General features: G+C 42.4%; 8 protein-coding genes across 17 annotated transcripts in view; 5 read left to right on the top strand and 3 right to left on the bottom strand.

Annotated features, from left to right (window-relative positions):
* Window positions 1–8,582: 8,582 nt before the first annotated feature.
* On the top strand, window positions 8,583–18,179 carry LOC308080848 (carboxypeptidase O-like). The gene is made up of 10 exons (XM_080422885.1): window positions 8,583–8,640; window positions 11,800–11,890; window positions 13,067–13,106; window positions 13,585–13,686; window positions 13,777–13,884; window positions 13,978–14,094; window positions 14,903–14,999; window positions 16,144–16,346; window positions 16,518–16,602; window positions 17,742–18,179. The coding sequence occupies exons 2-10, from the start codon at window positions 11,823–11,825 to the stop codon at window positions 18,005–18,007; spliced, it is 1,086 nt and encodes a 361-aa protein (XP_080279011.1). The 5' UTR covers window positions 8,583–8,640; window positions 11,800–11,822; the 3' UTR covers window positions 18,008–18,179.
* Window positions 18,180–20,547: 2,368 nt separating this feature from the next.
* On the top strand, window positions 20,548–26,446 carry LOC308080542 (carboxypeptidase O-like; the record flags this gene model as incomplete). Its single annotated transcript, XM_080422438.1, has 9 exons — window positions 20,548–20,616; window positions 22,204–22,243; window positions 22,589–22,690; window positions 22,838–22,951; window positions 23,047–23,163; window positions 23,465–23,561; window positions 25,293–25,495; window positions 25,676–25,760; window positions 26,250–26,446. Exons 1-9 carry the CDS (start codon window positions 20,549–20,551, stop codon window positions 26,444–26,446), a joined length of 1,023 nt encoding a protein of 340 aa, XP_080278564.1. The 5' UTR covers window position 20,548.
* On the bottom strand, window positions 25,971–74,270 carry LOC308080737 (nucleotide triphosphate diphosphatase NUDT15-like). Of its 3 annotated transcripts, XM_080422695.1 has the most exons (4): window positions 74,259–74,270; window positions 31,482–31,713; window positions 29,361–29,557; window positions 25,975–28,097 (listed from the first exon to the last, which is right to left on the bottom strand). In XM_080422695.1, exons 2-4 carry the CDS (start codon window positions 31,628–31,630, stop codon window positions 27,967–27,969), a joined length of 477 nt encoding a protein of 158 aa, XP_080278821.1. In that variant the 5' UTR covers window positions 31,631–31,713; window positions 74,259–74,270; the 3' UTR covers window positions 25,975–27,966. The 3 variants fall into 3 exon arrangements, with proteins under 3 accessions (XP_080278822.1, XP_080278821.1, XP_080278820.1); XM_080422696.1 differs by lacking the exon at window positions 74,259–74,270 and having other exon boundaries at window positions 25,971–28,097; window positions 29,345–29,557; window positions 31,482–31,748; XM_080422694.1 differs by lacking the exon at window positions 74,259–74,270 and having other exon boundaries at window positions 31,482–31,748.
* Window positions 37,508–40,673, bottom strand: LOC308080312 (nucleotide triphosphate diphosphatase NUDT15-like; the record flags this gene model as incomplete). Its single annotated transcript, XM_080422117.1, has 3 exons — window positions 37,508–37,751; window positions 38,591–38,787; window positions 40,525–40,673. 3 exons carry the CDS (start codon window positions 40,671–40,673, stop codon window positions 37,621–37,623), a joined length of 477 nt encoding a protein of 158 aa, XP_080278243.1. The 3' UTR covers window positions 37,508–37,620.
* Window positions 42,282–53,509, top strand: trim25l (tripartite motif containing 25, like). The gene is made up of 18 exons (XM_080422690.1): window positions 42,282–42,585; window positions 43,380–43,698; window positions 44,368–44,717; window positions 46,027–46,122; window positions 46,221–46,454; window positions 46,711–46,870; window positions 47,068–47,106; window positions 47,222–47,260; window positions 47,408–47,449; window positions 47,559–47,615; window positions 47,971–48,045; window positions 48,367–48,429; window positions 48,848–49,090; window positions 49,458–49,565; window positions 50,130–50,165; window positions 50,314–50,382; window positions 50,583–50,648; window positions 51,140–53,509. The coding sequence occupies exons 2-18, from the start codon at window positions 43,395–43,397 to the stop codon at window positions 51,712–51,714; spliced, it is 2,556 nt and encodes an 851-aa protein (XP_080278816.1). The 5' UTR covers window positions 42,282–42,585; window positions 43,380–43,394; the 3' UTR covers window positions 51,715–53,509.
* Window positions 54,488–79,877, bottom strand: trak2 (trafficking protein, kinesin binding 2). 5 transcript variants are annotated; one of them, XM_080422684.1, is made up of 17 exons: window positions 79,792–79,877; window positions 73,446–73,686; window positions 72,204–72,401; window positions 67,996–68,043; window positions 66,966–67,042; window positions 66,728–66,844; window positions 65,835–66,053; window positions 65,133–65,211; window positions 64,864–64,994; window positions 64,114–64,188; window positions 63,301–63,438; window positions 62,959–63,059; window positions 62,359–62,499; window positions 61,735–62,036; window positions 59,928–60,485; window positions 57,172–57,271; window positions 54,488–56,972 (listed from the first exon to the last, which is right to left on the bottom strand). In XM_080422684.1, the coding sequence occupies exons 2-17, from the start codon at window positions 73,537–73,539 to the stop codon at window positions 56,255–56,257; spliced, it is 3,096 nt and encodes a 1,031-aa protein (XP_080278810.1). In that variant the 5' UTR covers window positions 73,540–73,686; window positions 79,792–79,877; the 3' UTR covers window positions 54,488–56,254. The 5 variants fall into 5 exon arrangements, with proteins under 5 accessions (XP_080278810.1, XP_080278811.1, XP_080278814.1 ...); XM_080422685.1 differs by lacking the exon at window positions 67,996–68,043; XM_080422688.1 differs by lacking the exons at window positions 67,996–68,043; window positions 73,446–73,686; window positions 79,792–79,877 and adding an exon at window positions 68,292–68,323 and having other exon boundaries at window positions 72,204–72,231.
* Window positions 79,878–80,415: 538 nt separating this feature from the next.
* Window positions 80,416–93,576, top strand: stradb (STE20 related adaptor beta). 3 transcript variants are annotated; one of them, XM_080422692.1, is made up of 13 exons: window positions 80,416–80,631; window positions 82,763–82,908; window positions 83,098–83,170; window positions 84,641–84,721; window positions 86,110–86,212; window positions 86,910–87,031; window positions 87,615–87,723; window positions 88,453–88,576; window positions 88,689–88,860; window positions 89,423–89,527; window positions 89,656–89,912; window positions 90,840–90,882; window positions 91,863–93,576. In XM_080422692.1, exons 3-13 carry the CDS (start codon window positions 83,159–83,161, stop codon window positions 92,022–92,024), a joined length of 1,290 nt encoding a protein of 429 aa, XP_080278818.1. In that variant the 5' UTR covers window positions 80,416–80,631; window positions 82,763–82,908; window positions 83,098–83,158; the 3' UTR covers window positions 92,025–93,576. The 3 variants fall into 3 exon arrangements, with proteins under 3 accessions (XP_080278818.1, XP_080278819.1, XP_080278817.1); XM_080422693.1 differs by having other exon boundaries at window positions 82,791–82,908; window positions 83,095–83,170; XM_080422691.1 differs by having other exon boundaries at window positions 82,791–82,908.
* Window positions 93,577–96,050: 2,474 nt separating this feature from the next.
* The window catches only part of nbeal1 (neurobeachin-like 1), a 73,360-nt gene continuing 25,231 nt past the window's right edge, over window positions 96,051–144,179 (top strand). Inside the window, exons 1-30 of one of the 2 annotated variants that reach the window (XM_080423059.1) lie at window positions 96,051–96,127; window positions 96,909–97,386; window positions 109,812–109,903; window positions 114,333–114,494; window positions 115,039–115,120; window positions 115,856–115,983; window positions 116,273–116,355; window positions 119,443–119,528; window positions 119,758–120,130; window positions 121,228–121,334; window positions 122,276–122,362; window positions 124,574–124,657; window positions 125,135–125,233; window positions 125,926–126,500; window positions 127,126–127,258; window positions 127,868–127,987; window positions 128,894–129,206; window positions 129,750–129,829; window positions 130,540–130,629; window positions 132,816–133,002; window positions 133,422–133,555; window positions 134,220–134,379; window positions 134,673–134,775; window positions 135,051–135,210; window positions 136,978–137,136; window positions 138,004–138,163; window positions 139,322–139,410; window positions 139,649–140,278; window positions 141,762–141,937; window positions 142,882–143,170. In XM_080423059.1, coding sequence (XP_080279185.1) covers window positions 97,336–97,386; window positions 109,812–109,903; window positions 114,333–114,494; window positions 115,039–115,120; window positions 115,856–115,983; window positions 116,273–116,355; window positions 119,443–119,528; window positions 119,758–120,130; window positions 121,228–121,334; window positions 122,276–122,362; window positions 124,574–124,657; window positions 125,135–125,233; window positions 125,926–126,500; window positions 127,126–127,258; window positions 127,868–127,987; window positions 128,894–129,206; window positions 129,750–129,829; window positions 130,540–130,629; window positions 132,816–133,002; window positions 133,422–133,555; window positions 134,220–134,379; window positions 134,673–134,775; window positions 135,051–135,210; window positions 136,978–137,136; window positions 138,004–138,163; window positions 139,322–139,410; window positions 139,649–140,278; window positions 141,762–141,937; window positions 142,882–143,170 — 4,992 coding nt within the window. In that variant the 5' untranslated portion in view covers window positions 96,051–96,127; window positions 96,909–97,335. The remainder of the gene's footprint in view (window positions 96,128–96,908; window positions 97,387–109,811; window positions 109,904–114,332; window positions 114,495–115,038; window positions 115,121–115,855; window positions 115,984–116,272; window positions 116,356–119,442; window positions 119,529–119,757; window positions 120,131–121,227; window positions 121,335–122,275; window positions 122,363–124,573; window positions 124,658–125,134; window positions 125,234–125,925; window positions 126,501–127,125; window positions 127,259–127,867; window positions 127,988–128,893; window positions 129,207–129,749; window positions 129,830–130,539; window positions 130,630–132,815; window positions 133,003–133,421; window positions 133,556–134,219; window positions 134,380–134,672; window positions 134,776–135,050; window positions 135,211–136,977; window positions 137,137–138,003; window positions 138,164–139,321; window positions 139,411–139,648; window positions 140,279–141,761; window positions 141,938–142,881; window positions 143,171–144,179) is intronic. The other variant, XM_080423060.1, reaches the window with a different exon arrangement.

The raw sequence follows: 144,179 nt of genomic DNA on the forward strand, positions 1-144,179 counted from the left end.
GTGTTAGTTAAAAACATTATAATAATTGTAATATATTCATAATATATCATCAGGGGCGAGATTCAAAAAGGTCAGAAAAAGTACCGCAAAAGTTTATTCACAGTTAAAACTGGCACAGCTAAAAAATTGGAAGATGGATAAATTGGAAGATATATTTCATATCCACACAAACAAAGACTAAAACTAAGGACATTTTCTTCATTACTCCTACAGATTTTGTCCAAAACTCACACAAATCCACACATATCTCTGGAGTCGTGTGATCAAGATGTAGGCCTATCAGTCAGATTTTCCATACCAGAGGTTGACACTAAGGGCTAGTACACACTGCAGGATATTTGGTCCGATGATGCTGTCGGGGAGCGAGCGCCAACCTTTATTGGCGCTCGCGACAAAACCCCCGATCTGAGGCAGATCGGGCTTTGATCGCCGAGGTTTTGCTCGCTGTGTGTGAAAGGCTATGCGAGACTATACAGCCACTAGATATCTAGCACATTTGATATTTGGCTCTGTCGCCATTAACCAATTTGCTGAGGACCCCGGACCCCACTTTGAGAACCACTGCTCTATATGATATGATGATATGAGTTCTGCATATCAACGTATGTTGGTGCTAGTTTTCAGACAGTGATGTCCCCTTGCTAAATAATAGTGAACAACTTAAAAACAAACAAGAGCTTTGAAAGGATCATTTGTAATTTATGACAAATGGTAATATGTTTTAATACAGACTGCATTCTCGATATGCTTGATATTCATCTAATGATTTTCTAATGTGATTTCTGCCCAGTGCGTTGATTATTATAATTTTTTAATACAGCTATCTATTTCTTACTGTCGTGAAGCAAAGGTTCTTTAGGTGGGTCTTTGCTCGTACATTTCCTGTATAATAATAATATTAGCTTGAATTTATATAGCGCCTTTCATAAACGCAAGGACGTTTTACATAAAAAACAATGAACAACTAACAGACAAACAAACAAACAAAACAACTATATGCCATAAGCCTGAGAGAATGTGTCTTTTCAAGGCAGCTTTAAAAGAGTCCAGTGTTGGAGCATGGCAAATCCCTATTGGGAGAGAGTTCCACAGGGTGGGGGCTGCCACACTGAAGGCTCTGTCCCCGAAGGTTCGCTTGTTTGCCTTGGGGAGGTCTAAGTCTGTGGACCGCAGGGTCCGTGACAGAGTCGGTTTATGGAGTAGGCTTGAGAGGTACTGTGGAGCGAGGGCGTTTTGACATTTGTAGGTGAGAACGAGGAGTTTGTAATGGATGCAGAATTTAATAGGAAGCCAGTGCAGTTGTTTACGGGTAGGGGTGATGTGCTGCCACTTGTTTGGGAGCCCAAACAGGACTCCATTGCAGTAGTCCAGATGGCATTATTTAATCCCACCGTGGTTCCATGCTTATATTTCACACTCTTTCTTACCTGTATCTCTCACAAGTAAGCTGCCATAAGAAGTTGGCAAGCTTAATTTTCACTTGTTTATATTATGAAGATATCCAGTTTGGGAGACAAGTGTTCATTAAGAGAATACAGAATTATTTTATTTTGACAGGTATGTTTGCACCTACTGGTTATAAATTGGCACATTTAATTACAGTGAATAACTATTAAGAAAATGTACACGATAAGTTCTCAAAAATATATAGATAACAGAATATAATATACACTATAGTATGGAGGCCACAAAGTGTTTAAATATGATTAAATAAATATGAATTATTGAGGTAAAGTGGGAGGTAACAGTAGCAGTAGTAGTAATGGTGGGTATACAGTCATGGATGTCATTGTTATCATTTTATCCATGCAGGTCAAGATCATGACTGTGATCCAGCTTTTCAAAATTAAATGCTACCTGTATCCAGTGTGACAGAGACTATGCACACATACTCACTTACTTATAAATACTTTGTATGTTGTTGATGTTTTCCCAATACAGGTCAAGATATTGATTGTGTGCCGGTCATTAGAGTACGTCGCAACACTATCTATACAGTTTCACCAGGGAACCCACTGAGGATTAACTGTCCAGTGGAGTTCTGCAACAATGTGCCACCAGTGATGTCCTGGTGGTACAGAAAAGTAAATCCAGATCCAACCATCATTAAGGACAGTACTCACATTCACATGAAGTGGGAGCAAGAGACAAATTTAAGAGGAGACTTTTATCTGTATTTTGACAACATAATCATAAGCAACTCCGGGTTCTATCAGTGTCAAGGTGAAGGTGGAAGTTCTGAGATCAGTCACTGGATTCAAGTTTCTGTCTCTGGTAAGTATATCCATTTTCACACATCAGACTCTTATTTACATCTAAATTGTACTATTCTGCCAAAGGAAATTCCACTCTATATCACTATTGAATAGAATAGATAAATAGTCAAAGCTTTTTGGTTTCATTTGTAAGGGTGGAAAGTCCCTGTGACATCAAATGTCCCTTATTTTCTTGCATTTTTCTAAAGGCCTATCCATTAGATTGTCAATTCCTAGATACACAAGCTTTTCTGTAACCAAGCATCAATCTTTCATGTATTCCAGAAAGTGTTGGGGTGACCACAGTTACATGGCGGAAGAACACATCACATACAACAGAAGGTTCTCACATTTTCTCACAGTCCTCCTATCACAGTTCTACATCCACTTGTTGCAGTGCTTACTCAAGGTTAAGGTGTTTGGTTTAGGCACATGGTTAATGTACATGGTTAATGTACATGGTTAACGCTACTGGTTTCAGTCCACACATGGCTGGCATTTGATTAGAAGGCCTAAAGAACATTATATGACTAATTACCTTTTGTATATCAATACATTTGCCACAATCGTTAAGTTAGAGAAAGTGTCACAGTCCTTTTTTCACCAGGTGGATATGGCATTTTGGAACAGAACTTCAAAATTTCTGCATTATGTACCACAATATCCCGGGTCCGCCACAGCTTAAAACGTGCGCGGATAGGCCTTGCGTTAGATAAGTTTTTCTTTTTCTTTTTTGTGAGATCTGACGTTCATAGTGACAGAACATTATGCAAAAAAAAAAAACAAAAAAAAAGTCTCGCTAGACGAAATTGAAATCTCGAGATTTGTCACTATGAAAAAAAAAAAAAAAAAAAAGATATCAAAATATGCGATCTAACACAAGGCCTATCCGTGCACGTTTTAAGCTAGTTTTCTACTGTGCCATTCATCCTAAGATATCATAACATCATAGAAAAGGTAAGAAAACCTTAGTCCAAAATTCTCCTTTAAGAGAAGATTTGTGTTGTTAAAAAATGTCAATTTTTCCAAAATTGTGCAAAATATTTATTTCAAAATTGTTCAAAAATTGCGGATTTATAAACTTGTAGTTTGTAAAATAGGGTTGAAGTGGTAACAATTATTTTGATGCTATTAACCAATTTGCTGGGGACCCCCGGACCACACTGAGAACCGCTGCTCTATATAATATGATATGAGTTCTAATGTGAGTTCTGCATAATGTCTATGTATGTTGGAGCTAATTTTCAGACAGTGATGTCGCCTTGCAAAATAATAGAGTGAACAACTTAAAAACAAACAATAGCTTCTTTGGATCTTTGCACATTTCCTGTGTAACCCTCTAGTCTGGCTCTTTCATGTAAATCAAGTTCCGATTCTCCAGGAAGTCAAATGTCACCACATTAATGTGTGTAATCCCCTGTATGTTTTTAGTTAGTCACTAACATACCACTTTCACTGATAGTTATGGGAAAGTGACCTGTTATCTAAACGTATGGTCATATTTAATCACACAATGATGGTTTCATGCTTATATTTCACATCTCTTTCTTATACAGTATGTATCACTCACAAATAAGCTGCCAAAAAGTTGGCAAGCTTAATTTTCACTTGTTTATATTATGAAGATATCCCGCTTTGGATACAAGCATTCATTTCTAGAATCCAGAATTATTTTAATGTTTTTGCAGGTATGTTTGCACACACTGGTTATAAGTTGGCACATTGAATAACTATTAAGAATATTTACACAGTAAGTTCTAAAAAATATATAGATAACAGAAAATAATATATACACTATAGAGGCCACGAAGTGTATAAATATGGAGTAAATAAATATTAATTATTGAGGTAAAGTGGGCGGTAACAGTAACAGTAGCAGTATTAGTAAGGGTGGGTACACAGTCATGGATGTCATTGTTATCATTTTCTCCATGCAGGTCAAGATCATGACTGTGATCCAGTTTTTCAAAATTAAATGCTGCCACACTGGATACCTGTATCCAGTGTGACATACAGAGACTATGCATACAAATTCAAGAGGGGACTTTTATTTGTATTTTGACAACATAATCATAAGCAACTCTGGGTTCTATCAGTGTGAAGGTGTAACTTTTTTAGTCAGTCATATTATATATATCAAAGTCTATGGTAAGTATATCCATTTCTTTATATCATTATTTACATCTAAATTGTACTAGTCTGCCAAAGGAAATTCCACTCTATATAACTATTTCTTTTTGGTTTCATTTGTCAGGGTGGAAAGTCCCTGTGACATCAAATGCCCCTTATTTCTTGCATTTTTCTAAAGGCCTATCCATTAGATTGTTAATTCCTAGATACACAAGCTTTTCTGTAACCAAGCATCAATCTTTCATGTATTCCAGAAAGTGTTGGAGTGACCACAGTTACATGGCGGAAGAACACATCACATACAACAGAAGGTTCTCACATTTTCTCACAGTCCTCCTATCACAGTTCTACATCCACTTGTTGCAGTGCTTATTCAAGGTTAAGGTGTTTGGTTTAGGCACATGGTTAATGTATTGCCAAAACGCTACTGGTTTCAGTCCACACATGGCTGGCATTTGATTAGAAGGCCTACAGAACATTATATGACTGATTACCTTTTGTATATCAATACATTTGCCACAATCGTTAAGTTAGAGAAAGTGTCACAGTCCCCTTTTCACCAGGTGGATATGGAATTTTGGAACAGAACTTCTAATTTTCTGCATTGTGTTTGTGTACCACCTCTTTTCCAGGCCTGGTGTTTATTGTGGTGTGTCTAGTTCTGTCCATATCTGTCAGTGTTTTCATCCTAACTGGGATTATCCTGTGGAAAATATATCAAAGGTATTTTGTTTAAGCATAACTTCTCCTATAATTTGTAATAACTTCATAACTCTATTAACAAACTGAGACTCCAAATAAAGTATACAGAGTGTATAATTTAGTAATTCACTAATGTATACAAATGAGAGTTTTGTATATTTGCTCTATAGAACATTTTCACAGCAGCCATTTTGACCACCTATCAAATGAAACAATTAATGCTACCTTCATCTGCATTAAACACCCATCAAAAGGACTGATGTGAAAGGGTCAATTATAATGCTGATGCTCTCTTTAATGCTTTCTTAACTGACTATGCTATACTTTGTCTATGCAACAGAAGAACAGACCCAGGCATCTCCGTCTCATCCATCACAGCAGCAACTCTTCCTTCTCCAGTGAACATTGTATGATATTTTTTTTCTTAAGCTAGGTTCTTTCCTATTTTATTTTTATTATTTCATCCATTCATCTTCCGGGATGGATGGATAAGATAAATAATAAATACACAATTGTTTAATTTCATGGTATTACATTTTATGTAATTTTATTCTCTTCTGAAATGTGCTGAATTTTCATAGGACCAAGAGGATCAAGACACATACACTGCTCTCCAGCACCCAGACAGTGATCTCTACCAGACTGTCTCATCAACATTGACCAGTCAGAACCCTGAGGTTCTCCCTGCCAATAGAACCATGATGATTGGCAGCTCCGAAGACCAGGAAATGTCTGAAAGAGAGAGTGATGTTGGTCGACTCAGCAGGACAAGTAGCGCAATATATGAAAATATCTGAAGCCAATGTTAGAGTCAAATTATGCTAATACTTCAATATTGAATATTACATTTGTTAAGACAAATGATAGGAATATAAAAATTAGGGCTGTCAAAATAACTGACTTAACTGAGTTAATTAACTTATGAAATTAATTAGATAAAAAATGTTAATGCAATTAATGCATGCTTAGAATGACCCGCCCCGTACATCCCATAATTCCACCCACTCTCAGTGCTCTGTTCGCTCAGACATGGAGAGAGCGATTAAACATTTGAGTAGTTTGGCGGCCCTATAAATGTATCAGTTACAGAAGATAAACTAATTATGGGAAAGCATCAAGATTAGTTTATGACTTTATGACAAGTCCAATATTTTTATGGAGCACAGTCTTATACAACGTTAATTAATAAGACAGTAATGAGGACAAGACTACACAGGACACATGGACCTTCCACTAGACCCAAATGTGAGGGAATATAAATGGCTGTTTAAGTTTAATTCAAGTGTGAATATTAAACAGACCTAATAGAGAGAGGCAGTTTGTTCCACAGCATCGGACAGCAAACACATGACGCCACTTTCAGATTTAACCAAGGATGTGGAACAGACAGAGAACATTTTGGTTGGAGGATGTGAGTGAAGTGAACCTAGAGGTGGAATGAGGGCAAAGGTCAGACATGTAGGATGAGGCCAGCCATTGTTGTACTTAGACAATTTAGATAGCATGTTACAGTATGTAGACAGATGCCAGGTCATTGCTGACCTGGCATCCTACAGTGTGTATAGTTTCAATGTACAGATTATTGACTTTTTGGGATATTCTTCTGTTAGACTGATGATAGGTTCTTGGTTTACTTATGATCCTAGATTACCATTTCTATGTATTTGATGTATTACCTTGTGTATTACCTTCGCTCTGTATTAAGAGCGTCTGCTAAATGCCTAAATTGTAATTGTAAATTGTACTTTACACGAAACTACACCTTTTGGGGATGTTAGTCTAACAGAATTACAACAATTTATAGAAAACCCAGAGTCTCGAATAACATCTTGAATTTTGCCTCGGCTCTCAAGTCAGGTCTTCCGGTAAGTCAGCTCTGTACAGAGAAGAGATTTACATCTCACTCTGCGCTCTGTGAAGTGCCCATTACTAGGTTGTTCCTAAAACTCGCCTCATTACCTGGGGTAATGAGGCTTTTGCTTTGAAATGCCGTCTGAGGATCTAACAGGCTAGCATAGTAAGTGTCATCTTTTAAATCACTTCTGAAAACCTACTTAAATGACAAGGCCTTTTCATAGTGTTTATTTTATTCAATCTTTTATCTGTGATAATCTCCCTGTATGCCTTTTTCATATTTTCTTATTCATGTTATTTGATGGTATTTGTTTTTAATTGATGTTTATTTTATGTTTTGATTTTTACGTTGCCATTTTAACTCTTATTATATCTTACTGTATTGTATATCTTTTTGGTAAAGCACTTTGTAACCCTGTTTAGAAAAGATAGATATGTTGGAGTCAAACAAAGCTCTCATTCTCAAAACCTACTTATCGAAACATCAGACTTTTATTTTGGGCGGTTCAAAACCAAAAAAACAGGATTAGGATTACCTTAATAGCCGATCTGTGATCATAGTATTATCTCAGGAAACATTGTGTCAATAAGAAATCCAGATCTGATCCAATCATATAGTGATTAAAAGTTTTGAACTCTTGGGCCTTGGAGATTGAAATGATCTGTAATAAACATGGGGAGCTACTGGGACAACAGTGTACAGACTCTAATACTTTTATTGTGGACCTCAGCTAATGGTTGATGGAGGACGAGATTATGGGGCAAATTCCATGTAGATAATAAAAATGAAAGCCTTTACTATACAGTAACTCTTGGAAATATTGATCAGGGATCATAAAAATGATGCAATTTCTAATCTTTTTATGATAATCATAATCATAATCAAACGTCTCATTGTCATGCTTTATAGGCCTTATGGCTTAAATACATAGTAATTGTATTTATAACATACAACATACCCAGCCTTTATTTTCCATGGGGGTGGTAAAACCACCTGATTGCTGACCGGTCAGTGCAAACAGCTTACCGGTTTGGAAATCCCAGCAGGATTACAGTACCATTTGGTTTGCTGGATAGTTCCGCTTTGACAGAAAGAATCATCTGTGACCTGCACAACACATCCGCACCCCTTTGCTGTACACCCAGACATCCTCTACAAGCCCCAACCAAAGGCCTTGGATGGATGGGTTATGACAAGCATAGAGAAAGATAACATCAATATGATAATATAAATTGTTAAAATAATAAATAATATTGTTTCCCAGAAGCTGACAATGCATCGTTTAATTATCGTTAAGGCTACGATCCATACGTTTTATGTCCTCTCACTACAGAGAGGGGTAATTGCAACTGTAACACATGGGATTCGTACAGTATCTGGGTCTCCTGCATGGGATGTACTGCTCATTAAGACGGAATCTGCATTAGCCAGCATGCCCGACACCAGTGTCTACATTTCTTAATGGAAGAGGAGCGTGCGCGACTGCGCGAGTATGCATGAGTGTATTTGATGTAGTGCCCCCTCCCACAGCTAAAAAAGCCCCACTATCACTGGTGTTCATTTAAATCTGAGATTGTACAAATGTAACCAGATGTACCCTTAAGGCTCTGTTTGATTACATTTTTACACTCTCTGAGACACAAATGGATAAATGAATGCTGAGGATTTTACAGCGTACCATGTCTTCACTTCATTAAGGTTTGTCTCAGTCGCTTTCTTGAAATTCTCAAAACTACTTGTTCAACCTCCATGTCATAAAGTCATTTACATCATAATATAAGTTCCCATTATTTTGAACAAATTGCAAATGCTTTGGACCATTCATGCAAATGATTAAGTACAATATATAACATATTGGTTTTCTGTTGAATATAATACATGTAGGCATTAGTTCATTGCATAAGTCATTATGAAAAATGGTTGAACCAGTATTTGAACCACATAATTATATAATAATTATTGTTATAATTATTTTTTAAATGTGTCCACTCCTGACCTCAGGTTAATCTTGCCTTGTGAAGCATTAGATCAACCAATGATCAACCAGTTCTTTAAAACAGTGTTTTTATGGGTCACGAGTAAATATACATTTTATTAGTTTCCAACAATCTTTCAAACATTTAAAAAGAAATCAAGAGATTCCATACATTTAAAAAATATTTTAAGAAGTAGTGAAATAGCAGATCTACAAGCTCACAACACGTCACAAAGCGACATGCTGTGGGCTTGTAGATCAGCTATTTTCACTAGTTTGGGTCCCGGGGAAACATCAAATTTCTCTTTTGGGTCTCGAGCTAAAATGTGTGGGAACCACTGCTCTAAAATAGCTCAGAGGTGCATCTCATCAAGGGAAGATATCGTCACTACCTGGCAGTTATCTTGTATCTCCATATTTGATCTATTTTTAGGTTTTCTCATAAATGAACGCCCTTTTTTATATGTTATTATTACTTTAATACATCATTACTTTTCTGTATTACAATGACATGCTCAGTGGTGGAAGTACTCACATTCTTTACTTTAGTATAAGTATCAATACTGCAATATAGAAGTACTCTGTTACAAGTGAAAGTTTAGAATTCAAAATGTACTTGAGTAAAAGTACAAACGTATTGGTGTCAAAATCTACTTAAAGTACCAAAAGTAAAAGTACTCATTATGCAGGAAGTCCCATTTCAAGTTTTCAAATGTATAAACATCTTTTGAAAATAGCAGATCTACAAGCTAACAGTGAGCTTGTAGATGTGCTATTTTCAAATGGCCGAAATGTATATAGGGCTGAAGTGGTTAATGTATGTTTTGTAATAATAATCAAAATCTACAAAGTAACTAGTAACTTAAAGTAATACTAGGTAACGTTTTCAACAAAACTAAAGTTAAATTGTATATCTTTTGCGAGTGGCAAAAGTTTCACAACACCCACTCCGTGAATTTCACCCCCGGAAGCCTTTTATTTATATATTTTCTATTGAACGTGTACGGGGGGGACTTTCCCGGGAAAATGACGTTCCTGGCCAACGTCATGACGTCGTGGCCGACGTCCTCAGGAACTACCGCAACGGTTTCCTGTTTGGCCAGAAACTACCGCGCTATTAACAAAAAGGAACCTCACGCTGATTTTAAGATAATGTAGGATTGGAAGATCGAAAAAGAACAGAAAAAGAAAGCACAGCTCATGGTAACTAATGCTCCACTGGCTAAGAGAAACGATCCGTAGATAGTATAAAACAATTAAAAGATCGCTTTTTGAAACGCTTCCGGCTTCCGGTGAAAACGAATGGAATTCTGGGTAATCGAGGACTAGGGAAATTGTATGCAGTGACGGTAGTGACCAGCAGAGGTAGCTAAAAATCGTTATTTGTGATTCTGCATTGTACAACTTTAAGTTTTCAAATAATTGTAGTGGAGCAAAAGCACAATATTTGCCTCTGAGATATAGTGGAGTAGAAGTAAAAGTATTGGAAATTGGAAATACTCAAGTAAAGTACACATATTTCAAAATTGGACAGTACACATATTTCTAAATTGTTAAGTGCAGTACTTGAGTACATGTACTTAGTTACTTTCCACCACTGGTCAACAAGTTACTGTACAGACAGTAAAAGCATAAATGTGAATACTGTCCAATCACTTGCAATCAATCTCCCACGTAATGTGTAACTTTGTACTGTTGAAATGCATATTTGCAGCCTTGTGCATTTTCAATCAGTCATCTATGCTTTAGCCATACTGAAAATAGTGTTTATTGACAAAGTGGCTCAGCATTTTGACTGTCTTGTTTGTAAACAACTAGAAGTTCGGCCGAACGTCTAGCGCCCACGCAGCGCCCACTTGGCAGCGCAGATCACTGGCGTAGCGTCATGAGGGCCAGTGGGGCCATGGCCCGGTTAGTGAAGCCCCTGCATGCCACGTATAGCTGGCCAAACTCCTGAGCAAAAAAAAAAAAAAAAGTCCTGGACCAAAAAAAGAAGAAAAACAGGGGGTGTACTAAATTTAGGGAACTTCAGAAAGTTCGCGTCCTCTGAGTTTAGGGAACTTCAGAAAGTTTGCGTCCTCTCTTATCTCAGCCTAATCAATTAGTGTTAAGCAATTTGTCTAGAAACATTGACATGTTTGCAGAAGAACACGGTTATCTACAAGGACCAGATGTTCATCTTCCAGCTAAATCCGACGGGGAGGCCATTTGCACCCTGCAACGCATAAGAGGCTTTAGCGCTTGTGCAAGAAGAAGAAGAAGAAGAAGTGGCCTTCTATGACCATGGCACATCCTGCTACCTTAACAGACAGGATGTCTGTGGGCCTTAGATGCTGCGTGTTCTGCTAACCACCTAACCATGAACTTTTGCACCCCAAATCACAATAAACATATAGAGAGGCTTCCTTGATTGTAACCAGTTTAAACCGTCCATTTGAGTCCGCCTCAAATGGGATGTTCCACATTGAACTTGTATGTATATATATGACTGTCTGTCTTTCAATAAATTAGAACATGTTAACCTTGGACGCTTGTTTGAGACTTAATGTGTTCCCGATGCATCGCTCTTCTTCTATGCTGCTACAACTGAGACATCACTTGGTATTTTCCTATGAACTTCTCTCATCCACATCATCTGACCAGACTTTGAATGACCTAGAGAAAGAAAATCGCTACACCGGGCACGACAGGACTTGAGAGATATAACTAAGCGTTCATCAAACATTAACCAGGCAGATCAACCAATAGAACAAGGGGCCTCATCTAACCTGAATACCACTATTCTGTTAGACAAAGGTCTGTCTTTATCAGATCCAAAGAAACTATAAAAGGTTCTCCATCATGCCATGAGGTCACTCAGAGTGTATTTATTTTCTAAAAAGGAAGGACAGGGAGAGAGGTGACAATGCTTCACTCTTTGGGATTTGCTTTTCTGATGCTGCTGTCTCAGATTGGGGCGGCAACGGAGGAACGGTGAGTCTGGAGTGGAGATGGCAGCGATCTTCTGTGTCAAACACTGGTCCGCTATTATGATCAGTTATAGCAGTACAATGTGTTACAGTACAACTATGAATACTTGTTTTCTGTCAAATGCTAAGTGACTGGTTCACAATATTATGTGTTCCAGTCCTGTCAAGGCAGGAAAAGCTTCACTTTTAATAATGCAGTCGACCATGGATTTCTGATAATATATTTGGAATGATAAGCCTATATAAATGTAGTCAATTTAGTCGTTATTACTTTCAGATATAGGCTATAGTCCAGGGGTGGGTAGCATTTATTTCCAGAGGGCCGTACTGAATTCAACAAAGGGAGTGAAGGGCCATACATTGCACAATTGAAATGAAACATGAAACATCTAGAGTTGAATTCTGTAGAACTGTTATGAATTTGGTAGACATGCATACAACAGATTGCTTTTACAATAGGCTATTTGTCAGTCTGATGTAGGTTGAAGATTAGTTACATAAAACAATCCACTTCAAATTTGTATACTATTGTTGTTCTTTGTGTGTACATTTTCTTACTCTGATTGGGGGGCGGGGGGGGTATTTGATTTACTTTGAGTATCTTGCGGTACGGATTGACATGGTCCACATAGATGTGATTAAGAGCCACACAATAAGGTTTAGTGAGCAGCAGCAGTAACTAAATTACTCTTTAAAAAATGTGTTTGTAGAAAATGTAAAACCAAAACAACCAGCGACATAAAAATGGTCTTTGTTTACGTACAATATGGCAGCCTACGATGTGACTAGATAATGACGGTGGTATGGTCCTTTAAATCCTAGTAACCATCTATTGATTGTTAACTTTTTCTTGTAATAAAAGGGTTCTGTTAGGCTAAAGTAGGCTGTCTTAGGTGGCCAAGTGCTACCATTTTAGGTGATAACCCTTTCACCTTTTAGGTGAAAACGTGATGTCATGTCAAACCACCGCGGTGAGAGGGTGATCACCCAAAATGGTAGCATATACTATATTTATTAAAACTGATATATTTATAACTTAGTCAGTGCTTTTCTCTGGATATGACGAGAGGTAGAAAATACTGTAAGTAATCATTGTGTCTGTATAACATGCCGTGTTTGCTCTGTGTGTGTGTGTGTGTGTGCGTGTGTGTGTGTGTGTGTGTGTGTGTGTGTTTAACAGAATGGAATATGACTACTACAAATACCACCCAATGATAGATGTAAGTGAATACACAATGTTTTGTTTTACTGTGCACCTGCAGGCACCATGTATGCTTGTGTTTTGGCAAGCACTCACACACTGATGCACACAAACATACACATACAGTACAGTATTTACACATGGACCAATCCTTAATTGCGCAATAGAACCTATTGACATGCTATCACTTAGTTTTGTTTAGACAGACAATGTGTTCCAGCTAGTCTTTACTATTCTTCTTTACAAAACAGAACGTCTTTCTTTTTAGGTATGTACATATTGTTATTTTTTAATGTAGTGATTGCTTTATTTAGTTGAGGGCAGATAGAGGGAAGAATATAGTGGGTATGTTGCAATTATAGTTATCCAGTCAGCTACCTACGTATTCCCTAGTCTTGATGTGTGTATTTCAAGGCTGTAATAATGGTTTCCTGTAACATCGCAGTCACATGACGTGCTTTTACCATAATGTATTGCTACGCTGTTCTTCCCCACAGATCACCTCTTGGATGATCCAGATTGCCAAGGAAAATCCTTCACTTGTGTCCATAGAGATTTATGGCGAGACTTATGAAAACAGACCCATTAGCCTTCTCAAGGTAATCCACCTCCCTCACAACATACTGTATAAAAAAACAGAGACAAGCTTTCTCAAGGTAATCCAACTACCCCCCAAATGTGTTCTTTAGATTGGCGAGAGCACTGGAGAGACAACAAAAAAAGCTATCTGGATGGACTGTGGAATCCACGCTAGGGAATGGATCGCCCCAGCGTTCTGTCAGTACTTTGTCAGAGAGGTGCGTGTGTGTGTGTAGATAAACTGTGAATCGGGTCGAATTTGTGCATCTCATTTATGTTCACGAACGCATGTTCAACTCGCCCACCATCAGATCCTCCAGGCATACAAAACAGACCCAAAGATGAGTGAGATGATGAAGAACGTGGACTTCTATGTGACCCCTGTGCTGAATGTGGACGGATACATCTACTCATGGAAGGATAACACAGTGAGTAGTACCAATGTCTGATGTTTACAGGAGCAGTAGCAGTAATGGAAACACTAGTGTTCATAGTTATAAAAAAGTACTCTGTGTCTCTGTGCCAAGAATGAATCATTCAATGATCATTTGTGCCCTTGGCGAATGGTTTAGAACACTGTTTCCCAAACTGTGGGTCGGGACCCATGTCTGGGTCGCGGACCAATTTTTAAGAGTCGCAAGTTTTTTTCCTACATTTAGAAAAAAAATCTAAGGCATTTCATAAATAAAATTAAAGAATCAAATAATTAATAATAAGTAGTAAATAGTAGTGAAGTAGTGAAAATAGCAGATCTGTAGATCTGCTATTTTCACTAGTTTGGGTCCCGGGCAAAGGTCTAATTTCTCGTTTGGGTCTTGAGCTAAAAGGTTTGCACCACTGTTCTAAGGGACTGGGTGCATCTAAAATGTAGATGACGAAAATAAGCCTCAGCAGAACTCAGAAGCAGAAAATGTATTTTACCTTTCTGAATTACATCAGATGTTTCCATCATTTTGGCAGTTAACTCGGGTTTATGTTTTACTTTTATGGTGCCCTAAGCAGCCTCGAAATGATAAGAAATCGTACAACATATTAAAATGCTCCCAATAAATGTAGTTGATGAATTACTTGGACACGCAAAGCTCAGTGGTCTTGTTCAGTAGTTAAACTGGCCACTAGAGATGAGAAGAAAGGCCTTTTCAGGGGCCAGCAGTGGGCTGTGTATTACAAATGAGTGCTAATTAATAGGGCATAATGTTTATTAAACCCACTATTCATCCATTTTGACTTCTGCAGACTCGACTGTGGAGGAAGTCCAGATTACCTGGACCTAAGGACTGTGTCTGTTTCGGTGGCACTGATCTCAACCGCAACTTCGATGCCACCTGGGGGAGTGAGTGTTCTTCTACAAATCTATGGGATGTAATAGTGGTGGCCGGTGGGTCTGGGAAAATAGGTAGTGGTCAGAGGGAGAGCATTAATACAATTTTATTTTTTATCTTTTTCACCATTTTGGGCAGTTGTCCTGACCTCCATTACTACTGTATGAGTAAACCTGTATCAATCACTAGACTGCATTGTTGGCAACTATAAATTATAGAACAGGTTATTCCACACACAGACACACACACACATGCCTACTATGCACGTAGGCATGCGCCTCCCGAGTGTGCAGCGTGCAAGTGATAGAGACACCATCCTAGCCTTGCGCTGTACTGTCTTTTGCTAATCACATGTTGGATGTCTTAAAAGTTTTATCTCATTTTAACATGTCTGTTCCCCGTTATCTAGTACATCTTGATTAATGATATGCTGATGCAATGACTTCCTACTGTGAGGTACGATAATGATAAGCTGTGGTTTACCTTGGAGTTCAAGCTGCTTAGATGGCATTTAGTACATTATTACTCAGATCTACAAAATCTGTTTTCAGAGACCCACTGCCACTGGCACAAAACCAGAGCCCCACTCTCAGTCCCCACTCTAACCGGCTAAACCTGTTTTACTGCTGGTTTCAGATGCAAAACGATCGTAAATGTGTGCTATCATGGCAACACTGTACCACATGGATAGCGCATTCATTGAATGAACTCAATACTTAGCAATAGCCATTTGTGAGCCTAATGATTAAACTGAGCTCAAGAGGTAATAATTGTATTCTTAGGGCCGTAACAATCAATTATTTTCTTAGCAATTATTCCGTCGATTACTTTTTCCATTGAAAATATATATAATGAGTGAATTACAGTATATTTTATAATCTATGAAATATAGACCAACTAAAATGATTAGTCTGATTAACCAATTAAGCCCAATTTTATACTTTGCCGTACGTTGTCTCACAAAACTAATGACAATATCCGATGTACACAACATGTCACATCGCAACGCATTGTGAGCTTGTAGATCAGATATCTTTCTTTTTTAAACAAACTTTTTTTTATATTCCCTCCAAAATGTATTCTTGTATTTATAATTTTTTTAGATAATCGATTAAATCAATTAGATTTATTAACTGTTGCACCCCTACTCCACAGCCGTCGGGGTGTCACGTAACTGCTGTTCAGAGGTATACTGCGGCCCCAACGCCCTGTCTGACCCCGAGGCTCGGGCCGTCACCGACTTCGTAGGGAGAATGAAGGACAACGTCCTGTGTTTCCTGACCATCCACTCCTACAGCCAGCTGATTCTGGTCCCTTACGGGAATCCCAATGTCACTGCACCCAACTACAATGAGCTGGTACTGGTACCAATATCTACTTAAGAGGATAATCATACTGTTCATGAATAAAGACAATTAAAAATATTGCCATGAAAACTGAACTTATACAAAAACAAACACTTCCATTTTCAACCTTGCCTGCGTGTACAGTACATGGCCCACGTTATACTATTTTGATTGGTTTCTCAGATGGAGGTGGGTCTGGCTGCAGCAGATGCCATAAAGGCGGTTCATGGGATGAACTACACTGTGGGAACGTCTCCAGACATACTGTGTAAGTAGGAGCAGACCACTAGTAGCAGCAGATCTACACAAAAATAACCTATAACTAGAAAAAGTGCTCCTCGGATCATGTGTACCGATTTGCGTGACATTTGGATCAAATCTGACGGAGTAATATCCAAAAATGTATTTTACATAAGTCGGCCTCCTGGTGGCGCTATAAAAGGCAGATGTTAAAAATGCAGGGCAAAGGTTTTTCCTTGGCCTCTAGGGAGTGCACAGGTAAAAACATGAATTGGCCTGTTATAGCTCCACCATGAGGCTCATTTGAACATTTTCAAGTGGCATTTCTTCCTCGGCCTAGTGGGAATGTACGTGCAAAATTTCACAGAATTTTTCACAGAAATACCTCAAATTCATGATTTGAGGTATTTTGTTCAAAACGGAGCACTCCTGCAAACTTTGGAAGCCATTCTTAGCCAATCAGGATGGAATATGAAAAACCTGTTTTGTTTAATGATTATAGCGATACTGTGTACCGATTTGCATGACGTTTGGACAAAATCTGTAGGAGTACTGTCAAAAAATGTGTTTTGCAAAAAGCGGCCTCCTGGTGGCGCTATAATAGGCCCATGTGAAAAATGAGGGGCAGAGGTTCTGAATTGGGATCCAGGGAGTGCGTGTGCACAGTTTCGCTACGATCATGCCAACGGTCCGGGAGATTAGCTGTTCACAGACCGACGGACACAGGCATTCACAGAATAGTCGAATATTCGAATATTCGAATATCAAACCGACTATTCGACTATCAAACCACTATTCGACTATTCGAAAAAAAAAAAAAAAGAAAAAAAAAAGCATATATATATATTTTTTTAAGATATATATATTTTTAGTGGCTTTTCTAGAGCAGACATGCAGCTGTGAGCTCTGGTGTGACGTCAACTCGCATTCCTTGAGTCGAGTCATCAATGCAATTGAAAAAAAAAAATGAAAAAAAAACTTTTAAATTTTTAAATTTTTTATAATCAAATCGAATAATCGAATATTCGAATACTTTTGGGTCGAATAATTCGAATACCATAAATCACTATTCGTTAATGCCCTAGGACACACACACACACACTTCTTAAAACACACAAAATTCACCTACAGAACACTGCATGACGAGTTCCTCATCTTTCTCCGCAGACCCGAATTCTGGCTCTTCAAGAGACTGGGCTCGCCAAGTGGGGATCCCCTTCTCCTACACGTTCGAGCTCCGGGACAAAGGCCAGTACGGCTTCAAGCTGCCAGAGGAACAGATCCAGCCTGCGTGTGAGGAGGCGTATGCCGGAGCCCTGCACATCATCCACCACGTGCACGACAAGACTTTCAACGGTGCAGTCCTCACCGCCACCGCCACACTGTGGACCACACTGCTGGCGGCATTCGTCACTGGCACCGCAGCGCTGTGAGAGCGGCGCAACATCGTTCTACGATGGACACTCCCACTGCGTTCACGCAGTCTGCTAAGCGTTGTTCGTTCGTAGGCCTGGATAGACTAAATATGTCTGAGCACAAACTGAGATGATGAAGAAGAGATCTGAAATGTTTGATTTTAAACATGTATTTCATGGGGCCTGGAGAGTTTTGTGTACAATTGAAAGTATTTGGTTATTTATGTTTTTATCCCCCAAAAAAATGTGTTGGGGTGAGAGTTTTTTTATTTTTTATTTTTTACTTTAGGTCTTAAGTTCCACGAGGCATTAAGTGGATAGTAATTACACTGCATTCTACAGGAATAAATCCTGCACTTCAGTCCTGTCCAGGTGAGGACTCATTTAGAATGTAATGGTTGTTTTAGAGACAGATTCAGCATGGTATTACCACCAAATGTAGTCTACATTCCATTTAGTCTTCTAAATCCCTTCTGTTTTGTAATCCCTTCTGTACACTTGTAAACTATGTCAATAAATATTTGAAGACACAATCTCTCTGGTGTACTTTGAGAAAGTAACAGAGATAACAAGAGTTTTGCAAGAGTTTTTTCCCCCAAGGCAAGGCAGACTTGTGAACTCTAAATAAGTGCAATATCCCCAATAAGTACAATATCCTCAATCCTTTCTCCTATATGCTGCTGAGGACTCCTTGCTGTGCAATATTGTTGGGTGGATTTCGTCTCATTATGAACTGACTGTGATTTCATTAGTGGTGTTTTTAGCGGTTTAGTATTCAATATTTAAGCTAGTAGTTTTAGATTTCGGAATTTCGTTCAATTATGCATTTTATGTTTGTTGAGTGACAATTAAGCTATCTATATCTATCTATCTATCATTAGGGAGGACCTTTTATATCAAGAAAAGGTTGAAAATAGGAGAATTGCTCCTTTAAGATAAGTGGATGCTTTGCCATTCTACAAGTAGCATACATTACCAGAAGGAAAAGGAACATTCTTAAATATTTACTAATATCAATGGCACATACATCAATCAATAGAAGGCTGTTATTAATAACGTTAGAAGAGATTGTTTCCATTTTATGTTGCATACTTACAATCTTAGATTGTCTACCATCTTAATTACTTTCAATTAAATAGATTTCTGTCTCATCTTCATCACTCAGTCAATGCAATCAAGTACAGAACCTCGCACTCAACATCAAGTAGACCAAGAAAAGGTCTTATATTAGTGAATTGGCTAATGCCAGATTGACAATAATGATAAGCTCTGCAAAGGTGCACTGTGCTCTCTCTCTCTCGTCCCACAAAATTTGCAGGTGTGGTGCCACGTCCGAGATCTTCTACTTGAAAGACACAGTCAAGGGAGGAAACGGCGCCTAATTGATTTTTTAATGGTGAGATGGGCCCATGGTTGATGCATGCACACTGGCACAGATGAATGGGTTCCAGAAGAACGCATTAATAGAAACCCACAGTAATACTGCTCCTCGTTTAACTACAGTAGTACGTATTTGTATGCTGGATTCAGGCAAACCAAACTGTTCTTGTATTTATGTATTATGCTCTGTTTTCCCTGTGTAATGTAATGTATTCTATTGTGTGCCTGTTTTAGATTTTATGTGTTTTTTTTGTGGGGACTGCGGATGTAAATTAGCATCCGGTGTATTTGCATTACATTGATATGTATTGTTCATTAGTAACAAGCAAATAAAGTAAAGTAATAAAGAAACCAAAAGTAAGGAGGCAGGCAGTGTTGTAGTAAGTAACTAAGTAAATTTGCTCAAGTAATGTACTTAAGTAAAAAAAAAAATGATATTTTTACTTTACTGGAGTATTTCCAATTTTCAGTACTTTTTCTACTCCAATACATCTCAGAGGCAAATATTATACTTTTACTCCACTACAATTATTTGAAAACTTTAGTTACTAGTTACTTTGTAGATTTTGATTATTATTAAAAAACATACATTAAACACTTCAGCCCTATATATATTTCGGCCATTTGAAAATAGCCGATTTACAAGCTCACAATGCGTCGCGATGAGACACATTGTGAGCTTGTAGATCTGCTATTTCAAAAAGTTTTTTTGACATTTTATACATTTGAAAACTTGTGAAAAGGGACATTCTGCATAATGAGTACTTTCTACTTTTGGTACTTTAAGTACATTTGGATACTATTACTTAAGTAAAACATTTTTACACTTTTTCCACCACTGGAGGGAGGATAAGTCTCTGGCTGAAGGTGCTCCACCTTTGTTACAGCAGGCAGAGAGGGAGTATAAGGGAGGGATTCAAGCCCCAGTTGGGCCCTATCTGTCCATTTCCTGCAAGTACTCAAACTCATGAGATCAGTTTTAGCACACACACCGTATTTTGAAATAACTATTTGTTTAAAGTACTGAAATGTACTCTGTATGATTTAATTGGTGGAACCAGATTATGATGTGTTGCAGTAGTAATACCATTGGTCAAATCTACAGTGCTAGGGAGGAGAGGTGGGCTTAGAGACAGAACAAAGATATCTGGAAAGTCAGGGATTTCTCAACTGGATGCCATGGTGCCATACGTGGGATTTGTTTTTCTGATGCTGCTATGTCGGTTTGGTGCGACATCAGAGGACCGGTGAGTCTGGAGTGGAGATGCCAAGGAGGGTAACAATTTAGAATATACTACTAATAAATAGTTAATAGCTCATGAACTATTAGTAAACTACTTATTAGTGATTTGTTAAAGCTGCACTATGTAACTTTCCTCTTCTACCTTGGATTTGAACCCGGTTTCCTGCGCAATGCTGACATTTTTACCAACTAATAGAGCCTGCCTGCTTGCTCAGGGGATAAATTGTATCTTGACCATCAGGTAAAAGTTTGTGTCAGATCCAGTGTCTAGGTGAGACATGACCTTTGACACGATCTAAATGTCTCAATAGAATAGCAGAGAGACAAAATACAACCACCCCCCAAGTTATATTGTATTAACATGCTCTACCATACAGATTGGACAAAATTGCATTTTCTTAAAAAAAAAGGTTACCTTTAAGTATGTGTTGAATCTAGACAATAGTGCACACACACTGTCTGGAGCTGTACAGGCACGAAAACATTGTGTAAGGTATGATTTATGACAAACATCTGGAGTTCCTCCAATCCCCCCTGTACCATTGCTCGGTTTAAGTTACATGCATAACACACATATTAGAGAGATACTGTAGCACACACACCTATAGCTCTGTGCACATCCAACACACATGAGTGCAGCGTGTGCATATCAATACGGAAGGACAAAGAAACCCCGGCCCCCTGTTACCCGGCCCCTCCCACCGGCCACAGACAGGCAGATTGACTCCTGCATGGAGCCACGGTACTCTGTTTTAATGCAATAAATCGACTTGAGGAACAACTTGTCTGGACCTTTCAACTATGTTTCACATTTGTACAATATACAACATATGTGTTAATAGTTGATTAATAAATTTGATGAGTAAAAGTAAACCCTTTCTGCTGCCAATTCCTCCTACTATTCTAACATCATCAGTACTAGAAAACGCCAGCCATCTACTACACCCACCAGCACCCTCCCTGCACCTACAGCTGGCCTTCCATAAACACAAATTAATACATGTTTAAGAAGGGAGTAACAAATTATTATTTAAAGGTTAATAAATGTATTTGTTGAGACCATGTCAATAGTTTATTAGTCTCGCATGGCCAGGCTGTTGCCTCCCACAATTTTCAAATGCTTCCGTCATACACTGTGGAGCACGGAAGCTCTGAAAATGATCAAAGGATCAAGCTGATGTGACGCCTCCTCCCCACTTCTGTTTCGTCGCGCAAATGTATTCTAATATAAATTAAAATAATCTAAGCATATATAGCTTGCTGCTTAGCAGAAATGGACATTTTAAAATAAAATGTAAAGATATTTTTAAATATATCTCCGTGAACGGAATTGACGAACATATGCCTCAGATTTTGGGAGATGTAGTTCCAGACTCTATATAGCATTCGGAGATTGTGGAATAGTTGTCTGGCTCGGCGAGACTAATAGTTTATAGACGTTATTGGGACTCTATTCTAAAGTTGTTGTTCGTTCAGAAGGCCTGAGCACTGCTATTTTCCTCAGTATTTCTTTATAGGTAGAAAATACTGTAACACTTTGTGCCTGTATGACATACTGTGTTTATTTGGTCTGTGTGTATGTGTCTAACAGAGTGGAATATGACTACTACAAATACCATCCAATGATAGAGGTAAGTGAATACACACTCACTGTGTACCTGAAGGCACCATGTAAGCTAGTGTTTTGGCAAGCACTTACACAGGAATGCACACAAACAGAAACATACACACACATGACCCAGTCCTTAATTGCGCAATAAAACCTGTGGGAAAGTTTCGATTAAAAAGGTCAACACACTATCCAGTCAACTAACAGAGATGGTGTACTCCCTATATAGTGGAGGTGTGTACAGTGGCTATTTCAAGACTGTAATGAGTTTGGCCTTTTTTAAACAATTGCTTAGTTGAACCTGCAACATCGCAGTCATATAACAAGCTTTTACCATACAGTATTCCTTCTCTGCTCTTCTCCACAGATCACCTCTTGGATGGAGCAGATTGTCAGGGAATACCCTTCACTTGTGTCCATAGTGGCTTACGGCAAGACTTATGAAAACAGAAACATTAGCCTTCTCAAGGTAACTAACCTTCCACATTACTTATTGCACACAACAACATTAACTAATAAGAACATTATCAGTCCCTATTTTGCAGTTGCAAGTTATTGATTCTGTGTGTGTGCGTGTACCATAGCAATGAGTCTATTCCTCAAATCTGTTCTTTAGATTGGCAAGAGCACTGGAGAGACAAAAGAAAGAAAGAAAGCTATATGGATGGACTGTGGAATCCATGCTAGAGAATGGATCGCCCCAGCGTTCTGTCAGTACTTTGTCAGAAAGGTACGTGTGTGTGTGTGTGTAAATAAACTGTGAATGGGGCAGAATGTGTGCATTTAATGTGTTCAAGAGTGCATATTCAACTCGCCCACCATCAGGTCCTCCAGGCATACAAAACAGACCCAAAGATGAGTGAGATGATGAAGAACATGGACTTCTATGTGACCCCTGTGCTGAATGTGGACGGATACATCTACTCATGGAAGGATAACACAGTGAGTAGTACCAATGTCTGATGTTTACAGGAGGTGCAGTAATGGATACGCTAGTCTTGATGCCCAGAATGAATAATTCATGTGTGCCCTTGGTGAATAGTTTGGAAGATGTACTTGTCTTCTGGGGCTAGGTGCATCTAAAATGTAGATGGTTTAGACATGAAAATAAGTGTCAGCATGACTTTAAAAAAACTGCTTTAAATTTACTTTAAACCTTTCTGAATTCCATCAATGTTTCCATTGTTTTGTCGGTTATCTCTAGTTTATCTTCAAATTCATTAAACCATTTTGACTTCTGCAGACTCGACTGTGGAGGAAGTCAAGATTACCCGGACCTGAGGACTGTGTCTGTTTCGGTGGCACTGATCTCAACCGCAACTTCCATACCAACTGGGGGAGTGAGTGGTGTTCTACAAATCTATGGGATATAGGGGTGGGTCTGACGAAATAAGCAGCGGCCCAAATGTATTTATCATTTATTTTTATGATCCCAGTCTCCCCTTTATCTAGTACGTCTCACTAGATTATTGATATGCTACGTACTTATCTCTGCTGTCCAGCCCGAACCTCCAAAACACTCCTTGTTCAGGAAACGAAAAAACAAAATATACGTTTTTTAGGAAATGAAGAAAACATTATATTTTTAAAACAAAGCAATACTGCCTCATCAAAGTTGGTATAGTGACTTTATATATCGTCAGATACTTGCATGTGTCATTATATTATCACCACTTCACCCAAATCCAGCGCAAGTGGAGATAGTAGTTTCAGACGAGCAGAAATCAAGCTGAAATGGAGTTAGGTGTCCAAACAACAATAGCTCCACTTGCTGCTGAGGGAGAGGTTTCAAAAGGGTACAAATGTCCAAAAGCTAACAATGGATCTCCAAGCTCACAATGCATCACAACAACGTGTGAATTAATGCCCTGATGCTTCATGACACTTATATAGGCCAACAATAATAAACAGGACTTTAAATATTACAATAACTTTTGCAAAGAGGGGTTCACAGAATTGGAGATTCAGTAGAACTAGCGCGAGTCGCGACAGAAATGCTATCAACTCCTTTCTTCTTGTCACATTGCTCTCTTCATTAAACACTTCATAGATTTTAGAAATATAATTACTTGTTTTCATAACATTAGCGTCAGTGCTAAGTTTGATAAACAGGTACACTGCATAGTTTTAACAGACTACGGGGAGTTTGTTTACGTGATACTCCTCCTCGTTCACTACGCAGCGCGCTCTGTTCTGTGTTGTGAAAAGGCTGCAGCAGAGTAGAGAGGGGGAGTTATTTGTTTTTGACGGACAGTTTGAGGATCCAATGGAGTTGGGAGGTTTAATACTTTTCATTGGTTCAAATGTTTTGATTTTTTACACAGACGTAAAGGGTGTTCAATAGCGTTGATTTATGAAAAAAAAATAAAAAGCTGAAAATGGAGTTAGCCGGTTCGTCCCAGACACCGACGTTATGTTACTGTAACTTCCTACTGCGAGGTCGGACAACATCAAACAAGAGCCCCAGATCCCCATTCAGTCCCCACTCTATCGGCTAAACCTGTTTTACTGTTTGAGATGCAACACAATTGTAAATGTGTGCTCCCATGGCAAGCAAATTCATTGAATGGACTCGATACTTAGCAATATGCCATTTGTGATTCGAATGATTCAATTGAGTTCAAGAGGTAACACTTGTACTCCTAGGGCTGCAACGATCAATATTTTCTTTTAGCAATTATTCTATCAATTACTTTTTCCATTAATTGAATAATCGAGAAGCGCGTAAATTTGTATTTATATATATATATATATATATATATATATAGTCAGCGGATCATATTTTGTAATCAACTAAATTGATTAGTTGGATTAAATAATTAAGCCTGATTTTATACTTTGTTGTACATTGTGTCACAAAACAAGCGACAATAGCGGATGTACAAGGTCACAACGTGTCACATTGCAACGCATTGTGAGCTTGCAGATCAGATAATTGTATTTATTATATATATATTATATAATATAATATATATATATTCCCCCCAAAATACTTTTTTTTTTAATTTAAATAAATTTGTATAATCAATGAATTGATTAGTTTGATTAACTATTGCACCCCTACTCCACAGACATCGGGGTGTCACGTAACTGCTGTTCAGAGGTATACTGCGGCCCCGAGGCCTTGTCTGACCCCGATGCTCGGGCCGTCACCAACTTTGTATGGGAAATGAAGGACAACGTCCTGTGTTTCCTGACCATCCACTCCTACAGACCGCTGATTCTGGTCCCTTACGGGCATCCTAATGTCACTGCCCCCAACTACAATGAGCTGGTACCTACATAGAGGATAACCATACTGTTCATGAATAAAGACAGTTATATTATAAATATTATAATATTATTATATAAATATTACCATGAAAACTGAAACCAGAAAAACAGACACTTCCATTTTCAACCCTGCCTGTATGTAAATGACCCACAACGTTATTGCTATTGTTTGGTTTCTCAGATGGAGGTGGGTCTGGCTGCAGCAGATGCCATACGGGAGGTTCATGGGATGAACTACACTGTGGGAAGGTCTCCAGACATACTGTGTAAGTAGGAGCAGACCACTTGCAGCAGCAGACCTACACAAAAATCACCTATAATAACACTGACACAGCACTGAACACAGCACTGAAAAGGCGATTGGGCCTTTGCCACCAGGGCCCCTGGGCTTTGAAATGACCTGCCTGAGATCATAATAATGCATTCCATTTATAACACTTTAGATTTTTGCAAATCTCAAATGCAATAGGGTTTAAAAGCATTGGCATAAAATAGCAAAGGCAACCAAACAACTACATGGGACTCTACTAGGCTAAAAACTAGGTAGAAATCAGGGCATAGAAAAAAACATAAAGGCCCAAGAATAACGCTTTGTTAAAAAGGTAGGTTTTTAGTCAATTTTTAAAAGCATCAGTGGACTGTGGTGCTCGGGGATCAGGCTAGAAAGTTCAGTGTTCTCTTTTAAATGACTTCTTAAAACACACAAAATTCACCTACAGAACACTGCACGACAAGTTCCTCATCTTTCTCCACAGACCCGCATTCTGGCTCTTCAAGAGACTGGGCTCACCAAGTGGGGATCCCCTTCTCCTTCACGTTCGAGCTCCGGGGGGGGACGCACGGCTTCAAGCTGCCAGAGGAACTGATCAAGCCTGCGTGTGAGGAGGCGTACGTGGGAGCCATGCACATCATCCACCATGTGCACGACAAGAACTTTGGTCTTCGGCGGTGACGGTGCAGTCCATCACCGCCACGCTGTGGACCGCACTGCTGCCGGCATTCGTCACTGGCACCACGGCGCTGTGAGAGCGGCGTGACATCGTTCTATGAACACATCCACTGCGTTCACGCAGACTGCTAAACGTTGTTCGTTTGTAAGCCTGGATAGACTAAATATGTCTGAGCAGAAACTGGGAAAACATTAAGAGATCTGAGATGTATGATTTTAAAATGTATTTCAAGGGGCCTGGGGAGTTGTGTAACTTGTGTACAAATGAAAGTATATTGTTTATGTTTTTATCCCGAAAAAGGTTGAGTTGGGGTGGGAGTTTTATATTTGGGGGGTGTCATTTTTATCTAGGCTGTATGTGCCAAGAGGCACTAAGTGGATAGGTAATAGGTAATTTTACTATATTCTACAGCAGGCACATTTGAATTAATAGGCGTGGTGTGGGAGAAAAAGCTTGAAATTAAATAATTACTGTAAAGGGCTTGATTGAATTTGATGCACGATACTATGTGCAACAAATTATATCAAGACCAGGCATTATGTAACTGAAATATGCGAGTGGTCCAGAGCTCAAAAAAGCTTGAGAACCACTGATCTATTCCTATCCCACGATTACCCTTATTCCATTCTGTTAACTGATATAATGATTTGTATGTGAGTGAGCAGACACATGCAATTATACCTGTTGAGATTCTAACTCCCTTTTCTGTGGAATTTCGAGATTCTAACTCCCTTTTCTGTGGAATTTCTAGACCTCTGACTTCCCAGTAAATGACAACTTTGACATATCATCATACTGTAGGTCACCAGGTCATTTAGTGCACTGTTACGTGGAAGAAAATAAAAAAATTAATTAAAATCTTACATTACTAAATGCATAGTCAGGGACCACATGCAATACCTTCACGGACCACCAGTGGTCCACGGACCACCTGTTGAAAACCCCTGTTTTACAGGAATAAATCCTGCCCTTCAGTCCTGTCTGGGACGGGTGAGGATTCATTTAGAATTGAATGGATGTTTCAGTTTCAGAGACAGATTCAACATTCAGCATGAAATATTACACCAAATGTAGCCTACATTCAAACATTTTTTTCTTCTTCATTCTTCAAAATATTTTGTAATCCTTCTGTACAATTGTAAACTAAGTCAATAAATATTTGAAGACAAAAATCTCTCTGGTGGACTTTGAGAAAGTAATAGTAACAGTGACGTAGTAACAGTGACTGTAAACCACCCTACTGTATATACTTTGCAATCGCAGTCACCCAGGGTTCTACACTTGGTACGCTCAGTTTTTCCTTCTACACCAAATTTCTTGGCCGAAAATGGCCAATTTACAAGCTCACAGTCACAACGTATTGCAAGCTTGTAGATCTGCTATTTTTGCCATGTGGTTATGGGCTGCATGATCATTGTAACTAAAAACCAGTAAACAGTATTCCACAGTGTTAAAAACCAGAAAACAAACAGAAAACAATATCGTAAGACAGTTGCTACTTGCTATATGATAGTGAGCAGATTCAGTGTCCCATGGTGACACAGGGCTGTGCAGAGTCCATGAAAGGCTGGAATCTTTGTCGTCTCAGACAGGCTAATGGCAGGAACAGCTGCTCCTCAGGGGGAAACTCATCCCAGTGAATCCAGCTCCACCCTGGTCAAGGAAAATAATAATCACATGGTCAGGTGTGTTTGGAATGTTCAAAATACAGTTTCAGTGAACTGATAGTTTAACTGATAGTATTAATTTATATTTAATTAATTTATACGATTTGTTTTATTTCGTTTTCATTTTCATTCAAATATCAAACATTGGTCTACTATTTTTTTCAGGGTTTGTAACTTTTTGGGGAGTTTTTGTTACCTTAATTCGGTTAATTCGGTACAAAAAATGTTCTCCATGAAGTGTAGATGTCGGAGGTTTTTAGTTTTTTCTTCATCCCCCCCCAATGGAACTGAGTATGTTCAAACCCCCCCTGCCCCCATCCTCTGTCCCTCAGGTAGGAACCCGCTGGTGGTTCCTGAGTCCAGTTTTTTTTCTCCCATGGATTCCTTGATTTTCCACACCATTTTTTTCCTTCAAAACACACTCTTTGCTCATACAGATTTTGCACCAAACTCACCCAAATCGGGTAAGTTTTATGTCTGTGCTCACGTGATCAAGAGGTATCTGTCAGCTTTTTCCCGATTCTATTCAGATTGGCTACGATTGGCTTTCAAAGTTTGTGGGAGGGGCCCGTTTTGCACAAAATGGCACAAATCACAAGCGCAGCGTTCGATTACCATGAAACTTTACACACACACTCCCAGTAGGCCAAGTAATAACTGCCACCCCAAAGTTTTCAAATTAGCCTCATGGTGGCGCTATAACAGCCCGCTTCACGTTTTGGCCTATAACTATTGGCCTAGATAACCTTGGCTCATGATATAACTTCCCATATAGGCCCCGACTATTTGTGCCAACTACATTTTCCATCATTTTGCGTTTTCTCCAAAACTCACACAAATCGGTACACATTATCTCTGGAGTCATGTGGTCAAGATATATCAGTCTATAAAAGCCTTCCAAAACTTGCAGGCCCTGGGTAGACAACCCCTCCTGGCGGAGACCTGTGCTCTGAGGAGCACTTTTCTAGTAATACTGTAACATGTGATGGGTTTAGTTGTTGACCGGGAGGCCTGGCTCCATACTGTGTCACACAATGATGAGCACCTTTATTTTACCGTTACCATCGATAGGCTATCTGTCAATAAAAACAGTCCAGTTAATAGTGTGTGTGTGTGTGTGTGTGTGTGTGTGTGTGTGTGTGTGTGCTCTGTGATGCAACATGTTGCAAGGTGTGATACTGAAATATGAATTAGGATTTAAGGCAGAGAGGAAAAATGTATTGTAGTAGCCACGCGCTGCGCCACAAACCTTCATTCTTCTCTGGCTCCAGGTTGACTGGCTCCGCAGGGTGTGTCCTGTCCAGTTCACCTTGCATGATGATGGTCACATAATGGTACTGCTCCTCCAACTTGATGGAGTTCACCACAGACGCAAAGCGCACGTTAATCAAACGCACCCCTGCCTCTTCCATCACTTCTCTGTGGGCACAGTCCGCCCACGTCTCCCTTTCAAACGAGACAGAAAATTCAGCATCACATTCTGACACCACAGTTAAATCAAATATGTGCATTACTCCCAATAGTCCATGAGCCAGAGCCCCAAAATTGAGCAATGATTATCGAAAGAGTGGGCAAAACCAAACCTATATTAAATTGTTCATAGGGTCAATACGAGTAAATAAATATATGATAACCTCTCCACAGGAGTAGCTTTTTCATGGTTATCACACATTTTGTAATTTTCCCCATACGTACATGACAGGTGAAAAAATTACAAAATGTTTAAAAGAGTTATCATAATGAAACTTCCCCAGTTGATTACTTACATGAAGACAATGATTTATCGGATTACAAGTTTTCAGAAATTGTATATTTAGATATACAAATTAGGCATTTAGTCCATGAGCCAGAGCCCCAAAATTGAGCCAGATATTGAATATTCCCTTGTTAAAAACCTTTGACTCCAACATCTTAACAAACTTAAATAAGAATGTTGACTCTGGCTTTGTCCAATGTTCCAAAGTTGATTCTGGAAAGTTATGCAAATTCAGGCATATTTTCCTAATGCCTAATTTGCATATTTAAATATACAATTTCAGAAAACTTGTAATACGATAAATCATTGTCTTCATGTAAGTAATCAACTCAGGAAGTTTCATTATGATAACTCTTTTTTAAATTTTGTCATTTTTTCACCTGTCATGTACGTATGGGGGAAATTACAAAATGTGTGATAACCATGAAAAAGCTACTCCTGTGGAGAGGTTATCATACATTTATTTACTCGTATTGACCCTATGAACAATTTGATATAGGTTTGGTTTTGCCCACTCTTTCGATAATGAAATCTTGTCTGGCTCATGGACTACAAAAAGAACAGTATAGACCACTTGTTCTCAAAGTTGGGTCCGGGGACCACCAGGGGTCCAAACCCTTATGGGTCTGTAACTCGAAGAGTGTACACATAAACCAAACACTCTATAGCAGTGGTCCTTGAGGGGGTTCCAGGGGGTCCTTACACAAATTAATAGTTAGGAACAAAATTGAACCTTGTGTGTCTGTAACTCTGAGAGTGTACAAATGGAGCCAAATGGACCAACACTGATGATGATACTACTGTGTAGATTGGGACCCCCAAGAAATCAAAATGGTTGAGTCCCTGGCATATCTTTTCAAATGGGGGTCCCTGGGCTAATGTGTGTCAATTTGGGGGTCCTTGACGCAAAAAAAGTCGAAAACCACTGCTCTATAGCAATGAGTACTTTGAGAATATAGAGCTACTATTAAAGGTAGGGTAAGTGATATTTTTTGGTTAAAACAAAAAGTATTTTGTTAAAAGGTTAAAATACTATATTCTGATAGTAATCATTGCTATAGAGTGTTTGTTCAGTAACAGATGTCTCCCTGTCTCTCCAGCTCTTTAATAAACAGAAAATACATTACAGGGAAAGACCACAAGCAACCTGAATATCTAGCTCGATTGCACACAGTCAGTCAGGTAGGTGTCAAAATCTCAGCCAATCAGGAGAAAGTACCAATTTTTAAGCTTAATTTGTATAGTGTTCCAGTTAAAATTTTGTCTGCTCATTTCTTAGTGTCATCACTTCCAATTTCACTTGTTTAATCTATATCCTGATTGAGTTCTCTGTCCTGGTTGGATAAAATTGGAAATGAAACTAAAAAAAAAAAAAAAAAAACTACAAAATACATTTTCTGTTTTATAAAGAGCTGGAGAGACATGGAGACTCTTTATATGGACAGGACACTCTATAGTAACGAGCACTATCAGAACATAGACCCATTTTGCAATTATTTGAAACTTTGCAAATCACTTACACTACCTTTAAGCACTTATTTTAACCAAAGAAAATCACTACCCTACAAAATTGGGGAAGAAATTGAGCACCACCACGAGAAGTGTTCTGCTCACCCAAACTCTAAGTGCCCCCCAGGGAGCTGGTAGGTTCCATGACCCATGGCGCCTCTTCGTCTTCCAACCAGCACACACTGAGGGTTCTGTGGGTCTGTCACCAGCACACCCACTCCCACTCCTGGACGTTTAACCGTTATCTCTGACATCTTTTCATGTATTTACACTTTAAAACATTACTGGCAAATCCTGGACTAATGTTGACTTGGCACCACCATTATATCTCACCGCTCTTGTCTATTTACAAACATACACGTGAAGTTCTTCCCAACCCCAAGTCTCATACTTCCGTGATGCCAGATTTTGGAAGAGAAATAAGCATCCATAAACCAGCAGGTCTATGAAAACAAGCCCAAAAGAAGCTGCTACGGCTATTAGAAAATAGCAATTATTTTCAAAAAAAATAAAAATAGAAAAATCTAGTTTTTATTTTGGAATGTTTTTGATTTAAAAAAAACTAAAACTAATCTGGCACAAAATATTTTCAGATGGGTGGGTCTGCCGGACAAACAAACACATTAATTTTGGAGTCCTTGACATGAAAATGTTTGAGCATCACTAGTTTAAACAACATTAGGAAACAAGCCCAAATAACTTAAGCAGCTACACTTTAGAAACCAGCCAAAAGACCGCAACCACCAATATTTACAAGTGACTTTACAGAAAAACAAGCCCAAAGTCACTTATAATAAGCGGACATGGCAACCCTGCTCCAGTGTTATTTCAATGGCTCTGGTTGCTGCTCGTGGCGTTACTGCCATCTTCTACTGGGACCCTTCGCTAAGCCCCACCCACCCCACTCTGTGACTGGTGGTGCGAGTTAGTCACACCCAGGCCTGGCACAATCTGCTTCTCACCCATTGACTTGCATGTTAAATGACGGCTTTTCCCCTTAAAAATAATCGATCATTTCAGCTGCAAGAGCTTCAAAATCTCTTCTAAATCTAGTCAACAAGGCCTGCAGTAGGCTATGGACTGGAAAAATGTGCATGACATTATTTCAACAAGCTAAAAAAACACGGGAAATGTTATAGGGAGTAATAGCCATGGATACACGACGGGATCGTCTGTCTCGACCATCATGGATAAACTTCAACCTGGTGTTTGCACTTTCTCCATTTACGGCCCGTACATCTACAGAAACGTTCATATTTCAAATATAAAGTGCTTATCCCATGGCCACGGATGTTACATTTATGTACGGGCTCTCAAAAGTAACCGTATCATCCGTATAGTACAATAAAAAGCATTTTAATCTGATCGGTGGCCATTTTCTTCATGTGCTTTCAACTGCGTGACCCTATCGGTTGGTAAGTGTATTGCACTCTGATACATTATAACTCCATGAGAAAATGGCCACCGATCGGATTAAAATGCTTTTTATTGAACAATACAGAATATACGGGTACTTTTGAGAGTCCCGTGCATAATTGTAACATCCGTGGCCATAAGGTAAGCACTTTATATTTGAAATCTGAACGTTTATATAGATGTACGGACCGTAAATAGACAAAGTGCAAACACCAGGTTGAAGTTGATCCATGACTGTAACAGGAGTTTTAATTCATTTCAGACTACAGTAGCAGTTAATAAATAGACGAACAAATGAATGAATATACTTTCACGTGCGGAATCCGAAACAGGCAGCGCTGTGATTCTGAATTTTGTTACGATTACAGTGATATAGACACCACCTGGGCGAGTGAGTCGTTTAACTTTCCTGATGTTAAGCTGTGTATGTGTTCAACAACACAGCCAGCCATGCAGCCTTGCCGTTTAAGTGCAGATTTCAGCTTGGGAAAAGAACCCTCCAACGGTTTTGGGTACGTGGAATCTGTTGCTGGTTCATATAGTCACCATTGCGTTATCGTGGTATTCTTGCTATTATGTTGCAAATGAATGTGTGTGTGCGGGCGAAATAACATTGACAGCTATGGCAGGTGACGAAAGCTTGCCAGACCTATGCCAGGCTGACAACGGTTGCTAAGCTGGCATTGGACAATCGCTTTTGGGGTGGGGTTTAGCGAAGGGTCCAAAGGTCAGTGGAAAGACTGGTGATGCGAGGTTACTTACAGTGGAAGTAAAAGTAAAGAACGTTTTTTATTTGTATTATTATTATTATTCAGTGGTGGAAGAAGTAGGACTAACATGTTTTACTTCTACTACTTGCAATGTAGATATACTCTGCTTGCTACAAGTAGAAGTCCCGTATTAAAAAATGACTTGAGTAAAAGTACAAAGTATTGGCATCAATATACTTAAAGTACCCAAAGTAACAGTACTCATATGCAGAATGTCCCATTTCACAAGGTATCATATGTATAACATTTATCAAAATCTTTTGAAAATAGCCGATCTACAAGCTCAGCTCACAATGCCATGGACCCGAGCTTGTAGATCTGCTATTTTCTAAAGATTTTAATACATTTTAAGACAAAAACATAAAATAAATAATTGCTAATGTGTTAAAATGTCGACCAGATTTCGCTGCTGGAAGGATATAGGGTTGTCAAGATTACAAATTTAAGTCGACGATTAATTGTCACTCAAATAATTGCGATTAACGATTTAATTGTGTGTTTGGCATTGAACATGGGAACATGTGAAGCCTTTCAGACTTTGTAATAAAAAATCACACCCTGTGTGAAGTGGGCGGTGTCTTGCTAGCTAATCACAATACTGAATGGAGTCAACCAATCATGTACAAAAAATAAATACATTTATTGAAACACTCTTTATGATGGAGGAAACCATAACTTTAAAAAAACAAATTTATGGTTTTTTTTAAAGTTATGGTTTCTTATATAGGGCTATGCACATGTGTCATGTGACACTGGCCAATCACAGTCCTGAATAGACTGTGATTGGCCAATCACGGTGCAGGGTTAGGCGGGATACATTTTTGGCCAATCACAGCGCAGGATTTGTTGTACAAATATCCAAACCTCACTTATAGGGGCGGTTTCACCGCCCAAAAAATTGCATAGGGCAGATATGACAAATAACTGAAATATACAAAGAAATTATTGACATATTTAATAATTGCCAGACCCAAGGGGTCGGGCTTACATATCTGTTTCGTCCATACATGGGCATGTCCTCATTTGTCCTCCGGCCCCAGCCAAAAAAAAGTTTGTGACGTCCCCTTTCGTCACGAACTATTCATGACATCATGAACTTCAGTTGTGTTACATACTAGGACTTCATTTTGGGTCTGGCAGAACCAGGTCTCCTGGTCTTGTTTTATACATGTAAAACTAGCAGAATTAGCTGATCTACAAGCTTACAACATGCTATTTCAGCTTTTTTCTTTTCCGCATTCTGGCTCTTCAAGAGACTGGGCTCGCCAAGTGGGGATCCCCTTCTCCTTCACGTTCGAGCTCGGGGGGGTGGGCGCACGGCTTCAAGCTGCCAAAGGAACAGATCAAGCCTGCGTGTGGTCGTGTGAGGAGGCGTACGTGGACGGTGGGAGCCATGCACATCATCCACCATGTGCACGACAAGAACTTCGGTCCTCAGTCCGGTGCAGTCCGTCACCGCCATGCTGTGGACCGCACTGCTGCCGGCATTCGTCACTGGAACTGTGGCACAGGCAGCGGTGTGACATCGTTCTATGAACACATCCACTGCGTTCACGCAGACTGCTAAACGTTGTTCGTTTGTAAGCCTGGATAGACTAAATATGTCTGAGCAGAAACTGAGAAAACATTAAGAGATCTGATGTATGATTTTAACATGTATTTCAACTTGGGGCCTGGGGAGTTGTGTAACTTGTGTACAAATGAAAGTTTATTGTTTTTGTTTATGTTTTTATCCCGAAAAAGGTTGAGTTGGGGGGGTGGGAGTTTTATATTTGGGGGGGGGGGTCATTTTAATCTAGGCTGTATGTGCCAAGAGGCACTAAGTGGATAGGTAATAGGTAATTTTACTATATTCTACAGCAGGCACATTTGAATTAATAGGCGTGGTGTGGGAGAAAAAGCTTGAAATTAAATAATTACTGTAAAGTGCTTGAAATATGCGAGTGGTCCAGAGCTCAAAAAAGGTTGAGAACCACCGATCTATTCCTATCCCACGATTACCCTTATTCCATTCTCTTACTTTATCCAACCTTCCCTTAAACTCATGTTAACTGATATAATGATTTGTATGTGAGTGAGCAGACACATGCAATTATACCAGTTGAGATTATAACTCCCTTTTCTGTGGTATTTCTAGACCTCTGACTTCCCAGTAACTGACACAACTTTGACACATCATACTGTAGGTCACGACTCACCAGGTCATTTAGTGCACTGCTCCGTGGAAGAAAATAAAAAATAAAGAATCTACACTTTTACATTACTAAATGCATGGTCAGGGACCACATGCAATACCGTCACAGACCACCAGTGGTCCACGGACCACCTGATGAAAACCCGTTTTACAGGAATAAATCCTGCCCTTCAGTCCTGTCTGGGACGGGTGAGGATTCATTTAGAATTTAATGGATGTTTCAGAGACAGATTCAACATTCAGCATGAAATATTACACCAAATGTAGCCTACATTCCAATTTAGTCTTCAAAATATTTTGTAATCCTCTGTACAATTTGTAAACTAAGTCAATACATATTTGAAGACAAAAATCTCTGGTGTACTTTGAGAAAGTAACAGTGACTGTGTAAACCACTTAAACCCTACTGTATATACTTTGCAATCTCAGTCCCCCAGGGTTCTACACTTGGTACGCTCCGTTTTTCCTGCTACACCAAATTTCTTGGCCAAAAATAGCCAATCTACAAGCTCAGTCACAACGTATTGCGAGCTTGTAGATCTGCTATTTTTGCCATGTGGTTATGGGCTGCATGATCATTGTAACTAAAAACCATGTAAACAGTATTCCACAGTGCTAAAAACCAGAAAACAAACAGAAAACATCGTAAGACAGTTGCTACTTGATAGTGAGCAGATTCAGTGTCCCATGGTGACACAGGGCTGTGCAGAGTCCATGAAAGGCTGGAATCTTTGAAATCTTCTGAAAACCTTTTCACATTGGCATGTTATAGTGCCACCAGCAGGTCTAACTTAGCAAAACAGATTTTTGGAACAAAATGCCTCAAATCATGAATGCAGTGTCCGATTGCCGTGAAAGGCCTAAGAAGAAATGGCGCCAACAGGAGGCCACAATAACCTACCTGATCTGGCCAAGACCTGTGCTCCGAGGAGCACTTTTTTTTGTTCCCCCTCTCCCCCCCCCCCCCCACCTCTCTCTCTCTCTGAACAAGTAATAAACACATCTGACCTACTGTATAAGACAGTTACAGGGTCCAAATGAACCCTTATGGGTCTGTAACTCGAAGAGTGTACAAATAAACCAAACAAACACTCTATAGCAGCGGTTCTCAATCAGTGGTCCTTGAGGGGGTCCTTACACAAATTAATAGTTAGGAACCAAATTGAACCTTGTGTGTCTGTAACTCTGCGAGTGTACAAATGGATACATTACAGAGGAGTAACATGATTTAAAACTCAAAGTATGCAGGCAGACAACAAATCTGTTTAGGGATGTGGCTGAGCTCCAGCACCACAAACATTTGCAGATAAGTAGGAATAACTATTTTTCTTGTGTTCTCTGACCTGACAAGAAACACATTTTCAACTCTGATAGTGTCTCAGTTTATTCATAAATCAGTGTAAATTGCAATCCTCAGACATTTCATATTATACAGAGCTGTTTGGTTCAATGTCTGTTATGATTTATAACATACAATTAATTGTCATTATAAATCATGACTCATTGACATAACATTATACATAGGCATGACATCTCCTTCCATTGTTATGCAGACGATATCTTCCAGTGAAGCGCTACCCTACAAACATGTGCTGTTTAGTTAACTGTCCGGCACATATTTAAGAGTGAATGTCAAATAATGTTCTTCAATGAACTCACAAAACTGAAAGTCTCATACAATATAATTGGTTCAGACCACTCCATTTCATAAATTCAGTCATCTCCTGGTCCTTTATAATGTCAGGTCTGTTGCTTTGACTTTGTGCCGTGACTATTGTATATTTTAACACGTCTTAAGCAGAAACAGTCAATAGGCTCGAAATTGTGCAGAACGTTGCTACTTGCTATATGACAGTGAGCAGATTCAGTGTCCCATGGTGACACAGGGCTGTGCAGAGTCCATGAAAGGCTGGAATCCTTGTCGTCTCAGTAAGGCTAATGGCAGGAACAGCTGCTCCTCAGGGGGAAACTCATCCCAGTGAATCCAGCTCCACCCTGGTCAAGGAAAATAATAATCACATGGTCAGGTGTGTTTGGAATGTTCAAAATTCAGTTTCAGTGAACTAATAGTTTAACTGATAGTATTAATTTATAAGATTAGTTTTTTTCATTCATTTTTCAAATATCAAACATTCAAACTTTGCACACACACACACACACACACACACACACACACACTCCCAGTAGGCCAAGGAATAACTGCCACCCCAAAGTTTTCAAATCAGCCTCATGGTGGCGCTATAACAGCCCGCTTCACGTTTTGGCCTATAACTATTGGCCTAGATAACCTTGGCTCATGATATAACTTCCCATATAGGCCCGACTATTTGTGCCAACTACATTTTCCATCATTTTGCGTTTTCTCCAAAACTCACAAAAAGGTACACATTATCTCTGGAGTCATGTGGTCAAGATATATCAGTCAGATTTCTCATATACCATTCCAATTGTCTATAAAAGCCTTCCAAAACTTGCAGGCCCTGGGTAGACAACCCCTCCTGGCGGAGACCTGTGCTCTGAGGAGCACTTTTCTAGTAATAACATGTGATGGGTTTAGTTGTTGACTGGGAGGCCTGGATCCATACTGTGTCACACAATGATGAGCACCTTTATTTAACAGTTTCCATAGGCTATCTGGCAATAAAAACAGTCCAGTTAATAGAGTGCGTGTGTGTGTGTGTGTGTGTGTGTGTGTGTGTGTGTGTGTGTGTGTGTGTGTGTGTGTTTAAATGCTCTGTGATGCAACATGTTGCAAGGGTGATACTGAAATATGAATTAGGAATTAAGGCAGAGAGGAAAAACGTGTTGTAGTACCCACGTGCTGTGCCACAAACCTTCATTCTTCTCTGGCTCCAGGTTGACTGGCTCCGCAGGGTGCGTCCTGTCCAGTTCACCTTGCATGACGATGTCCACATAATGGAACTCCTCCTCCAACTTGATGCAGTTCACCACAGATGCAAAGCGCACGTTAATCAAACGCACCCCTGCCTCTTCCATCACTTCTCTTTGGGCACAGTCCTCCCACGTCTCCCTTTCAAACGAGACAGAAAATTCAGCATCACATTCTGACACCACGGTTAAATCAAATATGTGCATTACTCCCAAAAAAAAACACTTGTTCTTGTTCGCCACAATGTTGGGTCCGGGGACCACCAGGGGTCCAAATGAACCCTTATGGGTCGTAACTCGAAGAGCGTACAAATAAACCAAATGAAACCATAATAAATAAAGCCTACGTGTGTGTGTGTATACATACATACATACATACATACATACATACATACATACATACATACATACATACATACATACATACATAAGCTACTTAGTTACTTTACACCACTGAAATACTCCAATAAAGAAAGGAAATACCTCAAAATCGACGTAAAATTGGCTATTTTTCCCAAAATGTTAAAAAATTATGATAATTGGAAAATGGTCTTAAATAATGTAAAATTTACATGATTAGAACATGATTGAACAGTCGCCAATTAAAGCCTAATATTTCTACAATTGCAACAAAACCTGTTTATCCAATCATTTTTGGGACATAAACAAGAAGTTGAAGGATAACTTTGGGTCTGACCGTCTGATAATGATGTCACGTGCATGTTCAAATCATGTATTCTTTACATTACTTCAAACCATTTTTCTAATATTTTTGGACAAAACAACCAATTTTAGATCAAGGTGCCCAGTCTGCCCACCCTTCCTTAGAGCCCACTCTTCTTGTATCCCTCTGTCCCATCACTTTGTTTGGACATGGAAATGTGGATTTATCACAATCTGACCTCAGAACATCTTCTTGAGTAGTGCTCACCCAGTGGTGTAAAGTAACTAAGTACATTGAATTACTCAAATACTGTAGCCTACTTTACTGGAGTATTTTGATACCAATACTTTTGTACTTTTACCCAAGTAAAATGTTTAATTCCAGACTTTTACTTACGTAGGGTAAGTGATATTTTTGGGTTAAAACAAGCTTTTGTTAAAAGGTTAAAGCGCAATATTTTGATAGTCATCATTGCTATAGTGTTTGTTCAGTAACAGGAGTCTCCCTGTCTCTCCAGCTCTTTAATAAACAGAAAATATATTTTCAGGTAGGTGACAAAATCTCAGCCAATCAGGAGAGAGTACCCATTTATCAGCTTCATTTTTAGAGTGTTCCAGTTCCAATTTGTCTGCTCATTCATTTGCATCATCACTTCCAATTTCACTTGTTTAATTTGTATCCTGACTGAGTTCCCTATCCTGATTGGATACAATTGGTATCCCGACCTGAAAATGCATTTTCTGTTTAATAAAGAGGTGGAGAGACAGGGAGACTCCTGTTACTGAACAAACACTCTATATAGCAATGAGTACTATCAGATAGAGCTATTAAGCACTTTTTTAACCAAAGAAAATCACTTACCCTACCTGGCCCTTGGTGTAATGTATTAGAGTGCAATACACCTCCCAACCAGTAGGTGAAAGCATCGGAGACAATTCGGAGAAAATTGCTGGCGATCGGATTAAAAAGATTTTAATTGAACAATACGGAATATACAGGTAGTTAGACCTTTGCCGGCTCAACTTGTTACATCCGTGGCATGGGGGTCAGCACTTTATATTTGAAATCTGAACGGTTATGTACATGTGAGAGTTGTAAATGTAAAACACATCAAAGACCAGGAACAAACGGTTCCATGACGCTTGTAAAAGACGAGCGTCATGGCTACTACCTTACCTAAAATTGAGCACCACCAATGAGTAGTGTTCAGCTCACCCAAAATCTAAGCTCCCCCCAGGGACCTGGTAGGTTCCAGGACCCGTGGAACCTATTCGTCTCCCAACCAGCACACATTTAGGGTGCTGTGGGTCTGTCACCAGCACACCCACTCCCACTCCTGGACGTTTAACCGTTTTCTCTGACATCTTTTCCTGGACTAATGTTGACTTGGCACCACCATTATATCACACCGGTCTGTCTAATTAGTAATTACAAACATACACGTGAAGCGTGAAATTCTTCCCAAGTCTTCCGTGATGCCAGATTTTGCGAGAGAAATAAGCACCCATAAACCAGCAGGTCTATGAAAACAAGCCCAAAAGAAGCTACTAGGCTACGGCTATTAGAAAATAGCAAATATTTTCAGATGGGTGGGTCTGCAGGACAAACAAACACATTGATTTTGGGGTCCTTGACATGAAAATGTTTGAGCACCACTAGTTCAAACAACATTAGGAAAGAAGCCCAAATAACTTCGGCAGCTACACTTTAGAAACCAGCAAAAGACCACAACCACCAATATTTACAAGTGACTTTACAGAAAAACAAGCCCAAAGTCACTTATAATAAGCGGACATGGCAACCCTGCTCCAGTGTTATTTCAATGGCTCTGGTTGCTGCTCGTGGCGTTACTGCCATCTACTGGCTGGTCAGTGGAAAGACTGGTGATGCGAGGTTACTTACAGTGGAAGTAAAAGTAAAGAACGTTTTTTATTTGTATTATTATTATTCAGTGGTGGAAGAAGTACTCACATGTTTTACTTCAGTAACAGTATCAATACTGCAATGTAGATATACTCTGCTACAAGTAGAAGTCCCGTATTACACATTTACTTGAGTAAAAGTACAAAGTATTGGCAAAGTAACAGTACTCATATGCAGAATGTCCCATTTCACAAGGTATCATATGTATAACATTTATACAAATATTTTGAAAATAGCCGATCTACAAGCTCAGCTCACAATGCCATGGACCCCAGCTTAAGTTGTAGATCTGCTATTTTCAAAAGATTTTAATACATTTTAAGTCAAAAACATAAAATAAATAATTGCTAATGTGTTAAAATGACAACCAGATTTCGCTACTGGAAGGTATAGGGTTGTCAAGATTACACATTTAAGTTGACATTAATTGTCACTCAAATTTGCAATTAACGATTTAATTGTGTGTTTGGCATTGAACATGGGAACATATTAGCCGTAGAATACAACTCTCGTAGACGTATTTATGATTCTGAGTCTGACGTTTTCAAACGTCAGAATCATAAATACGTCTACGAGAGTTGTATTCTCTACAGCTAGGAACATATGAAACCTTTTAGGCTTTGTAATAATAAATTGCACAGGGCAGATATGATAAATAACTGAAATATACAAAGACATTATTGACATATTTAATAATTTTATACATGTAAAACTAGCAGAGATAGCTGGCGCTATTTCAGCTTTTTTCAATATTTGAAAATGTGTGAAAAAATGTCAACATGCAAACGATTATGACGATTATGCAAATATAATTGCGATTATTTCAAATAATTGCGATTAGACGATTATTTAATAATTGTGACAGGCCTACTGGAAGGCCTATGTATTGCCTGCACTGCAGGTAGTAGGCTGGCCCCTGAAACACACACCCGTTTGCAGTCAATCATGATTTGGCCACCTCGGTCCTCCACTTGTTTTCAATTCATGCAACTCGTTTTTCCTGCAGAACCTGCGGCCCTGCCCAGCTCTCCAGTCTGTCTCTCTCTACCCTTTAACTTAACATCTGAATGCTTCATCGGACCGTCTTCAAGTATCATCACCTCAGTCAGTCACTACCATCTATATCTCCTTTGGGAACGGGCAGACAAGTGGATTCTCTTCATTTCTAAACCTCCCCAAGACTCCAACTGAACTGAGGCAAACACCTTCTTCTTACATACAGGATTTTTTTCGAGTCTTTATGGGTAACGCGTGTTCCTCTGCTTTTCTGCATCTGTTCTGACTGATCGCCTTTTCCTTCATTTCCTACAGTTGACCCCGGTGTGCGACCAGGACCCGTGGTAAAGTAACTAAGTACGTTTACTTCAGTACTGTACTAAGTACAATTTTGAGGTATTTGTACTTTACTTGAGTATTTCCACTTTCTACTTCTTCTACTCCACTACATCTCAGAGGCAAATATACTGTAATACTTTTACTCCACTACAATTATTTGAAAACTTAAGTTACTAGTTACTTTGTAGATTTTGATAATTATTACAAAACATACATTAACCACTTCAAACATACATTAACCACTTCAGGCCTATATACATTTTGGCTGATCTACAAGCTCACAATGCGTAGTGATTGCTTGATTGATGTACTTTGATTTAGTAAGACATGAGAATAACAGTACATGGAAGTACAAAAGGTCTACTAAACTGGAAGACTCATTAAGCACTGAGCTTGTTTAAGATGAGAACCCCATGCACACAAATCATGATGACATATAAGAGGCAGACAGATATACACACTACTATACAGAATGTCATACAATCAGCTTACAGGTTACTGGTATGAAGAGTGAAAAAAATATATACAAAAGAAGAAAATGAAAGAGGGGGGGGGGTGCATTGTGAGCTTGTAGATCTGCTATTTTCAAAAGATTCAAATACATTGTATACATTTGAAAACTTGTGAAATGGGACATTCTGCATAATGAGTACTTTCTACTTTTGGAAAGTACATTTTGAAAACAATACTTTTGTACTTTTACTCAAGTACATTTTTAATTCCGGACCTTTTACTTGTAACAGAGTATTTCTACATTGCAGTATCGATACTTTTACTTAAGTAAAACATTTTGCTACTTTTTTTCCCACCAGCTGATCACCAGGACCATGAGCTCCAAACTGTGGACAGAGGAGCAGTTCAACTGCCCGGTGTGCCTGGACCTCCCCAACGACCCCGTCACCATCCCGTGCGGACACAACTACTGCATGGCCTGCATCAAGGACTACTGGAGCAAGCCGGACTCCGCGGGGGCCTACAGCTGCCCGCAGTGCCGCAAGACCTACTGCCCCAAGCCGGACCTCTCCAGGAACACCATGCTGGCCGAGGTGGTGGAGCAGCTCCGCAAAGGCGTCCTCAGGCCCGATCAGGCGCGCGACTCGGTCCGGAGCGCACGGAGCAGTGCACGCGGCGGTCAGTGGTGTAAAGTAACTAAGTAGATTTACTCAAGTATTTTATTTATATATATAAATAAAATAATGAGTCCCCACTTAAGTAGGTTATTTTTTTACTTTATTGAAGTATTTCAGTGGTGTAAACTACATTTACTCCATGTACTTGATAACATTTTTAGGTATTTTTTACTTTATTGGAGTATTTCAGTGGTGTAAAGTAGCTAAGTACATTTACTCAAGTAGCCTACTGTAGCCTACATAAGTTACATTTTGAGGTATGTTTTAGTTTATTGGAGTATTTCCAGTTTTCAGTACTTTAACTTCTACTCCACTAAATCTCGGGGGCAAATATTGTACCTTTTACTCCACTTCTAACCTATTCATTTCGGCCATTCAGAAATAGCCGATCTACAAGCTCACAATGTATTGTGAGCGTGTAGATCTGCTATTTTCAAAAGATTTTAATGCAATGTATACACATTTGAAAACTTGTGAAATGGGACATTTCTGCATAACGAGTACTTTCTACTTTTGGTACTTTCAAGTACATTTTGATACCAAAACTTTTGTACTTTTTACTCAAGTAAATTTTTGAATTCCGGACTTTTACTTGTAACAGAGTATTTCTACATTGCAGTACTGATACTTTTACTTAAGTAAAACAATTTTAACACTTTTTACACCACAGGCAGCGGTACCTCGTCATCATCCAAGTCCTCCGGGGGGAAGCTGTCCTCCGCGGCGGTCGCCTGTGACATATGCCGAGGTAAGCAGCGGCCAGCGGTGAAGAGCTGCCTGGAGTGCATGAGCTCGTACTGCGAGGCCTGCCTGAAGCCCCACCACAAGCAGGCCGCGCTGAAGCAGCACGAGCTCATCGCCCCCACGGGCCAGCTGTCCCAGAAGATCTGCACGCAGCACAAGTACCTGCAGGAGTTCTACTGTCGCCAGTGCAAGGTGTTCGTCTGCTGGCTGTGCACCAGCAACCAGCACAAGGGCCACGAGTGCGTCTCCACCAAGGTGGAGCGTGAGGAGAGACAGGTGAGACTGATTGAGTAGCTATACAAAGAGGGATACAGGAAGAGTGGGCACCTGAGAAGTCTGGGCACCTCAATGTGAAATTGGCTATTTGTTTCCTAAAATGTGGAAAAGGTAAAGAATAAAAGTATGCTTTTGAAAGGGTCTGAATAATGTAAAGTAGCCTACCGTATACATGATTATTTTGAACATGCATGGTGCATCAGTATCAGACCGACATTTTCCCTTCAACTTATTGTTTTGTTTATGTATGCCATAATGCCTGGCTATCCACAAGTTTGTTGTTGTATTAGGCCTTAAATGTCAAATGTTCAACCATGTTCAAGTCACATAGGCTACTTAACCATTTTTCAAAAGCATACATTTAAAAAAAAATATGCTAAAGTTATTGTCATCCTCATATTAGTGATGATAATAGTAAAGTTAATTATATCTCCATCAGTAAGTAATCCATCAAATGAATCGCACAAAGGTGGATGGTGTGACTGTGATGTCACTGTCCATGCGATTCATTCCATTGATGGGGTTTTCTGCTAAAGTGGTGCTCATTGTGTTCCACGTTGTCTGCAGCCTGGCTGAGAACATTCCTAACTACATTCCAGTTTATTCATAGCGCACCACCCGCCCTTGGTTTAGTTCTACCATTTATTTTGACAGTCAGTGTACAGTCAATGGTGCAGGGTTAAAGGCAGGGCAACAGATAAGGGACAACTTAAGAATGCATACTAGTAGTCGTAGTACATAGCTAGACAACAATATCAGTTGCTTAAAATAGCAACTGATTTTTAAAAAAAATCAAGAAAGGTTCTCCATAACGGCTGAAAAGCAGCTGTCTGGGTATGAAGAATCATGACATCACTAGTGGAGGACGTTTCTAGTTGTGCTTAGTGTATTGACTATACTTGATACAATATTGGCCTACACTGTAAAAGTACTTTAGAAATGTCTTGTCCAGCTATATTTGCAACGCTCTATAACTGTTTCTACTGGTTAATATGAAATTAAACGTATATTGATTATAGTAGTATCTTTGTGCAGGTATTTGTTTATAGGGAGCTTGGGGGAGTTTGCCAGGGTGGACTTCTTCCACTCCTGACATCACTCCTGATGTCAATGGAAAAAGGGGGTAGGAAGAGCGCAGACGTTCTACATGACAGTTCATGAGTTGGACTAGAACCCATGATGTTGCAGGGATGATGGGTTATGGTTGTGTTCCTATGTGCATGTGCACCTATTGTGGCGTGTCCATTTAATGGCGCTTTGTCTAACTGCATGACATGTATTCTTATATTCCCGATACATCGCCTTTCAGAAAGAGCTGTCGCTGATGCAAGCACAGAACCACCAGCGTTTGAAAGACAGAGAGCTGCAGCTGAAAGAGATGAAGAAGATGATGGAGGTCATGAAGGTTGGTCAGCTAACTAACTGACATCAACTAATAAAGATCAACAAGTTAGTCTCGACTCGTTCACTCCTTACATCTGCATGTTATTCCATTTGCCCCAGCGATCAGCAGAAAGGGTGCACAGCGACACAGAGCTGGCGCTGTCGGAGCTGCAGAGATCCATAGAGCGTCTCCAGGAGCTGGTGGAGGATTTGATGGAGCAGTCTGGCCTGGAGAAGATGATGCAGGCGCAGGAGGTCACAGAGGGCCTGGAGGCTGAGATCAAGGAGTTGAAGAAGAGGGACACGGCGATGAAGGAGCTGTCTTCCTGCGAGGACCACATCCATTACCTGCAGGTACTGTATGTGGGCGGGCGGGTCACAGCACCATCCATCCATCCATCCATTCATGTATCTAATAAATATGTCTGTCGATTGCTTGCCTGTCTTTCTGTCTGTCGATTGCCTGTCTGTCTGTCTGTCTGCCTCAGAGTTCTCAAATGTTTACTTACCATCTACAAGTGAAACTATCCAGATGTATGTTTAAGATGAATTAAACATTTTGTTTGTGTTTGTCTGTGTCTTCTCATTTGTTTCCCATGCATGTCCACAGACATGTGAATCCCTGAGCACCCCCCTGGAGACGGGAGACCTCCCCAGTGTGCAGGCCAATCCAGAGGCTTCTTATGAGCCGGTACGCGACGCCATCCTGGATCTCAGGGAGACGCTGGAGGACCTGTGCAACCAGGAGCTGAGCAAGATCACCAAACAAGGTTATTGATACATGGATTTGTTGTACAATGTTATCATGTCCATAGAAATACAAGCATAGAATGGACATTTTCATTCATAGCAATGCTGTTATCTATACTGTACATATCATATTTTATATATGTATGATATGTATAGAGAACTCAGGTTATCTGCAGTCTTGTCATGTCATTTTATGTTGTCTAATCTTTCTTTTCAGTGAATGACACAACCCTGTTCACTTTGGGAGACAGCAGTGGTGAGTTTGACACATTATTATGATGATGATTATTATGTGTTGTTTATGTTATAGCTGTAAGCTTACAGCAATAAGCCTTCTGCCTCTGATCTGTCACTCTCTTACCTCTTGACAGCCAATCGAAGTGAAGCATCAAAAGGCGGAATTTTAAAGTGTGAGTTTCTCATTTTCTTCCTGTATACACATAAACTGTTGTTATATTTAACTACAGTGCTGGGCGATTAATGATGCATTTAACAACAAATGTCATGTTGGATAATGCATGAATGGCAGATTTTCTTATTGTGTTAACTTCCCACAGTGTTTGGTCTGGGTTCTCGCAACACAAACAACCGCTCTCAGGGTATGTATGGCACTCTTGTTGTCTATTGATCAGTTGACCGATCAGTCAACCAATCAGTCAATAACTCAATCAAGTAAACTTGACATAATCTTCCTTTGTTGTCTTACAGCACCGACACTTAATGTCCCAGAAGTCAACTCAAGGGGTCCAGAAAGGCGAGGATTAGGTACTATAAACACTGATGTCAAAGTAAATACTGTACTTAAAGTACTTACCACTCCCCCCAAATCATGTTTTTTTTAACTAACCATTAAAATCCTGCTAGTTTCTTGCGCTATGCATATCCCCAAAGCATTAATTTATAAAGATTTACAACTAAAGTCTGGTTTTCAGACAAAAAACTACTGTAAAGCTCCCCATTGTTTTGGGGAGAAATATAGTTGACATGATTTTGCTGAGGATTTAAACCACACCATGGGACATAAGGTCAGGGATTTTAATCATATGTAACAAAGTCCAAACCACAGCATGCGTCATATGTGTAATATTCATATATTTACCTTTTACTGAATGCTCTTAAGGTGTGGGTCTGAGGACACAAGATATCAGGAGCAGAGATCTGCCAAAAGATATCAGGAGCAGAGACTTGCCACAAGGTAGGAGGTGTGTGTGTGTGTGTGTGTGTGTGTGTGTGTGTGTGTGTGTGTGTGTGTGTGTGTGTGTGTGTGTGTGTGTGTGTGTGTGTGTGTGTGTGTGTGTGTGTGTGTGTGTGTGTGTGTGTGTGTGTGTGTGTGTGTGTGTGTGTGTGTGTGTGTGTGTGTGTGTGTGTGTGTGTGTGTGTGTGAGAAAATGTAAGCAAGAAATTCAACATAATATATGAAAGCCTGGTGGAACAATCCCTCATCCCGTGTGTTTCTGTGCTTGCAAATGTGTATACATAACGCATGTTTTAAAAAGGTGCTTCTTCCTCATTGCAGACATAGGAAGTGGGAATTCACCCAGGCCTCGAGACAGGCAGAGGAGAGAGGAAAGAGAGTCAGGTAAAAGACAACAGCCAACACGACACATTGTTCGACTGGTCGCACTAGTTCCTCACACATCTTAAAATCAAGACTTCCTCGAGATATGAATTCTTCCTCCCCCAGCATGTTTCATGAGCTTTCAGTTTCAGGTGGGGTTGGAACAGTGGGTTGTGCTATTTTCTGAAGAATATAGTTGAGAATAGCTGATCTAGAAAAACAACACAACCTTTCAGTCAAAATATTAAATAATGATAACATTTTGAATTATTTACACACTATTTTACTAGTCTGCAAACATGACTAAACATGCTCCTTTGTTGAACTAACTATATACTTGAACTTGATATCATTTTACTAAGGGAGCTGGATTCTAACTTGAGTCTGGTATTCTTGCCTGTTTTGAAAGCATCTCTCCCTTCATGTGTCTCTCTCACAGCTAGGGAGACCAGACTCAGCCCACGACCTAGCCCACAGCCTAGCCCACAGCCTAGCCCACGACCTACCCCACAGCCCAGTCCGACTCCTAGTCGGAGAGAGTCCCTGTCTCTGTGGAACAGATCTAATAGGAACCACACGCCCATTAGCCCTCCCCCAACACCGGAGCCAACACCAGTTCCTGTCCCAGCTGTGGTCCCTGCCCCAAACCTGACAGTAACCTCCACCCCAGCGTCAACTGGAGGTATGGCATAATGCAGTGGTTCTCAAACATTTTCAAGTCATGGACCTCAAAGTGATATGTATTTATCCCCATAAGATTTGTGTTGTTAAAAAAAGGCAATATTATTCAAAAGTGGACCCCACTTTGAGAATGTCTGATATAAGGGTTGTAAATCTTTATTGTAAATGTCAATGTAAATATGATTGTCAGATTGTTGTGCTTATAAAATTAACTGTAATAACATAACATTTACGTATCTAACACCTCCTGTGTAATATTGCCACCCAGATCCAAAACTACTACCAATATTCAACCTGAGCCAAAAGTCCATGTTTTCTTGTTAGTCTGGTCTCACTCTATTTTGGTGTCTCTTATCTTGTCCCTTCAGGATTCAGTCGGATGGCTTCGATCAGCAGTCTGTTCCGCTCCCATCGGCGCACGTCGACTCAGCAGGCCACGCCTATCGACCACGCCCAGTCTGCCGGCGCAAACCCACGTAAGACCCGGCCCACAGCTCTCAACCTTGAAGTGAAATGTGCAAGAAACGGTTCTACTGCAGTGAGAGGAAATGGGAATAAATTGAGAAACGGCACTTAACCCATTCAAACCTGGAACGCTTATGTCCATATTTGTATACTTTGGCTATTAAAAATAACAGTTCATAGCGCTGCATCGAGTGCCGCGCTATGAACTTGTAGATCTGCTATTTTTGAAAATGTTTGCAAAACTTTGAATATATATACGTATATATTTTTAAAGCGATTTTTTTTTCAACTCAAATCTTTGCTTCTGGGGGGCCCCTGGAACAACATATTTTGAGATGGGGATCCGCGGCAAAATACATGAATAGCCAAATAAAATCTAAAATTACATTTTAGATGCGTTCCTGGATTGAATGGGTTAAACACTAGAGCCAAGACTGCTCTATAAAATGTCTCATTTGCCAGAGAGAAAATGTGCGTTTTTGCTCACCATTTCCTACCATGGATTACCGTGGTTAAATTACATTAAGTTTACAGAATGTTTTGAGCTCTGCTTAACTGTCGGACTCTCTCAACAGGGGGAATGGGTGTGCTAGCTGAAGCACCAATAGAAGGTAAATCACTGCTTATCATTCCTTCGAGTGCTAATGTAATGTCTGTGAACTCTGCTCAGTCTAACTCTAAAGCCTATAATGTCAATGATTGTTTAAATGATTCTGTGCTGATCTCTGTCTAATGCTGTGTTTTCGTTGGACTTGACAGTTAATCCCAGCCTTTTCTTGGACTTGTCCATGTCAGACTCCATGTCGAATCACATGGCCTTCCCTGCGTGTGAGTTAAAGTGAAGATTTCATGTTTTAAATGCTGTAAATGTATTAACCGCAATAAAGCTGAAACATTGCAAAAATAGCACGTCTACAAGCTCACAACGTGTCACGATGCAACGCAATTGTGAGCTTGTAGACCGTCACTTTTCACTATCCTCATAGGACGAAGCAATGACTCTCATGTGACCTCTCTGTCGTTTGCAGTGAGGGAGATCAATATTGATAGCATCCAGGCCCCAGAGCCAAGGACCCGAGAAGAGTTCCTACAATGTGAGTTTTGACAAAATCTTGCCTCTGAGAGGCAAATACTACAAAACCTTACACAATTCAGTTGGACCGGCCCATGCTAATCTGATATACTCCAATTATGCTGTAAAGTGGGTTGTTTTGGTGCCTCAGTAACCCATGTGGGCACAGACCTATTGACAGTATCGTGGGTTTAAATCATAGAAATGCCCTCTAAAAAATATACAAATACAAAGTATGCAGGTAAGCGGTTATGTAGCGTAGTTACGGCGGCCCCATTTAATTGCAGGCTATTATGAAGGAGTCATGCATATCACTCCTGTCACATGATGAAATAGAGACTTGACATTGGACCACAACATTACACAGGCGTCATTTTATATGACAAACATATCAAAGAAAATAAGAAATTATTGATTTAATTGCATAATCTTTAATAGTTGTTTTATAACTTGTGTAGAATAAGCATATTTTGTTCTGATTATTTGAACTGTATCTCACCAACCTCCTCCTAGATGCCGTGTCTCTGACCCTCGACTCGAACACGGCCCACCGCCGGCTGGCTCTCTCCGACGGCCACACCAAGGCCACCCTGCAGGGGTCGGCGCAGCCCTACCCCGACACCCCGCAGCGCTTCGACGGCTGGACCCAGGTGCTGTGCCAGGGCCCCACCTACGCCCAGCGCTCCTACTGGGAGGTGGAGTGGAGGGGGCGGGGCTCTTCGTTTGGCGTGGCCTACGGGGCTCTGCAGAGAAAGGGTTCGGACGCCGGGGCGGGGCTCGGCTACAACGCCCAATCCTGGAGCCTGGAGGTGTCGGACACCTGCTGCTCGGCCATGCACGACAACGAGAAGAGGGACATACCAGTCACCTACTCCCCTCGCGTGGGCGTCTTCCTGGACCTGACGGCGGGCACGCTGGCCTTCTACAGCGTGGCCGAAAGCCTGAGCCTCCTGCACACCTTCCGCGCCAACTTCACCCAGCCGGTGTATGCCGCCTTTGGCGTGGGCAGCGGGGTGGGAGTGGGTCTGGACTTTGCCCTCGGCCAGTTCAGCTCAAGTACAGACAGTATCAAGATCTGTCCCATGTGAGGACCAGCTGGTAAAGTCATTGGCATGAATCATTTAAACCCTATTCAAAACCCCTTAAAAATAGCAGATCTACAAGCTCACAGCGCTTCGCATTGTGACGTGTTGTGAGCTCGTAGATCTGCTATTTACATTTTGCTATATTTTTGCCCCATCAACAATAATGAAGATTTTTGCCCAAAATAGGGACACCAGGGTGAAAGTGATTAATGTCCTGTACCAAGTTGCCTTTTAGATTCCTATCCAACACCTCACTCTCAGAATTGTATTTTTTTTATTTAACTTTATTGAAATCGTATCTATTGAATTGGATTGTGTTTTAAATAGTTTTCAAAGTGGTTTTGCTAGTTTAGCTTATTATTCTTTTTTTTTTAAAGCTTAGTTTTTAAGTTTAGTTTTTTGTAACATGAGGTATTTTTCAGTCTAATGATGTTGAAATGAATTGTGAATGTGATCTCTATTGAATTGCATTGTGGGAATGCATGGCTGTAGTTCAGGAGGCAAGGTTATTCTTTTGCCTTTTCATTAGTTTTTAAATTAGTTTAAGTATTAGTTTTAGTATTGCTATTGTAATATGAGGTATTTGTCAGGGGTGAGATTTAAAAAAAAAGTAAAAATGTATTGTGTAAAGAAAACCAGCAAAACATACCATTAAAAAGAATGTATTCACAAGTAAAACTGACTCGGCAAAGAAAAAGAATGGAAGATAGATATCAAATCCACCTAAAACTAGGCTTTTGAAATAAATTGTCTATGAAATAAACAAAGACAAAAACTAAGGAAATTTTCTCTATGGTTTGTTTGATTTAATATAGCTATTGTTTTTTGTAAAGCCTCATTTTGATTTAGTTTGATCTCATTTTATTTTATTGTAACTTTTAGTTAATTATAATAACCTTGAAGGAGTTCGAGCGCTTGCTTGTGGGTGTAAAGGGTACCGGTTTGATCCTGGCATTGTGTTGAAGTGTTGTTGAGCAAGACACTAAACCCCATACTGCTCCCTGCTGTTCAGTAGCTGCTCCTGCTAGTTGGGTTCAATGCAGAGAACTGGACATTTACATGTCAAGTTTACTGCCCATGTTGCAGAATGCCTGGTATTCAACCTGGGAAGAACCTTTCCTAAAACACCCTGGCCAAAGCTCCACACGCGTCATACCTAGACTCTTCTCCCCCCTGGCTCCCAAGCTATGGAATAAATTCCCCTTTGCAGTCAGTAGTGCAGAATCACTCCATTTTCCACCAATCTTAAAACTCACCTTCTAACTCTCACTACTTTTTTAAAAGTAGATGCTAGTTAGTTATACTATGCAGATATGTTGGTTACTCCATGTCTTTTTAGTTATGGCTCGGGGCTTAGAAAGCAGACCTGAGAAGTCTGGATGGTTCATAATGTAAAAGATCAAAAATGTATTTTGCCCATAAACCATTCATGCTTTATAAACCAACAGTAGTATTTTTAAATAAATTATTTGACAGACAGGAAGCCAGTGTAAAGATCTGAGAACTGGAGTGATATTATCCACTTTCTTGGCATTAGTTTGGACTAGAGTAGCAGCGTTCTGAATAAATTGCAGCCACCTGATCAGTTTTGTATAGAGACCTGTAAAGACGCTGTAACAGTAGTCAAGTCTAATGAAGATAAATGCATGTTTGCATGACAGTTTTCCAAATCCTGCTGAGACTTGTCATTTAATCCTTGATATGTAAAGGAACATTATTTCTTCCTGTGTCATGTCATACAAATGTACATTGGAGATCTTGCCTACAGGTAACATTTTGCAGATTGAGTTGTAATATTCAAGATGAAGGATTTCAGTAATGAAATAAACAGTTGCATTGTTTTCACTGGTTTATTTAAAAAAAAGAGGCAAATGTATGATAACATTACTATTTTACAAAGCGTCGTAGGCTGAAACGGGAGGTATGTGCAAATCACATAAAATCTTACATCCTCTGAGGTGACCAACAAAAACCATGTGGCATCAGAATCTATCCAACGTCCTCCGAGGTGACCCCAAAACTATGATGTGATGTCAGAAAATATTAACAGAATGTGTCTTTAACTACTAAGACAACCGTATGGTATGATGCATCCCCAAAGACAACTTTATTTATGATCATCCCCACTGACAACCTTATTGTACAAACCATGCTCAATGACAACCCTATGGTATAATCCAAACCCAATGTGCCTCCTCTCTTTCTACCTTTACAACACTCCACATCAAACCAATGACTTGCCTTCATTATTAAATATGTTCAAGCAATTATATGAAATGCCTCACATTCAAACACGTGTGAAGGCAAAGTATTTAATTTATTTTGAATGTACAGTATTTAAAAACAATGACAGGACAGTTTTGGTTTGTGCCAAAGACCAGTTAAAAATAAAAAAAAGATTCCCTTTTTGTGGGTCTCTACGTCTGGAAAACCAAACAAAAGAATTATGCGAAATATATTAACATCTTATTTTGTACTGAAATATTAGCATAGTTATAGCCTTCAATAACAGGCATGTTAACTTGCCTTGTATCAGTCATATTACTAGACTTTCTATACTTCAAACAGTGTCAGTAAATCATAGCTTAAAATGGGTTAAACAAGGTGCAGTAAACGAGTATTAAAATCAAATGGATGGACGGATGGATGGTAAACTTTAGTCTGGAACATCTTATGCTTAATTTATACTGAAAATGGCCGATCTACTATATAAGCTTGTAGTAGATTGCCATTTTCAGTGTCGCATGACAAAATATAAATCATTAAGGCGGTTACACACCGGCGAATATGCGAATATACGCAAAATTCGGACTCGTTCCGAATAATTAAAAGACGCTTTTTTCGCTCCGCGAAACTGGTGTGGAAGCTTACATTGACTTTATAAGGTTTTTAAAAAAAAACGTATTATTCGCATGAAAAAAATCGCCCCGGTGTGTAAGGACCTTTAAGGTTGCAGAGGTCAAGTTGAAGAACACAATGCCAAAGTCTTTACCCGCACTGCAAACTACTTACTGGGTGTTGTGAGTACGGTAGCACATAACATGGTTAATGTCTATCAAGTTTCAGAAAACACAATATTACAGTACGGTACATAAATTAACGCTGTATTTAGCAGTTAGGAATAATGTGTCGTTAGATTCTAATAATGCTGCATAAAAAAAGTAGTTGTTAGCATACAGTAAAAGCATTCATTCATACAGTGCATGTCTTTGTAACATTCCCCAGAAATGCTCATGGGAAAATGTACATCAACAGTAATGCTGCCCTCTGCTGCAAAAGATGTGAAGCACATGTCCTTGAAATAACCCCAAGATTCATTTGAACCACAGATAAGAATAAATAAACCTGAATTTACAACCAAAATGAGGTGTCAGTGATTAGGGCCTGGGCCCAGCATACTGAACTGTACCACGTGGACCTGAACAAAGCATGGGCCTGAGCTTTAAAAATTAAACATATTTTGGTTAATGGATCAAATAGTGGTATTCACCCCGTGCAGTTAAACCGTAGGAACTTAAACCCCCTCGTCATCACTAATGCAAACTGCACTTAAAAAACCCAATAAGTGCATCTAATAATATACAAACATGGCTTAACATGGACACATACAAGAACAATGCTGGCTTCTCCTTTAAGGCCTCAACTAAAACCTGAAGACAATGGCGGACCTTTAGGTCCAGACACACTCTTTGCCTTGCAGCGTCACAGGTTCTGACCTTCGGACCTTCAGCCTAGCCCCACAAATCTGTTGAGAGGTGCATGCTGGGACTTGTAGGAAAAGTCCTTTTTACCATGCAGAGAACAAAGGATGTACAGTATATAGCCCACTGGGAGTGGCCAGACAATGCCGGCGCAAAGGTCGACTGAGGATCATAATACTGGATAGGCAAGGGACAGAGCTATTAGCTTCGGATTAAAAGGTTTATGGGCCCCTGTATGGCTTCTGGACAAGGACAATGTATTCACACAGCAAGGCCCTGGATGCTCAAGAGTCCGATATCACTCTCTCTTCCCATCTCGTTCATGTTCTACCTCGTTTTCCATTCAGAGTTAACATACCACATTGACCACACTTCTTTCTCTTCCGACAAGCTCCCTTCATGTACGACATCCACAAACCCTCGTCTATTCACTTACCATTCCCTTCACATGCTCCCTCCCTCCCATCTATGCATGAGCATCCAGAGCCTCACGGAGTAAATACTGGTCCCATCAGATCCACCTACCTCCTTGACAAGGTATAAACTGGGGGATTACGGACAACCAACGTGCAGTCAAGGCCTTTAAAATCATTATCATGGCATACATACAGTACACGTACACACACACACACACACACATATACGTACGTACATACATACATACATACATACAGACACTGTGGTGACAGTAAAATAGTCTGTTTAAAACCGCGTTGTGCTTCAAATTCTAATCATACAAAAAGGAAGGAGGGCTTTATCCGTTCCCTCAACAAAAGGCTCTCGTCCTCCCCTCTGTCCTGCTGGGGGAGTCATTCTGGGGAGGGGGTTAATTGGGACAATCGTCAGTTTTTGCCTGAGCCGGGTGGGTGGGAGCCGGGTGGGTGGGTGACGGAAGCAGGTCGCCTCCGCCGATCTTTCAGGTCTCCCCAAGGAGGCGCAGGGAGGGCCAGAGAGGTGGGGTGAGGAGGAGGAGCGGCAGAGGGGAGGAGAGTCTGGGTGGGGTGACAGCCCCCCCTTGCAGCGCCGATCATCGCCGGGAGGCTCTGATTACGCCTCAGCCCGTCCAATAGGCTGCCTCCGCCTGCCGCCACAAACGTAGACGAATCGTGGCGCTGGGGAGGGGCCTCCGACTCCGCCCCGTGAAGCATCACCTTTGAGAATCCCAGCCTGCACAGCCTCTCCATCAGGCCCACGGGGCCGGAGTCCGTGCGGGCTAGGCTAGAGCTTGGTCTGGGCGGCTCAGGCATCCGAGATGAGGCCTCCGTCGAGGGGCTGGGCAGGTCAGGATGGGGGGCCCTGCCCAGATTCAGGCCATAGACGTCCTGGAGGAAGAGCTCGGCTGGACGCGACGCTAGGAAATTGTCCGTCGGGACCGCCCGGGAGACCTGGGCTGAGATGCCCTTCTCTAGGACCAGTTTGGCCAGTCCACCAGGGGGGGCTGTGGGGCGACGAGGGGGGAAGCAGTCGCCCAGACTCAGCCTGCAGGGGGTGACAGGGGTACTGGGACCTGTCCGCATGGAGCTGGGTGTGTTGGCCAGCACTGACGACTGGGAGTAGGAACTGACAGGGAGAAACACAGACACACAGATCAATCAATATATTCCATTGTTGGTTCAACTGTTAGCTCTGATAACCAAAATCTACAAGTAGCCTGTATGATTCTCATGTCAGTTCTCAACCAAAGAATCAATTCATTATACAAAAACACATATGTGTTCCGCTCTGTTCTCTGGCTGTGTCATGGAGACAGGGGTCATACCTAGAGGTCACCTGGGTGATGTCACTGGGGTGCAGGATACGGCAGGTGGTAACGGTGTAGGTGGAGAAGGTGGAGCTCTGGCACTTCCCTGGGTTTTGGACTAGAGACACACACACACACACACACACACACACCACAGACTTATTACAATCGTACAAACTTTATATTATATCGAGCAAAATAGCTCGAGAGAGGATGGCTGGTGAGAGAGTAGTTAATAGGCGTGTTAACTTTTGGGTCAAAAAGGTCAAGGTCTGTCTGTAGAGAGAATGGCTGGTACTCTGTGAGAGTGATTGATAGGCTTGTTAACTTTTGTGTCAAAAAGGTCGAGGTCTGTCGGTTAGCAAAATGGCTCAAGATGGGCTCCATGACACAAATTATCTCACTCCACAGGGTATGCGGAAACTTTGAGGAAAGGAATGGTACAGCTATTGTAACTTTCAATGGAAGTGCACAAATTCATGGACAGATTTTGGATGGAAATGTCCAATTCGATTTTTTATTACCCCAAAGGAGATATCACAGACTGTATGGGAGCCAGGATGCCAATCACTGGCATATATTATGCTGGGAATACCCAGTAATACGACATTTCTGGTCAGAGATGCACCAAACATCGGAAGGCATATGGAAATTGAATATTAAAACACTTTTGAGAAACTTGACTTTCATCCAAGGCACTTAAATATTTGTTTGGTGTATTGATATCCGCCTGTAAAAAACTGTTATAAAAAAAACTGTCTGCTTCCTGACCCCCACAATAGATGATATAGTTAATTAAATATTCATAACGGAAAATATAAAATTATTTTCACCTACAAATGAACAAATGTAATAAATTATGGTCAAATTGTGTTACTTATTTACGCCAGTCATGGACACACATTTGGGAGTTGAATTATAGAGTTATAGGGAGTTATAAGCATGAATAATTCAATGCTTCTTCAAATTTTATTTAAGCACTCAGAAACTCTTCTGCTTGCAGAAGTGTGACCGAGTGGCCCTGTAGTTGCGGAGACAGGTGTGACAATTCAGACAGTGCATCATACAGGAGTCCAGCGGCCATTATCACCTCAAGACAACAGCCACACATAAGCCTTCACCTCGGAGTCGGACACCACATTATCACATGAAAAAGGCTATTTGCCCTGGTATAGAACGTATATAGCATAACACGGTAGAACACACCACTGGTTAGGCTTAATGTCATTGCTTTTAGACCTAACAAATGTCACGCAGACATGTGACACTGGTACCAACACATACTAGTATTCCTATTGCGCTATGTACATACGTACAGTATATTCAAGCGCATTAGTAAAAAACTTTAAAACACTGCACAACATTAAAACAATATACAGTATTGCACGACTTTTGAACAACATTGCACAACTTGTCCATCCTAATAAAGTCCCTTTGGGGACAATGGCCTCTGTGGCTCATACTGTCTTTACCGTTTCAGGGCCTGAACATTTTATTTTAATTCCCCTCTTAAATGCTTCACATTTAGGGGGGGGGGGGTACTATTTAACTAAAGGTCCATCTCAAATCACATTTTGTGGCTGTGATCCAACTTCAGGGGAGAGAGAGAGAGAGAGTGAGAGAGAGAGCAATTGGCTCGTTTGTTTTCTCAACTTGAAAATAATAAATAAGAAAAGATTACACAGAAAGTGCTGGAATGTCCAACACTAGCACCCGGGCACCTACTGTCAGCCCACAAGGAAGAAACACTGGTTCACTTAACACATTGCGTGCCAATCGCGTAGTTCACGCGAACCTAAATAATTGTGCAGCGTGCCAGTTGCGTAGTTCTACGCGAAGTGGTCTTTTTTTTTCTTTCTCTCTCGCAGGTTCACATTTCATTGTAGGCCTCCCTCGCAGTGACACATTTCATTGTAGCACACCCGGATATGGAAATATCCGTATCCGGAGATTTTCGTTCCCACCCGCCGTCGCTCTAAATCTTCCCCTAATCCGCCATTATCTCTGAGTTTTTTTTCTCCTCGCTGATCGCTGTTTAAAATAAACCGCGACTACTGCAAAATGGAATGTCGCCGATCGAAACGGTCTTCTCTGGGCCACTCACACAGCTACCCTGTGTGTCTACAAACAGTTTAACGCGCGATCTTAGGTATTTAGCAAGGTCTGTGGCGACGTGAAAAAATACAAATAAAAATAAATCGCTGGCACTGGTGAGTAGTACATTATGATATTAAACTCTGGCGTGGAATGTGTTAACGTCCTGTTTTGGTCAGACCAGAAGAATTATTTGCACTTGCACATGTTTTTGGTCGCACAAATAGAATTTCAGGAACACATGCAACCCCAACGATGACAATTGTGAAGGTCTTCCTTTTGACCTTCATGGAGATCTGCACAAGACAGCAAGTCTAGATTTTAGATTGTACTGAGGTTATTGTACCATGTCTGTATCCCATACCCGATTAGGCCCTCCGGGACTGCCTGGTAGAAAGAGGTATACATTTCTGGTCAACCCCATATACATTCTGAAAAGCCTTCTCAAAAAGTACAACCTCTGCAGCAGTGTGGAGCACGGGCTGTCAACATGGGTCACCGGGGAAGCATGTGACTTATAATAGCATACCTGATTAATGGGAGTATTGTGGATAGTCACTGGGCTGTGGTCACCTACTGCCCTAGGGTCAAACACCATCTCTTCAGTTTTTTTTACATTCAAATTGAGGTGGTTAGCTATCTTTCTAGTTTGCATGTCAAACAATGATTTTAAAGCTCACCAGAGGAAGAAACTGTTGTTGCTGCTGTTGCTGTTGTCGTTGTTGTCATTGCCGGGGTGAAGCAGCTCTGTGATTGGACGGGAGCCGCCGACGATGTGGAAATGGTACGAACTGGCAGGTAAGAGGACGTTCCAATGACATCACTGCCTCCAAAAGCCAGGGAGAGGTCAGGCCTGGGGGAGGAAGAGGAGGAGGAGGAGGAGGTGGTTGTGGTGGTGGTGATCGGAGACCCCATCAGCGGGGAGCAGAGGGGAGGCACCGGATGCTTTCTCTCCTTCTCCTCTGGAGTCGACGAACAGCGAACCTTGAAGGTGATGCCTCCTTCCTCCTCCTCTTCCTCCCCTACACCCTCCTCTGCGGAGCCCTTCTCCCACGCCCCGTCCTGTCGTCCTCTGTTCTTCTCATCGTCCTCCTCGTCCTCCTCCAGGTCTGTGAGGCGGTAGACGGCATCCTGCGCAAGTGGGCGGAAGCCCTTGGTCACTACACCGGGGTGGGGGTCCAAGATGGTGCCCAGGTGGGGCGTGGCCAGCTGCTGCCAGTGGTGCAGCGTGACGGAACCTGAGAAGAAAAATGCAGAGGAATTTTATGGCTACATAGAAATAGCCTTTATTCAGTTGTTCATAACAAAAGGTTAGCCTTTTATCAAATTAGCAATAATTATGGACCAAATGTGATTCAACTTGAACTGGATATTCAGAATGATCCAGAGGATTCTACCGTGCGTACAAAATGCAGTTTGACAATACCATTTCAATGAAATTTTAAGTGAAATTATATTAATTCAAACACAGGTTAGAATTCAACTGCTCCAAACACTCTTCCAAAAGCAACTTCAAAGTTTATGGTAAAGTATTAATATGGCAGAATTTAGGGTTTAACAAAAGGCTATTCCATGTCAAGTGGTAACAGGATATCAGTTGGTATGTACATGGGTTGGCTTGATGCTTGCTGGGTAATAATAGTACCCTCAAAGATTCACAACGCCTGTATTATTCAAGAAAAGTACATTTGAGTTAAACATTGCATGCCAACACCAACAAAGGCTAACTAACATGATTAGCTGCAAGAGCCTAACTGCAGTATAATTTAATCTCCGACAGAAACAACGGCCACTGTCCAGTATGAACATTAGTTATTTGAGACTGTAAGTGATTAAGGGCAAGAGCTAGACAAATTGTTGGAGTTGAGCATCATTTCAGGCAGAAACAAAGCCGAATTGAATAGATTAGCCAGCTGTGACAATGCTCTTTCTGAAAGAAGATAAAATGAGTTGATCTTGTTGGCTTCCAGTGGAAAGTGGCACTGTTGAGCATTAGCTGAGCATTAGCTACCAATGTTGACTTGTTGACCCTTAACCCTTTCTGACAGTAATACTCTGTTGATATTATTTAAGAAATATTGAGATTATGCTACTATGATCTAAATGAAATTTCAGTCAAATTATTTTGCTTATTTATTTATTTACAAAATAAATGTCTCCCTATAAAATGTGGCTTATACAGAGACCAGCCAAGCCAAATGTGTTATTTTGTTGCCTAACACAATCTGTTCTAATTGTAGACTTCCAACTCTAGCTGCATGACAAAATGCCAGAGGCTGGGGACCGGATTTAAAGTCACCCCCAAGCTTACAGTATACTTGATGATGAAGCTCAATCCGGAAATAACATTAATTTGACACCCAGGCCTTGACTGTGATTTGTTGTTCTGCAGGAATAGGGCTTGGCTAAAGCCATGAACATATTCAACTGTATGGCACCATCTTTTTAAAGTCTTAAAGATACACCTGATATATGGGCCAGCCCTACCTTCCATGGGCTTGACAATCTGCAGCTTCTCAGGCAGGAAGGTCTTGAAGATGGCGGAGCTGAGCGAGAGCTCCGATAGGTTGGAGTAAGAGGAGAGCCGGCTTCCCATTGGTGTGCTGCTGCAGCCACTGCCGTCCCTGTCCGGCTCCTCCCCGGCCATGGCCTGCAGCTTGCGCTCACGCTCCGTCTGGAAGAACTGCTGCTCACACAGGAAGTTGTGTCTCCGAAGCGACAGGCGGTGGAGGGCCTCTGTGAGGTCGCTGCCGCCCGGGGAGCCTGGTTGGCCACGCTTTGTCTCCTCCCTGAGGCAACACAGTTTTGTTCAGTGGATTTTTTATTAAAAGAAATTCAACCACTTTCAACCTGGTGTACCTTCAAAAATGTTCAAAGATTTAAATCGTTTTCCTGAAAATAGACTACATAACCATATATATTGTACACAAAATGCTGAGAGCATATTTCCATCGTGGACCTTTGTGGTCATTTGAAAGGCTATAGTGAGTGATCTGCCAATGATTAGGCTCAGTTTACATTGGACAGCTCTAGATTTATAGCACTACATTTAAATTAACCACAAGTGGCCAATATTCTGTTCACTAGACTTTGAGAGCACTTGTAACATACCCCTGATTGGACGTGAAGGGCTGTGCAGTCATCACCAGCGAGCTCCGCCCTGAGCCGGGGATAGGGGGCACGAGAGAGGACGCCCGCGCTGCTGAGGTTTTGACAGCGCGCACCGTCTGGAAGACCTTCCTCTGGGATATCCTGAGAGGGTTTAAAGGCCAAACTTCAGCTTAGAACAGTAGTTCTCAACAAAAAAAAAATATGTGAGAATCCCTATGACAGACATGTAAAGCTACAGACATGTAAAGGTCCATTTAAAAACCCCTCAAGGAACCCTAAGGGTCCCCTGACACCACTTTGAGAACCATTGGCTTAGAAATTTGATTTTCTGAGTGGGTGTATGGCATGGTTTGAAATACTATTTATCAAACTGTGGGTATTGATCAAGTTATAAATCACAGAAATGCAATTATTGATCGTAATCAACCAGTAATGACAAAGAAACAGTGGACTGTACGTTCCATCTGTCCAAAAGCAGTCTAGTCTGACCACTATACAAAATAACACAAGTCTCTAGTCAGTGTATTTACAGAAATGGTAGGACAGTTCATAAAGCGGAGTGCCCACTTTTAAAAGGGGGAGAAAGAGTGGAAGGGAAACCTTTGTTCCTGAGCTGCTGTCTCTTGTTCCTGAACCGCTGTCTCCTCTTCCACAGTAAGCTCTCTCCTCATTGTGCCCTCAATCTCTGCTGCCAGGGAGTCCTGTAACACACACACACAGTTATTAGCAGCTGGTTGGGACCCAAAAGAGAGTTTGCAAGATGTATTTATCATGTCACGGACAAAGGACAACTTCGATAGAGGAGTATAGTGTTAAACCAATGGGTCGGGATATTATGTTCTACAGTGTGTCAAATTGGGACTCCAAGGCAAAACAAATTCACACAAAAATGTAGTTTAGCAGGACACAAAATGTGTGGTATAAATATAAAGTTATCCTCACCATTGGGTACAGTCCGTAGGACAGGTGCCGCCGCATCCCAGCAGAGGGCGTGTTCTTATTACGCAACTCCTTAATCTCCTCCTGGGACTCATGGAGCATCCCCACACACTCTGCATTCCTCTCTGCAAGCTCGTTCAGCTGAAAAGTACACACATACACACTATTACAGAGAGGGCACACACAGATGGTAGCACGCAATTAAAAAAGGATTGACCCGACATATAAAGTACAGGCATGCGCACACACACACACTTAAGTACAGTCACCAACATAGATCATTATAAAAGAGCTTTGCATTACCATGTCTAACATCAGATTATCTACAATGAAAGAGGGCAGTTTTCTGAGTGTTTGCCAACTTCACTATAAGGACACTTAACTGCACATAGGGTTTCACTGTGGTTTCACTGTGCTTCCACGAAGAAGAAAAAAAATCATCGCGACCTTGTTCGCTTTCATACGCCTTTGAAAATAGTCTCGGCCAAAAACACATAGTTAAAAAAAAAAGTACACAGGAGCCGAGATACAGGATTTTTAAGTAATAAGTTAAGCAAATCTTTGGATCACGATATCTTGGGTTCTGTGTGAGAAAAAACTTTTTTTTTTCATTTTTCTTTTTCAAAAAGTCGTTTTAGTCGTCCATGGCAGTCTGGGCCTTTGGAAAAAAGTTGTCAAAGTCGTCCTATGGCAGTGAATGAGTTAATGTCTGTGGTTAGTGGGCCAGTAGCCTTTATTCATGCATGTGTGTACACACACACACACACACACACACACACACCCCCCCCACACACACACACACACACACGTGCCCACCTCTGCGGTTAGTTGCCTTTGAGATTCTTTGGATGCCTGCAGGTGAATTCGTAGCTCTTCCTTCTCGAGAGCCAACTGCAAAGACAACACACACGCACATAGTTACAATCCACACCATTCACGTTGACTGTATTTGCATTCAACACTCATCTATAGAGCTAGAAGCCTTTTACAATGCATGGGGCCCATATCTAAACTACATTGATCCGTATAGGCTGTAGCTCTACTAGCAGGGCTTCCTACAGTTTGTTTGCCGTGTGTGACTGAGATCACACTCTCCCTAGCTAGTTGTTCACCTTCCTAAACTGTAGCTCTAGTACCTGGGAGAAGAGGAGTAACTCATCCTCCTCCACTCCTCCTTTCATCTTCCTCCATACCTGACTATATGAACCCCTCCCTCCTCTACCTCACCCCCTTGACTCTGCTGTAGCTAAATTCTCCCATTTCACCTCCTTCCCTTCCCCCACTCCTCTTTTCCCTTCCTGTCCGTCTCCCCTTTTCCGATCCCTCACTCTGTCCCTCCCCATTTCCTCCACCCACTCTATTCGCTCCTTCCCTTGTGCCATCTCCACACCTCTCATTTTCCCCCTCATTACCCATCTGCCCTCCCTCCCTCTTGCCCCATCTCCTTACTTCTTTTCCGCCCCATCTCCTCACTTTTTTTCCTTCCCCTCTTGCTCTTCATTTCCTCTCTTCCCTTACTCCCCATCTCCTCCTTTCTTGCCATCCCTTGCTCCTTCCCTTCATCACCTCCTTGACTCTGTGTTGCAGATCTACTATCTGTGAGAGGAGTTGTGCGATCTCCTCCTGGTGCTTCATCAAGTCTTGGTTCTTCTTTGAAAGCTCGTCCGTCAGAAACACCATCTGGCTGTTGGACTCACCTGGAAAACACACAAGTTAAAATGAACAAAGTCAACAAAGTCACACAAAGTGCTTCACAGTCAGTGGTTAAAATGCTATGCGGAAAAGCGAGTGCATGTCTGCATATTGTTTGCGTGTGTGAGCGTGTTGTGACTCACGGAGCTCCTTTACGCAGTCGCTGACCAGCTGTTGTTCCTTCTCTTCATAAGTGATGGTTTCAGTCTTCAGGTGACAAGCCTGGAGAGGACAACGCACATTCACACCATCACAAAACACATCACAAACACACGCCGAGTCTGTGTGGAGCTTTAAGGACCCTGTCCACCTTACTATAACTAACGCATTCTTCTGCAACACCCTGGTATCCCCAATTTTGGGCATGTCATTATAGACAAACCTTTGCGGGAAAATGACAAAAAGCTAATTTTTTATATAAGATATGTATATGTTATGAATTCAATTAAATATAAGAGTACTTCCCTGTGTTTCTCACTAGGGAGGAAATAAATGTAATAACCTTGCAATGATTCAACTTGACCACTATATACACCGTATAATTATATTTAAAAAAAAACGTTTTTAACCTTCTCAGGAGCTGTGTGTGGATACCTTTGTCTCCTTCTGCGTTTTTTGTATAAATTTGACAAAAACAAGAACCTAGGTCTCTTGCTAGGTTCCTACATGCTTGTGTGAAGGGCATTGAGCATGACATCATTATGAGTCTTCTCTGCATTGTTTGTAGAGTGTAGTATATAGAGCTTGGCCTCTTATACTGGACTGCTTTCAGCACTGATGCACCTCGTTGTGTGAATGCTTGTGTTTCTACGTGTACCCAGTTGACCGTGGCCCATGTGCCATACCTCTGATCTCAGGGCGAGGTTCTCTTCCTCCATCTCCTGCAGTTTGTACTGCAGGGCCTCCAGCTGGCTGAGGGCGACAGCGGCGGTGGCTCCCCCATGGTGCTGAGGCTGGCGAAGCGGGGTGGAGCAGCTGGAGTCCGTTTCGCTCTCCTCGGAGGTGCTGGCCACCATGCGTAGCAGTTCGTCCTTCTTAGCCAACTCATGCTGCAGCTGGTTGACCTGGGGGAGGACACAGAGAAGCAGTGTTCTGTGAAAACCTTGATCTCCCCTATGAAGTACAAAAAGGCCGCCATGTTTCGGATTTTGTCAGCTGCTCACCATTGAACCATGAACTTTCTGTCCCTCGAGTCAAAACTATATGTGGAGTAGCAGCATACATTTTTTATGCACCAAATATATCTGGGATAAAAACTCATGGAAAATTGCAGGTCTCCTAAAACTCTGTAGCCTGACATTCAGCCTGAAGTTTCATTTTGTTTCACTCCTTCACCAGAACATATTTATTTTAATGGGCGTGGCAAGCGACTCAGGGGCTGGAGCCAGGCTAATAACTCTGTTCTTTTAAATCAAATCTGAAGACTTTTCTGTTTGCCATGTATTTCTTGTGCTGCACTGTATCTTTATTGTCATATATTTATCAGTTTTATTTTAGCTCATTCTTTTGTATTCTCTTAACGCTTCTGCAATGTTTTAACATGTAGGGGTAAAGCATTTTAATTGCCTGCTATACAAACCTAGCCTAATATATATGTGTGTGTGTGTGTGTGTGTGTGTGTGTGTGTGTGTGTGTGTGTGTGTGTGTGTGTGTGTGTGTGTGTGTGTGTGTGTGTGTGTGTGTGTGTGTGTGTGTGTGTGTGTGTGTGTGTGTGTGTGTGTGTGTGTGTGTGTTCTACCTGATCCAGGGCCTGTGTTAGCTGCTCCTCCACAGCCTCGTTGCGTTCCTGCAGTAGGTGGTTCCTCTGCAACAGCGACTGACCGATCCGAGCGGCAAGCTCCAAGTCCCTGTCCCGCTGTGCAATCAGAGCATGGGACACAGGTCAGTCAGTCAATCGGTGGCTGTTGTTGGTGTTTGCGAGTGTTCAGCCAGCCAATTGGTGGCTGTTATTAGTGAGCGTGAGTGTTCCAACCTACCTCAACCAGAAGGTGTGTGACCACTTCAATGTCATTGTAGGTTTTGGTCATCTGCTCCACACGGTCTGCGCTGAGGACTGACAGTAGAGAGAAAATAAGTCTTGAGGACACAAGCACGTTTTTCCACACAAAACACCTACTTGCATTCATAGACCACTGCACAAAACAAGTACCGGTACTGAAGAATGATGAAAAATTTAAAATGAATACATACATACAGTTCATGCTCACACTAGCATGTCAGTTTCACTTAGACCCTAACATCATTCCCAGTTTTATCTCCATCTCACGAGGAGATAAAGCCTGGCAAAGAACAACTGCCGGAAGTGTCCGAAAGCACAGGGCCACCACAACTTCCTGTAGCCCTGTACTTTGTGTACTTCCAGTTAGAAGTTATTGTCCAGCCTACTTAGACCCTCAAAGTGCCTTCTGACCGCAAGCAACTTGTTGGCATGGGAAAGTATACTTCCCACCATTCACTGCAAAACCTCTGATGCTACATAGGGCTTTCTATTAGCTTAATCTACATTTCTTAACCAGAGGATCAGGACCCGATTGTGGTCATGGACAAATAAGAACACCTTCAACAGAGGAGGATTATAATGTACTATTGTTATTTAATGTCCATGGTCAATGCAATATTCAGGTGCCATTTTGAAATAAGTTTAGAGGCACTATAGGTTAGCTCAAACGGTCCTTCAGACAATAACAGAAGGATGTGTGGTTGCTAGCGGTCTGAGTGCACTGAGTGGCGATGGCCTTACATGGACACAAAGAAATTAAAATTAACACATTAAATGATGCTGCCACTATAAGCCGTCTACTGTGGGGCGGCAGACCTATGCTATGTGACCCTCGTGTCTGCCGTCCGTCATCTACATGCAAGAGATGGATAGGGGCTCCAGACTTCCATGGCTTCAGGGTAGGGCACCGGAGTGCACCTCTCTTTAGCCACCAGGAAGACTGAAGCCCCTCTCCTGCTCGGTTAACAGGCAAGGAGCAGCAGGCCTTTACAGGGAGAAACAGATACCTTTGGAACCAGGGTGGGGATAGGAAGAGGGGTCCAGAGCGAGATACGCTAGAGAGGCAGAGAAAGAGAGAAACGGAATGAGAGAGAGAAGGAAAACAGAGAGCAAGAAAGAACATGGGTAAAAAGGTTAAGGAACCAGTTTATTGTAAACAGAGAGAGAGAGAGGGGGAGAGGGACATAGACCGACAGACAGAGTTGCGCAAGGTAAGATAGAAAGCATGAGTTTTGCCATTATCTTGTACAGAGGCACTAGTCTGTAATCACAGACACTAGAAAGCTTGGTCTGGTTTCAGCACCTGGGTGAGTTGTCTGTACAGCTGTACTGCTCCTGTTTGGAGAGAAACTCTAGATCAGCTGGCTTTACAAAATGAAGAGAGCACATGTCCATCAGCCATGAAACTGATTGAGGCTGCATGTGCACAGTGCACACACGCGCACACACACACACACACACACACCTCAGCTTCCTCCTGTGACCTCTATCCTTGTCTTCCCAGTTCCCACCCTCTCTCTCCCCCTTTCTCGTTCCCCTCGGTCCATCTCTGTCTCAGCCTGCAGTCAGTAATTTAAAAATAACCCAGGCCTGGGAGGGCTATCTTTGACACAAAACAGGAAGACACAAACAGACACGCACGTTCTACATGTAACCCATCTTGTTACTGGACACCACTTCAGCTGAGTGCGCACACACACACACACACACACACACACACACACACATGTATGCACATGAACACACACAGCTCACCTATTGTAGCTGGCCTATCATATCTGATAGGCCAGCTTCCACTTTTGCTCTATGTTTAACACATACAACTTCCCTTTACCTGCAGTAACGATCCAGTCATCGTTCCACTGATGCACCATTAAGGAGCATGGTAACGTGATTCGTCCCGGTTCACTGCATAATCTTTCCTGACACAATGGATTAGTCACAAAACAGCAGTCACACATTCCTTTACCATGTTTTTTTCTGCAGACTCAGTCACTGGAATATAAATCCTATAACCATAACATCTGACTGAAATCAAATCACATCGACTCTTGATCTCTTACGCAACACACACACACCTGATTCATACTTTGTTGCGTGCTGTGTCATGCACTGAAATAGCTACCACAACACTTGTAAATCAGCTATTTCCAGTGCGAGACACCGGTGAACAAAGTTTGAATCGCCCTTAATGTGTGATAATGAATAAGTAACTCATTAAAGACACTGTAGGTGAACCTTTGGTAATGATAAAACCAAACTAGATGAACAGAAGGCTGGTCAGAGTCTACATATTTATACACAGTATACAGATTCAATTGTTTTTAATTTAACAATTGCAATACTGTTTGTCACCCGACATCGACATCACAATGTACACATGTTCCAACATGACATTGCAAAGGGTATAGCTAAGGCAAATTGAGCTAGTCAATTGCCTATCCCCTTTCTCTCTCTGTACAACACACTGACCAAAATAATAACAGTATGACTACAAATCGTAAAGCGTTTTGGTGTACTCAAGGAAACATGCTCAATAGATGCCATAACACTATTATTTACGAATATACCATTCATATTTGTGTCTCCCGAGGTCGGGGAGTTGCTTGCATGTCATAACAGTACAGTGAAGTGTTTCATTCTGATTTATCTTTGACCTTTTAAGAATACCTCTGACATGCCTGATGCTGGACAGAATTGTGAAATGACGTTCAATAGGTTTAAAATGATAAGAATAAACTTTGGATGACTGACACAAAGATTCTCAGAGCCACTGTGTGCATGTACAGTATGTGTGTGTACATGCGAGTGGTGGGGAGGGGGGGGATGTCATTAAAAGATTTCTTTAGGAATGCTTCGGGGTCTATTTATAGGCCCCCTACAGAAGTAGAGCAACTGTCCAGCCAACAAGCAACGTGAGACCACTTCTGCAGTCCTTACTGTACCCTACTACCCCCGACCTCACCCCCAAAATAAGTCACACAATCAGGGCCAACATTGCTGGACGTTCACAGACACACACCTCAAATGTGTGTGCAGCACACCATACACACGTGCATGTATACACATGGGCGGGCGGGCGGGCGCACGCACACATGCATGTGTCCGTCTGTGTGCAGGGCATTGCTGCAAATGAGCATCCATGCTCATGTTATAAAGCCTTCCAGTCAAAGTAGGCAACAGCGTTGAATCGCTGTTGCAAAGCCGTCCAAATGCACTCATGTTACTCTGTGTTCTCACTTTCTTCGGCTAAAGTTGGATGGATTTATCCCAGGAAAAGGCTTACATCAGCTTAAAAACTGCTTTAGATTTAAGCTATTCACTGGTCCTTCTTGCTTTGGTAATAACTTCTTCTAGCTAGGTTAACATTATGCAAAGAAGAATAAAACAACGTATAAAAGCTTTTTAGAGAAGAGTCGATACTACATTTAAACATCACTGACCCAATCTACAATACAACTGCCAACTGTCCAAATATAACCACTGACACTGTGCCCAAGACAGCGGACGTATGACCTGTGTGTGCATGAACCACCGCAGACAACCCGGCACCGGCGGAACATGACTTGACACTGTGTGGGTCAGCCGACTAGAAAGTGAAGGAAGGCAACGGAATTTCATTCAATGGAAATGCACGTGCCACAGTGTGCACATGGTCCGTCTTCACCACATACTGAAACGTCAAGGTCAACTGAAGAAACACGGGACATAACTATGGAGACTAAAGAATAGAATAACAAACTTGACGTTGTGAGGCAACTGTATGTGTGTATGTGTGTGTATGTGTGTGTGTGTGTGTGTATGTGTGTGTGTATGTGTGTGTGTGTATGTGTGTGTGTATGTGTGTGTGTGTGTGTGTGTGCGCGCGTTTAGTACTCGTTTGAATGTAAACAAGAACATACGGCCACACCTCCTCTCAGAACCATTTCCTGCTTGCCTGGGCCTATATGCGAGGCAGCACTGGACAGCAACACACACATACAGTCATACACACATTTGAGTGTGCATGCACATACACACACACTTGCTCACCTCCCACCAGGGGTTCACTCCAATGACCTTGAAAGTACAGTATCAACATGTTCCGCAGTGACACACACACTCACAGTTCCATCATAATCCTGGGGCTCACCTTCCACAGCAAAGCGCTCATCCATTTCGTCATTGTGGATGTTTAACACCGGCATGGCCTGACAACTGTTCTCTCCCTAGCGTCCTGCTGTTCTCCTCTAACTGTCTCTCTATCTAGCACCCTCTCATCATATCTCTTCCTCCTCCTCTCTCCCTCTCTCTCTCTCTCTCCGTCTCGTGACACTGGGTCTGGCTTTGCACACAGCTGCACTTATCACCGGCCAGCTCACTGGATTCTTCTGGGATGGGACACGGACGCACACACACAAACGCGACACACACCCCCATTGCACACTCAAAACGCATGCGTGAATAGTTTCCCTGTTGGCACGTGTTCACGCACATAAACAGGAAACAAAACATGCATTAGAGCCTTGTTTAAACTAGTTGCTGTTCAAATGTGACAGCTACTGTTGGGTTACAATAAATAATAACCATTATCTGTGTGCTTTTAATTCAGATAAAGAGTGATTGAGAGATTAAGTGAAAGCCTTGCATGGCTAATGCACTACACAGCTGTGTCTATGTGTACATACTTGAAACACACACACACACACACACACACGCACACACGCACGCATGCCATCTGCTGCTCTAATTTCATTGCAGGCTAAATCAATAACAGTGAGAAAGACACAGAGACAAGACAGAAAAAGACAGAACACATTCGGCACAAAAGACAGCCCCAGACAGGGGCAGAGATTGACAGTGCCCATGTCTCAGTGGGAAAGACAGAACATATCTTATTACACAGGTTATGCTTTGGACAGTGAAGCTTAGACAGAAATAGGGCACTTTCCTGCTTTTATGACTACGCTAAGCTTTCATAACCGTGCACCTGACAATGCTTTCTAAAAACTATAATAATAATTGTAGATAAAATAATATATTTTCCAAGAATGTGTCCAAACTTAATTTCCCTTCATGTTCAACTAAAGCCCTAGTTGATCATTGCACTTTTTGCTCAAACCTTTAAAAAATATATATATTTCCTAAAATAACACACATAATGCGTACAGTCGAGTCAGGCATACATACAGTCATCCATGCACTAGCGTTCATGTCCACACACACTCTGACTCACTCATATATCTGAAGGTCTCCTCAGCCAGTATGGGGGAGAGGGCATGGTGGTGGTGGTGGGCTGGCGGCTCGTCTGGGGAGCAGCTGGGAGAGATGACCCAGTCCTGGCTGTCTGACAGGTAGAGGGAGCCCGAGCCAGCAGAAACCGAGCCAAAGGACCCGGAACCACAGCGCTTCTCGCTGCTGCCCAGGCCCTCATCTGGAGAGAGAGAAAAGAGTGAGAAATGTAGCCTAAGCCTACAATACAATACCAGGTACTATTGTGCTCAAAATTCAATTCAGTTTGCCACGGCCAGCACAGACAATAGCTGGTGTCATGTGTTGCCTGCATGCCATGCAACACACGTTCACCTGTGTTGCATGCTCTTAACTGGTTTCACATTCACACACAAACTTTTGGTCGGCCATGAAGTCTTATATGACATATCTTGGTAGTCTTGTCAGTGACCAAGAACTTCCGACTCGCATATTGGGTCTCGTGAAAAAGCACCACAAACTTTCTCATAAAACTGCATAAAAGTTCCAGTCAACCTCACAATTTTACAGATGAGTGAGTAGGACGAACAGAAACGTGCCAGCGGAGAGAACGGAGTTATGTAATCGTTGGATGTCAACCAGCATCAGTACAGAGTAGGTTACAGTCAAGTGCAAGTGGGAGCTGATGAGGCAGTGTGTGTGTGTGTGTGTGTGTTGCTCTTTTTCAGGCAAGTCGATGTCTTCTGCTTCAGCGGTTATGTGGTTTAGTGGGACAGTCACGGCTAACTATAGCATCAGGCCCAAAGACATGACCACAGGGATGCACAACAACATGCTCAGCGGTCACACACACACACACACACACACACGGGAACAAATCATATCAAATGGGGGCTATTTTTAAAAATGCTTTCATCGTAGAATTTTACACTTTACTTAAAGTCTATACAGCTATTTTGGTGTTGTTTGAAACACTTCCGTAAGGTCTATAGCAGTGAGTTGTAGAGATGTCATAATGCTTCACTCATTGAAAATTACAAAATCTATTTCATATAGCAGTGGTTCTTCTCAAAGTGGGGTAGCCTCAGCGTTCCTTGAGGGGGTGCTATGGACCTTTACAGGTATACAGTATAGGGATAGAATTTGTACACTCTCAAGAGTTATGGGCGTACACATGAAAATCAAGTTTGAGAAGCACTGTTATATTAGGGATGTGACTTGGAAGTTGACATCTTGTTCACAGTAACACACACACGTGCAAGCTTACCCGTCTCCGTGCTGGACTCTTGGCCTTTCTTGGCCATTGCACGGGGTTTGACTTCAAACATGTCCTGTCTGAGTAGAGGGTGGGGCCTCCGCATTCACTCATACACATGGACTCTGCCAGACAGGAACAGGGGAGATGGGCCTACGGCTGTGACATGATCACATCACATCCAGTCACACCACTGAGTGGTGGGAACAGTGCTGCTGCACCGGACGGACAAACATCAACCAAGCTCTTTGACCTGTGAGAGAAGAGAGAGAACAGTGGGTGGTTAAGACCAGTGGTTCTCAAACATTTTCATGTCAAGAACCCCCATATTGATATGTATTAGGCTACAGGCGGACCCCCATCTGAAAAAGTTGTGCCAGGGACCCCATAAGAGATGATTTGCTTGCAGATCTGGTATATTTCTGTATCAGATCAGAATGTTTTGTAAGCAAATGTGTAGAAGGGTATTTGCGGGTAGAATGTCCATGAATATCTACAGAATATAAAATAAAGTGTCCAGAACATAAGTTATGTCTATGGATATTAAGAACAAAAAGAATATATTTCTAACAATATCATAAGTGTCCGGTTCTTCCAGAAATAATACTGCTCCAATCCAATATATGTGGGTTGAAACAAAGCGATGGACATTTTTTTAATTGACACCAAGACTATAACTTGAAAAAAAGAAAAATGGCAGGGATGTTTTCAGTAACTGCCATTTTCTTGGTTGACACAAAAACAGAGAAGCGCATTTCCGACTCCACTCCAGGCTGCCTATAACATTCAGCCTGACACTCTCCTCTTCAACTCTCCTTCTATCACCCTCTGTCTATTTGCATTCTCACTCCAACTCTTTCAGTTGACATTTAAACTGATGACAAACATTTCTCCCACAGAGCTTACCACTAGGAGACATTTTAACCATTGACTGTCTGATAAAAATGTTCAGCGTTGGCTGGCTGGCTGGCTGGGTTGAGCTGGCCCATGATCAGTGGCAGGTTTATGTTTATTGGAAATAAACTCTCCTCTCAAGTAATGTTGTGAAGCTGTTCATCTCATCAGTCTGTGCAATGACCAGTAGAGAGTTAGTGAAGTCTTATCTGCCATTCCCAAATGTTATTGTAATGCTTCAAATAACTGAAGGACTTGGGACTTGCATACCCTGGCCATCTTGCTCCCAGGATGTGTCACATACCACAAAAAAAGCTTCCAGTACTTCAATTGATTTCAGAAGGATCAGTTTTAAGGGTGTTATGCCATTGGCTGACAAGTCAGCATCTGCAGGCGCTGGCAACTTGTCCGACTTGTCGAATTCTCGCCAGATGCTGTGACTCATATGCTGCTGTGACTCCGATGCATTTTCCATTTCTAGGCTGGGTGCCACATATTATGGGTTATTTTTAAGGGGAGGGCTGAGGGGGGAAGAGAGCGAGAGACAGAGAACCTCCTACATCCTGTTTTCTCACACTCTGGGGAATGTTCCAGGGGCTTAAAGGAATGACTTGACTAGTCAGACAGGATGGGATTTCAAAGTGATGGGGAAAGGGACGGAGCTTCTAATAAAATGCAATGTGCCAGGACTGGATATTAGAATAAACTGGTTGAATAAACTGGATACTACAATAAACTGACATTAAGATGGATATTCAAACACATTTTCAAGAAATCAGAAAAAAGTGGGTCACACAGCATGACAGCAACATGAATGTCTGTACAACAGTACAGACTTGTACACCGGTGGAGATGACATGAGCTGAGCAACAGTGTCATTAGTATTGCTGCAACTGAGATGCTTGTGGTTTAGAAACATTGCCTGTGTCATCTCATGTAGGCATGCATACCCAACATGTACATAAATTAGTCTTGTATGTAAGACTGCACCATGGGCATTGTTGACCTTGTGTGCGTGCGTGTGTGTGCGTGCGTGTGTGCACACACTATAATAATGTCAGTTGAAGCAAGCAGATATCCCTTCAGCCAGACTCAACCTCCCCTTACATAACAGTGATGTTAATACCATTTGACTCACAGAGCAGCTTACTGAACATCACCACAACGTTATGCAAAACCATATTATTCATCTTTAAACACACAACAGAGTAATGTCAACATCGAGATCTTTTGTAGTCAACAAGTGTGTTGTTGTTTTTACATATTTATTACATATAACATCACCGTCTGGCCCGGATATTCTTTCTGCGTTCTTCGGCCCACACTTTTTGCAAATGAAATCTGTTCCCGATAGATAAGATGCATCCTATTTTCTCTGGTTTTAAAATGTCCGAGCTAATGACACATTGTGTGTCACTGCTGCGTCAATCTGTGACTGTCAGTAACAATGTCCCCACCCAGATAACTTCCCATTAGTGGTATAGCCTCTCCAAGGATTGAAATCAGGTTGAGGAGGACTCTGGACACTAATAAATAAAATAATGCCCAACGAGCTAGGCTCCAACCCAGCAGCATCAAACACAGAGTGACACTCACACCACAGTTAAGCCTAATTTATACATTGTCACACAACTTTTTCGCTAAAAACAAAATGCAGATTTTCCCCCAAAAAATTGAAGAAAACAAGTGTTGAAAGATTTCCTACAGTGATGTATAAATTATCCATCACCGACAAAGCCCTCCCAGCTCTGACTCTTTTCCCAGGCTTGTGAATCCAATAATGATGGGAGGAGAAGTCCCCTGGGCATCATCTGTTCAATGTCATATATCAACAAGCTCTCAAAAGCTGCTGCCTCATCAGTCACTCATTACCTGTGACCTGACCAGAGACCGTTGACCATTTTAAGCATTTATAGCTTAGTATGCAAAGTTAAATAAGTCTAGTCAACGACAGATAAGTCAACATTTTGAATACTGGAAGCCCAGGCAGAACAAGTTAACCAACTCAAATGCAGTGTGGAGACAAAACAATGCTAACCATGTCAAATGACATTCCACATAGTACCGCTATTCAATAGCTATTGATCTGACATGACACCATTGCTCAAAGCTAGACAAAGGGGAGAAAGAAGACTTCATCAAACAATGGATTGTGGATTCAGAATGCTGCATGGGTAAAAGCCCAGGCAATCTGAATGTCCCAATAAATGACAATATGTTTATCTTGAAAATGTTTAAAATGTTGTCTGATCTCCTCTGACTCATCACCTCGCTCTCACCGATCTCTCTCTTTGTCTCATCACAACAGCATCTCCATTTTTTTAGTTTTTTGTCTCATTCCTAAGACAATAATTTGATGACCGGCAGCGGTTCCGGTCCGCTGGTCATCAAATTATTGTCTTAGGAATGAGACAAAAACTAAAAAATATCCATGAATTCAAGTCTCCATGGGGTGACTAATCCATTGAAACAACGTTTTTTTGGGGTGAAGTGTCCCTTTAATTCTGACAACTGACCACCGTCATGTGATGATTTGGGTCAGAACAAAATGGACAAAAGGAGAAGAAGCATGTGACAGTTCTTAAGTAAACACTGCACTCACTGCCTTATCTGATTTACAAAACACACAAAGATCATAAATACCCTGTTCTGGCTGACTACAGGAAAACAATGAGCACCTTAACAATGCTCATTCCTCAGACCACAGGGATGCTCGCGTTTTGGTTTCAACCAGATTATCTTGTATTGTGTTGTTAATCATTCAAAAGGAACAATCAGTATCCAGATGTAAACAAAAGGGTAGCCCCACCACCTAACAATAAATAATTAAAAGCATTGGAGACGTTGATAGATCTGTAATTAATATGGAATTATTATCTATCATATCACTTCCATCAGACATTCTAATTCTAGTACAGGTGATTGCCTGAGAGCTCTTATATAATAGAATAACAAACAATGATAAATGATTTACTGTGATTTGCAATGATTTACATTGGCGTAATCCATTCCACCCATTCAGACTCATATGGAGTGAGAAGGTTCCAAATAGCATATTTTCCATCTACAAATCAGTAGAATTTCAGAATGTGTGTGAATAAATATGACCCCGATTTATATGTTCAAAACAATGGCCGATTGGGCTTTGTTCCTTTGTAATCCTCCTCCTATCTGTGACGTGATGTCTGTCATGTACTGCAGATTTATAAAATAAATATAATCTATAATATTATTATAGATTATATTAATACAATACACAAATAACATAATTATTAACAACAACAACAACAACACACAAAAGATGTATAATAAACAAACAAATACTGTAGAGATTTACTAGCCTTGGATCTTTTGTATATCTTTTATATGTATCATTCTTTTGTATAAATCTGTGCCACCGTGCCTTGTTTTTGCAAACTGTTGTTAAATAATTCAATCCCAAAAAATCAAGACTGTTATCCTTGTTCGATTCTGACCTCTATGACAGTCTTGACTCTTGATCCACGGCTAAGATTTGCACATTATTACCAAAAAAAGAACAGATCTACACGCCAGCAACATGTTGTTAGCTTTGCAGATCTGTTGTTCATTTGGCAAAGCAACAACACCCTGATGGCTGCATGGCGCGCATCTCCGATGCTGAGAGCAGATGATGACAGCCTTTAAATGATGCTCGACAGGCATTCAAACACGCTCGCCCCAAAACACAGTCGCCCCGGGGCTAAATCCGGCGATCTCGGAACGGTCGTCACCTGGTATTTCTAAATGTAACCAGTGGTGGAAAGTAACTAAGTACAGTACATTTACTTAAGTACTGTACTTAAGTACAGTTTTGAGGTATTTGTACTTTACTTGAGTATTTCCAATTTCCAATACTTTTACTTCTACTCCACTACATCTCAGAGGCAAATATTGTACTTTTACTCCACTACAATTATTTGAAAACTTTAGTTACTAGTTACTTTTCAGATATAAATTATTACATTATGAAACATACATTAACCACTTTAGCCCTATTTTATACCTAGGCTATTTGAAAATAGCCGATCTACAAGCTCACAACGCGTCGCATTGTGAGCTTGTAGATCTGCTATTTTCAAATATTTTGTACTTTTACTTTTGGTACTTTAAGTACATTTTGATGCCAATACTTTTGTACTTTTACTCAAGTCAATTTTGAATTCTGGACTTTTACTTGTAACGGAGTATTTTTATATTGCAGTATTGGTACTTTTACTTAAGTAAAGAATTTGAGTACTTTTTACACCACTGAATGTAACCTCAGTGAACTATGCCTAAACCCAACCTTATTCTTAATCCTTAACCTCAGTAAACTATGACTAAATCTAAACATATATCTAAACGTAACTCCAGTGAAACTATGCCTTAAACTAACCTTATTCTATCCTAAACGTAACCCCAGTAAAACTATGCTTAAAACTAATCTTATTCCTAAACCTAACCTCAGTAAACTATGGCTAACCCTAAAATTTCTAACCTTATCATCAGTAAAACAAATACAAGAATACGTATGAGGGGCGGGCGAGCAGTCCCCGAAAAAAAGGTCACCAGAGATTTCGACCCAGGACAACTCGCCCAACCGCAAATTCGAGTCCGTTCGACCCGTTTTTACCGGGTCGAATTATCTTTACTTTACTTTATTTGTTTATTTAGACAGGACAGAGCATATTAATGAACGTCACATGAACGTAAATACACGAATAATTGTCAGACAACACAGAGCTGCTGCTAATGTGTAGACTGAACGTCACTTTATGACTGAATGACAAAATAATCATTTCCATAACACATACAAATAATATAGTGTATTCAAATCACAGCATACAATCAATAAAGGCATTACCATTATAGCTATAACTTTTCTTATATATCATACTTTTATACTTCATGTGATTATTCACAAAACCCCACTAGCAAAAAACGTCATACTCTGCTATGGGGATGAGGATGGTGGCTGCTAGCCTTAGGAATGTGATCGTTGATGGCCTGTGTCTCTGTGTCTCTGTGGGTGGCTCCCTTTAGCCTCCATTAGCTTTGTAATTGTTTGGTAAATAAAAACACCAACACAATAATTGTTTGGTAAATCAATGTACATATTATTATTATTATGTCTCTGTCTCTCTCTCTCTCTCTCTCTCTCTATGTCTCTCTCTGTCGCTCTCTCTCGCGGTCCGGGTCGAAAAGTCAGGTCCAAGCGGGTCGAGAGCGGGTCGAATGGTCCGGGTCGAATCGTCCTGGGTCGAAATCTCTGGTGACCGAAAAAAATGGGGGTGAATGTGTTTTGGGGCGAGTCTTCCGGTTACCTTGCTTGCTCAGCTAACGGCATTAGCTCGCTCTCTCTCTCTCTCTCACCGATCGCGGTTTACCTCTAAACCCCCATGTCACTTATTAAAATATTAAGATATTACAATAAACGACGGGCTAATAGTAACAATAATCCTACCTGGTAAGAAGGCTATAATCATCTATAGCTCCATGGAGGAGTCCTCCTGCATGTGTCTGCTGTCTGTCAGAGTCAGTCCCTCGAACAAACAATGGAGTGGACGGATGGGCAACTCCTGTAATCAGTGTTGCCATGTCCGCTTATTATAAAGTCGCTTGTAAATATTGGTGGCCCAATATTTACAAGAAACAAGACCCAAAAAACGCTTGTTTCATAATGTTGTGTAAACCAGTGGTTCTTTAATATTTTCATGTCTTGGACATCCAAATTAATATGTCTTTGGACCCCCCATCTGAAAATATTTTGTGTCAGGTAGGGACCCCCATACAAGATTTGTGTTGTTAAAATGTTTCAAAAATGTTCTAATTTCTTTTTTTTTTCAAGATTTTTAAAAAAATATATATTTTCAAATAACCGTAGCCTTCTTCTTTAGTCTTCTTCTTTTCGTGCTTGTTTTCATAGACCTGGTTGCTTATTTATTTCGCAGAATCTGGCAACACTGCTCCTGCTTCCTTCCTACGTCATCAACAAGTGTCACGGCTAGCAGCGGGGGCGGGGCAATCCATGACCTATTTATAGCGCGCCATCCATCCAGCCAGACAGACCACTGTGTCAAAGTAAAAGCTCACTCTGATATGTCATTTGTTTTACTCTATATTTTATTCTATTCTAGTCTACTTTTCCTCATTAATTCCACCTATTCTTTGACCACATGACCACCAAAACGAGCAAATAAGAAGCAGGAAAGCCTTGTTTAAAATAACACAGACTCTTATTTTGCAACCTGTTTACGTCTAGTGGCGTCAGAGAGGAACTGTTTTGAGAGGACATTAAAAAAAGGTAGGTTGTGATCTGAACATTTTCATGAATTTATTAATGAACTCAAGACAACGTGTTGCAGTATGATCGGTAAACGAGCCAAATGGCAGTTGTCTCATAATAAGGCCTCTTTTTTGTTTGTTTGACATGTTGCTTTGCTTTGTCATCAAGGACGTGAACTATTATCTGCTGGCTGCCTGTGGGGTCTGATCAGTTGGGCGTTATAACATCATTATAACCTCGTATATGAATGTGATTGTTCTGATAGTTGGGAGAGTCGTTAGATAGATAGATAGATAGATAGATAGATAGATAGCTTTTATTGTCATTCAACATATATACATGAAATGCAAAAATGAACGAAATTTTGTTCCACTGGCTTACTATGATCTATAACTATCCTAGTAAAAAGAATGCTAAAATACTACAATACTAAAAACACCACTATTAAATAAAATAAAATCACAGTCAGTTCATGAGACAAACATATTGCACAACAGGAGTCTCTCTTCAGCAGCATAGGAGGAAGGTTAGGGGATATTGCACAGCACTTGTAGCCTACGGGACTATTTCACAAGTCCAGATGGCTTGGGGGGGAAAAAACTCTGTCAGTTCTGCTGCTCCCGATGCTATCTTTTGCCAGAGGGCAACAGAGTGAACAGAACAGTCCATGATGTGGGTGGGCAGGGTCAGTCATGATGTTATTGGCCCTAGTCAGACAGCGGTTGTCAGCGATGTCCTTGATGGAGGGCAGTGAAGTCCCGATGATCTTCTCCGCTGTCCTCACCATGCACTCTCTGCACAGATTTCTAGTCTGATGATGCATTGCAGCTTCCAGACCAGACAGAGTCAGGATGCTCTCTATAGTGCCTCTGTAGAATGTAGCGAGAACCCCCGTAGAAAAAGTGCTCCTCGGAGCGCAGGTCTCCGCCAGGTCAGGTAGGTTATTGTGGGCCAGCAATGTCCGGAATTCGCCAATCAGGATGGAATATGAAAAATCTGACGGATCCGTCTGGATCACTTGACTATAGAGATAATGTGTACCGATTTGCGTGATGTTTGGACAAACTTTGTAGGAGTAATATATTTAAAAAAAATGTTTTGCAAAAATTGGCCTCCTGGTGGCGCTATAATCGGGCAATATTAAAAGGATGGCATTTGTTCCTCAATGTAGTGCGAATGTGTGTGCAAAATTTCACTGCAATCAGACGCTGTGTTCATGATTTGCGCATTTTGTTTAAAACGGGCCACTCCTGCAAACTTTAGATGTCAATCTTAGCCAGTCAGGATGCAATATGAAAAATCAAACAGTTGACTATAGAGATCATGTGTACCGATTTGCGTGAAATTTTGATAAAATCTGAAGGAGTAATATAAAAAGAAATGTTTTACATAAGTCGGCATCCTGGTGGCGCTATAAAAGGCAGATGTGAAAAATGCAGGGCAAAGGTTTTTCCATGGCCTCTAGGGAGTGCGCATACAAAGTTTTACACAGATAGGTGCAGTTATAGGTAAAAACACGAATCGGCCTCTTATAGCACCACCATGAGGCTGATTTAAAAAAAAAATCAAGTGGCATTTCTTCCTCGGCCTAGTGGGAATGTGCTCCAAAATTTCACAGAGATCGCACGCTGTGTTCATGATTTGAGACATTTTGTTCAAAACGGAGCAATCCTGCAAACTTTGGAAGTCAATTAGCAAATCAGGATGGAATATGAAGAATCTGAAACCCGTTTCGTTTAATGACTATAGAGATACTGTGTACCGATTTTTGTACAAAATCTGCAGGAGTACTGTCAAAAAATGCGTGCACAGTTTTGCTGCAAAAGGCTCAACGGTGCCGGAGATTAGCTAGCTAACACACACACACACACACACACACACACACACACACACACACACACACTCACTCACTCACTCACTCACTCACTCACTCACTCACTCACTCACTCACTCACTCACTCACTCACTCACTCACACGTCTCGGCCATGCCTTTCGGCCTTTCGGAGACAATTAAATAAAAATGGAAACATTTACATGCCCAAAAGGTGAAAGTGGTTAAATAATGTTTAACTTTATATATTCACTAGGCAACTTGTTTATTTGTTGTTATTTTTTCCCGTGTGCTTTGGTGATTTGCTCTGTGTGTAGTCTACAGATTTGTTTCCAATGTCAACAGCACTGACTCCACCACTCCTCTGGTGAATAGAGACCCTCTATGCGACATTCATTCACAGGCATTTCATTTGTGTCCCGTTGCCCCGGTGATGATGAAGTCGCACAGTCAATGCAGCCAGGTAGGCTGTCTTATTATTGGTTGGATGTGTGTGTGTGTGTGTGTGTGTGTGTGTGTGTCACACACACACACACACCACAACGATGTCTCATGTTACACTATTCTCCTCCGTTTCATCCTCTCTCTCTCTCTCTCTCTCTCTCTCCACCACGCACGCACCACACTTAATGCACTCCTCCTCTTCCAGCAGCCAGTGATCGAATAGATGCTCATCCTCAGGCGTGTTGTGTTGCCGTCGCAAAAAGGACCCCATGTCTTTCTTGGTAAGAATATTATTATTATTGTTATCATTATCGGGGGCAAGCATGGTGCGTTTCTGCTTCAGTTGTTGTCTCTCTCTCTCTGTTGTTTGATGAATGGTGACGTGACCGTGACCTCGCTGGTGAATGAATGTGTCACGTCTGCTATTGACTGCGGTGTTCTAGCTACGGCATGTAAACACGTGCAGGTGGTGTGTTTGTTACTTTAGTTTTGCCTTAATTTGTGCCTTGCATGTGCTATAATGTTTTGTAGACCAGTGGTTCTCCCAGGGGGGTCCCCAAATGATTTTTGGGGGGTCCCCAGATGACAGTGAAGTGACAATTTAAGGACTTTTAAGACATTTTTAATACCTAAAGAAATACATTTAAAAAAAAAGACCATTGCTGCATCAAAAGTAATCAACAATCTCTATACTATAAAAACTTTTCAAATAATAAAAGGGGCAATAATTGTGAAAATAGCAGATCTACAAGCTCACAACGCCTCGCAACGGGTTGCGGCATGAAAAGGTTGAGAACCACTGTTGTAGACTATTATTTCTAATTATGCATCATGCAGTTAGTTTTCTCTGTTGTTGGGGAAGCGTCAGCATTTCCCATCAGTCAGAGAGCTGTGCTTCTTGTCAAGCTTTCAGTGTCTGTTACCATCACTCCCAATGTCTTCCCTCCCTGCCTCTTCAGTATACCTCTTCAGGGTTTTGGCTCATAGACGGCCACAACAACACCACCCACCCCCAATTTCCTCTCCCCATCTGCCTGGCTAAATCCCCCCACCAAGCTTTCCTGGCACTCCTATATCCCACTCATTCCTCCCATGGGGCTGGATATCAGTTTTCTTCTCCTCTCCTTTGGCACATGTCTCACCTCTCCAGTGGTGTAAAGTAACTAAGTGCATTTACTCAAGTACGGTACTTGAGTACAATTGTGAGGTATTTTTTTACTTTACTGGAGTATTTCCAATTGTCTGTACTTTTACTTCTACTCTACTACATCTCAGAGGCAAATATTGTACTTTTACTTCTCTACAATTATTTGAAAACATTAGTTACTAGTTACTTTAAAGATTTTTATTATTATTACAAAACTTAACTACTTTAGCCCTATATACACTTCGGCTATTTGAAAATAGCCGATCTACAAACTCACAATGCGTCGCGATGCGACGCATTGTGAGTTTGTAGTTCTGCTATTTTTCAAAAGATTTTTGAAAAGTTGTGAAATGGGACATTCTGCACAATGAGTACTTTCTACTTTTGGAACTTTAAGTGCATTTTGATACCAATACTTTTTTTTAAGTAAATTTTGATTACCGGACTTTAACTTGTAACAGAGTATTTCTGCATTGCAGTATTGATACTTTTACTTAAGTAAACAATTTGAGTACTTTTTCCACCGCTGCACCTCTCCTCCTCCTCCTCCTCCTCCTCCTCCTCCTCCTCCTCCTCCTCCTCCTCCTCTTCCTCCCCTCCCCAGGACTGTTCCTGCATCTCCCACACTCAGGTCCAGGCTGTGGGCATAGAGGAACACTATGAGGACCCCAGCCAGCAGTTCCTGGTCAGTAGCCTATACAGCAGTGGTTCTCAAACGTGACTCCCAAATGATTATGTATTCGGCCATGGACCCCCATCTGAACATATTTTGTGCCAGGGACCCCCATACAAGATTGTTAAAATGGATATATTTTCAAAAAGCCAATATATATGGGTTTAAAGTGGATACACTGATCTGGATGCTATATTAACACATTTTGCTGGGACCCCCTGGTATCCCATCAAGGACCCCTGGGGGTCCCTAGACCCCAGTTTGAGAACCACTGGCCTTACAGCCAACCATCATCTAGGGTTCACTTTTCTGAGACGGGGGTACTTCACTGAAGGCCATGTCTGTGTAGATTAGAAGAACCAATTCTCTGAAAGCCTCTGTTCTCAATGTCATCACTGGCTCCATGTTTGATGTTTTAACATCTGTCAGATATTTGCGTTAAATTGCATCTACCACTTATGCCTTATATACTTTGTCGCATGTCAAATTGCTAAATAGCCGATCTACGAGCTTGTAGATCGAATATGTTCGCTATTTTTGAAAGCTATTTAATTTTCATCTATAATGGCATGCCCAAAATAGGTACACAAGGTTGAAACTGGTTAACATGTATTTAGGAATGTTGGAGCCTCACGTTTGTTGAGAATCTTGTGGAGGTAAACTCAAGCAGCCACCAACAAACTGTTATAGCTAAGTATACAGGCAAAGGTCAGTGCAGTGGACTAAGACTGCAGCCACTGAACCCAGAAAACCCCTTTACTTGTGGTAAAGTTCTGCTTGCAATTCTTCTCATATTTGCTAGCAGAGCCACAGCCCAGCGAACTAATAAGCTGTTTGTAGGCAGCAGGATCATATCCTTAATAAAAAGCTACTGTGTCAACTACAGTCTGACTCTCTGTTCTAGCCTGCTCCTTCCTCAGTGAGACCCATGGCAAGGAGCCTCTCTTTTCTCTTGTCCACCACCCACCACACACTAAACCAATGCCACAGTGCCACCTTGTGGCAGCTATTGTCACCCCACCATTATAGCGTTTGCCTCATGACAACAATGGCGCTTTGACCTCCGCCTGGCTCAGAGACAAAAACTAGTGTCATCTGCGCATTCTGGTCCCAGCAGTTCTGCTGTGCCTCTGTAGAATTCCATGAAGGAGATTGTTCTGTTGTTGAGAGGCAAGTTGTGTGTCATCAGGTTATATATACAGCACACAAATTAATAAAGCACGTATGTGTATGAGAAACTCTGAGAGGCTATATGTGATTGTGTGAGTACAATTCTGTGTACATCAGTAGTATGCCTGCTTGTGAACATGGAAGTATTTTGGGCAGCTGCTTGGGCAGATTACAATGTGACATTTTAATCATTTAATTACGTGTATGTATGTTATATGTGTGTTTTGCAGAGCTCGCGAGCCTCTGTATACACTCTGGCAGGGACACCAGGTGGCGATGACATCACAGGGCTGACGGCTGAGCCGGCCCACTATCAACTGCTGGCAGAACTGGGTGAGAGCGCCACTAATAGCACCTCACGTTTTTATAGTGGTCAAATGAGATTGACTTCTTACGGTGGATTAATACAGTCCTTGTCATGTGAGAATACACAGCAGGTTTTTTTTGCAGATAATGATGACTTTTAAAAGTATATTGTAATGTATATCAAATTATACCATACTGTATAGTCCACAACACTTTTAGAAAACACACTTTATAAATCTTGCATTTATATAGCACCTTTATGCAAAGCACTTCACAATGTGCATTACATTCACTCATTCACACATTGGCAGCAGAGGCAACCATGCAAGGTACCAGCCTGCTCATCTGCATTCAGACACTTCAACACTAGCCAGGGATCGAACTGGGAACATTCTGATTACCAAGCAGCCACTCTACCTCCTTAGCCACTGCCGTTCCAGTACTGGGGAGCTTCACAAACCATAACAGCTATGAGAAGCATGCTGTTTATAATGGGAACCGTTTTTTCTTTTTGCTTACATGGTCTTTTTGCAGTCCTACTCTGTTTAAGCTTCACAAAGTCACACACAGCACAATCACAAGATTGTCTATTCTACAATATTCTACTGTAGTATACTGTGCAGTGCCAAATCAGTTACAAATCCCCCTGCGCTTACTCTTGACTTGACCATGTCCCTTGGTCATTAAATTCGGAACATTCTGTGTTATTGGTGTGGGTCTCCAGGGAAAGGCTTCAATAACCTTAGCCAGGTGAGCATGGCGCGCCATACTCCCACTGGCCAGCTGGTGGCAGTCAAGCACACCAACCTGGACGAATGCACGGAGGAGGAACTGCTACAGCTCGTGGTGAGACCTTAGCCTACATCTATTTTTTTGTATGTTGAGATATAAATAATTAATACATCCATTTAGGGCATGTCATAATAGGTGAACATTCAGCGAAAACAGCAGATCTACTAGCTCATAGCCTGTCACAACGCAACACGTGAGCGTGTAGATCGCCTATTTTCATCGAAGAGATTTCCATCTGGTATAGAAAAGAGAAAAAAAGAGGGGACCTTGGGGGTTTAAGTGGTTAACATTAGTTTGAAGTACTATGCCACATGCATAAGACAGGCACTGAACTCAGTTGCCTACTTTCCTAGGTAAATACAGTCTAGAAATGAAGATGCAGCAAATTCCAGGGTTATTTCTGTGTTGGCCAGTTCACATGGCTAGCTTCATGTTGCTTGACATGCTGCCTACATAGTTTCACAGTCTATTTTACTGAAAAGGACAATGCTGGAAATAGTCCAAGTTCATGTCTTCTCTCAGTTTTAGTCATGAATACACGTACGTACATGTATTAAGTAATCTTAAAGTATTTAAAGTTTTACAAAAATCATATTATCAGTAGATGAACATCACGTTGTGTTGTCCCCATCCCCAGAATGAGGCGCTGCTGTCCAGGCTGTTTCGCCATCCGTACCTGCTGACGTCTCGCCTGGTGTTCAGCTCCTGCTGCCAGCTGTGGGTGCTGACCCCACTCATGACTTACGGTCAGATGCTGTCTCCAACTAGCTTCATACACGATTGAGCTCTAGTTTGATAGCATTTTGATTCCCGGAAATTGTTATGGACACAATCCCAGAGACCCGTGTTTTTATGTGATTCCCACAGAGTGCAACTTAATTTGAGGAATTTTGGATGTAATATATTACATTCCAATATTCAGGTCCAATAATAATACCAGTTGAGCACCTCCACTTCAATGGTTTTACTGGTTGGAGTGGTAGAAGAAAAGTTGTTCAAAGGTTCTGAAAGCATTTTGATGAACTTTTGTCTTAGAAAATAAATGATGTTCTATATTCAAGATTTATTTGTTTCATCTCATCTCAAGAGTGTACACAAGAGTAAAATGATTTGGTTTTGGTTCCTCAACATTGTAACAACACTGTAACGAACAATAACGATAACAAAAGAGATAATTCTGAATAACAACAACAAGTAAGACGGTGCTTTGAAGGTGCTGTGTGCATGGGTGCTACTTGTAAATATGATATACATACATATTTGAAATATTCATATATGTATATAATGTCTGATTTATGCTTGGTTGCATGGCATGTTACGCACCGACATGTTACGCTACACCGGCACGGAACAAAGTATTGATCACCATTAAATGCATCTAAGTTGTGTTTCATGTTTGACATGATCTGTCTCATCTGCAGGCTCTGCAGACTCTTTGCTTTGCTTTGAGGACTTTATTTTCCTCTCGTCTACAGGTTCTGCAGACTCTTTACTAAGGACTTACTTTCCAGATGGAATGAGTGAGTCGCTGATAGCCTACCTGCTGTATGGTGTGCTGAAGGCTCTGGGATACCTGCACCAGATGGGCTACGTCCACAGGTCAGTGGAGCGTGGGCGAGTTAGGAACCCGTGGAGATAAATGAAGATTGATTTTAAACGAATGAGTTGTTTTTTCCGTCCCTGCTCTGAATGTCTGTCATGTTTTTGTAAGGGGGGTGAAGGCCAGTCATATCCTGCTGTCGGGGGAGGGTCGTGTCTACCTCTCTGGGCTCCACAGTGTTTACAGTATGACGCGGGAGGGGAAGAGGGTGAGGGCCGTCTTCGATATGCCGCATCACAGCCCCGCCCTCCTGCCTTGGCTCAGCCCGGAACTACTGCGACAGGTCAGACCATAGCCTTACGGAGCAGACCACTGACCCACAGCAAACATAGAAACAATGACAGAACAAAATGAATAACACACCTAACATGAGCACCACTCTTGCGAACTGTTTCTGAGCAACATGTTATTATATTGTGTCTTGTGTATATTGGCAACCTACTGATCATTCTCATCTCAAGTTTCATGAAAGTCCACCCGTCCGTTCACACCCAGTTATTTTGTTCACAGATAGACAGACAGAGGGACACACACACAAACAAAGACCAATTACAAAACCCAACCCTGTTATGCATGTGGGCAGGATAAAAAATAAAGTCCAGGATAAAGTAGATGTTACCTAAAATCTCATTTAAAGAGGGAAGTTGCTTGAAGTGGCTTTAAAAGACACAGAGAGGCCAGCAGGTTCTCTGTAGTTTAGGACTTCTATTTTGTATTCTTATAACCCTTTTTCTTTTTTTCTCTGTCGTTGTCGTTGTCAAAATACTGGTTTTAACAAATGAAAATGTCCTTTCCACCTTGCCCTGCCTATTTCTCTCTCCCACCTGTGTTGTCTTTCCCACCAGGACCTTCATGGTTATGGGGTGAAGTCAGACATCTACAGTCTAGGTATTGTAGCATGTGAGCTGGTCAGTGGCAGGGTGCCATTCCAGGACATGCCTCCTACACAGGTAATGAAAGTACACTTTCACATTCCACCTTTTATGTGAAAGCGTACAACTGATTAGCTGCGTTCCTGATTATACTAATACTAATAATACTACACCCATTTGCTGCCTTTCTTTTATGTGCTGTCCAGATGCTGCTACAGAAGTTGCGTGGTTCCCACTGCTGTCTGCTGGATGTGGCCCCATTCCCCCTGGGGGAGCTAGGGGGTCTGAAGGTGTCTCGGTCTGGGGTGGACTCCGGCATCGGGGAGAGCGTGGCCACAGGCAGCCTGACACACAGTGCCACCGCTCCGACCACAGACCGACCTCAGAGCCCTGGGCCCAAGAACCACTCTGCCACCCTGCACAACCTGGTCCAGCTGTGTCTGCAGCAACAGCCTGAACGCAGGTCAGTCAATGATCATAATAATCAAATATAAAAATAATATATATATGTCGGTCCATCCGTCCCTCCGTTCCAAGACTGTCTCAGACAAGGTATCTTACTGTCTGGATCGTCATAGAAGTTGCTGTGCACCTTCATGCTCCCCGGAGGAAGACATATGGCCATACTTACAGCCCTGCCACTATTTTGGCAAAAACAAGACAGAGCACATAAATATTCACATACACAGCGGAAGTCCCGCCCCTATAGACACTCTGCTTTAGGTCGTGACCAGGCTTTTCTCTTCGCAGATGACTAAAGGCGGTTACACACCGGCGAATATGCGAATATACGCAAAATTCGGACTCGTTCCGAATAATTAAAAGACGCTTTTTTCGCTCCGCGAAACTGGTGTGGAAGCTTGCATTGACTTTATAAAAAAACGTATTATTCGCATGAAAAAAATCGCCCCGGTGTGTAAGGACCTTAAGGCTGGGAACGAGGCTAGGGACACGTTAACTGGACAATTAACAATGATCAGCAATTTAGTCATCATGTAAAGCCAGCAAATATAGTGCGAAAATGAAACATAGAACAGATCAAAATGCTGTAATTGCTCTCATCAAGTGTCTACAATAAGGACAATATAAATAGAATAGACAATAGAATAATTCCAATAGCCTACCATGTACCATCATGAGAAGCAAGTAGAGATGTGCTTCAATCTGAAATAATACAAATACAGTTATGCACAAGAAGGAAAAATGTAAGGAAAATCATATCCTCTCTATTTCACATATTAATATAATGGTATGTATTTGATTTATTTGTGATGTAATGCTTAATTTATACACACAGATCTGCAAGCTCGTAGATCTCATAGAGCTTGTAGGTCGGCTATTTTGTTTACACCAGCACGCAACTAAAGCTTATTGTTTCTTTGCTCCACAGGCCATCTGCATCAACACTGTTGACCCACGCCTTTTTCAAACAGGTGGGTCCCCTTAAAGAGGAACAGTGGTGTAATACTAGCTCATGTCCTACGTTCATTGTAAACAGTTTTTGTATGCAGTGCTTTTGTTGTGTATATAAGCTTGCTTCCCTCAAGCAGGATGGTACAACTCATTTAGTTTGGGTTACTTTTTTATTTTATGTACAACTTTGACATCCTTGATTTTACTTATTGTCTCCGCCAGGCCGAAGGCGTGGCCGAGACTATGTTTTGCACCCTGTCCGTCCGTCCGTGTGTGTGTGTGTGTGTGTGTGTGTGTGTATGTGTGTGTGTGACCGACCGTCCGTCTGTCCGTTGATATCACTCCTACAGAATTTTTATATTGCATCCTGACTGGCTAAGATTGGCTTCCAAAGTTTGCAGGAGTGGTCCATTTAAAAAAAAAATGCCTCAAATCATGAAAGCAACGTGTGATTGCCGTGAAACTTTTGCACATTCCCACTAGGCCAAGGAAGAAATAATGATTCGCATTTGTATTTTGTACCTATAACTGGACCGATCGTGTGAAACTTTGGACACACTCCTTAGAGGCCAAGGAAAAACCTCTGCCCTGCATTTTTCACATTGTCCTGTTATAGTGCCACCAGGAGGCCGATTTTTGCAAAGCCCCTACAGATTTTGTCCAAACATCAAGCAAATCGGTACATATTATCTCTATATAGTCATGTGATCAACACGGATTTCATATTCCATCAACATTGCTGGCCCACAATAACCTACCTAACCTGGCGGAGACGTGTGCTCAGAGCAGAGGAACACTTTTTCTAGTGTTATTTCTTTGATCATAAATTAAGTGATTTAAAGATGCTTATTCTGGTTTGTCAAAAATACATTTCACATTGTAAAGAAAGAAACTCAATTTAAGTGTGCTGATGTAAAAATGTCAGTAAAGTTATAACTTTTTTGCAAACACAAGCATACTACACCATGTTTTTGACCAGTATCATACCATTCTATGACAGGTGAAGCGGCACACCAGAGATTCCTTCCTCAGCCTCATGTACCCAGCGGTGCCCCTGACCAGCCCCGAAGACTCCCCGGTGTCCTGCCCCCCAACCCCATCCTGCCATGCACCAACATCCCCCACTATTGACCCTGCAGAGGGGGTGTGGGACTTCTCCTAGCACAGTTCACAAAGAACCCCTCCGACCTGACTAGCAAGCCAAACACAAGACAATCAAAGCAATGAGGCCAATTTCTACTGTGCTTTGTTTTTAGCCTATACTCTCTGAGCCTTTTTTTCTCCTTCTTTTTTGTAGTTTTGTAGTATTTTTTTTTTTTTTATATGAACAAATGTGGTTTATGGGCGGGGCCTGTGAGAGTGCTGGATCAAAGAAGCAGTTCTGAGATGACAAATCAGGAGGTGCTCCAAGCAGAGTGGGAGGGTCAAGTCGGTGCCAATCAATAACAGTAATAACGACTAATATCCCAGCAGGCCCCGCCCCCTGTGAGTGGGAGACAGGTGAACAGTCACTGGACTAATGCCTGATTTATACTTAGTTGCGCACCAGTGTTGCACAACAAAAATTGCAGATCTACAAGCTCACAACGCATGGCAGCACAACATGTTGTGAGCTTGGTGATCGGCTATTTTCGGTACACAACACCTGCATGCAACTATATACTGTATATCTCAGGCTTAATACTTCCTCTGTGGTATAAGACTCATATTTTAATCCATGTCTTCTCTTGGAATTAGACTGTGAAATATGGTGGGATTGAAGTTAGCAATCATTGTGCATCAATATGGAAATCATATACTGACGTATTTATAATATAAGCATACATTACCTACATATGTGTTTGTGTTAAAATACACACAAAAATGTGTTGATACTTCATTTTGGCCAATCAAATATAATTGATATACTGTGTAAAAATTATATTTACACATGTGCTACTAATGTTGTCACTAGTATTAATAACATACAGATGCTGTATACAGGATCTCACACACACACACACACACACACACACACACACACACACACACACACACACACACACAATAGTAGTACATATGTAAATATATAAACAAAATATTAAATACATTTTGGAATATATTTGAGCACATTTATGGTATTAGGAGATGTAGTAATCATCATCAGATAGAGTAGGAATCAATACAAGGTAGCATATCAATGTCCCTGCCCTGAAGATTATTACGAAGCTAATTTATATTTCGTCACAAGATAAAGAAATATAAATTAGCCTTAAAGCTGCAATCTGTACATTTTATGTCCTACCTGCAATTCAAACCTGTGTCTCCCACATGGGAACACATGGCAAGTATCCTACCCGACACCAGGGTCTAAATTTCGCAACAGAAGAGTAGGTAGACCACCTCCAGCCACTTGTTTTACCATACAGATTTGTTCAAATGAAATTGTATTCATTAGAAATAAGTTCCGGATTGCAGCTTTCATTATACTCCAATATGAAGAATCTTTCTACTGTGTTTTGTGACCAACACTACACTCCCAACATTGCCTCTCTATGTTGTTGTTTTCTTTTCTTTTTTATGAAACCTGAATACTGACTGTGGTGATGCTGAGATATCTGTAACTGTGATGAAGTGTACTGTGTAGGATACCTGTGAATACCAGTACATAGCAAACATGGTAGCTGTATGAGCCTTATCTAGTTGCTAGAAATGAAACAAATATACATCATTCATTTTGATTTGTATAATGAATAATTTTGCTGTGTGTATGTGTGTGTGAAAGGGGGGGGGGGGTCATAAGAAGGCTAAATGTGTACATTACAATTGCTGAAATTAGTTGTTGGAAGTTGATTCAGTATACATATAAGCAGACTTCATTCATCAGTCTTATAAGAATCATATATTGTATTTCAAGCGACTTCTAAAGCAGTGGTTCTCAACCTTTTCAGGCCGCTACCCACCAAATAATCATATTTGAACTGAGCATTACATTTAGTTTGACTCTGTTCCACAGATAAATATTGTGAAAATAGCCGATCTACAAGATATTATTTGACAAGCTCAGCGTGAGGCGTTGTGAGCTTGTAGATCGGCTATTTTCTGAGAGTTGGTGTAGAGGGAAAAAGAGCAGACCAAGTACAGAGCCAACAGTCAAGTTGACTAAATATAAATATTTAAACGGTGAACTGTCTGAAAATACACATTAACATGAAGCCAACATATTAATAGAAAAGATAATGTAAGTCAAACATGTCTACAAAGCTATCTATGAAATCTATGCAAAGGTTTAATCTGCAACACAGTGTTGGTGGGGGTCCCTGCTTCATCTCTCTCTGCTAAGGGGTCCTTGACCTGAAAAACGTTGAAGACCCCTGATCTAAAAGGTGACACTATGTACTTTGCTGTAGGGGGGCGGTACAACATCAAACTAAACCTTGCCGGCCGGACGCCCCTAGCAACCAAGCACCGCCCCCTTAGTGACACAGCTCCACATCGACAACGTAAAGCAGATCAATTGTAGTAAAAGACGGGGGGGGGGGGGGATAAATATTTGTAGATAAATGCTCTAACCTTGACGGTTATTTAAATGTTTGTATTTACACAATAAACAATGCAAATGTTTTATCGACAACAACATTTAAAACTAGGAATAATTACAGAAGCTCTGTTTGATAGGTAACATAATAAATGATCTTCAAATCTTCAAAGTAATTTGAAGATTGTCAGTGGACAAATCAACCCCCTTGTTGTTGCCCTTTTTATTTTAACAGTATTTTTTATTTTTTAAATGCCAAAGCATACCTTTGTTGATGTGTATTCCTTCACATATAGCAAGACCCGGTAACAGGACAGGATTAGCTATTTTGTCCAAAATGTTTTGTTTTTTTAAATACAATATTTGGAAAGATTCTAAGTAAAGTATAAATGATTAGAATAGAACATGCTTACATTCGACAATTAAGGTCTAATATTTCTACAATTTACAACAAATTGCTATAATTAAAACCTGTATATCCAGTCATGTTGGGGCATAAACAAGAAGTTGAAGGATAACATAAAGACTGATAATAGCCAATTTTACATCGAGGTGCCCAGCTATCCTGTATCCTGTGTATTCCTTCACATAGCAAGATGTCTCAAAACAATAGAAACAAAGAACCAGTTTTCAGTCCGTACACCGGTGGGTGAACCTGTTTGGACTTTAACACATTTCGTCACAGTCACAGAAACAACTAGCAGAGTCGTGAGCTTGTAGATCTGCTATTTTCGGCCGTGCTGTAATCGGTGCTGTAATGTTGTTGTAGGCAGGGGTTGGGTGGCTGCAAATCTCGCGTGGGTTCCCGTTTGCAAGCCATCGAGGCTATCGCGAGAGTAGGGTTGGTGAAGTCAGTGCCCATGGTTGCCATGACCGCTTATTATAAGCGACTTTGGGCTTGTTTTTCCTGTAAAGTCGTTTGTAAATATTGGTAGTTGCGGTACTTGAGTTTTTTTGGGAAGGTTTCTAAAGTGTAGTTGCTTATTTGGGCTTGTTTCCTAATGTTGTTTAAACCAGTGGTTCTCAAACGTTTTCATGTCAAGGACCCCCGAATTAATATGTATTTGTCCATTGTCCACATGAAAATATTTTGTTACAGCCCCCCCCCCCCCATACAAGATTTGTGTTGTCTTTAAACAAATAAATAGCAGATCTACAAGCTTGTAGATATTTTGTCCAAAATGTTAAATTTCAAGTATACATGATGTGAACATGCACGGTACATCATTATCAGACTTAATTTTATCCTTCAACTTCTTGTTTATGCCCCAAAATGAGTGGATATACCATACAGGTTTTGTAGCAATTTGTAGTAATTGTAGAAATATTAGACCTTAATTGTCAATGTTTAAGCATGTTCTAACTAATCATGTATATGCCTACTTTACTTTACTTTAAAACAGTTTCCAAATATATATATATATATATATATATATATATATATATATATATATATATATATATATATATATATATATATATATATATATATATTATTTATTTATTTTTTAAATATATTCTGGACAAAATAGCCAATTTTACATTGAGGTGCCCAAATGTCCCTAGTGCCCACCTATCCTGTATCTCATAGACCTGGTTGCTTATTTCTCTCGCAGAATCTGGCAACACTGAGCCAGTGCCGTCCCACTCACACAGTGTTTGTGTCACATGAACAGGAGGAGGCAAGAGGGGAGGTAATAGCAGGAGGAATTTGACAGTTTTTTGACAGTTGGCCGTAGCTCCTTCAGGTAAGAACACCATTACAGTGTCCACAGGACTGTCTTAGCGTTAACCACACGACAACTGATACGTGTAAACATGTATAAGCATGAATGATTATATTAGACATTACACCAGGAATGATGACAGTCAGTGAGTGCTTTTCTAGTGTCGCCTCTCTCTTTCTGCGTCTTGAGGCTGCAGAAAGGAGCACTATCTTTTGGAAGGTTTTTTTTGTCGTTGGTTAACAGCTTGTGTTGTTTGTTTACTCCAGCTTAAAAAAAATAAGCTAGTTTGCTAGATTTGTATTTTTTTTTTAACGTGTTGTCATTTCCCAGTGGTGGAAAAAGTACTCCCATTTTCTACAAGTAAACGTATCAGTGCTGCAATGTAGAGATATTCTGTTAAAAGTCCTGAATTCAAAATTGACTTGAGTAAAAGTACAAAAGTATCGGTATCAAAATGTAGTTGAAAGTACCAAAAGTAGAAAGTACTCGTTATGCAGAATGTCCCTGTTTTCAAATGTATAAAATGTATAAAAATGGCCGAAATGTATAGAGCTGAAGTGGTTCATGTATGTTTTGTAATAATAATCAAAATCTACTAAGTAACTAGTAACTAAAGTTACATTTTGAATAATTTTAGTGGAGTAAAAGTATAATATTTGCCTTTGAGATGTAGTAGAGTAGAAGTAAAAGTACAGAATATTGTTACTACTCCAGTAAAGTAAAAAATACCTCAAAATGTTACTAAAGTACAGTACTTGAGTAAATGTACTTAGTTACTTTACACCACTGTCATTTCCCTTAGTAAACAAACAGAGAGGACTGACACAGGCGAGCTGTCCCAGGGATTCCTCCTACTCCTGAGTCCTGCCGTGGAAAAAGTACTTGTGGTGTCGTCCAGACTGTGCCAGAGATCAGCTGGGGCCCCCTGCTGTGGCCCCTGAAGTCCCCTGGGAATGACCCAGTCAATATCATGGAATAATTTTGCAAGATCATTTTGTTCGTCCCCACAGTATTAGTAATAATAAAACCTTGGAGTTGAGACAAGAGCTTCAGAGGAAGGCCTTTTTCACACTTTTTTCTTCTTCCTTTTTTGAGAAGGAGGTTGACAATGTGGATTGTAAAGTTTGGGGGTGGAGATGTAACTTGCCAGTCATCATAATGATGAAGAATCCGGATGAGAACTGACACCTGTACAGCCTGTGTGCGTGTAGGTGCACGCATCGAGCACCATGGCATCCAATGAGAGATTGTACGAGGTCTGGATGCTCTATTGCAACAAGGTAAATAAACACACATCTCAGTAGTGACCCTGACCCATGTAATGGCCGATGTATTTACATTGCCATGGAAATGTCTTCTAATGGATAGCGTTTTATGGCACACGGGACAATCCTGAGTGTTAATTACAGGTCCATTTGGTTACATTTGTACACCTGACAGTCTCAGAGAGGTTATGCTTCCCTGGTGTTGTTCATATTTCATTCTTATGACAGGATGAGCTCAGTGCAGCTGCACCATGGTGTGGAAATGTTTCCAACAGGTTCTCAGGGTATTTGTAGAGGAGGAGGGGGGAGTTTGATTTTGGTAAGACAGATTTAAACGGCAGGCAGTGGAAAGAATCGACATGCATGCGACATAAGTAGCACATATATTATGTCAATCTGCGAAAACTATTTATGCTCGCTCGCCCTCTCTGTTATTGTGGTGGGCCATCTGCCACAATGGTGTCTTGGGATGAAGACATGCAGACTTTCTTTTTTGGAAGGGCACAATCATATCGACAATGCAAATCTGAAGTGAATACAAAATTGACAAATGTGGCTGAACCTTTAAATCCAGATATCTCTGTAAGAGGTGCCAATTTACTTGTGGAAGGAAAAATGTTTATGATGGATTATTGAGCTATGTGCTATTACAGTACCGTAGCTTAGATTATGGGCATGTGGGCTGGAGGGGGGGGCCGGGGGGGCACTATACCAGTTAATGGCAATGTCCCAAGCTTGCACCGGTTTAAGGATCTGTGTTGATTCTACCCTGTCTTTACAGTTTCTCTCCTCTGTACTGCCCTACGAAGCAGATTGTTTGTTTTCTACTTCACCTTTTAAAAATAACGAATGAACACGACTTTAACTCACACAGGCAACAATACATTGGCATTTATTTCACGTTTAGAAATGTTAGAATGTATGAATGGGCGATACACTATCGATGGGTGTGTATGGGAAGTACTTGGCACTGTCTACAGCTTCCTTGGTGAGTGATACCCTGGAGGAGACGGCTTGCCTTGAGTCAGCTCCTGGGCCCATTTAATTCACTCGGTGATAAAACATACACACAATCCTGGGCGTCCAATCAAAACGGCCTGCCTGAGCTGCTCCTCACGTGAGCCTTGGTGCAGTAACACACTTACCCACTGTAATCCCTCACGGTAACACATACGCGCGCGTACCCAAGCCCCTTGTGAGTATTTGCCCCATGAAAACAAAGCTGCTGGCCATAAGGTACGGATATAAGAATGAATGATACTTCCTCAGAAAGCCTACGTTTACTGACACAGATGGTCATGTGGGGTGCACACACACACACACACACACACACACACACACACACACACACACACACACACACACACACACACACACACACACACACACACACACACACACACACACACACACACACACACACACACACACACACACACACACACACACTATTAATATGCTTGTGATAACATAACACTTTGTATGGCCATCTTTTAAATGCCATTCTGTACCTTGTTTGGCTATTTTCAAGCCCTAACCCTAATCCTTAAATTATGCTTGCGCGCCAGTGTCGCACACCAAAACAATTGCTGATCTACAAGCTCACAACGCGTCACGCTGCAACACATTGTGATTGGCTATTTCGGGTGGAGGACACCGGGCAACTAAGTATACATGAGGCATAACTCTTATCCCACCCTAACCTCTAAATGCCCAATCCTAACCCATTTATAATTCCTAATTATAAAGGCAATTACAACATTGTCAAAAGGAACAATGTCTATTTCTCAAATTCTACTATACTTGTAACATAAGGAATTTGGGCAATTGCACATCCAACCTAGTGGTAGTTAGTTGTTTCCCAGACCGTTGCGGTGGTGCTACAGTAGGTAGTCTATGATAGTGAGTGTGTAAACACACCACTACTTACTTATACGCACTTCTCACAGTCTTGGGAGAAAAGGCAATGAGCATACACACTGCCTTTGTTCTGGGAGGACTGTGCGTATTTGCATCAATGAAGCAATATACTCTCTAGGACTGAAACTCCTCAAGGCCAGTATTTCACTCGGAAGAATGGCCACCTTTTAAAAATACTTTTAATTCCTACAGATTAACCAGTTGCCCTCAATTAGATTAAACTGCCTGCAGTTTATTAGTTGTTGTTTTTCTTTGTATCAAAGGGCAACATTTGAAGAATGAGACGAGTGCACTACATGCATACGTTTCTCAGCTGGTGCTTTGGATTGGTGAGTGACAGAAGGGCATGGAACTTCAAACGGTCAATAAGACTTCAGGAGGTGCCGATGCCCCTGTGATCTCACCCCTGGCTCTACTTGTGTTGAGGTCTCTTTTTATCCTGAGGCACTGTTAGCTACAGCTAAGTGGCCTCTTTACTGTTTGGTGTGTGTATGTATTACAGGTGGGCCTATCGCAGTGGGGCGGTTACCCATTGAGATATAGTAGTACAGGACCAATGAGTTAACACTGGCATTATTAACGCCACACTGTTGTAGTAGTGTTACTTTTTTAATAATGAAATGAAACCGCTTATACGCTCCAGCGGTGGCTGGAGGCTACTAGGCTACATGACAAAAGGCAGTCATTGTAACATTTTTAAAATATGAAAGAGGAAGAGTTTGTGTACTGTCAGAGCACCCGACCACATCATGCAGTATCAAATTGTCACGTACATGTTTCTCCACGTGAGTAGAGGAATTTATTATGGGACATCACAGAGGATTTGCCAAGAAGAAACAGCACTTCTCGGGTACGGCAGCACTTTGACCAGTCACAACTTTGATCCTGAAGGAGGCTGGAAATGTGTACACGATTGTTGGTGGAAGGAAACAAAAGCAATCCACAATTGGGACAATAATGAAAGGCGATGTGCCCCTTTAGTGGCGAAAGGTGACAATACAGACGTTAACGGTCATTGTAGAAGCAAAAATAAATTATAATATGATGACCTGTGTGTGTGTACGTGCGTGCGTGTGTTTGTGTGTGTGTTGTGTGTGTGTGTGTGCACGTGTGTGGGAACAATGGTTGCTGGGATACGTTGTCAGTAAGGAGAACTTGCAGTCACATGTGCTGCATCAGCTCAGGAATGTTGGTGTGTGTGTGAGGCCCATGGCTTCGGCATGTCTGCACTGAAGACCCCCCTTTTTCCCCGACACAGGGATCCTTGTGCCGGACCTCCAGGGTCACAGCGTTGAGCTCTGTCAAACTCAACCCAGCATGTTTGACTCTCTATCGTCATTATTTGTGTCATCGCTCCACTGGGTGCTACAGTGACTAAAGAGGCGTGAACGAGCAGCTAGAGATGCAACACAGAGCTGTGTTTGAACTCATTGAGTTTTTGATAAGGCTTATACTTAGTGGCTTGCGCACACTCAAGTTTAGTTTAGTTGCAGGTAAAGCCGTCCTACTCTCCTTGTTGTCTTTATGACAAGCATCAGACAACAGTAGGTTGGCTAGGCAGGCACCAACAAGGGAAAAGTCCAAAGTACCTCACAATGTGGGTTTGTCTCTGCGCCTTTCCTCCTCGCTCTCTCGTCTTCCATTCCTTTATGTGTAATTATTAACAGAGGCATAGAGACTAGACATAAATGGTGGCAGAGGTTAACTCAATGGGTGAGGTGGAGTCTGCCAGTCAGTACAGAGTCAGGTGATGATTTGTCCGTTGTTGACAGTAGGAACTTTACAAGAAACGTCAGGACGTGCTGGGAGAACCTGCTCGCCCAGCTCCGTGTGGCAGACCAGCCATTGTGTGCTGCCTGACGTGACACCAATTCATGTCACGACACTGACTCATTGCTTGCTTATCTCTAACATACATTCTAATTTATTCTGCGGTCCTTCAGTTCCCTAAAACAACGGTAGTACAGCACTAGCACCCCCCCCCCCCGCTATTGTCTCAACTGTCAATTACGCAGAGAATATTGTTACAAGTACTGGAAGTAATGGAAGAAGTCTAAGTGTTGTAATTAATAACAGTGTTCATGTCACTTAATCAAGCTGCCATTCAGCCGGGGTTTGCTGTGCTATTAGTCTGTTGACAGGCAGGAATGAATTGAGTAGGTGTTAAGTAAAGGGGCTAAATGTAGGTGAAGTGTCTGTGGTGTCAGTGAGTGTAGAACTGATAAGTGCTAAAAATGAGTACAGAGATAGGTGGTCGTTGTTGGGACAACAGGAGCCTTCTGCAGGTGCCCGATAATTTTAAAGCAAACCAGATTGGACACAATCCCCCGAAACCCACTGAGCGCGGTCCTCTGCTTGTGAAGACAGGCCGTGGATTGCAGAGGCACACTCTGGTCCCGGCACTGCCACCCAGGCTTCTCAGGGGGCGAGAGGTCGCAGACGGCAGCTAAGACCATTAGGTAACTGCCTGGCGATCCTCTTAGGCGCCTGTCATCAGGTCCATGCCGGAGCCCTGGCCCCACGCAAAGGGAGACGCGTTGTTTGCGGCGGCAGACAGTTACTGCCACAACACCTACATCGAACCCCTCCCTCAGACTGGGACAGTCGGTATTTGGAGTCGCTGTTCTGAGAAAGTTTTCCATCAAAGGCCAACTTCTGATACAATTCCATGGATGAGTTAATTGAATCGCTGCCTAGAATTCATGCTTCTCTCCTACACAACCTTGAATTTCCCCACTGGAATCATTAAAGCTTTGTCTATCTAACCGCCTTAGATCTCAACTGCTCAGAAAATGCCTCTGTATATTTAACCCATTAAAGCTTAATGCTGTATTTAAACCACTGCCAAATGGTACGTCAGTGCTCTTCTTTTTATTTTTTACTGTCCGCAAACCAGGGCTCCCTGCTGGGGATTAGCACATGATGATCTGGCCTATTTTACTCCACCCTTCCTATTAAGTGGCTGGTTGACTGGATAAGACTCAAACGATGCAGTCAAATTAACACAGCCATAAAAGCCTGCCTTTATGAGACTCTGGAAAGACGGGGGTAAATCGGAGGAAGAGAGGAGAGGGATTAAGTGAGAAATAAAAAAGTGTGTGTGGGGGGGGGGGGGGGGGGGGGTGGATGGTGAGAGCTGGGAATGACGGAGGAGAAAGTGCTGCGGTTTCACATATTTACCCAAGTAGATTACTCAGGTCTTTTTCCGGCTTTGTCATTTGTTTCCTAGTTACGGTCTAATCTTTACAGACTCTCGCTCGCTCTCTCTCTCTCACAGATACATAGTCAGACAAGCTCACACACTCTGTTTTATGCGCTGGCATGCAAACTTTGTTCCTCAGGCTAGCTTTCTCTCTCTCCCTGGCCCTCGTTTTCTTCACTTGCTCATTTGTCTTCTCGCACTCTCTCTGTCTGTCTTTCTGTCTCTGTCTCTCTTTATTTCTGTCTGTCTTGCCCTCCTTGCTCCTGATTCTCTCTGTGCTATGAATATCTCCAGAATAACAATGATGTCATTCAGATTTGGTGTCGGCCACTCCTGTTGTGGTTTTAGCCCCTCCCCCACGGCCTCTATAAATGTACACCCTTGCTGGTGACATCATCATATGGGGACACTGGGGGTGTGCAGTTGGGTTGATGATTGTGGGCTGGAGGGCAGTGCTGCTGCTGACGCTGATCAGCCAAATGAACTGTACCTAAAAAAACGCAAGGGAGGGGGCGGCCTCTTAAACATTGCGGTTTTGGTGGCACCGTGCCATTTCTGCCCTTCACCAAACTAGGTCAGCAGCCAGCCATCTTAACTGACCTGGCCGGCTGACGGACCACCCGACTGACCACGCCTGTCTGGGAGGGTGGGGCATTCGAGTGTCTAGTCGGCAAAGACCAGACTGCAGAAGATCGCCACTGAACAACGGTTGGCTCTGTTTAAGAATGAGAAGGCATCTTTACGTTTACTCTTACCCACAGTGAAGGGTCATGGACTTTGAGAGGACGCATTGAGGACTTATCCGGATGTCATTCTGTTATGAGATTCTTACTCAACCACCAGCTGCCCCCCACAAAATAGCTGATCCAGAAACAGTGGCACCTGTCAGATCAGAGTGAACCACATGATGTATGGGACCCAGTAGAATAGGGGGCTCGGGTTGACGCTCGCTATGTTAGAGGGCCCATACATAGATACTGTATGTACACAACACGTAGAAACCACATTGGCCGCTGCCCGCTACTGTTCGTTGGAGTGATGCGTCATCGCGGCTGCCAATGCCTCGCAATGCAATGAATGCATGCATAAACGTCTATTGAAGCAGGAGGTCTCTCCACATTATTTTGATTAATCTGAAAAGTAATCCATAAGAACATAGTTTACAGTTGCAGCCCGAGACTCTAAATCACTAGATGGTAACCCGGCACCGAAGACGTCACAAGAGCTGTCACTCTTTCTATCCGTCTCTCAATGGGGATCTCATTTGGAAAAGGGAAGTTTATTGATCTGTGTTGCTGAGGAGGACACCTTGGTAGCTCTCCAAAGGTCAGCCTAAACAGATCTTTAGCGTTATGGGCTTGGCTAAGAGCTTAATACGGTAATTGATCAAATATTGGAAATGCATGTTAAGCACGATCACATGCACTTGATATATTTCCATGGGCATTACAGTTATTGCTTGGTGAACAAGGTGACAGATAAGAGCGATGACCAGGCTTGTCTGGACTAATGGGTACAGAAGATAACACACTGGCTAGGGCATGCTGGACATCACATAATTCCCGAGTGGATGATTGATGTTGTTATACCACGGCACCGACAAATAACAGACCAGGGCAATTACGCCATTTTGATTCACGTGGGGGTATATGAATTTTCCATACCACTGCTAGCAAGAACAAACGTGTAGAATCTGTTTAGAGCTATTAAGACGGGGAAAGCATCTGTGTCATTTTAGATTTCTTTGGCTATTCAAAAATAGCAGATGTACAAGCTCGTAGCGCGGCACTCAGTGCTGCGCTATGAGCTTGGCGAGAAAATAACCACACGTAAGGGAGGGTCAACAGCCCTCCTTCACTGTCTTGTGGTTGTTTTCTCATAAATGACTGGCTCCCAGTGCATTATCCATTACTGGAATTATGATTCTGGCTAGCAAGTCGAGAGCAAGTGACTCTATGTTGCTTTGCCAACACACACACACACACACACACACACACACACACACACACACACACACACACACACACACACACACACACACACACACACACACACACACACACACACACACACACACACACACACACACATATACACACACACACACACACATATACACACACACACACACACTGGGTGTGTGTAGAGGTCAGTAATGGAGGCCTAGAATAAACAGCGTCCTGCAGTAAAACCAGGGCGTGTCCCTCCCTGCCACAGTCCCAGGTCCTCAATGGGCATCTGTGCTCTGAGACAGCCACCCACTAAAAGAGGGCATTCTCTGACACTTGACACACACACACACACACACACACACACACACACACACACACACACACACACACACACACACACACACACACACACACACACACACACACACACACACACACACACCAGTCATTTGCTGTACTGCCACAAATGCGTTCACTCCCTTCATTGAAGCTGTTAGCCAAAATCTCTGGTTTCTGTCTCTTCCTTTGTCTCGCTTTCTCCTCCATTATTTTCACCCTCTCTCTGATTCTCAACGTCCTTTCCTGCTCTCTCTCTCTCTCTCTCTCTCTCTCTCTCTCTCTCTCTCTCTCTCTCTCTCTCTCTCTCTCTCTCTCTCTCTCTCTCTCTCTCTCTCTCTCTCTCTCTCTCATATATATGTACTGTGTACATTCACATACTGTACTGACCACACAGTAAAATCCAGTGTTCGGGTCCAATTCATTTCCTGTCCATGGGACAGGTCATATTACACCTAAGTGAGCCTGTGGATCTGTGTTTATTATACGTGTGTAGTCATGCCCAGTAATGGTTAAAAAGTGTTTCATCATGTATCCGTGGTCGCACAGACGGAAACACGGAGGCTAGGACCAGCAGGAACAAAACAAGACATGATTCACATGTGGCTGTCATCCAGTCCAACTAGATATATATGCTTCTTTCTATGCAGTATCTCATCTCGCTTTACAACCACACACACACACACACACACACACACACAGACACACACACACACACACACACACACACACACACACACACACACACACACACACACACACACACACACACACACACACACACACACACACACACACACACACACACACACACACACACACACACACACACAGACACAGGGTCCCAGGCTTGTTCTGATGACATCACTGTGAATTCCACAGTGCTGGCAGGGCTCCTCTGTTCTGGCCGGTTCTCATTCTGACACGCAGACAGAAACCCTCGACAGCACCACTGACTGACTCTCACCCACACACCCACAGGACACATTATTATCGCTGCTCTCCCTCTTATGTGAGCTTCTCAAAGCTTCCTGTCTCCTTTTGAAAGTTTTTTTTTTTTTTTTTTTTGCACGGCTGCTTTAATTGTGTAGAGAATCAGTGAAGGGTGACAAAAAAAGTGGGTTTAGAGAGGAGGGCCTCAGGTGAGAATTGAACCAAGGACGTTGATTGAGCATAGCGCCTCAAATGATAAATAAATGGTACATTTGTAATTGTATAGCGCCTTGCCTTTATCTAAAGCGTTTCACAATGTGCAATTGTGCATAACATTCACAGTACACACACATCACACACCGACGATGGAGACAACCATACAAGGCTTCAACCTTCTTATCGGGAGCAGTTAGGAGTTCAGTGTCTTGCAATTTAAGTGATGTTGAATGGTGAAAGGTTTGTTAAAAGGAATACTTTGAACAGAATAAAAACCTGAATAAAATCTTGAAGCTTTGCTGAAGGAATTTATTAGAATCATCTGAGGTCTTTAGAGAATAAAAGGAATGCACAGAAATAACTGAGGCAAGGCAGAGTTAACTAGGCCAGTCTCAAATCCTTCAGTTGTTACTAGGAAGAAGGTCATTGAATTATGCCTTGTTTTGAGTGTGGCCTTGTATTGACCTCAGTGGCCTTGTGGTTAGGAGTGTCTGCCCTGAGATTGGGAGGTCAGGGCTTTAATCCCTGGCCGAGTCCTACCAAAGACTATAAACATGGTACCCAATCCCACCCTGCTTGGCACTCAGCATCAAGGGTTGAATTGGTGGTATGTCCCTAGCTTCATGTCCAGGGTGTGTACTTGTACATCAAGCTGCTTCATGCTACAGAAACAGGAGTATAGACTCCTGCTGACCCATGGGTCACATGGCTCAGGGGAACATTGGTTCCCAAAGCTACTTACTTTTTTGACTTGTATTGAATGTAGCCCGTGTTGCACTTGTTCTTGAAAGAGTGCACGTCTGCAGACACTAAATTGCAGTATAACCCATTAAAACCTGGAAAGCATCTCTGTGTCATTTTAGATGTTAAAGGAGGAGTTCACCCAAAAAATTACTTATTTTCTATCAATTACACACCCCATAAAGCCTTGATTTCATGGATTTATTTTTGTTTTTGTGGCATTCCTAAGACAATAATTTGATGACCGTGTGTATTTCCGGTAGGAGACACAAATAATCTAATTTGTGTCTCCTACCGGATACATTAGCCGGTAGGAGACGGGAATCAAATTATTAGCTTAGGAATGCGACAAAAACAAAAAAGAATCCATGGATTCAAGGCTTCATAGGGTGTGCAATTGATAGAAAATAAGTAATTTTTTGGGTGAACTCCTCTTTTAACCACTTTAACCATTATTTTATACTCTTCAAAAATAGCAGATATAAGCTTGTAGCGCGGCACGATCTGCTATTTTTGAAAAATCTTGAACATTTGTGCAAATCTTTGAATATATATATCATTTTTAAAGTGAACATTTTTAACTCAAATCTTTGCTTCTGGTGGGTCCCTGGAACCTTTTTTTTTTTTTCGAGATATAGACATTTTGGGGGTCCTTGACATAAGGTTTGAGCACCACTGATATAGCAATATAAAGTTTTCAGAAAACTGTTTTAGAAGAAAGAAAGAAAATGGATTTGTAGAATCGGCCTCAGGTCTTAATGGGTGAAAGAGTGCACGTCTGCAGACACTAAATTGTAGTATAATCGTAACCATGTTGCATCTGCTGTCCGCAGACCCTCGTTCCTGACCTGCACGGACATAACCAGTATAATCGTGCCTATAAGCCAGGAACCGGGAACCTTATGATTCCCAATTGGCCGCTACTGAGCCGCTCGGTGCCAATTCCTGCCCCTCATAATTTCCACGTACCACAACTATCCAGAGAAGACCTTAAGTTGAAACATTAGCCTGTTTGAAGGTTTCTGCTGAGCAAGGTTAATGAGCTTCGGGTCCAGGCATTCAAACTCCAATATTGTGTTGTATTTAGATTGTGTCCCTTTTATTCTCCCCGTCAATTATTCGTCCATAACCACAACTTTGGCAACATTTTAGTCCTCTTCAAACTGTAACTAGATCGCTGTGTGGTCTGAAGGCCACCATGGCTGGGCTTATAGTTGGCCTGCTGGATGTTTTCAGGGTTTATTGTGCAAAGATGACCGCACTAAGAATAAAAATCGACAGCTGGGTAATTCTAAAACACATGGGCATGAAACTGAAAACCAGGCCAGTTTGAATTCCTGAAAATGTTTTTGGACATGCAGTGGTTTCATGTGACACCGCACACAAACAATGCACAGTCTTCATCTGTGTTCCAGCTAAGCAGAACAATTGAGCACAACAGATGCAGGAGGCTACACCTACTGCAGTGATGGTAATCTCCTCTGTTCACCTCCTCACTCCTCCTTGACCCAGATTAGTGTGGGAGGAGGTGACTGCTCGCCCTTCCCTCTCTCTCCTCTAGTGAGAGATTAGCCTAGCTGGTGGGGAGATGGCTGGAATTCCTTCCGTCAGAGAGACGGAGCGAGAGAGCCGTATAAAAAGAATGCCGCAGCGTCCCCCTGTCCCGTGTGGCTGGGAGCACTGGGCTCTGTTCCACCCTGCATGGGTTGTTCAGCCCGATGCCTCTGCTCCTTGCAGCAGAAAACGCACGCAGTCAGGGATATACATTCCCCGGGCAAACAGTTTGTCAGCATTCCGAAACGCATCCGACTTTAAAGGCCACAGCCATCTGCTGCTTCCGAAACCGTAGCTTGTAGTTTCAGCGATGAATGCTCATCTTCCCCTTCCACTCCTTCCTCAATGTGCCCTGCGCACATTCCTGGCGGCCCCGAGTTGGAATTCACACCCGGAAGTGTGTTGTTACAAAGTGGCAGCAGTGCCAAGCGAGGCCAACCCTCCCTGCGGGGTCTTGGGTTTTTTCCCTTCCCGTTGACTTCCCTGGCTGGGCATTGTTCCACGGAATGGAGCAGCCCAGCAACCAGCTGCCTGTGACGTCTCTCCAGGGAGTGCAGAATGCGGCCCGGCCTGTTTGGCTCTCTCCGACAGGTGTGCGTTTAGCGTCCCCCACCCTCTACTGATAAGCATCACCCACCTGCTTGAGACGAGTCTTCCCGTACTGTAGCCAGTTTAGATCTAGAATTATAAGACGAGGATGGGTCTGTGTCGTCATCGTCACACAATTGCATCTGAGAATGGCTGTGCTGGGAGACAAGCTGCAAAGTTGACAGCCACTTGACTTAAACCCTACCCTATATACTTTGTTAACAGGGGTCTGTACTTGTGCACCAAATCTCTTTGTTGAAAATAGCAGATCAACAAGCTCACATAGCGTCACAAGTGTAGATTTTTGGCAAATGTTCTCCTATGTTGCCCAGAATAGGGACGCTAGAGTTCATGTGGTTAATGCAAACGCTGGCCGTTAGTTGAAGATAGCCCCCCAGGCTAATAACAAAAATAAACAAATAGATAAACCACCAAAACAAAGACACAAAATGCATTTACTAAACGGTTCCAAGCTAGTGTTGGAAACCAAAAATAAATTTTGCTGTTTTTTTTAGTGGAGTGGAGTGGAGAATATATTTATATATATATTTGGAATAATATTCCAAATATATATATAAATATATTCTCCACTTTTCCATTTAAACATATTATGTTTAAATGGAAAAGATGCCCCCTCCCCAACACGCACACGCACACACACACACACACACGCATGCGCACCCCCACACACACACACACACACACACACATACACGCACGCGCACATACGCATACACATACACACACACACACACACACACACACACACACACACACACACACACATCCCTGGCTGTGTACGCTGCATGCATCGGTCATTATAGTGTGTATTATTATTATTATTATTTAATTTTTTATCCCACGATCTTGTAACCCTTTTTTTTTCACCCAGTGCCGGTAGTGTGTATTATTTGATGGGGAGTCTGATAAAGACTGCTAACCATGCTGCTCTCTCATCTGCATCTATAATAATCTATTATGTTCTCTGTCTGTTTCAGAGGGACCCTGACTACCTGAAGCTATGGCTGGAGATCTTCATCAGCTCCTATGAGCGCTGTCTTGATGTGGACTTTGAGAAGACACCTTCAAGGTAACATAACGCTTAAAAATGTTTAAAAAAAACCCATCATGCATTACCCCTTGAGAGATGTTATGAATGCACTGTTTAATGGTGAACGTAGCAGTTGTTCAGGTGGCCTTGTCTATGACATATCTATGACACATTACTCCATATTTGGGCAAGTTGTCAGCTCGGTCCAACCAATTCCATTATAAAATATACTGTTTTGTGTGCAGCGTGCAAATGGATTTTGGTGCTGACTGTGTCTACGTACACACACACACACACACACACACACACACACACACACACACACACACACACACACACACACACACACACACACACACACACACACACACACACACACACTCAAAGACACACAAACAGACCGTCTTTTAGACGGATCACCTCCCAGAGCCACACCGAAATAATTCTAAAAACGATCCCATTTCATTCATCCCAGGTCACTGACCATTCTTCTCACGGCAGCCATTTTGCTCTTACATCATCACAGGACAGAGTATGATATAATTGCAAAATTACCAACGTATGTATCGGTGTAACTTTGCTCAGCCTGTGTGTCTGTGTGTATGTGTGTCTGCTTCATCATCTACAGACTGCACATCATGCCTTCTGCATCGCAAACCCAAAAATAGCGCAGTCACACAGGATGCCTTGGTGCAGAGGTCACGTTTCTATGCAAGTGATGTCATACGTGTGTGTGTGTGTGCTCACAACAAGACGCACACACACACACACACACACACACACGCACACACACACATGTAGCCCCAGGCTCCATCAGCATACTGCATCTAGGGAGGTGAGCGATGGACTGGTGGGATACCAGCTGTGATCACGTGATCCCGATGGAGGAGGAGAGGCCAGCGTGAGGCTGGGACAGCGTGAGGTTGCATAACGCAGGCAGAGCAGATCGCTGTGTGTGTGTGTGTGTGTGTTTGATCGAGGTGCCATGCAAGCAGCAGGGGGAGGGGCAGATGAAAACCTCATTAGTACATGAGTGTACTGTCACTGGGTGTAGCTCTCTCTCTCTCTCACACTCACACACTCTCTGGTGCTTACTGTACATCCAGACCCCTACTTACTTCCCCTCTTACCTCTGTGTGCTGCCTTGCAATGTTCTATTTCTCTCTCTCTCCATCTTTCTCTCTCTACCAATATCTTTCTCTCTCCCTCCCTCTATGTTGCTCTGTCTCTCTCCGCTCCCTCCCTCTATCTCTCCCTCTCTCTTCCTTTCTCTCTCACTCGCCATCTCTCTCGTTCTTCTCCCTCTCTCTCCCCCACTCTCTCTTCTCTCTCTATCTCTCCCCCTCAGCTGTGACATCTGTCCTGTTTTCCCACTGATACGCATCGCTGTGATTTGGCCGTGCTCTACTCGTACTCGAGAGCAATGCAGCACACACACACACACACACACACACACACACACACACACACACACACACACACACACACACACACACACAAATACACAATCTGGCTACTCTTTCTAGAGATGAATTGAGACCTGTGCACACCCATACACATACACACAAACCGGCTGCTCTATCTATAGATGTTCTGTTGGCTTGTGCACTGCACACCCATACACATACTGTACACACACAAACCTGCTGCTCTTTCTATAGATGCTCTGCAGACACGCGCAAAGTTGCGCATGTGCTCGTATGTGTCGGTGCGCGTGCACACGGCGTGACTACAAAGCTTGAAAAGCACAGGAAGCATTGCACGCTCGTGCACGCTCGTGCACGCTGCGGTGCTGCCTCTGATAAGCACCCGCTGCATAGCTGATGTAGCATGTAATCTGATACGCCCGGAGGTGGCTGCAGTCAGTGTGTATGCACGTGCCCTCAAGAGAGATGGGGAGGGAGCAGGGGGCGCTTTGTTTGTGTTAGCTGTGCACATCTGCACCCTGAAGGCGTTGCATGTTGTCCGCTTTAATTTGTGTTTGTAGTGTGTTTGTAGTTTGTGTGTGTGTGTGTTGTCTGGTTCATGTTGCTCTCCATATGCTGACAACCACTTGTGTGCATGTTTGTATGTACACGTTTGTGTTTGGGATGAAGTGTGTATGTGTGCTTACATCTATTTGTGTGTGCCTGTGTGCACGCTTCATTTCTAGAGAGAGATAATAACCACCGGTCACTCCTTTCCTGCCTTCTCTTACACAGTAACATTCTCTGTGTTCATTTAAGTCTGAGTGTAAGAAGAATGGGCCCAAATAGACCCGTGAGGGTCTCTCAGAGTTAAATTAACACTGAGTATTTTATTGTGTAGCAATGCATGCACACCTTATCCAATTGAGACCTGAAGCCGATTCTACATGTCTCCTAAATCTCAACAGTATTCTAAAAAACGTATGTTTCTATATCAGTGGTGCTCAATCTTTTTCATGTCAAGGACCCCCAAAATTATATGTTTTTGGCCGCGGACCCCCATCAGAATATTTTGTTCCAGGAACCCCCCAGAAGAATTTTCACGATTTTTCAAAAATAGCACATTTACAAGTTCATAGCGCGGCACTCGGTGCCGCGCTATGAGCTTGTATATCTGCTATTTTTGAATAGCCCAAAGTGTAAAATAATGCTTTTTAGCTCAAATCTAAAAATGACACAGTTCCAGGTCTTAATGGGTTAAAGAAAAGGTTTTAGGGAGTTCAGGAGGATCACATACAGTACACACCAGATTAACCACCTTCAACCTGGTGTCCCTATCATGGCCATGTCATCATTATAGGTGAAAATTATAGGTGATTCACTGGGTTCGTTCATATTGAATTCGATTTGATAAATACTGCAATAATCATGACAAATATTCCCTACATGTCGCTTCTTTAAAGCTGCAATCTGTAGGACTTACTGTATGTCCTACCAAGGATTCAAACCCGGGAGTGTCAACATTTCTACTCTAGCTAAGATGGAAAGCTTGTTGGAGCAGCGGCAATATTACGCTTTGAGCTTCATGGAATGCCTCTTGTAAACCAGTAGTAGTTCTACCTGAACACAGGGATTTAAATGTCTCAATAGAAGAGCAGGGAGACCAACTAGCGACGCAGACGTGTTAGTTATATTGTATTTTAACCCATTAAGACCTGAGGCCGATTCTACAAATGCGTTCTAAATCGGTAGTTCTCACACTTTTTAAGATTTTTTTAAAATGTTCTAAAATATCTGCTATTCTTGAATAGCCAATGCAAAAATCTAAAATGACTCGGATGCTTTCCCGGTTTTATACTCGTTAACTCATTCACTGCCAGGCTTATTTCAAGCTTGTTGATCCATGTGCCACAGGCAGGAAAAATGGAAAAGTGTGATTTTTTTCTCCGTTTACATTATAACATTGAAGTGGATGGAGCATTAACTTTTTGAAAATCGTTTTCTCCTAGTTCCTTTGAGATAAAAAAATAATAAAAATAACAACAAAAAAAAAGACGTCATTGGCACTAATGGCACACTGAAAACGGCCGTCAAAAAACGTCATTGGCACTCAATGAGTTAATATTATTTACACAAAGAATGTTATGGATCAGCTTTAAGAATGTGTCATATCAGCTGAACAATGTATCTCTAAATGATGATAATCTGATTTGCTTTGTGCCTATATTAATTGAGGCAGAGGCATATTGTATCACACACATTTCTTCTGGACTTTAACCATTTACACTATTGGAGGACTAGTACCTTGAAATGCAGGTTCAGATGCTTGAGGTGCACACAGACAGAAATGAACATCACCCCGAAAGGGAATCATGAGAAGAAAGAAATCGACCATGACACACATGATGGAACAGCAACATCTGCTTAAATTGCTGACATTCGTCGTGTTCCCACGTTTTTTTCACTGTGGTTTCTCATATCTTACAGATGGCTTTTGTTTTTTATCAAGTTCATCTCTGCCTTTGACTTTGTAAAATCCAAAATGAAGCCAGATGTTAACCTATAAGTTAAGGTGCTGGCTTTAAGGGAACAGTACCTGCCATTGTTGTAAATGATTGTTTGGTTCAAAACGTCACTAAGCACAAAGAAAACTAGACAGACACTGTGATATACGTTGAAAATGCAAAACAAATATGTGATGAATCATTCTTTAAAAATGTAAGATGACAGGATGCCTTTTAATGTCTCATGGCATTTACAAAATTAAAAACAATATAAACTGACACCCTTTATTATTTGGAATATTTCTTCTTTTTTACCCAGCCCTGGTGTTTTCTGTTTTGGTTCCATCAATGTCATCCATCATAGTTGAAATTCTGAATGAAATGACGCTAACTGACCGTGGAGCGTTGCTATTCCTTAAAGCGACCCCGACCGATTCCTCCATCCTCGCCTCCTCGCTCTGAGGTGGGGCTAAGGCCCGAGTGGAGGACGCCAGGATGGAAGTTTGAGTATTGGAATTTGGCTATTGACACTCCATTCTTGTTCCTGTCTATCCCCAGGCTGGAGGACGTCCCCCCGGTCCTGACCCTGCTTCCAGACAACATCTTGCAGGTGCTCAGACACCAGTTGCTGCAATGCGTCCAGAAGGCCTCGGATGGCCTGGAGCCCGAACAGCAGAACTTGTCCCTGCTGCTTCTTAAGTTCCTCATGGTCATCTGCAGGTCAGGAGGAACGAACACACACACACACACACACACACACACACACACACACACACACACACACACACACACACACACACACACACACACACACACACACACACACACACACACACAGACACACACAGACACACACACATTGATGTCAGGCTGAAATACACACTCACTCTTCTGGCTGCATATGCACACATCGCCACATACTCCACATACTTGCATTCATGTGCAGAAGCAATGGACTCTCTCTCACAAAGACACACACTTTATGGGTTAACATACGTAGTATGTAGTGAATAGTACACAGTGACACCCACAAAGCCAAAAGGACACAAGCACATGCTCTTGCCTATTTGGGACATCCCTTTTAATTCCATTTGGAAATAGATTTTTTTTTATAGACCAGGGTTTTTGGTGGCTGTGGGATAATTATTTTTCATATAATTACACAATGCTAATGATGCATTAAGCCTTTACACTAACATCCTGTGTGTGTGTGTGTGTGTGTGTGTGTGTGTGTGTGTGTGTGTGTGCGCGCGTGTGAGAACAGGAACCTGTCAAACGTGGAGGAGATTGGGACCTGCTCCTACATCAACCACGTCATCACCATGACAACCCTCTACATCCAGCAGGTTTGCCCCCCCCTCCTGACATGTCCTCTCTGCATATCGCTGAATCACCCTTCCTTCTGACTGTTTAAAATGGCTGCACAGACAGGAAGGGCACGGTCACTATTATTACATAATCGCCTGATCGTAATCATTTGAGATAATTGCAATTATTTTGCATAATGTTCATACATTAGAAATAATGGAAATAAGTTTGTGGCTACAACAATTATTTCTAAAGGATAAAATTATTAAATATGTCGTATATTTAAGCTATTTGTCACTTCTGCCCTGGGCAATTTTTAAAAGCATAAAAGCCAAACAGAAATGACATTTTCATTTATATGTTCCAATGTTCAAAGTCAAAAACACAATTAAATCGTTGATCACAATTATTTGTATGTATGATTAATTAATCGTCAAGTAAAATGTCATGATCATGATCGGTGACAGCCCTACGCACAGCAAGGGCAATGTCACAACCAAAGCCTTGTAGCTTGTGAACACGTACACATGTACACATTGCATTTACAGACATACATTCACACGCACTTAATTTATGTTTTCTGGAAAATATGAGTGTGAGTAGTTGGCACGTACTCCATGGCTAAAGAAGGGCTGTGGGGAAAAAAGTTTTATTTTATGTCCTGGGTTTAAATGTGGTGCTTGACCTGCATCTCATGTCATTCTGTCTCGTCTTTGTGTGTGTGTGTGTGTGTGTGTGTGTGTGTGTGTGTGTGTGTGTGTTTTGCGCTGCAGTTGAAGAGTAAAACAAAGGAAAAGGAGATGGTAGACCAGACCCAGGCTGAAGAGTTTGTGCGTCATGCGCTGGCTTTCTGCGAGAGCCTCTATGATCCGTACCGCAACTGGAGGCATCACACTTGCGGGTAAAACACATAGCAGTTAGCTCAGAACTAGCTTAGCATGAGTTTCGAATAAAGATTTTTTTTTGTCGCTTTAAAAAAGATGCAGGTTGGATAACTCTTGCTTGTGCAATTTTGACATAATTAACAGCCAAAACAGACGTTAAAATGTTTAGCTATTTCGTAGCTGTTTCAGTCAGTCACAGTTTGACAACAGGACCTTGGTGATCCATGAATTGGCTCCTCACAAGTTTCTAATACGTGTGTGTGTGTGTGTGTGTGTGTGTGTGTGTGTGTGTGGTGCGTCGTGCAGGGAGAAGCTGGGGGCTGTGGAGCGGAGCAGACAGAAGTACAAGGCGGCTCCGCTCACCGTGGAGTTTGTCCCCTTTTTCTACCGTGAGTTCCTTCTCTCTATCTACGCTGTGGCCTCGTCCAACCACTTCTTCTTATCCCCATTTCCTTTCCCTGACAATCTTCTTTCCTACCCTTTGTCCACACCACACTCTCTCTCTTACTCGCTCACTCTCTCACTCTTACACACTGCACAGTCACAAGTCACGATACAGTTGTGTGTCATTTCCAAATTCCCAGAGGCTGCGGTTGTTGGTTTTTAAGCAGAGTGAAATGACAGCTTCCTAAATACGAGATTTTGCTGCTATTCTTTCACCACCAATAAAGAAGCACATTGCAGAAATGCTTCCATTGTATTGTTATTAGATCCTGATGAGTCCTAAATATTAACGCTCCTCATGGGAGGAACAAATCTGTGAAAGAATTTGTGTCCACAGTTCATTGAACAAAAGAGCAACATAATTGTACAAAAGCACACACACACACACGCACACACGCACACACTCACACACACACACACACACACACACACACACACACACACACACACACACACACACACACACACACACACACACACACACACACACTGTCCCTGTGTGTGAATAGCCCTCAGTGAGTGTACTGTTACAGTCTTTAGTTTGCATGTCCTGTCTGTCTATGAAAAGCAGCTTCTGCAAGCTGCTTTTCTCTCTCTCTCTCTCTCTCTCTCTCTCTCGCTCTCTCTCTCTCTCTCTCTCTCTCTCTCTCTCTGTCCTTCCTCCTTCTCTCTCCGAGTCTCTTTCTCAGCCTGTTTCTCTTTCTTTCTTCCCTTCTCTGAGCTAGTGTCCCGGCAGCTTTTCCCTGAGAGCTGCCATGTTTTTAGTTATCTCTCTCTCTCTCTCTCTCTCTCTCTCTCTCTCTCTCTCTCTCTCCACTCTCTCTCTCTCTCTCTCTCTCTCTCTCTCTGGATCCAGATGAATCCAGTCTTTGTGTCCTTGCTGTGTTTGCCAGGCGTTCCAATGGTTTGATAGAGCATGGTGTCTGTCTGGCCTCTCCACTGATCCTGGATGCCATTGCGAACAAACAGACTCTCTTCTCTATGCTGTTGTGGTTTGGTATCTGAACCAAGATAACGCCCCCCCTTCCCGTCAGGTCCACTTTAGAAACCTGACAGGCTGTGTTTATGTGAGTGTGTGTGTGTGTATGATAGTGTGTGAGATTAAGTTTTAGTGTGTAAAAATGTAAAAATCAAGTTAATCCAAATAATAAAGAGCACGGTGTGGGCAAAGTGTGGTTAAAATGGGTGAGGATGTCTTCCCTCTGTATTTTTGGTTTTTCGTTGTAAGCTGCAAGCTTCTCAGTCAAACGCACAAATAGGAACAGACTGGACTCCTTACATATCAGGACCATGTACCTCTCAGCACATTGACTTAATATCGAATTGCGTCAAAATGCACCCCAGCAACCAGGAAATGTATACCGCTAGTCAAGAGACTGTTGTGTAATCCACACATGTAAAAACCTATGTTTTTCAGCTAATGTCTTAGTTACACAAGCATTGTTGTTGTGTTGCAGTTTTTCCTAATGTGATTACTAATAGAAGTGTGTAAATAGATCGCTATTTCATTTGGGCAAAGGAGACAGATGGTTAGGGAGAGAACTGAAGTATGTTGGTGAAACTACAAGTGGGTGAGGACAATGTCAAAGCCAGAATTGTTGTTGGATGTGCCTACGGAAATACAGCTTTTTAACACGTAAATATCCCGTTTTTGGAAGAAAAGAAAATGACATATATAGTTATAATACCTAATGATCATTATTTAGAAGGACATCATTCTGTGACACACAATCTTAAAGTTTGCAACAGAAAATGACCCTTGAGAACCCTGTTCTCTCAAGGGAAACTGTGCTTCACAACACAAACACCTGTATTATGTTCACTAATAATCTCCTGTTAAATGTCAATGGGAAGTCTGCTTTGTCCTTACAAAGACAAATGGATAGAGAGGCAGACATGAGGGGATGTAAAGCACCAGAGGGAGACTCCAGGCAGATTGAATCCTAGGAAAGCTAAGGGTCCAGACGCATCAAGGATGACGCCATCGACAGACACGCGTGTCGGTGTGCATTTCAATAGCGATGCCAAGGCAGGGATGCCATGACTTTATCGTTAGCTGTGTTTCCGATGCAGCGATCCTACACAGCAAAATCCCTGGTGTTGTGACGCACCTCTTGGGTTACGGGACGGGACCACACTGTCGGGCCGAGGCGTACCTGTCGGGACGAGCTAAACAAACACTCAGGATTTTGCAGTGGGAGGGTGTGTGTGTGTGTGTGTGGGAGGCAGGGATGGAGAAAACAGACAGACCGGAGCCAGAAGCTCACGTGTCCGCTGCCCACCATGATATTATGTTGACAGATGAGTTAATGGATGACCACAGGTCACTGACAGGGCTGCCCCCGTGTGAGTGAGTGTGTATGTGGGCGTGTATTTTGTGTGAGCCAGAGTTCTCTTAGTGTAGGTTGATGGTGTACATGTACACCATGTAGGAGTTAAAGGGACAGCATCACGCTTCCGATGAATTTCTCTGTTGGTAGTTGATGGTTTTCCTAGTCTGCCCATACTGTATATGGCCACAGTTACACTAACCTGATTAGTCTTTTCTGATGTCAAGGTCGCTGTTTTGCCATAGACAAGGTAAACAAGGACAAAATGTCACGGTCACCGAGGGTAGCGGCTAAAAACCAGGAAGTAAGGGTTGTAGTTTTCACATTCAGTGACATCATCGAAGTAACTAGTAAAGCACATCTCCAGCGGTGCTTCAGAGACACAGAAGACTGCTTAGTGTTATGGATGCTAATGGAACATTAAACCTACACCAAATATATAGACGTAATCATGATAGTGTCCCTTTAAGAGATTAAAATGTGTGTGTGTGTGTGTGCATGCGTGCGACTGTGTTTCTCAGTATGTGAAGGTGTGGGAGACGGGGAGGTTAACAGCTGTCAGCTCAGCTGCAGCCTCATGTTGCGGTCGTGTTATATTTGCATAGCCAACAGTGGGCCTGCAATTCCAAATAACGTGTGTGTGTGTGTGTGTGTGTGTGTGTGTGTGTGTGTGTGTGCGTGTGCGTCCGTCCGTCCGTCCAGAGTGCTTCCAGGAGAGCGAGCATCTGAAAGACAGTCTGAAATGCTGCCTGCTGCACCTGTTTGGAGCCATAGTAGCTGGTGAACAGGTAAGCCTCGACCTGACAGGGTGGTCCCGTCCCGTGACTGAAAAGTTGCAGGTTTGATCCCCTGCAACGGCCAGTTGTGGAACTGTGTATAGTGACTGCAGCTACATTTGGACTTTCTTTCTCTCTGTCTTTCTTTCTCACGTTCTTTCTCTTTGTCTGCATTTTCTCCTTCCGTCTGTCTGTCTTTCTTCCCTCCCATCTCCTGCTCTTCCCTCCGTCCCCTGGACAGAGGAACGCCCTGCAGGCCATCTCTCCGGCCACCATGGAGGTGCTGATGCGGGTGCTGGCCGACTGCTCCACGGGCGGCGGCTCCACCTCCTCCTTTGACGACGGCGAGGACTGGGACAGCCAGGCCCCCGACCGCAAGGCCCTGCTCACCCTGGGCTGCCTGCGGGAGGTGGTGCACCGCCTTCTGGCCGCCAGCTCTGACCAGCGGCAGGTGGAGATCGCCTCGGTGCTGGAGAACTACTTCAAGCTGCTCAACTCGGACCCGGCCGCCGCGGCCTCCCAGCAGCAGCAGCAACAACAGGCCAAGGGACGAGCCCCCACGTTGGGCCGCAACTGGGAGAGCCGCTTTGTGGCGCTGCAAGTCCACATGCTAGGTAAAGAGCACTTGCTGTGGGGTGGGGAACCACTTACAGTAACAGAGAGAGGTTTGACTTAATTGGCATTGTTGTTGTAAGGGATTTGTTACATTTTGTCTGTTTTGTTCGTTCGTCTGGCACTCTGTAGTGTCATGTGTCACAGACACACGTGGCGATGGATCTATGGAGAAACTCCAGAAGAAGAAGGGCGTAGGGCGTTGTTTCCCAAACAGTGGGTCGGGGCCCATTTGTGGGTCGCGGATCCATTTTCGTGGGTCGCGAGTGAATATCCCTTTGTTTTTTTATTCCTACATTTTGTCATTCATTATTATTATTTTTAAAGATTTTCTAAAGATTTCCACAAAAAAATCACACATTTTAAAGAAATCCCCTAAATTAGAAAACAAATGTTTAAGATGTAGTGAAAATAGCAGGTCTGCAATCTTGCAATCGTGGGATCCGGGCAAACATCTGATTTCCCTTTTGAGTCTTGAGCTGAAAAGTTTGGGAACCACTGGGGGACTTACAGGAAAAACTCCATTTAAAAGACGTTTCTGAAAACATTCGAGGAGACAAATATGTAGCACTGTTGCTGAATCCTGATTGATCTTTGATCCTCAACGCCTTGTTGCTAGGGGTAACATGAGAAGCGGCTTTTGCCTCAGCTTTGTTTTGTGAATCCTTTGCGCACACCATGGCATTAAAAGCCTTGCTTATTTATTTGTTTTCATTCCACCGAGGGTAGGCGTCAACTAATTGTACCCCACCCGATGACATTGTAGGTTTCACACACACACACACGCACGCACGCACGCACGCACGCACGCACGCACGCACGCACGCACGCACGCTATAAGCTTAGCATATCGTGTTCCATTAAACAAGTGATAGTAGATGTCTTCATTCTTGCAGCTGAACTTGATAATTTGTTTAAATAACTTTAAACAAATATATATATATATTTGTATATGCAAAGCATCATTGGTGGAACAGGGGACGCATGTTTATTATTTGCTTGTTATGTCATTTTAGTCTTGTTTTAGTCATATAGTGAGAATGTGACTTACTTATCGTGTTTGTTTGTTTGTTTCTTTCTTTTTCCTTCCTTCTCTCAGATACCATCAGGGACATGTTCCTCTGTTCAGACAGGCCTGTTCTGCAAGCCATCTTCCTCAACAGTAATTGTTTTGAGCACCTGACCCGACTGCTGCAGAACAGCAAGGTACACTGCTGGGCCCTCATGTTCCTTGTCATGTCCACATTGAGTTTGACTTGTGTGGTTTGCTCTGTTTGTTCATGTCTAGCCACCAGAGAGCCCACAGCGAGTCAGCTGAAATGTAATTGAATTATTTAAAAAGAAGAAGAAAACTAGAAGCACTTTAGGTGTCGGACCTTGTGGGGCGATATTTCTTGAATATTGGAACAATTTTTACTTTGTTCAAAAAGGGATTGAAGATGTTTTAGTTTGATTTGTAACCATTATTTGTAAGGCATATCTGCTACTAGTTATATTTGAAACCTTCTCATTTGAGGTTTTTAGCCCTGCTAGTGGATGGCGATGTCAGTCCACATGGTCATCCATACACATCCAACACTTTGGTCCCAAACAAAATATGCATCTTGTTCTTGTAATCTGCAGAGAAGGAATTTGCTCTGCATCTGCATGCTCTTCGGCCGGAGGATGAACCCTAGTGAATTTGGTGACTCCCTGGCCTTTCCTCTAGCGCCACCCATAGGACAACGTTTCCACTTGCACAGAAAATATCTCAAAATTAAATAATAGGATTGCCATTACCTCTAGGGACCGCTAGTGGGGCTTTTAGGCTCTTTAGTCTTGTTTTCCTCTGCTTTGGTCTGGTCTAGCCTATATGTTTCGTACCTAGCATTTTGGCCTCCTTTGCAATGCATGATAACCTCCCCCCACAGCCTTGCTGGAACACCAACACATAGCCAGAGCCCCCTCCAAGGACCATCGCCTTTTAACCTCTCACCCCCAACCTTCCTCCTCCTCCTCCTCCTCTCCCTTCTCTCCCACCCTTTGTCGCCCCTTTATCTTGTCCCCCAGCCCTTCCTCCCATGTCTTTCTCTCTCTCTCTCTTTCTCTCACATACACATTTGGATGTTAAAAGTTGACACGTTGCCTGTTATGTTATTGTGTGTCAGCTGGTTAATGCTAGGTGCACGGCGGCTGACAAGGACCAGAAAGATATAACCAACAACAGGTTACTGACAGGAGAGAGGGACACTCAGGTACCGCCGAGAAACTACCCCACCCCACCCCAAACTCCCACCCCACCCCTGACACCACCCCCCACCTCCTCCCTCACCTGCTACCGCTGTTACCACCACCTGCCAAACCTCACATGTCAACCAGCGCAGAGCCAGATGGCCACTCCACAGCAAGACCCGCGCCCTGCATTGCCCTAGTTAACTGAGGCTTTGTTCAATAGTGCCTGTAAGAGGCTTCATATCATTACACTGTAGGTGCCCCACTGGCAGGGCCAACTATGAAGTGATAATAATGTTCCATGGGGGGCCAAGGTGACATAGTGTCCCGCTGTATTAATAATGTCATCATTGGTAAACATTTTAAGGGGCCTGTTATCTTTTCATGAGGCCCAGAATTCCTGGCAATGGCCCTGCTTAGTTACTTGTACCTTTAGACAAGGTTATCAGACATTGCTGCGATGTGATCCTGATTTAGAAAAAGCCCACTTCCACCTGCACAAGCTTACCTTTAACCTTGAGACCCCCCTTTGTCCCACTCAAATTCCTTTAATGGTTCCAGTTGCCTGTTGCCTGTTAGTCTGAACTCGGGCCTAACTGAATGACTGGGGGTTTTTGTTTGCATGTGGAGACACTGAGCTGTCACTCCCCTGCCCGGCTCACCTGTAAACTGGCTGAATAGAGTAGTGTTTAGTAATGGAAACTAATGGAGTCCATTCACTAGAATGTGCTGTATCCACACAACACAATCACCTGTTCCCATCAGTGCAGTTATTCAGGTTTCTTACACAAAGGCCACTTTTATAAGATGTAATCCCTCTATTGATCTGGTTAGCATGAATGCAGATGGACGCATGCATAAACCTGCACAGGCCGCATATACACCCCCACACGCACAGAAACAAACACACGTTGTGCAGCAGCTGTAATTGGATACAGGGGTCGATGCAGCGCAATCGCTGCACTGTCAAGTGGGTTGCCAGGTAACTGGGCTAGCGTAGTGGACGAGTGAGGAATCAAATGTAGATCTAACTTGCCAATCTAGTCAACTTAGAAAAAACTAATTGGAATGAGCTGGAAGTTGCATTGATGACTTAAAGGCGCAAATCAGAAATATCACAAAAATGCCAATTCAGCCTGTGTCATTGCTGTAGAGTTACCTCTCGGCCTCCCACGCGCCAACCCCCCACCCCTCCCCCCACCCACCCACCCCCACACTTGTTTGACTCCTTTGCCCCCCTTTTACACCCCTCACACCCCACTCCCACCAATCACTCCTCCCTGGTTTTCCTGCGGTTACACAGTACTCTGGGTTCCATTGGAATGCTGTCATGTCAGCCTGGCTTGTGTTCTCACAGCAGTCTGTGGCTTGTGATGGCCTGGATTTGTTGATGATGATGATGATGATCATGGTTTGAGTCCTCCTTTTTTATTTTCCCTTACCCACAGTCCCTCTCCAGCCGGTCCGTGCCACAATGTTTGATTAAGCGCTTGATCACTGTACGCCATGAATCCGTGGGTTTATTTTACGACCTCAAAACATGTTGACGGTGAAGGACAGAGCTGGACGGAGCTGTGTTTGTTCTGTTTGTCATTATTTCTCATGGTTTGGTGTTTGTTCTAATGGGCTGCATTCTACGTGTGTGGGTGTTTGTTAAGAAAGAGAGGTTTTTCCTCTTGAGAGATTTTTGTGTCTTATCTGTGTGGAGGTGGGTGGTACTACGTATGTTTTTGTATACTATATATACTTCCTCATCCTGTCAGATGCTCCGGGTGTCAGAAAGGAGAGAGTCTCCCTTCTGACACCACAACTACTGCAGTTAAAGCTGTTACTGCAGCCTCCTTCCAAACACAAGCACCGATAATCTGGGATCTAACGTCACTGCTGATTTTACTCACAGGGTCTCACACTCACACACAAATAAGCCCCCCACATGTAGACGTGCATGTAAGTCTCCTTTTAATTCCCGCAAGCGTGGTTGCATGTTGTGAGCTGCGATATTTATCTATTTTATTGTTTTAAATGACTACATTATTATTTTTACCATGCAAAGCCCTTATAAGCGTTAAACTTTGTGCATGCCATCCAAAGTGCTGTGTGGCAAACATATTCTGCTGGAATAAAAGGAGACTTCATTCACGTCCGATCACACCGCTGTCACGTTCCCCCCTCCACTGCGCCGGCAACAGGCGACCTGACCTGCTAGTGACTCAAAAACGTTGTTCTTCTCCCAGGTGTTTCAGGGGCGTTTGGACTCTCTCGCCATAGCAACCATCAAAGCCTTGACAACGGTCATGCATAAATCACCAGCTGCAAAGGTAAGTGATCAGTGTACTGTGTACAGTAGTGTGCATGCAGTGTACGAAATTGGGCTGAATCCCTAACTTACTTGAGATGCTAATATTCGGTGTCTTGATGCTTCTTTTGTTCTGATCTGAGAACACTAGAGAATCAGCGCGCTAACAGTAAGGTTGCGAGTTTGAATCCCTGGAGCAAAGTGAATGCATTCAGCCCTCCCTCAGCAATTACAGGGTCATTAAACTAATCCTTTGCTCAAGTGAAACAGCGCAGTGGCCAACAGAAGATGATATCAAATATTGACATTTGGTTCACGAATATAGTGATTATAAATGTTAGATATTGTAGATAGATAGACTTTATTGATCCCAAGGGCGCTTTAGGCCATATCGCTTGGCTTTAATGAAAATACGTGGATATGGGGATTTGAACCTGTGCTTCGTTCGTACCACCTTTCCCACAAACACAAAGCTGACAGAGACATCTCACCCATACAGGAGGTGTTCAAGGAGCGGATCGGTTATAATCACCTCTACGAGGTGCTGGTCTCCCTGGGCCAGCCGTCCAGACACCTTCTCAAGGAGCTCATGAACATGGTAAGAGAGACTTGTCTGTTGTGCCTGTTAGTTCTCTATTTCAGTGGTTCTTAACCCTTTCAGGCCGCGACCCCCCATAATAATCATATTTGAACTGGGGACCCCCCCCCCTGAGAAGCACTTGGAATTGTACATTTAGTTTGACTCAGTTCCCACAGATACATATTGTGAAAATAGCAGATCTACAAACTCACAATGCCTCCCGTTGCGAGGCGTTGTGAGCTTGTAGATCGTCTATTTTCACAATTTCTGCCTCTTTCTTTTATTTTTTGACAATTTGGCCAATATTTGACCAGTTTTTATAGTATAGACTATAGAGATTGTTGATTACTTTTGATGCAGTATTGGTATTTTTTTTCATTTCATAAAAAATAAAAAAATAAAAAAGGTATTAAAAAGGTCTTCAAAGTCCTTAAATTGTCACTTCACTGTCATCTGGGGACCCCCAAAAAAATCATATGGGGACCCCCCCGGGAGTCCTGACCCACAGGTTGAGAACCACTGCTATATGTCCTCCTTAAGCCAAATTGAAGCCAAAATTGAATTATTTTCAAGCTAATCATTTCTGGTTGGCAAGTGACACCGTCGTGCGACAGAGGTTTGACTCTTTTTTTACCTTGCTGTCTGTCTGACTGTTTGGTTGACTGATCATTGCCATCATTGTGTGTGTGTGTGCGTGTGCGTGTGTGCAGGCGGTGGAGGGCGAGCACACGTCCGTGGGCATCCTGGGCATCAGCAACGTGGATCCCTTGCTGCTGCTGGTGCAGTGGCTGCCGGAGCTGGACTCCTCCGAGCTGCAGCTCTTCACGGCCGACTGGCTGCGTCGCCTCTGCTGCCTCAACCGCCAAACCCGCGCCACCTGCGTCAACGCCACCATGGCCGTGCGGGCGCTGGCCGCCCTGGAGAGCCACGAGCGGCTGCACCGCGCCTGCGCCGAGAGCCTGCTGGTGCTCCTGGGCTCGCTGGGCTCCCAGTCCCTCGGCGCCAGAGAGCTCCTGGGTCTGCTGCGTCTGCTCCGGCCCCCCGAGGCTAGCCGGCCGCACCCGTACGTGGGGGCGGCGCTCAGGGCCCTGCTCGCCATGGTGCGCAAGCAGGGCCTGGAGAGCTCCATGCAGTACTTCGACCTGTCGCCCAGCATGGCCGGCATCGCCGTGCCCACGGTGCAGCGCTGGCCCGGCTCCGCCTTCAGCTTCCTGGCCTGGCTGTCACTGGACCAGGACCAGCAGGGACCGCCCAGCAAGGGTGACAAGAGGAAGCAGCTGTACAGGTGAGAGGACATGAGGGAACTGAAGGAGTGAGTATAATGATGTAAAGTTAATATACACTAAATCTATGGAGAGAAGGAAAGAGGAAGCAAAATCGGTTGTCTTTCGTCCAGAATATTTGTCACTCATAATTATCCGCAGAGGCTCTGTGCACTTGTCATCTTTAGCAAGTTAACACCCACAAAGTATAACACTGCATGTGACAGCTATTTTTAAGTGGCTGCTCCACGAGTCGAGTGAGGAAAGCTGAGTGCTGCACTGTGTGTGAGTGAGGCGAGGCTGCTACAGTACGTTGTGGGCAACAACGTGCGTGTGTGCGTGCGTGCAATCGGGCAACCATTAGTGTCAATGGCTGATTCTTCATCGTCTATGTTGATACTAGTAAGGGTGCTTAACCACTTGAACCCCAGCATCCTATTCTGGGGGGAACACTTGCCAAAAAATAGCAGATCTACAAACTTGAGCTTGTAGATCGGCTATTTTTAGCGAAGAGATTTGGTGTAGATGGAAAAAAAAAAGCGGTCCACGTACAGTTGCAGCTCAGGTTGGTTTCACTAAGACTAGAGGGTTTAATTGGTTAAAGAACGCTAGGTGTTTCTTCTCACTTGTTTTTCTCCTCATGTGTAGCTTCTTCACTCCGGGGGGCACCGGGTTTGAAGCGTTCATCAGCTCAGCAGGGGTCCTGGTGGTGGCTGTGTGCACCAAAAAGGAATACGTCACAGTCATGCTGCCAGATTACTGCTTCTGTGACTCCCTGTGGGTGAGTCATTTTAACCACTTGAGTCCTACTGTACAGTAGCATCACTCCTCTGGGATGTACAGTACGTTTAATGAACATTGAAGTTTAGAGCTAATCAAATGAATTGCATTGTTGAAATAAGGCAGGAGTACACATTAGGAGTCGTCATATTAATAGAATAGAGTAATAGAATCAAAGAGAATAGAATCTAATTGTGGCATCAGCGATGAATGTAGCAGAATACTGTAGCTCAGAAAGAGTGTGTGTGTGTGTGTGTGTGTGTGTGTGTGTGTGTGTGTGTGTGTGTGTGTGTGTGTGTGTGTGTGTGTGTTAGTGTTAGTGTGAGTTAGTGTATCATTCTTAAAGACAAATCTGTCTTTAACCCATTTAGACCGGGAACGCATCTGTGTCATTTTAGATTTAATTGGCTATTCAAAAATATATATTTTTTAAAGCGAGCATTTGTAACTCAAATCTATGCTTCTGGGGGTCTCTAGAACAAGATATTTTTGAGATATGTAAAAAATAAATTAAATTTAAATGTTTTGTTTTTTTTACGGTCTCAGGAAAAACATATATGAATTTAGAGTGCCACTACAAATGTGTGTGTGTGTGTGTGTGTGTCTACAGCACAGCATTGGTGTGGTGCACGTGCCAGGCAAGAGGCCGTTTGGTCAGAGTTTGGTTTACATCTACGTGGACGGACAGCAGAAGCTGTCGGCTCCGCTCAAGTACCCCACCATGACAGAGGTGAGACACGTGTCCCCCAGTTGTACAGGATTCATTCATTGTGCATTTCATGTATTGTTGAATGACAATAAAGCTATCTATCTAGGATGACTGGGCGGGGATCCATACGGTATCCATTACATCTCGCCCATGTCACTGTAGTCGATTTAGTTCATTTTTAGTTTCAATTATCGTTAGTCAGAATCACTGCAGCTTCTTAAAACAGTCGTCCAAAAAACACAGCATTACTTAGCTGTTTGCAATAAAATAATATATTTTTTTAAAACAGCAAATAGCAATCAATCAACTTTATTTGTGTGATCCAGGGGTCCATTAAAAACATGAAAAAACATGGAAAAACTCTATACTGTACATACAGATTCCGTGACCTATTTTACCTATGTGTACTGTATGTTTAGTGGACTGGCTAGATTTACATCATCCCAAAATCTGTTGACTAGCACAGTGGTAAAAAAAACACATGTTTTAGTACATACGAGTACGAGTACATACAAGTATGAAAGTGCGGAGACTGGACCTGTTGTGTATTACATTAGTTCTCAAAGTGGGGCCGGGGGACCCCCAGGGGTGCTTGGGGGTGTACCCAGCTAAATTAGTTAATGTAGATTCACAATCATTTTAACCATTTAAACCATATTTTATACTTTGGCTATTCAAAAATAGCAGATATACAAGCTGGCCGCGTTATGAGCTTGTCGATCTGCTATTTTTGTGCAAATCTTTGAATATATATTAAAGCGAACATTTTTAACTCAAACCTTTGCTTCTGGAGGTCCCTGGGACAAAACAAAATTGAGATGGAGGTCCGCAGCCAAATGCATATCATTTTGGTGGTCCTTGACAAGGGTCACTGTATTATACCACCTCATTGTCATTGTGGTTTCTCCTCTGCCCTCCTCCCCCCAGCCTTTCACCTCGTGCTGCATCGGCTCGGCGGGCCACCGCACCACCACGCCCCCGCCCTCTCAGATCCCCGACCCGCCCTTCTCGTCGGGGTCCGCCCCCACCGGGCGCCCCTCCCTCGGGGGCATCCTGTCGCCGCACGCCTGGGGCGGGCTGCTGGGGGGCAGTAAACCTGAGTCGCTGACCAAGCTGATCTCGGCGGGGACGCAGGACAGCGAGTGGGGCAGCCCCACCTCCCTGCAGGGCCAGCTAGGCAGCGTCATGGTGTTCCACGAGCCGCTCCAGCCCAATCACATCAAAGCCATCTGTAGCGCCGGTGAGCCAAGGGGGGGGGAAGTCAAGGCCAGTCCACACCAATGCAACTCCTTGCAACATGCAACTACTTGCAACTACTTGCGACCATTATCCCCAATGGCAGTTGCAAGGAGTTGCATTGGTGTGGACTGGCCTTAAAATTGTTTTGTTGCAAGGAGTTGCGACTAGTTGCATTGGTGCGGTATGGGAATGAAAGAATGAAAGATTCAGTATCGAGATATCAAAACATGTTCTGATTTTAAGTGCATAATTTACCAACGTAATCTCAAACATTATAGAACATGGAGATGCATTGTTGAATTTTGTAGTTGAGAAAGTCTTGAGAAAATGTTGCAATATCGAGATTGTTACCGTATGTACAAAATTTGACAAGTTGAGGGACCCCCCATCAACGTTACTGTATCTTATCTGCTTTTCTGTCCTTGTATCTTACTCTCTCTGTCTCTCTCTCTGTCTCTTTCTCTCTGTCTGTCTGTCTGTCTGTCTGTTTGTCTGTCTGTCTGTCTGTCTCTCTCTCTCTCTCTCTCTGTCTCTCTCTCCCCAGGTCCAAACTGTATCTCTCCATTCCAGGAGGCGGACCTTAGCGACCTCTCAACCAAACTGCTGCTGCATTATTCACCAAAGGTGACTGGCACACCCGGCCATGAGTCATCCCATTTCACTGCTCATACCAACTCTTGCCTTTCTACTCTCGTGTGTAACTGTCTGAAGTGAATAATAGACCCCCTATAGTCTCATTTGACCTTGAACGGTATTATTAGAATGATAACGGCATTAGAACAGCTCCACGGACAAGGACATTATTCTTTATTTTTAGAATCATTATTGCATAACATTTGTGTTACGCAATAATGACTCTAGCAGTACTTGTTCAGCTGTAGGTATGGGTTGAGCAGTGGTGGAAAAAGTACTCAAATTTTTTACTTAAGTAAAAGTATCAATACTACAATGCAGAAATACTAAATGTAATGTAATATGTTACAAGTAAGAGTCCAGAATAAAAAAATGACTTGAGTAAAAGTACAAAACTATTGGTATCAAAATGTACTACTTAAAGTACCAAAAGTAGAAAGTACTCATTATGCAGAATGTCCCATTTCACAAGTTTTCAAAAATATTTTGAAAAAAGCAGATCTATAATTATAGTGGAGTAAAAGTACAATATTTACCTTTTGAGGAGTAGAAGTAAAAGTATTGAAACTTCGAAACACTCCAGTAAAGTAAACATTCCTCAAAAGTGTACTTAAGTACAGTACTTGAGTAAATGTACTTAGTTACTTTACACCACTGAAGTAGGGTTACCTCTGCTCTGACTAAACTTTTTTTTACAACAGGCCTGCAGGAACCCCATCTGTCTGGATCTGTCTCCAAACCTGCTCCACGGACGGCTGACTGGGAACAAAGTGGTCAACTGGGACATCAAGGTAGAACACACACACCCGAGTGTTTGTGAGTCTCTCGTATGTCTCTCGTATGAGGGGGGGGCTGCTTTGCCTGTACAGGGAGGTCAGAACACCAGGTTACACACACACAAAACTGCCGTTACAGCCGGTACACCCATGAAGTAAACAATAAATTAATTAACCGCTTAAGCCCTATATACTTCGCCGTGAGAGGAATAGCGAAAAAAGCTGATCTACAAGCTCACACCGCATCGCGAGATCTACTATTGTCGCTAGTTTTGAAACATTATCAATACTTTGGAACATTTTGGAAAATATGCAGAAAATAGGGATAAATTAATTATTGTAGTTAATTGCATTTTTGTGTTTTTTGTTTGTCTTATTTATTTTCTTGCATAAACACAAAGAAGATCCAACATCCCAAATACCCCAGGGAACCACACCCTCGTTCATACAAGTATATTGCACCACTGAGACATTGAAATATGATGCAAATACACAATATAAAACAATAACTTATTATGGTTACTTTACTATTGCCCCCTGGTAACTGGGGTCTGGGATGGGTCTGTGGGTTTTTCTGTTAATCTTTTGAACAAACCACTGTGGCCTTGTGGTTAGAGTGTCTGCCCTGACACTGGGAGGTCGGGGGTTAGAACCCCGGAGAGTCATACCAAAGACTATTAAAAAAAAGAAAGGAAAAAAACGGTACCCAATGCCTCCCTGCTTGGCACTCAGCATCAGGGGTTGGATTAGGGGTAAGTCCCTGTGACATACTAGCGTCATGTCCAGGGGGTGCACTCGTACATTAAGCTACCTTATGCTAAGCAAATAGGAGAAAGGCTCCTGATCTATGGGCCACATGGCTCGGGAACCATTGGTTCCCAAGGCTACATACTTACATTTTAATAAAACTTTTTGTTATGGGTCTAGTCTTGTACTGGATGTCTCTGCTATGTAGCGAAACATTTACACTGCAGCTCCTGTGTGGTTTTTGTGTAGAGACAGTACACAATGTTGTACATACCGTATGATTCCCAACTTTATTTTGTGTGAATTAAGCAATGGTTTCAAAATACAGATTTTGGATTTTTGACGGGCCAAAATATAGCGAAATACCCAGAGCCTAAATTAATTTGATCTATTTTCTTGTATGTAATTTATATTAAAACACGAGTAGATGCATGTGAAATATGTCTTTGTTTTCTGTATGAGGAGATTGTGTTGCTGAAGGATGCTTTGGATAAGTGGACGTGTGGGGTCATGGGGATTGAACCTGTGACCCTCTGGTTGCAGGAGAGTCTTTACCAGAATACCCATGCGTTGTTATAAACATGCACAGTTAAACATCACTGTCAGCAGAGGGTACATGGGGTCCAGTGCTGGTAGGATCCAATCCAAACTCCATACTTTTAGTCACTGGACCAAATCTAGACATCTGTTTTGTATTTTTGGTTAACATATTTGGCTGTCTCTGTATGTGCAGTTAGACACTCATTAGGAGAGATTGGTCAAGTTGCTTCTCAGATGTTCCCCAAGAAATGACTTCAGCTAACATGCAAGCACCGTAAATTCACATGAAATTCAGTCGTGAGCTTTTATATATTATATCTCACAAGTCATAATGTCATTTCAAATGTCCCTGTCCTAATTTTGACATTCTGTGTGTCAGACTGAAGACATGATCAACTAGGGCTGGGCAATTCATTGAAAATATATTGAAACGGATATTTAGAACCAATTTTTATTTGATATCGGTTATTTTGGACTTAATCTTGCTCATGTACGTTAATTGAATAATCGAGAAGCAGTTTTTTTGTTACATATTTCCTTGATTAATTTCTTGTCAATATGTCAACGGATCAACACAAAGTTTTAGATAATTGATTAAATCGATTAGTATAATGAACCACTTAACCCTGGCCTGTATTATCCTTTGTTGTACAAAAATAGTATAAAAAATGTGTATAGAAATTGCAAAATAGCCGATATACAAGCTCACGTCACAGAGCATCACATTGTGACACCTTGTGAGCTTGTAGATCTGCTATCTCCCCCTTTTTAATAATTGTTCAATAATCGAGGTAAAAGTTTGAAATAATTGTGATATTGATTTGAGGTCATATCGCCCTGCCCAATGATCACCTGTGTAGGTGTCATTTCAAATGTTCCTCTCCTAATGCTCACATCCTTGGTGCCTGTGTCAGGACGTGATCAACTGTGTGGGCGGTCCACCGGTGCTGGTCCCCATCCTGGAGCAGTTGGCTCTGCTGACCCCCGATCAGCAGTGCAGCGACCCCGCCGCGGGGTCCGAGTTCATCACCCCTGATGTGACCTCGCCCGCCGCCGGCGGTGAGGGAGACTGGGTCATCCTTCCATCCAATAGGGCTTCAGGTGTGTGTATACTTACGGTGGTTTGTGTGTGTACAGTATGTGTGTGTGTGTGTGTGTGTGTGGAGGGAGTCTTTAATAATGCTACAACCCATCAGGAGAATTTGTATCCAATCAGTCACAAGCTCTTGTTAATACGTTTCATTGGTTCAATAGTTATAAAACCCAATAACACACTTAACCACTTTCACTTTAAAGAAAATTCCAAAATGGAAAAAAAAGACAAGCTCACAGCGTGTCACGATCCGATGCATTGTGAGCTTGTAGATTGATCAGCTATTTTTGCTACCTTGTGTGACACTGTAGTATAACGAAGTAGGGAATTAATTTATGGAAAAACTGAAATCTGAAATATGGAGAGACAAGGTTTCTGCCCGACAGCAAGGATGTAAACTGTATTGTTGTTTCTGTGTGTTCCTCAGAGGCGCGTCTGGAGAAGAACCTGGTGGCCACCTTCCTGCTGGTCCTCAAACACTTCCTGCAAAGACACCCCATCAACCAGGAGAGTCTTCTGCACTCGCATGGAGTAGCAACGATGGGAGCTCTGCTGCAGAAGGTATCAATGCTGACCTATCTCTGACACTGTATGTGCGTCTGTCTGCGTCTCCCTTGCTTAGTTTATCCTCTGTCTCTTTCTATTTTCTCTCCGTCTGTCTCTTTCTCTCTATGATTTTTACGGTGTGGCTCTATAAGATGCACAGCCATCTTGAAGAGGGTCTGTGTGCCTGGAGCTAGTCTCGCAAACCACTGGACCGATCAGCGCCACATTTCTTGTGCACACTTCCAATAGGCCAAGGAAGTGTTTCCACTAATCTCATTCTTTTCACATATGGTTTATACTTTCTGAAATATTTTACTTACGGTAAATTCCATAATGGACATTGATGGAAGGGGCTCTGAATCATACGTCATAGATATGACATACTGTATATGGCATAGACAAGACGACACAGGTTGGCCTCATGAAGTCTGAGCTTTGCCGTTCCCATATGGATCTCTTTTTTTCTTAAGCCATCGGACAGATCCTTAACCTCACCAAACCCATGCCTTAAGTACATCCTACTGAACCAACAGCTATAATCCTGAGATTGCCCTCGTCCAATCAAATGGCATAGATCACAGATATACGTATCTGCTAACACTGTCCCCAGCCAGGTGAATTGTCCTGGGTACCACTGACTGTGTGTGTGTGTGTTTGTGTGTGTGTGTGTGTGTTGCAGCTTCCAGCGGGCCTCGTGGACGTGAGCGTGCTGGTGTCGGTGCAGCTGCTGGTGGAGCAGGTGACCTACGAGAAGAACCAGGCGCTGCTCCAGCAGCTCTACACGCACCTGCTGTTCAACTTCAACATCTGGAACCAAGGAGACTTCCCCCTGCGCATCGGTGAGCAGCGGTGTGGGTCATGTGTTTAGTTCAGTAAAGAAGTTAATTCAATATGATGCATGCATATAAGACATAGGGTATATCTAGTCGAGTTGGATGGTTGTAGATGTGTTTGTGAGAGTGGGCAAAGGGATGTGTGTGCTTGTGATATACATGATATGATATATCATTCTGTATGCTGCTGCTGTTGTGTCTGTTGTCATTAGCCTACTGGCCTATATTGTTGCTGTTAGTGGGTTTGTTTCCATATGATTGTGATCACTGTGCTGTTTTGCGTTCTCTTGTGGCGGCAGGTCACATCCAGTACATGTCCACCGTCATCAAAGACAACAGGAAGCAGTTCAGGAAAAGATACGGAGTTCAATTCCTGCTGGACACCATTCGCCTCTATTACGGGTGGGACTCCATATGCCAGAATGCATTGCTGCACTTGTTTTGTTGCACAGGACATTTAGGTTTTACAACACCTTGAGCTGTTATAGTGTGCACATTCCATTGTACAGCACTTTGTAACCTTGTTTCGAAAGGTGCTTCATAAATAAAATGTACTTACTACTTACATATTGACTGTAAAGGAAGTTGTACCCGGCTCTGATTTCAGTTACAAATGAGGTTATAAGATCCCAAGCAAATTCACTTCCTTATGGATGTTTTCTTCTTTTGTTTTTTAGAAAGAACACTAATAAAGAGAGTGAACTGAGTGAAGATGACGTTCGCACCATCCGCGCCTCGCTCTGTGGCCTCCTCAAGTACTACATCAGCAAGGGCATGTCCCAGGACGAGATGCAAAGCATCCTGGGACACATCGCCGCCATCGGAGACGAGGAGCAGGTGAGGGCTGGAGCTACGTAGTGGCAGGGCACCCGATTGGAGGCCCTCTTATGAATGCGTTCTTATGAATGACATCACATTGCATCAACCACATAACCACAACAACCCTGGTTTGGTCCTGGAACCTGTGTTGCCTGTGTTGGATTGGAGGGCTGACAAGCCTGACATGCAAGACGTGCAGTCTTGCATGTCAGGCTTGTCAGCCCTCCAATCCACCCTCATCTTTTTGCCACTTAAAGGACAACGACTAACCTGAGTCCTGTGCTTGTTTATAGCAACACATTGCTCTTAACGCTGAGCTCTCAACACACACACAACACTGCTGGGAAGTGTTATGGTAGATTTAGAACGACGGGATTCAGGTTGAAAATCAGCGACGTTGCCCTCATGACGGGCAGCACTCGACAGTGGCTCAGGAGGTAGAGACAAGGCCGTCTGGGAATCGGTTTGATCCTCGACTCCTCCAGGCTTTGTGTCACCTGCGGTTAAATGTCCCTGATTAAGACACTTAACCCCTAACTCCGCCCCCTGTGCGCTCACTTGGAGCAGCACACTGCTGGGTCAAATGCGGAGAAGTGATTTCCCTTTGGCGATCACTAGAAATAAAATAACCATTTTGTGAGAATAACTGTAGTGACATTTAGTAACCCCTCAAACCCTATATACTGGGGTCCCCCAGTGGTTTATACTTGATTCCCTCCTTTTTTCCCTCCACCCCAAATCTCTTCAGTGAAAATAGCTGATCTACAAGCTCACAACACGTTGCGTGTTGTGAGCTTCTGTGCTTTTCGTGATGCTACGGCTCATGTGATTAAAATGGGAATTCACTTACAAGTCTCCTTGCAGCTGAACGATCTATTGTCCAGTGCAATATCCATCAGTATTCTCTGGCTCAAACTGAATGCTAAGCGTTTTCTGTCTCTTTAATCATTCTCGGAACCCTCCACCCCCCCCCCCATCGAAACCACTCACTATCTTCAGTAGGAGCATATCAAGTCAGCTGTTTTGCAAGCTCCGATTCCGGCCGCATCCCTCCCTCCCTCGTTCACCTCCTTCCTCTCTCTCTCCTGGTTGTCGGGTCCAGGCTTGTTTTTCCTTTCCTCTGTCACTGTCCATATCCCCTTACTCTGGTGTCGTTACTATGCGGATGCTGACATCATCCTGTACAGACATATGGTCAGTATAATCTGGACATCCTGGTTCCTCTGTTGGCCGTCTGCCTGCTCTCATCTCTGCCCCCTCTCATTCATCTTCAGGACAGATCCAGGCGTTCCGTCTATTTGTGGTTATTGGAAAAAGATTGAACTTATAAGCACCAAAATAACATCAATAGAAAGTGTCAAACCACCGATGTCCGTGCTATTAAGTGGACCTGTCCTGACTCTCTGATGTTATCCAGTGCCTGGGTTTGATTATAATTTGTGATACAAATAACGTGCCTTCCCCTGGACCTCCAACTGCTTTGCTAGTAGCTCAAAGTTACTGTATGTAGCTAAAGTGTAATAGATAACGTTTGAAGACCCTAAATAGTTATTTATTACCCCAGTATAAATGCAGCATTGTGAACTAAGCAGAGCGCAAAACAAGCTGGCATACAAAAACCTTTGTAAATACAGTTTGAATACTGTGGTGTTTGTAGAGCATGGTATGTAGGAACATACTGTAGGTATTGTAGGTGCACTCATTCTGGATTTGTGTGTGTGTGTGTGTGTGTGTGTGTGTGTGTGTGTGTGTGTGCGTGTGCGTGTGCGTGTGTGTATATTGCAGCTGTGTGGGTTACTGGAGCTGTTGATAGGCCTTCTACAGAGCAGTCCAGCCAAAGACCAGCTCTTCCTGCTGCTATATGAGCCCGGGGCTGCAGACTCCTGCTACGCTCTGCTGCTCAACAACAAGCACTCGGACCGCCTCCGGGAGCTCGTCTTCAAGGTGGGCCCTAGTTTGCGCTGCCCAGACCCATTCTGAGCTCCACGTTTTAAATCCATGGTCCTCTGCCTCAGGCCTGGGAGCCTATCGACCCCCACACAATAAAATCCTTTAACTCTTGGGAGTGCACAAATGCAACCAATGGCCCTTACAGGTCCAGGTGGTTGCATTTGTACACTCTTGGGGTTAAGCATTTATAAATTAATACTGAGGACTTTACTATGCATGGGGGTGGGGTTTCCCAACCCCCCGAGTCTGATGTAAGAGCAAAATAGCTGCCATGTGAATATGATCAGTGGTGGTTTTCTATTTTACCAGAGAGTTCATTGCGTTCAGCTTAATTAGCGAATTCACTTAACTATACAGTAGGATAGAATGAAAAACATGCTTGCTCTGGGTTTTCATGGACAGAGTTGAGAACCATGGCTTTAAATATCGATGGATTCCATTCACTATTTCAGCTGAGCAGCACAGTCTTAGACCCTGTGTGTGGATTGGACAAAGATGATGGTGATCAATGTAATCCTTTTCTTCTCTTGATTGATGTTAAATGGAGATTAGTAATAGTTAATTAAGTTGTTTGTTGCATTGATGTCTTTGGTATGTTGCACACGTCGACCTTGACTGTATTTGTATTTATCTACTATTAATTAGGCTTTACTAAACCAGATACGTTACCTGAGAACATGTCATTTGTCATTTCCCATAACAGCCTGGGAAACATGGCAAAATAATTTGAAGAAAATTAAATACACGATAAAGAACTGAATTGATGTCCAAGTTCCATGGTCACGCTTCTTTACGGAAAACAAAATCCAATCAATGCCGTAATGCTTTCATTTCTAATTGAGCGTGTTGTGCATTCCCCAGCTGTTTGAGCGCATGCTGCGCTGCGACCGCGTCTATGAGAGGAATAAGCAGCGTCTGAGGCTGAGGGAGGCGGGTTACTCTGGCCTGTCACTGCTCTTCTCAGACCTGCACATAACCCCCACCCTGGTCCGCTGCCTGCTCAACCAGGTTCTCCACACAGGTGAGGGGAAATCACTTTACTGCATTCCCCCAGTAGATGGCTGCTCAGATGAGTGCATGGGAGGAGCAGTCAGGGACACTTGGACATGTAGACTGGGCGAGCCTACGGTCAAACTGGCTAACTTACTTTTACTGTGTTGTTTATCTACGCTTGCAGACAGCTAGCAATGACTAAACACATACAAACATGCTAACATATGCTACTACTGTATATCGTGAACCTAATCGATACAATCACAGCATTGTAATGTACCATCACTCTCTGGGATGCTCTGCTAGAATAGGTGGTTAGATGCCTTGCTCATTGGCGCTTCGGTTACAGTCCAAGGGCACACAGCTTTCATCTATCCTATTGGTGCCCCCGGATTTAAAAGACACATTTTACTGTATCATATTTAGTGTATTTAATGTTGAATACATGACTATTACAGTGACATAGTTAACTGGCTAATACTGCTACGCACGCACGCACGCACGCACGCACGCACGCACGCACGCACGCACGCACGCACGCACGCACGCACGCACGCACGCACGCACGCACGCACGCACGCACGCACGCACGCACGCACGCACGCACACACACACACACACACACACACACACAGACACACAGACACACAGACACACAGACACAGACACAGACACACACACCACAACAAACAATGTGGGATGCCAGGATTCCTACCCCAGTCACCCCCTTACTTTCCAGTAAGACCAATTCAATTTAAGTGGCCACTCCTTGAATGAATCGAATTAATTAATTACATGAACTCTCATTGAGCACCAAGACAATTTACTTTCTCATACTTCCCCAGCCTATTAAGCTGAATTTTTTGTTTATTTATACACGCACACACACAAGCTCGTGCACACATACACAGTAGAGGAGGGGAAAACGACTGTCCTGGGACGTGGATTTAGCGTTTAGTCAATGCAGTGTGTTATGAAGTTTATCGTTGAGGTTACAGAGTGCACAGAATGGCTGCCTGTCTGCCTCTCACAGGGAGTTAACCAAGCAATAGAGTGAATAATCTATAGTGTGTGTGTGTGTGTGTGTGTGTGTGTGTGTGTGTGTGTGTGTGTGTGTGTGTGTGTGTGTGTGTGTGTGTGTGTGCGTGTGCGTGTGCGTGTGTGTGTGTGTGTGTGTGATGCTCAGATAACGTTGTGAACTACAAGGACCTCATGGCTCTCGTCCAGCTTACTCACCGGGCTGGACCCAACGTGCGCCTTATTGTCTGCAAAAGGGTAAACACACACACACACAGTCACACACACACACACACACACACACACACACACACACACACACACACACACACACACACACACACACACACACACACACACACACACACACACACACACACACACAGTGAACACTTTACCCTGCCTCATCTCCCCTCTCTCTGTCCTACCTCCACCCCACCTCTACTCTACTTTTAATGTAATTGTCTCCTCTCCTCTTCCCACCCCTCCGCTCCAGGTTCATCAGTTGCTTCAGTCCCAGCAGGAGGCAGCGGTCCAGATCGCCAGGCAGCAGTGTTGGCAGGACACCCTGATGAGGTTGTACCTGCGAGTCGGAGGGGAAGGGGGCTCGTCCTCCCGGGGAGCACCGGACTCGGTCAGCGCCTGCAGCCTGGACCTGGGTCTGGGCCCGGGTCGGCCCAGCAGCGGCAGCAACCGCCTGGAGCTCCCCTTGGAGAGGAGAGGCCGGGCGGGCAGCGCCGGCCGGCTGGACCGGCCGGAGGACGACCGCCTGAGCGTGGGCGACTCGCGCTCCGTGGACAGCCTGGACAACGGAGACGTCGTCTCCCTGGTCGACACGCCTTCCTCGTCCGCCTCCGCCGAACCCAACCTCACGCCCTTCAAGCCCTGGGCGGCAGGCAAGTCCGGGGGCCTGAGCATCGACCTGTCCTACCTGCAGGCCTACGAGGCCGGGGAGAGCGGGAGCCAGTCTACGCCCGGCAGCGTGCCCAGCACGCCGTCACCCCTGGAGACGGCCAAGCCCTTCCCGGGAGGCTCCGGGGAGCGCGAGGCCACGTCCTCCCTGGCGGACGACAGCTTCCTGTTCAGCGACAACATCTCCCTGGGAGAGTCCTTCAACAGTGTTGAGGTGAGGGGGGGGGGTGCACGTGGGGAGCCTTAATGTGAGCCGCCGCACACTGCTTCGAGAGTCCACTCTTTTAGAAAATATCTCCTCTAGGTGCAGAGAGCTTTCCCTGGAAGCCGGAGGATTCAGAAGGTGCAAGTAGTTGCGAAACCAAATCCCTGCATGAAATGTAGGGATTAGCTGACGTGTCTTCTGACTCGGTGTGTAAAAATGTCACCGACATGTGAGGGGTGTTGCAGCTCTCACTTTCATTTGCCTCACTGCTCTATAAAATCCTGAGTGTTAACTGCAATCCATAACTTTCACGTCCTAGCCGGGATTTGAACCCGGTCTAGAGCAACCTTATGAGCTTAAGGCAGTACTTGTCAAACAGTAGGTGTCCTATCTGATACCAGGGACTATATTTGTCAATAGAAGACTAAGGAGACCACAGCCAACCACTGCAAATATGATAGTCGAGTTATATTGTATTAACATACTCTACCATACAGATTGTTTAAAATCATGTTTTATTTATTAAAATAAGTTCCCGATTGCAGCTTTAATTTAACTCGCACTGTTTTTAAATTAAAAATATTTGTACACTCTCTGAGTTACAAATGGATAAATTAACACTGAGGATTTTACTGCATGATCTCATGTTTGGAATTCAAACAATGACCACTAATCATACACTACTAAACTTTACTGTGTGCTCTCATGTTTGAAACGACCACTAATCATACAGCACTAAAACCATATCCACAAAGGGCAGGTTGTAGCAGGTGCCAGGGTCTATCTATGTTTGTTGTGATGTCATTGTTAACAGTGACAGATTCAACACCTGCTTAGCTTGCGGCCTGACTAACTAAGTTAACTTCACCGCGTTGTCTGTATCTGTTGTTGCAGACAACATCCGTGTTACAGGAATGTATTGTTCCATTGCCCTCAATGGATCATTATTCAAAATACAATTGTATTTGTACACTACAATGCATTAATAATTTATTGTATCTAGGCTGTTGTTCTACAGCAGAAAACTCCGAACGTTTTCACTTCTCAATATACTCTCTTTCGCAATGTTCTGAACTGCAGCTTAATGTAATATGCCCCAGGAGGATTCTTGCTTGTATTTCTATCCTGTGCTGCCGTAGACGCCTACAGACAATTATTTTGGTGGTGTTGGTTCAGTTACTAAATACTTTGTGCGGGACAGAAGAACATGTGAAATGTGAGTCCAAAAACTGGATTATGAATCATTATCACAGGTAAAATATCGAGAGGCTGTCTCCTCCTCACACTGAGAAAGAGCTAGACGTTAATCGAAAGGTCACCTTTGGTGGCAATCCAATGCATTTCCATGGGAGCATGATCCAGTGTATTTTTCTGTTTTCAGTTTGAGACGATTCCATGAAAGTTACATCATTCTCCTATGAGACAACTGACATCACTCTCTCTCTCTCTCTCTCTCTCTCTCTCTCTCTCTCTCTCTTTCTCTCACTGTCAGCGGGCGGAGGAGGAGCTGTGTAACATGCTGCTGGAGATCCTGCTGTGTGTGATGTGGCGTGGTGTGGAGGGTTCGGACGACAACGCCTGGCTAGAGAGAGGCCAGGTGTTCTCGGCTCTGACCAAGCTGGGCACGGCCAACGAGCTGCTCCTGCCCATGGACCACATCAAGCTCAGGTCAGAGCAGAATCAGGGCTGGAGTTTACAGGCTTTCAACGCTTCAACCCTCTTGAGCCATAAAGAGGCCGTCCACACCAAGAATGATAACTATAAAGATAACTATAACGATAATGATGTCAAACGTGTAGAACGTGACGCCCAGTAATTACGAATGGATTTTTATTGGCTGTCAGTGTTTCTATTGTTTACCATTGTCGTCGAGTAGTAGTTGTGGTGACTATGCCATCCACTTGATTAGAACAACAATGTTTTTATAGTTATCATTATAGTTCTTAAGGCGGTTACACACCGGCGAATGTGCGAATATACGCAAAATTCGGACTCGTTCCGAATAATTAAAAGACTCTTTTTCGCTTCGCTTTTCCGCTTTTTCGCGCCATGTACGCTTGCATTGACTTTATAAGGTTTTAAAAAAAAGCGTATTATTCGCACGAAAAAATCGCCCCGGTGTGTAAGGACCTTTAGTGTGGATAAGCAACATACTCTTTGGTCCAAATCGTGTTTTATTCATTAAAATAATTTCTGTTTTGCAGCTTTAAAGTTATACTGTGTAACTTTTTCAATTAAAATATAATCTTTCACTGGTATATTTTTCACAATGATAAATTCGTTTATTTTTACTTCTCTAAACACTATTGAGTCACAAGTGTCTGCCCGTGACACTCGCACCAAAACGACACAGGCATCGGAAGTGTACTGGAAATGTGTTTATTCATGTATCTTAAAGTTGATACGGACGGTTTCTGAAAACGTCATTGCTACGTTCCAGAATAACCTCGGCACTAGAACCCAGCAGCTTCCATTTTGGAGTGGTTTGTCCGTGTTCTTGTTTCAAATTGAAGTCTTGGAATCGCATTTCCAACAGACACAACAGAGCTACAGTACCAGGGGTGTCCCCAAAAAGACTTTAAAATAAATGAACTCTCTCTCTCTCTGTACAGCCTGATGGAGCGCATGCTGGAGTGGGCGGTGAGCGACAACCGCGAGGCGTCGGCCGCCACGCTGCCGCAGCACACGGAGAACGCGGTGCGCCTGCTGCACGTGGTGCAGGACTTCCTGCAGGCCGAGGGCCTGGTCAACCCGGCGCTGTGGACGGAGAAGGCGCTGGAGGAGACGGTGACGCTGATGGACAGCCTCATGGTCTGGTACTCCTCGGGCAGCCAGTGGCTGCAGCTGTCCCAGGTCGGCCTCCGCCTCCTGCTGGGTTTCATGGCCCAGGAGGACCCCGAGGTGAGGCTCTTGGCTTGTGGTCCATGCCAGTGATTCTCAGCCTTTTTAATTTCAAGGACCGTTTGATTTTTGTTCTCTCTGGGACACTGTAATATCCTCAGTGTTCATTTAGCTCAGAGAGTGTACAAAATTGCTTCCATTTGTACCCTCTGGGAGTTAACCCATTAAGACCTGAGGCCGCTTCTAAACATTTTCTAAATCCTAACAGTTTTTCGGAAAAAAATGTAAAAAAATAATTTTCACGATTTTTCAAAAATAGCAGATCTACAAGCTCGTAGCGCGGCACTCGGTGCCGCGCTATGAGCTTGTATATCTGCTATTTTTGAATAGCCTAAAGATATCTAAAAGTGACACAGATGCGTTCCAGGTATTAATGGGTTAAAGACCCCTAAGGGTCCTTTTGGTTCCTAACTATCAATCACTTAGCTGCAGACCCCCCCCCCCCCCTCAAAAACCCAGGGGTTCCCCGGACCCCACGTTGAGAACCAGTGGTGTATGCGGCGTGGCGTGTTGCCGGGTGATGTGTATTGAGTTCTCCAACATGATATATGATATCAGAAGAAATGCACTCAAAGAGATGCTACACCTGCACCACAAGCTATGTATAAGCATAGGGCTCTGCTTTGACCTTGCAATGTGACCGTGAACTTTGTCTGATTTGCTAAATTTGATCCCAATCAGATTAAAACAACCAAACGGACAGATTACAATGCACCCGCTCCACTGGGCGCAGTGTAAAAATGAATTATTGATTGTGCATGTCCATACTGCATGCGTGTACACTTCAGCAGAACATTCTGCTGACCCTGCTTAGAAGTTATGGTTAGAAGCTTAGGTTTGGGTTAGGATTAGCATGTAGTGGTGAGGGTTTAAGGATTATGGGATGAGTGTAGCCAATAAAAAAGAAAATGTGTGCTTTAATTTAACCACTTATGCCCTCAAATGATGAGTAGAAAAAAGAGCCCTTCTCTACATCTCACAGCTTTTAGATCTTCTCTTCTAGCTATTT

The sequence above is a fragment of the Gymnoscopelus braueri genome (assembly GCF_963280865.1).
Source record: "Gymnoscopelus braueri genome assembly, chromosome: 24".
Taxonomy (NCBI): domain Eukaryota; kingdom Metazoa; phylum Chordata; class Actinopteri; order Myctophiformes; family Myctophidae; genus Gymnoscopelus; species Gymnoscopelus braueri.

Coding starts and splice junctions, on each gene's coding strand:
- trim25l (XM_080422690.1), top strand. CDS start 43,395: ATGAGCTCCAAACTGTGGACAGAGGAGCAGTTCAACTGCCCGGTGTGC. Junction 47,107..47,221: donor CACTTTGGGAGACAGCAGTG/GTGAGTTTGACA, acceptor ACCTCTTGACAG/CCAATCGAAGTGAAGCATCA. Junction 48,430..48,847: donor GAGAGAGGAAAGAGAGTCAG/GTAAAAGACAAC, acceptor TCTCTCTCACAG/CTAGGGAGACCAGACTCAGC.
- stradb (XM_080422692.1), top strand. Junction 88,577..88,688: donor CAGATGGGCTACGTCCACAG/GTCAGTGGAGCG, acceptor TGTTTTTGTAAG/GGGGGTGAAGGCCAGTCATA. Junction 89,528..89,655: donor AGGACATGCCTCCTACACAG/GTAATGAAAGTA, acceptor TGTGCTGTCCAG/ATGCTGCTACAGAAGTTGCG.
- LOC308080848 (XM_080422885.1), top strand. CDS start 11,823: ATGCTTCACTCTTTGGGATTTGCTTTTCTGATGCTGCTGTCTCAGATT. Junction 13,107..13,584: donor AATACCACCCAATGATAGAT/GTAAGTGAATAC, acceptor TCTTCCCCACAG/ATCACCTCTTGGATGATCCA. Junction 16,347..16,517: donor CACCCAACTACAATGAGCTG/GTACTGGTACCA, acceptor TTGGTTTCTCAG/ATGGAGGTGGGTCTGGCTGC.
- trak2 (XM_080422684.1), bottom strand. CDS start 73,539: ATGCGGAGGCCCCACCCTCTACTCAGACAGGACATGTTTGAAGTCAAA. Junction 66,845..66,965: donor TCACACACCTTCTGGTTGAG/GTAGGTTGGAAC, acceptor CTGATTGCACAG/CGGGACAGGGACTTGGAGCT. Junction 57,272..59,927: donor AACAACAGTTTCTTCCTCTG/GTGAGCTTTAAA, acceptor GTGTGTCTCTAG/TCCAAAACCCAGGGAAGTGC.
- LOC308080737 (XM_080422695.1), bottom strand. CDS start 31,630: ATGTCAGAGATAACGGTTAAACGTCCAGGAGTGGGAGTGGGTGTGCTG. Junction 29,558..31,481: donor GGGGGGCACTTAGAGTTTGG/GTGAGCAGAACA, acceptor CTCGTTTGAAAG/GGAGACGTGGGCGGACTGTG. Junction 28,098..29,360: donor GGAGCCAGAGAAGAATGAAG/GTTTGTGGCGCA, acceptor TTCCTTGACCAG/GGTGGAGCTGGATTCACTGG.